General features: G+C 42.4%; 2 protein-coding genes across 2 annotated transcripts; one reads left to right on the forward strand and one right to left on the reverse strand.

Annotated features, from left to right (window-relative positions):
- Positions 1-4,412: 4,412 nt before the first annotated feature.
- Positions 4,413-40,136, reverse strand: Dtl (denticleless E3 ubiquitin protein ligase adapter). The gene is made up of 15 exons (XM_034513058.2): positions 40,001-40,136; positions 35,155-35,280; positions 34,234-34,332; positions 32,667-32,728; positions 32,463-32,583; positions 29,569-29,634; positions 28,012-28,124; positions 24,308-24,381; positions 23,096-23,199; positions 22,761-22,865; positions 19,715-19,827; positions 15,388-15,477; positions 12,035-12,170; positions 6,038-6,870; positions 4,413-4,658 (listed from the first exon to the last, which is right to left on the reverse strand). Exons 1-15 carry the CDS (start codon positions 40,050-40,052, stop codon positions 4,560-4,562), a joined length of 2,193 nt encoding a protein of 730 aa, XP_034368949.1. The 5' UTR covers positions 40,053-40,136; the 3' UTR covers positions 4,413-4,559.
- A 330-nt stretch (positions 40,137-40,466) lies between these two features.
- Ints7 (integrator complex subunit 7) lies at positions 40,467-93,427 on the forward strand. Its single transcript, XM_034513059.2, has 20 exons — positions 40,467-40,602; positions 47,282-47,411; positions 48,308-48,454; positions 51,503-51,640; positions 61,212-61,258; positions 63,071-63,270; positions 63,479-63,601; positions 69,111-69,228; positions 72,689-72,823; positions 74,024-74,121; positions 75,978-76,217; positions 79,908-80,045; positions 81,263-81,469; positions 83,753-83,947; positions 84,386-84,489; positions 85,327-85,395; positions 86,737-86,869; positions 88,961-89,059; positions 90,680-90,865; positions 92,017-93,427. The coding sequence occupies exons 1-20, from the start codon at positions 40,509-40,511 to the stop codon at positions 92,305-92,307; spliced, it is 2,892 nt and encodes a 963-aa protein (XP_034368950.1). The 5' UTR covers positions 40,467-40,508; the 3' UTR covers positions 92,308-93,427.
- Positions 93,428-144,179: the final 50,752 nt, after the last annotated feature.

A 144,179-nucleotide genomic window follows, 5' to 3' on the forward strand; every position in this document is an offset into this window, starting at 1 on the left:
CCTACATAAAAACAATTTTTAGACAACAAAATGGCTACTCTAAAGTCCTAGTGAAGTATTAAATTCATTTCAACAAAATGTGTTCAGCTTGCCTGTAACTTTTAACTAATATCTAAAGGGCCAGCACATGAAGAATTTTCCATTATTTCAAGACTTAATGAGATAACTGGTTAGTCTGTAATATAGCATGGGTCCCCATGGAGCCCTGTGAGTCAGTGAGACGGCTGAACAAGCAGTAGCAAGTACCTGCACTGAGCCCTTCTGAAGACTGCCAGTTTAGCTTCCTAGGACACTATCCCAGGCTCCCTTCCCATATTCACTGTGAGATGTTTTCACTGCTTGGTTGTGAGTGGATCTGTGAGACCACTTGGCCTTTTCTTTGAGAACAGTACTAAAGGAAGTCTCTCTTGGGATTAGGAAAAGCACAAAAACAGCCCTAAGAGCATCAGTATATTACAGGCTTTCAACAGGCACGTTGACTAGACACGTGACCTCTCTAAGAACATGGTCATAGGCTACAATTTTTGTTAAACTGTGTGGGAAAGGAATATGCATACAAGGATAACATATGATAGTGGTTAGTTTGTGGGAGCCCTCTCATGGGTCCCATAACACACACACACACACACACACACACACACACACACACACACACACACACACTCTCTCTCTCTCTCTCTCAAGTGTTAGCGGAGGTTTGTTTTTTTTTTTTTGTTTTGAGTCAGGGTTTCTCTGTGCAGCCCTAGCTGTCCTAGAACTTACTTTGTAGAGCAGACCAGCCTCCAATTCAAAGATCCGCCCACCTCTGCCTCCTGTGTGCTAGGATTAATGTGTGCCACCACCGCCCAGTTTAGTGCAGTTTTAAAAAGGGGTAGGGAAGAGGTTGTTGGCTGACCCCTTCTTTACACAAAGGCAGCTACAAAGTTTTGTATGTGTAGCCCACACTGAAAGACATTTTAAGACTTAATTATTCAACTACAACAAAGTCTTTGAAATAGCCAAAAGACACTAATATTTGCATAGCCACACTGGTTGAAATGTATCCAAATAGAAAAGTTGGGGATCAAAGTACTTGTTTAGACAAAGAACTACTTTGTACCCATTCTCCTTTACCAAGTGTCATAGAGACTGTTTTATTGCTGTGAAGAGACACATTAACCAAGTCAGAGCTCTTTCTTTTATAAAAGAAAACATTTAACCGGGAAGTGGGAGGGGGCTTGCTTACAGTTTCAGAGGTTTAGTTAATTATCGTGGAAGGAAGCATGGCAGCACACATTGGCAGAAGCCACGCAGGGAAGGCTGTGACAAGCACGTTTCCTGGAAAGGGCCTACAGTTTTGCATGGCTGTGATGGGTGAACCCTGGAAAGGAACAGTCCCAGGAGCTTCGTTCCAGGACTGCTTCTTGCCGCTGGCGTGCCCTCTCCTGTTTGTCACTGCTGTATTCATCTTTCTGACATGCTGTGACTGGGCAAACAAATACCCTTTCTACCTATAGTCTGTTATGATTGATTCCTGGGCATTAGCCCACACTATAGGGCAGATTCCTTGCAGAATCAATATGAAGATGTACTTTCATGAATTAATGTTGTTGTTAGATGAGTTAATGATTTTAGAGAATTCCTGATTTGGTTCAAATAATTTTAGGAAGTTAAAATAATTGATAGTTTTAGGAGATGGTTTTAGTTTTTAGAAAGATATATAGGAGTACAATGAGCATTCATACACTAAAAGCACATAAAATGCACTATGAAGAAAAAGTCTTAGAACAATTAATGATCAAGGGAAGACATTCATTTATTCTAGGTCAGGTCCAAAGATGAGGCCATGGGGACACCATGAAAAAGCAAGGTCATGTAAACTATTGCTTTGAACTTACGAGCTTATGGAATAAAACACTGCTTTGAACATCCTGCTATAACTCCCTCGTATAACATTTTATCTAGAGGTATCTTTTTCTTACATAGAGAACTTGTCTGAGAAAAAATAAAGTGTGACTGTTGGGGCTGTGCTCCATCCACCAAATGAATGTGTGTGTGCATACATGTGTATGTAGGCATATATATATACATATGTGTACACTTGTGAAAGAAACTGAAACTGGTGGTCGGGCCTGCTCAGTGTGTGTATGCAGGATTTCCCCTCTTTTCTTTTGTTTCTTGCTGGCTTCTTAAGAGTTCAGAGTTTCTCAACAGGCCCAAGTAGTTAAGTTTCTTTTTCTAATCCCCTGATGTTATCAGTAGGAATTAATTGCCAGAAGCCATCGGATCTGCCTCCAAAGAGCAACAGAGCCCGAATTACCAGAAGCTATCATCTTTTGGTCCAGCCATTTTCTTGTCCCACCTCAGTTTACAGGGATGTCAAAGCCAATCTTTGACAATACATGGAGTTGAAACAGTAGCTGAGAGCTACATCCTGATCCACAGGCCAAGGGAGTAGGGGGTGGGGGGTAGAAGGGGGAGACTGGGCCTGGCATGGGCTTTTGAATTCTCAGAGCTCATGCCCAGTAACACACTTCCTCCACAAAGGCCACACCTCCTATTTTTTATAATTCTTTCAAACATTTCCACTTCCTGGTGACCAGTCATTCAAATATATGAGACTATCGGGGTCATTCTTATTCAAAGTAGCACACCAAATAACCCAAGCCATCTTAAACATTCGAGATTTGAAGAAGTAAGATGTTTATTAGAACCTTTCAGTTTGAACTAGATTATACCTTTGGAAACAAACACATTTTACTCTACAAGCAAACAAAAGGGACTCTAGGATTACTTCCTTTTATGTAGATTGCTTTCAGGTCACTGTAAAAAGCTTAGAAAAGGACATCAGACAAGGTAAAAGGCTTATTATTCAGGGTCAGCTCAAAGTCCCACGACAGGGATAATTACTACTTTGTTACATATGACCTGACACCCATTTGTGGTACTAGTTTTCCAAGCAGTGCCTGAAGTTTCTGACAGCCACCCAACCCAGCTTCACTTGGCAGTGCAGCCAGCCAGACAAATCATCTGCTTTACTGACCACCACTGGCTTTCAAAGCAATAGATATTCAATACCGGTAGTTCTGCATCATTAACAATTCCTTCTGACTGCCTACTACTCCAAAGCTATCACCACTGCAGATGCTCCAGTAGGCAGCGAAAGCTGTGTGTGTGGCTTGACTGTAATCTAACTTCCTTTAATTTTTTTTTTTTTAATAAAACTACAGAAAACCAACGCTTATTACTTAACCTTCTCAGTTTGATTTGTTTTATAAGTTTAACTTACAATCTCCAAGGACTTAAAAGTTTTTAATAAAAGATTTAAAAACCACGAGAACAAAAATGGAATTTAACCGGTCCCCAGGGATTTGAATGAAACAAACTCGTTCCTATCTGTAAGGGAATGCTTTTCTCAGACACTGGTTCCTAACTGTAAGGGAATGCCTTTCTCAAACATAAAGTTTCTTTCCAAGAGTCTGCAAAGGAACAAACGATGATGCTCATTTCATGAGGACCAACATGTAGCATTTAAGGGAAAGAAAAGTTACAGTACTTCAAATACTATTTAGAGTCAGCTGACACACACTCTGCACTGTCTAGATAAAGTGCTGGTTACTGTTTTGCTTACCAATATTATTAGACGGCTAGTGCCTTTTTTTTTTTTGGGGGGGGGGAGGAGGGCTTACTTTCCAGGTTCTAGATTTTCAGTTTAGCAGTATCGTCTTTTATAAAAACACTAGTAAGAATTTACTTTATCATAAAATTCTTCACTTTTTAAAAAAAGTCACAGACCCTAGAGAACTGAACCTAAACGCAAAGCCCTGGTTTCAGTGTATACTGATTTTATAAAGCATCTCTCAAGAAAGCACCTTGTCCATCCCCGCTACCCCGCACGAGTGATGCCGGTTTGTAATAGAAATCTGGTAAAAAGAAAAAACAAAACAAAACAAACACAAACAAACAAACCCCAACCCCTCCATAGCTTTCATGGAAACAAACCCAACCTTCTGTTGTTTTCTTCTCCTACATTCTCCAAAGAGTTGACATCGACCACTGCATTTAAAATAATCACAACCTCAACTCAAGATACTGTACATGAAAACAGTATGAATGTACTATGTAAATATCACATTTTATACAGTTTGAGAAACACACATACACAATAGTATAGTGAACAAATCATCTATTTCAAATAAGCTCCCTTGTGCGTAGGGCATCTTCTGCAGAGGATGTCTTCAGAGTGGCCTTCACAGATGGGCCCTGTGTTGGACAGCAGACACTCCACTATCCACAGAAGCACCCCTTGCTTTCTGCATCTATGAGTTGGATGTGATTACCAGATTGCTAGAAGACTACAGAAGGCAAGGCACACTGTGAACTGGAGACAGCACTCACCCCAGGCAACTACGTCTATACACAGTGGGGCCTGACTAGGTCTGCTGAAGAGTACAAGGACTTTTTCCAAAATGAAAAGATGACCCATCATTTTCTTAAAGACTAGAATTTTAAACTTTTTTTTTTTTTTTTTTTTTTTAAATCTTTGTAGACCCAAGTTCAGTGAACTTTCAGATTAGAATCTATAATTCAGTTGAGTGTTCAGGACTACAGAAGTCATCTTGAGTCTTTCTACGAAAGTATGTACATATCTTCCTCATGGAGCTGGGAGTAATGGTGACCTAGAAGAAAATGAAGAGTTAGAGACATCCCAAGTTCCAAGTCCCTATAGTAAGTGTTTAAGTTATAACTGCCATTCTCTTGAGCAAATCAAAATCAGCCCCTCAACTGAAAAAGCAAACAGTACTTTCTTCATTTTCTTTCAATAAAGAAACATTTTTCTCTGATAAAGAAATAGTAGTTGTATATAGTAGCACCCCTTCCCCGCCCCCATCTTAGCACCTGGGAGGCTAAGGGACGAAGGTCCTGAGTTCAAAGACAGTCTGGGATACATAATGAGAACCTGTAAGTCAATTAAAATGTAAAAACACCAAAACCAAAACACAACAACAAAACCCCAAACTAAAAAAAAAAAAGTAGATTAGTACACTAGTCTTAAAGCTTTTAAGATTTACATTATCAGTAAAAGTAATTTTCATTTCACCCCTCATCATGGGGGTCAGGAAAGACACACGGGAGACACAGGGACACTGATGACAAATTTTTCACTTAGGAACACTGAACACTCCTACTATTGAGAAAAAGAAACTGTCATTTTCTGTAGCAAAATTTTGCTTCAGCTTACAGAGTACACAGCCTTTATATATCCTTTGTTTCCCTCCCCAGAAGCACAGGCTAGGTTAAGGATGTTAAGTGGGGCAGGACCCACGTTAGTACTAGTCTAAAGATAGCTTCTGCCCCTAATTGGATTGGGTTCCTTTCCATCCTCCTCTTCAACTCAGAACAAGAGCCTTGTGAGCCCCAGGAGCACTCAATGCCTCTCCCCGTAACGTCACACTGAGTAATAGCAGCCCTCCACTGCACTGCGGGTGCGCATGGCTGACCCAATGCCCAGTTACTTCTGTCTTCACCACTTTACAAAGCTCACTTATTTCTGCCACAGTAATTAAATGTCATGTCAGTCAATGATAAGTGAACCTTAGAAATAAGTGTTCAGAATATTGCTATATGCAAGACAATCATAAGCTTGAGAAAAAGCCAACAAAAAATAAGTTAAAAAAAAAATCAAGGATCCTGTAATTTAATTGGTTTGAAATATTTAAGTTTCATTTTAATCATAAAATGCCAATTACAAGCTGAAAAATCTACTTATGGATGTTGGCAAGTTTCCCAAAAATAAAGTTCACTTAAAAAAAAAAAAAGAAAAAGAAAAAAAAAAAAAAGCTATACTGTCTACCAGGAGAGATATTTTTGAATCGACACTCGGGATGGTGAGAGGAAGGCTTAGTGAGTCAAGCAGTAAGCCTGAGGAATATGAGCAGATAAAAGGATTAATGAAGTAACAGGGCACAAAAAGTCATTGCTCTGAGTCCCGACAATCTGAGAACTGCATTTGGTCCCCTTTAGATAGGACACGTCTCCTCCCACATTGGAGGCTTACCGGGCCTGGTGATGTCTTTCCACTCTGTCTCCTGGAACTGGGGGTCTGGGATGATGGGCTTCTTGGAGATGAAGTCTCTGCCTTGTGTTTGGCTGCCATGGCCAACAACCAGTTCTTATTTTCTGGGGAGCTATTCTCCTTGCCCACCATTTCAGATCCGTCTCCACAAGGTCTCAAAGGAAGAGGCAGTTGTCCACAGCCTTCAGAAACATAAGGACTGACAGGAGAAGGAGGCTCTGAGATACTTGTGCCAGCACCTTCAATCTTGCTTGATTTGGTAGAACTGGCAGAGTCTTGGCTAAGGACTTCCTGGGTGCCGGAAAGGCAGCACAGATCCAAATGAAGACTCTCCACTTGGCCGTCAAGCTCAGTGACACAGTTGCAACTCTTCACACACTTTTGTTTCACACTCTCCAGACAGCTCGAGTCGAGACGCCTCTTCACTCTATTTCTAGATTCAGAGCAAGCATCTGCTTTTGATGACTTCTGGCTCACAGGAATAAGGGCTTTTCTTGGAGATGAGATCTTTGTCTCAGAAGCAGGTGGAGTGACAGGTGGTGATGAAGAAGGTGTTCGGGTCACCCAGTTTCTAAGTGACATCTTGAAAGAAGAGAGTGGCTTGGGAGACACAGAAGAGATGGAGCCTCTTCTGCTGACTGGAGAATGGGTCTTGGCAGGAGTGGTTTTGACTGAGAACGTGGGGGTATTTGAAGGAAGAGGGAGATCTCCTGCACAGCTTGGAGTACAAGCTGCTGACGAAGGAGAGGAAATGGATGGACTGCTCTTGGCTCTGGGAGCTTTGGCAGGAGTACTCTGGCTACTGGGTACTGTTACTGAAAATAAAAAAGAGCATGAAAATCAGTAAGAAAACGATTTAAAGTCCTTGATTTTTTCATCAAGAAACATATCTAACATCATCATCTAAGAGTTGGTTTGCCAGTAAATAGTTAAAATCATTTCATTTCTACCATATCCCCTTAGCACTTTTCTTCCCCTCTGTCTGACAGCTTCCTAAGCCCCCCTGATGTAAAACATATACTTGCAAAGCCTAGGAAAGATAAAACTTTTAAAACACCAGCAAACCACTCCCAACAGTCTCCATGTGCAAACGACACACAGCACAAACTTATGAGATCAAAAGGCGCATGGTGTTTCACCATATTTTACAGTTTTACTTTTTATCCTATGAATTTGGGGATAAATGTGATCTATCACCTCATAATATGATGAACATTTAAAAAACGTATTCCTAGCAGTTTTTAAGTCCATCATTATTGCTAATTGTAGTGACCATGCTGTACCATCTTTTCCATGTTCCTGCTTGTATGCACACAAAACTTTATGTCCTTCAAATAATATCTTCCATTTGATTTGCCCTTCTTATAAGCACCTGGTAATTACCATTCTATTCTAGATTTAATAAAAAAAAAAAAAAAAAAAAAAAAAAAAAAAAAAAAAAAAGGACAGGGTTTAACATGTAGCTCTGGTTGTACTGTTCAAAGTTAAGATATCCACCCCACCCCTGCCTCTCAAGTGCTGAAATTAAAGGTCTGTACCACCATACACTCAGCTCTCCTTAAAAAAAAAAATTGGGGGCGGGGGGACATTTATGGGTGTCATGTTATTCTTAGAGGCTGGAAAAGCACATCAGATCCTCTGGAAGCAGAGTTGTTAGCCACCAAGTCGGTGCTGGAATTTGAACCCAGGTTCTGCTAGAGTAGCCAGTGCTCTTAAGCCCTGGGCAATCTTTCCATCCCTGTTATTTTTTTTAAGACACCGTCTCTGGTTGGACAAATGGTTCAGTGGTTAAGAGTGCTTGTTGCTTTTCTCAGAGGACCTGAGCTTTCCCCCAGTACCCATGTTGGACCCACATCTGGCAGCTCACTACAACTTGTAACTCCTACACTAGGGAATCTGACACTTCTGGTCTGCATAGGCTGCACATTGGTGACATACTCACAATACATAGATACAAATGAATCTTACAAACAAAACAAGTTTCTCCTCTCTTTATGACAGAAGTATGGAAGAGGAAGAAGAAGAGGAGGAAGAGAAAGATGATGACAATGGCTTCTTCCTAACTCCAGTCTTTACATTTAGTGTTTGGGTTCTACATAGAAGAAATTTCATGCAGTATTATTTTCTTTTTGTGCTTAGCTTTCTGAATGGCTGAACAATCCAGGTCTGATGGAATACACTTGAACTCTCAGAACTCACAGGCTGAGGCAGAAGGATCAGAAGTTAAAAGGTCAGTTAGGCCTACACAGTAAAATCCTGTTTAAAAAAAAAATCTGATCCCCACTCCAATCTAAAATTCCTCATTCTGCAGTGTTTCATTGCTTATACACACACACAATTATTCTTCATTCTCTTATGATCACACTTACGCTGATTCTGCACGTTGGATATTAGGCATAACCTGCAGTGACTATGTGAATGCAGGTGTCTCATCCACACACTGAGAATTCCCTCTGGCTATGTACCCAAAAGTGGGATTGCTGGATCATATGGGAGCAATTTAAAAACATTTTTTTAAAAAAAGAATTGTTGTCCCAATTTCCCAAAACAGTAGAATAATTTACAGGAGCAGTGATAGCATCCATCCTCCCCGACACCTGCTATCCTTTTTGTTATTTCGTTTGGGGACAAGGTTTTACCATGTCCTCAGACTGACCTTAAATTACAGACTTCCTTAACCTTCTGGGATCACAGGAGTTCAAGCCCATGCGTTTTAACAGCTGAGGTGACTTGTGTCACTGTGGTTTGGATTTGTACCTCCCTGCTGACTGGTGGCATTGAACACTGTTTTAGACGTGCCTTTGAAATGTCCTCTGACATTTACCAACAGCATTTACCAACAGCATTTGCTCATTTAAAAATTTCTGGCCTAAAACTTTCTTAACATGAGATCCTGTCTCTTACTTTATCACCAAAACATCTCACATGAATGCAGGTTCCACTGACATTTCTGGCAGTACAACAAGAACATATGCAATATAACACTTAACATGGACCACAGTGCATTTTAATAGCAATGCAGGTTATTAGTGGTATCTTAGTTCTAAATGAAGTGACACTGCTGTTCTTGTAAACACTTGAAGGCCTCAGGTTCTCCAACACAAATGCACAAACCTAAAACTCGGCACAATCACTTAGTATGACTTGGGCTCAACCATCCAAACAACTTATCTTGTCACATCTGTGAAGTGATCCTATTGAGGGTATCAGCTTTTCTGCTTAATTTACAAATGGCTACTAATTTTCACAAGCTGAAGAATGCCAAAGAATGCTCAGAATTCAGTGCCTGCTATGGAAAGCAATCAAGCTTGTGGACAAACAGGTCTGTGTCCTTTTCCTACACACAGCAAGTACTTCCTGAGAATTCTCAGAGTTTATGCTTCCGCCCTCAGAAACTCTGACAGCCAATATTGTATTTTTCACTTATTTTTTGAGCTTTCCAAAGGGGGAAAAAAAAAATCACTGATACATTTTCAGTCAGTCTTTTTGATAATTACTAAATTTCATTTACATGAAAAGTAAATTTAATGGACTGATAGAAAATGTAGTTTGGGCTGAAGAGATGGCTGGGGGTGGTGTTAGGAGTACTGGCTGTTTTTGTAGAGTACCTAGGTTCAGTTCCTAGTATCCACATCTGTTAACTCTAGTCCCAGAGGGTCCAACTCCCCTCTTCCTTAGGACACAGGTGTACTGCCCTCTCTAACAGTGTGTCATGACATTGCCTACTCACTTAATGACCCACTATTTTCTTTTTTAAAGATTTATTTTATGTATATGAGCACACTGTCACTGTCTTCAGACACACCAGAAGAGGGCATCAGATCCCATTACAGATGGTTGTGAGCCACCATGTGGTTGCTGGGAATTGAACTCAAGACCTCTGGAAGAGCAGTCAGTGCTCTTAACCACTGAGCCATCTCTCCAGCCCCGACCCACTATTTTCTATTTCACTTACGGATGTCAGTCTTTGACAAATCATGTATGGAGTCTGATTACATGTGGCCGACTAAGCTACTGCTGTAATGCCCCCCCCCCCCCCCCCCCCCCCGTGGTAGAGATCAAACATGGGGCTTTGTGTAAACTGGACAAAGTAGACAAACGACTCTACCACACATGGAGCTATATCCTTGTCCTGCAAACAAGCCCCCACCCTGGCTTCTTAAAGTTAGTTCTTTTGAAGACTTCTGGGGTACACTACTATTCAACCTATAGTTTCTTTGTATTCAAAGGAGATAGCCACTTGGCCCAAACTCTTCAGTCATATGCATACTACTTCAGGATCCTGCAACAGGACACTATTCATTGCTTCTCTCAACAAACTGCACACTATCATACCCATCTCTGTTCATGTGTATTTTTGGCCCTTTTCTTGCAAGGCAAAAATCCCCATGTTTCAAGGATCTGGTAACACTAACCTTGTATTCATAGAATCCTTTTTTCAAAACAGCTCCCCTCTCACAGAAGACATGGTTTCTCAAGCCCTTCACTAATGTAGCCAGAAGAAAGGTTTGCAGTTGTTATCATATAATTTTTGCATCTGCTTCCTAAGCTTGTTAGTGAGACCAGAGGAGGGGGATGAGGACTTGTGTTTAGTAAGAATTATTAAACAATGTGAAACTCCGTGGCTGCTAATGGTAAGGTGCTGATAGAAGCACTGGGAAACTGACAGTAATTATCTTGCTGTCTGATCAAATGACAACACTTGAGCTTCAACAAACTGGAGGTCTGTATCTTTGTAATTAGGGATAATTAGTGTGTCATTTAATGCATCTCCATCTTGGCTGTGTAACAGACTTACCTAGAACTTTATGGAACTACAAACAGTTGACCTCCACCCAAGACTTAAAAATATCCAGGAGGGGCAAAGTATACATTTTTCAAAATCTCCACAAGTGGTTCGGATGCCTAGCCAAGACTGAGAACCCCTGGCCTCAATAGTGAGATCTCCACCTGAAGCACTGTTAAAAAAAAGAGCAGTGCTGGCTGGAAAAGGAGGTCAAAGGGAAGAAGGTCATATCTTACAGTTAGTGAGTTAGTGTTAAGAAAGCCAGAGAGTCTATCTGAAACCAGGACAGAAATAAACAAACAAACAAACCGTGGGAAAGCAGATGAACACAATTCTCAAAAAACAAAACAAACGGCAGTGTAGTTAATAGCAGACAATCTGTTATGAAGTTGGCTTATAGAGTGCAATGGCTGTGCTAGAGAGGTCAGGCTAGCCCCAAACTTACTCCTCCTGAGTACTGGGATTAAAGGGCGTTGATGACTTTGGTCATGCATGAACTTGATGTCTGCTGCTACTGCTTTCCTGCTGTCCCTCACTGCTTCCGCGCTAAGGGCACTGAGGCAGAGACATGCCAGCGCTCTCTCTCCTGCTGCAGCATGTTATCCTCGCCATGCTGCCTGGAACAGTCTTCCAAATATCCACATGGCTCACCAACTACCCCACTTACCTAAGTCAGTGAGGCCCCTCTGTCATAGAAACATCTGACAGCCATCTCCACTCTTTTCTCTCACTATGCTAACAAAGTACCTTCTGTTACTTCATGTGTTTATAGCTGAGACTTGAGTCTTCTAGTCACTGCTAAACAAAACTAAGTACATAGTACATGACAGTCCATAAATATTTGTTGGCTAAAACCATTACTGTGCTATTCATAGATAAAACATTGTGATCAGGATATTTCTCGTAAGAAATGCCAAGGGCTGGAGAGATAGCTCAGCGGTTAAGAACACTGACAGCTTTCCCAGAGATTCTGAGTTCAATTCCCAGCAACGACATGTTGACTTGAAACCATCTGTAATGGGATCTGATGCCCTCTTCTGGTGTGTCTGAAGACAGCTACAGTGTACTCACATACATAAAAAGCCGAGATGGTGCTTCTCTTTAAACAAGAGCAAACCAAACCTCCACAGTACACAGTAGGACTCAGCTAATGAAACAAACAACAACTGTTGGAGAATGCATGGTCTCCTTACCTGGGCCAGCTCTCACGTCTCTTTTCTTCTGAGAGGTCCAACCCACTATGGAGTGTTTATTGCCTTCTGGTTTCTCCTCTAGGCCTCTATTCAAGCGCCAGATTTTTAGTGTATTATCATCAGAGCAGGTTGCAATCTAAGAACCAGGAAGAGAATGTAAAATTTCAAATAAAGTTTCACAATAAAATAAAAGAGATGTTCACGGAGGGCTCATGAGTGGTTAATTTTCTCTGCTGTAACATAACACAACAGATGACATCTGAAAAATCATCTACTTCTATCTCTTGTGTTACAGAATCATTCTAGATTTCCAGTGATACCAATGTCAGTTTCTTGCATGCACATGTGTATCAATGGAGAACAGAAAAGAGCTTCAGGCTGGGCAGTGGTGGTGCACACCTTTAATCCCAGAACTTGAGAGTTCGAGGCCAGCCTGGTGTACAGAGTGAGTTCCAGGACGGACAGCCAGGACTACACAGAGAAACCCTGTCTCGAAAAATCCAAAAAAAAAAAAAAAAAAAAAGCATCAGATTCTATGGGAATGAAGTTATAAATGGCTGTGAGTTGTCATGTGTGTGCTGGGAACAGAGCCTGTGTCCTCTGCAAGAACAGCAGAGGGCTCTCTCTCTCCAGCACACCATTCTCTCCTCATCTATAGCTTTACAATTACAGGCTCATTTCTTTAGTCTCTAAAGAAGATGGTAACTCAAATCTTCAACTTTTTACATAACATCATGAAATTATGGTTTCCTTTTATGAAATGATCAATCAATACATTTTAATCCTACAAGTTTTCTTTTCTGAATTCTGAATGCTTCATCTTATTGCTAAAGCAATGAGAACATTTCCCACATCAGACATAGCCTATGCCTCTAGCAGTCCATGACATGTGCAAAAGAGCCGCTCTTTCAGATAGGTAAAGGAGCAATCTGGAAAAACAAAAGTTCACTAGTCTGAAAGAAGTTTAAAAATAACCTTTGCCCCTTTAAAAATATCTGACTATTCCTGATCTTGGTTCCAGAGCCTTTTATGGCAGAGAAAGCCCAGCTTGAAGAGCTAGAGGCAAATGGCCACTAATGCCAGAGCTGTTCCCCAGCATTTGTTTATATAATTTCTCTATTTCAGTCACTAAACAGAAAGGAAAAAAAAGAACACACGTTCTTTTAACTTGTGGCCCCCAAGAGACTGGCAACATTTTCCTTCCCTTACTGGGAGGCCAAAAAATACATATTTTACTCAATGAAAAATGCTTGGAACTCCACAACTGCTCTATAGTGACAATAATTATATTTATAGACACCCATTATACATACATCTGCTTCTTTACATTCTTTATCTTATGTAAAAACCCTTTAAAGCTGGGCACAGTGGCATATACCTGTAAGCCAAGCACCTGGGAGGCTAGGGCAGGAAGACAGTGAGTTTGGAGCTCTGAGCTGGACAGCAGCAAAACATTCTCTCTGAAAACCAAAACTCTACAAAACAATCTTTTTTTGGTCCAAAGTATCATGATGAAATGCAAACACTGGAATTCAAACTAAGACTTCTATTCTAGAATTTAAGGCTTAAGAAGACAAACTCAACCTCCCCAATTCCAAGCTTTTGAAAAAATTATTTTAAATAAGTTTTAAAAAGTGTGGTCACTAGATGAGTGTAGTTAGTTTTGCTTGCCATTTGAGTTTTTTTCTCATAGGAAATATAATAGTTGGAAGAAGTTGTCATAATTAAATAATTAAAAGTGGTTTATCTTAGTAAGTTCACAATGGTCTATTTGATAACCCATGTAAAAAGCAAGGCATTTTATTAGATATTACATAGAGTCTTGGAGAGGAAACGTCACTAGGATGACAACTACAGTAGCGAGTTCAGGAAAGGTCAGCATGAACAAGGAACTGCTGTAAGTACATGAAAGTCTCATAATGAAGCCCATCCTTGTGTACACTTATAACACCAAAGCAATGGAATAGCAAGATAAACAAAATCTAGGAAAATCCACAGCAGTTCTGAAACTGCTAACAGGCTGCCAGTGCCATGGGTCTGCAAGATTAGAAAACTAAAGTCAAACCAAGACAAGCACCGGGCAGTGGTGGCGCACGCCTTTGATCCCAGCACTTGGGAGGCAGAGGCAGGTGGATTTCTGAGTTCGAGGCCAGCCTGGTTTCCAGAGTGAGTTCCAGGACAGCCAGGGCTACACAGAGAAACCCTGTCTTAAAAAAAAAAACACCCCCAAACAAACAAACAAACAAAAAAAACCCCAAAACAAACAAAAAAAAAAAAAACCCAAAAAACAAAAAAACCACCAAACCAACTCCCCCCCCCCCAAAAAAAACACCAAGAGAAGCAACAAAGCTTCCTATATGTAAACATAACTTCTACTTCTCGCCTTTTTACATTTTAAGTAACTACTAGTTTTCTGACCTGCTTCTTGTAGTTTAGCCAGGTAACTTGTTCTGTTATGACATCACAGTAACCACTTTGTCAGTGATGTGAAATTTCACATAAAAAGGGTAAAAATTAACTTTCAATTTTTAAATTTTTCTCTTTACCAAATTTCCATTTGTTATTTTCTTGACTCTCTTCACATCTTCATTTACTGCTCTGAGCTTTAGAGTTTTATGTATGTGTGAGTAGGGTGGTACATGGGCACACTGAAGCCAGAGAAAGGCAGGGCACGTTCCATTCCCACTATAGCTCTCTTTTGAGACAGGGCCTCCCACTAAATCGGAAGTTCATGAGCACTCCAGCTAGGCAGGCTGGCTGGTCATCAAGCTCCTGGAATGTTCCTATCTCGAATTCCCAATGACAAGGTTACAGGCATTTGTAGGTACCCTAGCTTTTAAAATTGATGCTGGAGACTTGAACTCAGGTCCTTATGATTGCATAGCAAGTGCTTTTACCTATGGAGCCATCCTCCAGCCACTTACTATTTTTTCACCTTAGATTTGGTTTTGTGACAGCTGGTACACATGGAGGCCAGATGCGCTGGATCCCCCTGGAGCTGGAGTAACAGGCAGCTGGCTGTGAGCCTCCTGATGTTGATATGGATGCTAGGAACCACGCTCAGGTCGGCCTCTTAAAGAACAGTGTTTGCTCTTAACCACCGAGCCACCTCTCTAGACCTCCACTTTAGATTTTAGTGAATTAGAAATCCAGTACATAATGGTTTCTCATATTGGCGAGAAAAAGCAAGGAGAAAAAAAGCGTGTGTGTGTTATGATGTACATGTGGTATACATTCTGGATTCTTTTAAATGTCTAAACATGAAAGTCGGTATCATTTTAAATAAACCATGGGAAAATGTGCAAGTCTAGGATCCACTTTTTAATATCTGTTATGAAGACTCATCCACAAACCTTGGTGAAGTCTGATGGACACCAGCACACAGACGTGACCTCTTGAGAATGACCCAGGAGAACAGTAGGAGGATGCCAGGGCATGGAAACCTAGCCAAACCAAAGAGAACACGTCAGAAGAACAGTGTTTGCTCCCCCATAGAGACCAGAGCCTCCTTGACTATGTTTTAGGCTTTAGGGTTGTTAATAAAGTTAGAGCTAGCTAAGTTCAATAGTCAAAGGCAAGACTATGAGGTCAAACAGCAGCTGGCTCTTATTTAAATTAAAATGAAATTTTGGCGCTGTCCCTCAGCCACTGAGCGCTGAAATTCAGTTCCAGATACTGCTCTTCAACCCAGTCCTGCTTTTACACAGTATAGTCACATCCAGATCTTCTATAGTCAGCCATTTCCAGGACTATTAGAATCAAGTGAATCCTGCAGGTACCTGAAATGGGCAACTAGCTCTTTTAGGATAAAAAGAAAGGTTTAATTTTTCTGCTTAAAGCAAGACACACTGACTATGACCAAAATCCAAAGTATCATCTTTTCATTTTGAATTGGATAACCTTAATTTGAAGAAAGGGACATGAGATACAATTTATACTTTTTCATGCAAACATTTTCTTATCATTGGATGTTTTCAGTGATAGGCACTGGATAGCACTGTACAGTCAATTCTTTTAAAGCACACAGGAACCCCAGCATAACAAAGAGTACAAGCACCCTCTTGCCATTATTAGTACATGTATTTGAAAAGCAAGGTGCATGGTGAACACATTCTCTATTTTCCTGAGGCTCTGAATCATGGATCATTTGCATGAAGGAGGCAACTTTTGGAAAGAATACTTGTGACAATGACTAAGTCAGCTTAACAGATTCTTCAGATTACAACTAAGATAATCAACACTGGCTCATAAGGTTATCTAACTCAATCATTACCATTCTTGTCTTTGCTATGAGGCAAATGTACAATGATTTAAATTGCAAAAACAAAGAATATATTCTGATTTACCTTGTTAAAAGTTTAATGTATTAACAGATACATAGATCATTCCTACAATGTCATAAACTGTAAGTCATTCTTTAACAGAAAAATACACTTTATAAAGGACATTAAAAGGTGGTTTCTTACTAACTCATCAGCCAGGAATTCCTTTCTATTTTCGATGACCCTAGTCCATTAGGTTTCTCTTTACTCAAGACTCAAAAGACAGAGGAAATCCTCACACCCATGGAAGCATCTCTGGCAAAACATTTCTTCATGTCATTCTATAACCTTGTCCATTGTTTAGTTTCTAAGTTAGGATCTATCTAGAGAAATAACTGTATACACAAAATATTAAAGTTTTCAGAAAGACTCCTATAAAAACTAATACAGCAAAGAACCAGTATTCAGCATTTAGTTACTGAATTCATAAACCAGGTAGTTTATTTAGTATCAAAAAATAGGTAGAAGATACCTAACAAACAAATAAACAACCCTCAACATGGGTAATTAAGTATTACATGACCCATTCTTTGATATGATATATATTCTTATATGTGCTGGGAAAAATAAAAACATGCTCCAGCAAAAACAGTGACAGCAGAATTTTAATAATAGAGTATGACAATTCGGAACATTTAAAATGACCATTAACTGGTAAGCAGATAAAAAATAAGTTGTCTATAAAACAGAACATTCTTCAGCCTCACAAATACTAATGTAATGTGCAACTTGCCAAAACCCGGAGAATACACTAAATAAAAGTCAGACACAAAATGCCACATATTATATAATATTTATATGAAGTATCTCAAATAGGCAAACATCAATGGAGAGAAAAAACTATAGTGATCAAACCGAATCGTACACAATAATACTAAAGCATTATTTATTGATGCTGGGGAATCAAATGTAGGGCTCTGCATATGCCAGGCAAGTACTCCAACAACTTACTATACTCTGAACTCTTGGGTAGATTTTACCCAACTCCTAGATTTTGTTTTAGTAAAAAGGGGAAGGAACAGAAGCCGATTGCTGATAAGGTTTTTGTGAACTTTGGTAACAAGGGCTTTGACAGCTCAGGGCTATCTTAGGGCACTTTCTTAGACTACTTTAAGCAGGATTTGATTTCATGTCTTCCCTTTTGAGTAGGAAGGAAACTAAACAAAAACAAAATACAACCCACGTAGACACCATGGCGTGGTCACTACAGAAATGGTCCTCTCATACACACTCTACTTTCTATAAGCATGTTAAAGTCACAGGGAATCACAGAGCTAAAATTCTAAGGGACCTCTTGAAGTAAATGATTCTCACCTTTCGATCTCAGAAAGTACTTTGAGTACTTAAGCATACAAGGAAAAAAATCCATCAGCACTTTTCCTCAAAAAAATCTCCTTACTACGGCCAATTGGAAACCAAATCTAATCTTTACTTTTGCCATGAGATCATTTACACTTCCTAAAGTGTCAGGCTCAGTGTTCCGCCAGTCAGCGGTAGGGTGGCCATGCCAAATGAGTTATTTATATCCACTTCAATACTATTTAGTGGCTGTATCAAAAACAGGAGAAGAGAGGGTGGAACATCGGGTGGGAAGTTAAAAAGCAGGACATCCAGTGTCTGTCTTGCCGTAGTGTCAGGCCACAGATTTAGTCCACTCTCTTTTGCCTGAAGATATAAAACTCTTTTGTTGTTGTTTGCTTATGCAAGGACTTTAGCCTACATCACAATCAATGTGAGAGCCCAATAAACCCATTAGACAAGTAGTAGCAGAGTTAAGACACCCCAGTAGTGGGACACTCAAGAGCACATGGGAAATCCTGTTTAACCTCTTCCTTCCTTTAATAATGGAAAAGAGAAACTAAGCCATCTCACTGGGAAAATTCTAGTTTAGGAGCAGCAAGCTTGCCAAGATCTCAAATATCAGGGCCTGTACACTGAACTAAGTTCGGATAGCCAGAACATCCTGCCTGAACCATGTCATTCATTGGTGATGTGGAACCAAACCTGGGAATTTAATAAGGTCACCCATATATGTGGTCGTCACAAGATTTCTAATGGGCTAGAAACCCCAACAAGCACTTAGTATGTACCACCTCAGTTCTCACTAACCAAACACAACATTTAAAAAGGATGCTGTGCTAGAGAAATGTAAAGAATTGGCAAGAAAATTTATATGTATATATATTTAGTTATATACATAGTTATGTATAATTATAATTAAATAACATCTAAAATGGCTTAAAACAATGGTTGGTATATATGTAATTTTGCATGAATATTTTAATCTAGTATTTATGTATGGAACTGGCCATTCTATTATGTTATTTTATACATCTAAATTTTCAGTTGGTGTTTTTCTTTCAAGAAAGAAAACTCAAATGACACAGACTTGTAGAATGAATAAAATTCTGTAACTAACTTGGGAGTTAAAGTAGAGAAATAAATGCAGTACGATAGTGAGGGAAGAAGAAACAAAATACAAAGAGCAAAACTTTGAAACTTGAAATTTTAAATATAAGAAGCATTTGAGTGATATATAGAGACAGTTTAAAACTTCAGGAAGAGTAAAGAAACCAGGTAGAAGGCATTTTTTAAGAAGGGAGTCTCAAATATACACTCATAAGAAAAAGAAAAATTTCATTAAAACTCCAATAATAAAGATGCACATTAGAGACATCCCCATCTTGTGACCACTGGGGAGACTGTCACTAGAAGCTGCCATGGGGACCATGTCATTCTTGCAACTCCAGGGGTAAGAATCATCCTTCTGTACTTCCCCCAGGACTTCTTCCCATTAATATCATTTAAGTTTCTTAGCTTATGACAATTGCTTTAGAATATGAGTATATAAAATGTGGTTTTTAAGAAGCATATATTCACTTAATAAACAGTAATGGAGAATCTATAAAATAAGGAAATATTAAATAATACTATTAATTGTATTAAAATACCTGTTAATAGCCTGAAGGCTAGATATTACTGTAAGAAAAAAGAATAAAATAAAGAGTTATTATACTACCAACAGTTGTGATTAACTGTTTGCAGGAAACTACAACAGATACTTAAGGAAGAATCTGACAATATAGAACAGAAGGGGCACTGTACATAATTTCCAAGAAGCAACAGCATCTGAGTTTCTGACCACTTTTCAGAATTCTCCATCTCCTGACAACCTGTCCGGGACACAGAATGCTTCATCCCCTGCATCTTTTTTGGTACATGGTATTATTCATAAAAGGAAGTGCACAGCAAGCGACCTTGCAAACATTTGATGGAGAAAGCCAGCAGTGTGTGCTTGTGCTACATGAACCTCAGACTGGACACAGCCTTCTATTTGTGTGGGGATTCAACAACTCACCTTCCAAATGTAGGCAGCCTCATCACTTGAACCACTGATTAAAAACTGGTCATCTGGACTAAGACTTGATTTTACATAAAAGGTAGAGTTCTGGTGTCCATTGAAGACAGCCACTGCCAGAGGAGAAGAACCAAATCACTTGGCTACTATCATTTCCAGTATTCCAATAAATGCAAATGACACACACAAAACATACAAGAGTTACCACTGTCTCAACTTATGTTACCAAATAATAGGGAACCAAGTGCTGAGACAGAACAAAATAAAACACAAATTAAAAATAAGCTTTGCATTAGGCCCAATCTACTTAACTCAATATAAACCTGCTACGGAACTGACCAAATGTATCCTGACAATGTCATGAAAAAGAATGCAGAACACCTAACCCTATAGTAAATACAGACTGTGCCTATCTTATTATCCTATAGGATTTTCTCCATTGATAACACACTGACTGTGAGCTTAAGGGTTATGTCTCACTTTTTCTAGGCTGTAGTAGTTTAAACAGAATAAAACCTCAAATATTTGTTGCATGAAAGGTAAAAATAAGTAAAAAGAATCATTTAAATTCTGGGTGACATGCCCAAGTTTATAATTTTATTTTTATTACTAATTTTTTTTTTTTTTTGTTGCTTTTTTTGCTTTTTAAGTCAGGGATTCTCTGTGTAGCCCTGGCTGTCCTGAAACTCAGAGATCCACCTGAATTTTTTTTTTATAAATCTAACTCTTTAGCGGGCTGACCGTTAGATGGACCTAGAGGGCACAACGTATGTTCATCTGTAAACAGCTTTGTCAGGGTTAAGTTTCTCACTAGATACAGAAAAAGAGCACATAACCACCTCTTGCACAATGCGCTCTTGAGACTGCTGCATCAGAACACTACTAAAAAATTTAAGCTTAGTTACCAGAGAATTTAAAGATAAAACAGGAAAAACACTAAAAACAAAAACAAAAAAAACCCAAAACAACCCAAAAAACCATTTGAATGCTTCACAGAGGGAAGGAGGCAAGAGTAAGAATTTCAATGGCTTTTGTTAAGTATCACAGAAATTCATACCATTTAAAAAACACACTAGGGGGGAAAAAAATTTGTATTTATACCTTTTAAACAAAAACAAAACTTGGTTCTGAAGAGATGTCTCAGAGTTAAGAGCACTGCTTTTCTAGAGGCCCTGGGTTCAGTTTCCAGCACCTACACTACATTAAGGCTCAATAATAGCCTTTAACTGTACACACAGATACAACACTCACACACTGAACAATGTAATAAAGACCTACATAACAGAAGTTCCTTCATTCTGAGCACTGCTGCAAAAATGAAGTTATTTATCTTTTGCACTGAACTATGAACAAACAATTTAAACTGAATTTCCTACTAACCCTATTTTTTTGTTTGTTTTGTTTTTCAAGACAGTTTCTCTGTGTAGTCTTGGCTGTCCTGCACTCTGTAGATCAGACTGGCCTTGAACTCAAAAGATTTGCCTGCCTCTGCCTATAAGGGCCAGGATTAAAGGTGTGCGCAACTGTTGCCCGAGACTGTTATTGCTCCCTGCTGATCTAGGAAAAGCTGGTATGAAGCACATTGCAAATGTTTCATATGTGACATATGTGACAAAAACTCTAAAACCCATCGGTGGCTTTTATTATAATTAACTCACTTTGATTTGCTGTTATTCTGAGGTGAAGACAGTCTTATTATGCAGCTTAAGATGGCCTTGAACTCCCCATCCTCCTGCCTCATTCTCCCAACCACTGGAATTTGAAGCATGTGGTATTATGCCTGGCTTCAACTTAATTTTTCTAAACTGAGCATGGGAATGTAACTATTAGTACACTACAATACTGTGAAATGGGAAAAAAAAAAATCACAAGTATGAAGTGCTTGTCCTGTCCAAAGTCTTGGAAAGGTAAGTAGTTACCAGACACTGTTTATACATATATTTAACTTTCTCATTTTTTGACACAACACAAATTATTATGTAGTACTGGCTGTCCTCAAACTGAGAGATCCACCTATCTCTGTTACCCGAGTGCTAGGACTAAGCATGTGCCAGCACACCTGCTAGCATTCTAAAAGCCAAGCCTATCCATGGGAACTATCTTAAAATTGCAGAGGCAAATTAAACTCAAAACCCTTTGGTACATTATAGGAAATTTTACATAAAATAATGTTGAGGCCCACACTGCCTGGCGTGGGGGCCACTATGTCCCATCTCAAACTGCTGCTCTGGTCTGCAGGTCAGGGTCTAGCAAGAGTGGGGATGGAGGGGAAGAGACATGAAAAAATGGAGACAAGACAGAGTGTGATCAAGTCCCCTGTGTCTAGTCTCGTTTATTGAAAGGAAATCCTGGGTATTTATAAGAACAAGCAGGGGAACACAGCTGAAGACACTTTACCACGTGCACCTTGCAGCTGGGGGCACTACCAACAAAACAAGATAGGTGAGCAAAACAAGATGTTATCAGAGTGTGCTCAGCTGTTGTAGGCTGTTGAAAACAAGACTCTTGTCAGGGTATATGGTCTGAGATGGTTGCAAAGATGATAGCCGCTTTCTGCTAGGAGTCAGCTCCCAACAAAATAGTATACATTTGACCAGGATTAGATTTCATCTTGTGTGTGTGTCCTGTGAGCTGTATATACACAATGTGGAGGCCAGAGTTCAAAGATACCAGGTGTCTTTCCCATTATTTTATCTCCAACCTTAGATAAGTCTCACTGAACCTGAAGCTCACCAATTCCACAAGACTAGCTGGCCATAAGCCCCAGGAGTCTCCCAGCAGAGATTACATGTGGGTGCTAGTGATCTAAACTCAGGTCCTCATGTCTGTGTGGCAAGCACCTTACCAACTGAACCATCTTTCCAGGCCATAAAGTATTCTTTTTCTTTTCTTCTTCTTTGTGGTTGTCCTGGGGATTGAACCTAGATCACCAGAAAAGTACAAGAGCTAGATTCCCTAGCTGATTTTGTTTTTTGACGATCTGAACAGTCATATCATTAACAAAAGAGCAAATATTAGTTTCCTGATACAATAAATAACAACTCACCTGGAGAAGTCTTTAAGCCAGTCAGGTTGAACATATAGATGTTGTCATCTGTGCAGTTAGCAAATAAAGTAGAGCCCGTAGAGTCTAAAACCAAGCTCGAGTATCCTGGGAAAAGTTAATAGACTGTCAGTGAGGTTAAAGTGTGGGACCAAAACAGTTCATGCCATATAATTCTGTTTTAAAAATTTAAAGAAATAAAAACTATATTTTTATCTTTACATCCATATACTTAACTGTTTTTCAAGTTTTTGCTGAAATTAGCCTGGTATTAACACTTTAATTCTTTTTTAATTCTAATGAAAATTCATTTCACCCCAAATTCTACAAAGGCTTACCTAGTTTTCGAGTGCTGGTACCTGGGTACAGGAAAGACTTGGATGCTATGGGTTCCTGTCGATAAGCGGAGTAATTCTTGCGTAAATCCCATACCTTGATTATTCTAAAAACCAAGACAAGTACTTCATAAACCATCTAGACCAGTGGTTCTCAACCTTCCTAATGCTGTGGCCCTTTAATACAATTCCGCATGTTGTGGTGACCCCCAACCATAGAATTATTTTCATAGCTACTTTAGAATTTTAATTTTGCTACTGTTATGAACATCTGATATATAGGTCTTAGGTAACCCCTGGAAAGAGTGGTTTGACTCCTAAAGGATTGAGAACTGCCAGTCTACAGCTATCCTAACAATGTTACTTACATAAGTGTAAAATGACTTTTAATCTATGTCCTCTGGCACACTGCCCAGGTACACTGAGGACAGCTCACTGGAATCCAATTTAACTATTTCATACGATTGTTTCCAATGGCAAGCTTCTAGTTCATACAAACGGAAACAGATGTGATATGACCCAGTGATGAGTCACTGACACTTATCCCAGGGCAGCGGGAAAAGGAAGCCAGAGGTCAGATGTTGATAGTCATTGCTCCATTGTTCTTCTAGAAAAAACACTTCCTAACCTTTAAGACTGCATATATCCCCTGAAACACAGGGTACACACCCCATGCTTTATTTCTATACATAACTCCTTAACTAAAAACATTTTCCTGTGAAAGGGGAATATGTTTTTCATTTTACCTATTGGGATAATTGTCTTGTTCCTTATTTTTACTTTGTGGTTATCTAGAACTACATATTTATCATAAAATAGCAGTACCTTTAGTAAGACATTTTTAAATTAAAAACTTGAATACAGAATTGTTTTTATAATTGGAAATATAATAGGCAAAGATGTACAGGTAAAGAATCCCTGCATATAAATAATCTATTCTCACAGTACTCTGCAGAAAAAAGAACAAATGAACAAACACCGCAGACTTATTTGGGCATCAGTATTTAGACAATCATCACTACAGACAATGTGCCAAGCACAGCACATGTATTATCTTAATTTTTATTTTCCAGTGTGACCTGTAAACTTCTTCCCAGCTCCAGCACCCACTCTGTCTAAAATAAGACACACACATAATTACTTTAATGGGACTAGGTACTTCCACAGCTCACACAAGGCAATGGAGTAAAAAGCAGAAGAAATGAAGTCGTTTACCCGTCCACGGCTCCTGCTGAGACTAATGTACTCTCATCCTGAAAGAGGACCACAGTGACACTCTGCTGGGAATCCTAATAGCACAAAAAAGAAAAACAAAGGAAATTCTCTTTTGGGCATCACAGCTTCACCAGGGCACTTAACAAGGTACCTAAAGCTAGCTTTTCTGAAGCTGCTGTGAGACTGTGTCTCCTAAAAATGTCAGGAAGCTTCACTGATGATACCTTAACAATATGGCTGCCTAAGCAAGGCCCAAAGAAGTACACTAACAGACACACTAACTAACATGGAAGAGGGAATCTCACAGGGTCCCACACATAGACAAACAACTCTAAGCAATGAAGGATGCTGAGAGCAGGAGAGACAGTTAACTCTAGAGAGGAAGCTCCTCGCCCAGTTATTCTGTACCATGCGGTCAGCCCTGAATCATACATACTAAACAAACAGAACATGTTATATTTATATATTTAGGCACATATGCATGCGGGCATGTAACAATAACAAGGAAATAGAAGCCATGATTTTGAGAGATCAGAGAAGGATAGGAGGCAAGAGTAAAGGGAAAGGGGGAAAAGAATGTTAATTTTTAAAAGTTTATACATAATTTAAGAAAAAAAAAAAAAGTCAGGGCATGGTGGTGCATTCCTTTAAACTTAGAAGGTAGGAGGCAGAGGCACGTAGATATCCTGTGAGTTCAAGCCCAGTCTGGCTTACATAATTAGTTCCAGGTCAGCTGAGCTATTTAGAGATCCTGTCTTAAAAAAACCAAACAAAACCAAACCAACAACAACAAAAAACGAAACCAAACAAAACCACACTTACAAAAAAGTAAAAATTTCCCTACTTTGGTAAAATGTTTCAGTGGGTATGACATGCGTTGCCAAGCCTGAAAAACTGACTTCAATATTCATAATCCACATGGTAGGAGATAACTGGGCTCCTATAAATTGTCCTTTGATGTCTCCATGCATGCCAATTGTTTATGTGTGTGCTGTGGGCATACATGTGGAGGTCAGAGGACAACCTGCCAGAGTCAAGTCTCTCTTTCCACTGTGTGGGTTCCAGGGATCATCGTCAGGGCATCAGGAATGACAGAAAGCTCCTTTACCCAATGAGCCACGTTGCTGGTCCCCTTAATCTTTTCCTAGTAAGTCCAGATGTTACTATGGAAACAGCCTAAACATTGCTGCTATATATGTTAATATGAACTTAGCAAAATAGTTTGCCTGAGTTTGATCGCAAGAGACCAGAGTGGAGAAAAATGGCTTCTAAAAGTTGTCCTCTTATTTCCACGTATGTACACCAACATGAGCACACCTCACAAACAGAGGAATTAACCTGTCATTGAAGATGACTTCTCCAAGCCAGCTCAGAAGCTCCCTACAACATAGGAAATTGATCCCTCTTGTGTCTGATTCAGCAGAAATTGCTGCTGTACATTCAGTTACATGTGCGGAAACAGCACTGGTTAGAGGAACTTTATCTCCCAAGTGCTACTCCCTCACAAGTTCTCTTGGAATCCAATGAAATTAGACATTTTAATGTCATCTGGGCTCCACAGATGTACAGTATGGACTGAAGAATGCACTGTTCAATCACAATAGTTTAGCAGTTACACTTCCCCCTAAATTTTTACTCAGACCTTAATATACAAGAATATCAGAAAACTGCATTAATGAGATCAATGGCCACTTTTCTAGAAAAAAATATGTACCATATATGGGCATGTTTCGAGCTTCTGTCTACTACACATACGACTACAGCAGCACATTCCACAGACGTGATGTATGGAATGGTAAACTGCAGCAGGGTCTGGGTCTAAGACGGTCTCATTTGCTGGTATGCCTGATCTATATATTGCAAAATGGCAAAGGCTGCTGACGGGCTGGGGGGTCTTATAAGCTGAACTTTACTTCTCACATGGCTGACGCTGCCCCCAATGATGTAAAGAAGCATCTACTTTCCACAAGCATAGCAATTCCCCTACCCCCAACGCCACCAGCAGCTAACAAGTGACTGAGTCATTCTCACTGGGCTTTATCTAGGAAAGGGAGAATAACCCCAGAACTGTTGGCCATCCTCAAAGGTTGGGAAAAAGAGACCAGACCTACACTCTATAGGGAGCAAGAGGCCGGGAGAGACTAAAACAAGGCATCAAGCATACCCGAGGATGGGTTCTGTGTGGTTCAAACAATCTTAGGTAGTCTACTTTTTTTTTATTTCTGAAGGCTCCCATCCTTCTACAAGATCAAAGGATCCACTCACTCTCTCCTGTTGAGATAAAATGTTTTGCAAGTGTGGCAGTTTATTCACTCTTCTGGTTAAGAATGTGAACTCACATTCTTGAAGACTGGGAAAAGACTTTGCAGTTAAGATGCTTGTTTAAAGGAGCTAGTAATGACTCAGTTTATTTTTCTTCTTTAACTATTGTTTTACAGCAGTGGTTCTCAACCTTCCTAATGCTGCAACCCTTTAATACAGTTCCACATGTCATGGTGACCCTTAAAGTCGTTTTCATTGTTATTTCATAACTGCAATTTTGCTGATATGAATTGCAAATATCTGATAAGGCAGGATATCTGATATGACCCTCATGGGGTCTCGACCCAAAGGTTGAGAGCTGCTGGTTTAAAAGCTGTGCATGTGTTTATTCCACATCAAACTACTGTGACCCAAACACCAGCATACTCTTAATCTTCTAAATATATTTCTATCACTCAAGGTGACTTGCTCCTTTTCCTAAGTCCATGACTCTGAGATCTCAGTGTATATCTATAGTACATGGGACTTAACAGCTGGCCCACCAGCCAGTGTAGTTCCGGTTTAACAGTTTTTGCTTAAGCATTTGCATGACTGTGAGTGCTTTGATGTTTCTCTAAAAAAAATGTACAAGCCATCAATACAGAAGAGGGCTGGAGAGATGGCTCAGTGGTTAAGCTCTTCCAGAGGTTCTGAGTTCAATTCCCAATAACCACATGGTGGCTTACAACCATCTGTAATGGGATCCGATGCCCTCTCTGGTGTGTGTCTGAAAATAGCTATGGTGTACTGGTATAAATAATAAGTAATATTTAAAAAATAAATACAGAACAATCTACCAGATCTAGGAAGTACTCCCAAAAATTTAATACTAAAATTGTATAAATTTCAGCACCATTCTTACAGTAAGTTGACTAAACATCTAGAAAAAATATAACCAAAACTTTATCCATTTTTTATATTACCTATTTTCATTAAGAATACGTAGTGCATGAAGATAAGAACTTATTTCCCATAAAAGGCTTGTCACGTGGACTTTAATATGCTTCTTCAAACTGCCTTTCACCTTTCCTAACAGATGCACGTATGCTCAGAAAGCTGACTCTTTACCATGTTCCCTACACAAGCCACTGGAGTTTGAGAACCATTGCAGGGGTACTAAGTAACATTTAAACAGTTAACACCAAAGAAATTAAGAATCACATCCATCTTTTTGTCTAACAAATTCCTTAAAGAGAGATTTGATTCTCCTTCCTGTTAAGAGCTGCTGATGTCATGCACGGTGGCTCACATTTATAGTCCTAGCACTTGGTAGGCCAAGATAGAAAGAAAGATCATGTATTCCAGTTCAGCCTAAGCATACACAGAGACACTGCCTCAAAAGCAAGCAAACACAACAATAACAACAACCCCTTATTTATACATTAACTTCTCTAAAACCTTACCACGGAAGGAGCAAGCCCTTTTGAATTCTGTTTCTTCTTGGGTTTTGAAGGGGTTTGCTTGTCTGCAGTATTGTGAGCTCCACTGATTTGGTTCACTTGCCTATAAAATCCATCTGAAAGGTTCCAAAAATTGATTTTAGTGCTTTCTGATTTCAGGCTGAAAGTAATATTTAAACATTTACAGAAAACCTCAAAATTTTGTGATTTTTGACTAGTAAAATATAAAATAATTATTTAAAAAACAAAAACCATAAGAGGTTCAGTAGGTTTAATTCCCAACTCCCATGTTCAAATGGAAGAATGGATCCACATGTGCTGTGGCATGTGTATACACACAATAAATTAAAAAACAAAAACAAAATAATCCCAAAATCCCAAAGAACTAGTTTATCTCCCATGGGGGAGTTTATAACATACACAAAGGAAAAAACAAAACAAAACACAGATATAGTTATACAGTTTTATTCATAATGGCTAAAACACATAAACAATCAAGATATCCTTCAATGGATACAATGTGGTATACCTGGACAAAGAATAATTCTGAAGTATAAAGAATAATAAGAAGTATAAAAAAAAAAAAAAAAAGAATAAAAAGAAGTAAGTCATGACATGACTCCATTCATGAAAATCTGGAAAACCATAAAGACAGTTAAAAACCCATCAGTAGTAGCAAGGCTTAGTGAAGAAGTATGAACACCAGAACACAGACATATTTTAGGGCACTGAAACTACTCTATGTATTACAATGGCAGATATATGCCATCTATTTGTCAATATCCATAGCATATGTAACATGAAAAATAAACCCTGATGCAAATTATGGATTTGGGGTAACCAACACTTAAAATGTACCAGCTGGATGATAGGAGAAGCTGTGTATGTCTAGGTGTTCAGTATAGATGGAACTCTGCACTTTCATGTCGCTATGAAATTAAAACTGCTCCACAAAAATAGCTTAACATTTTTAAATGAATACATAAATTAATGATAAACACACCAATGACCATCTCCTTTAATACTACCATGGTACAATACAAGCTTGTATTCAATTTAATCTGACTTTTTTAAAAGGAAAAATTAATTATTTTAATGTAAGGGGAGAAAGAAGGGACTGTACCCCATGGCGCCAGCGTATGGAGGTCAGAGGACAATTTGAGGGAGTTAGCTCTCTCCTTCTACATGTAGGAACCGAACTCGGGTAGTTGGGGTTTGATGACTAGCTACCTTTATCTGATGAACCATTCTTCTCAGGATGAAAAAGGAAAATTAAAAAACAAAACCATCTCAAACACACCTTTATTCAGTGAACCTATGCATTAGTAGTTTTAATTCTATCAACTTGGAATTAAATTTCAGAGTCAATATAAAATTAAAAATGTATTAATAGTTTTGCAATAATCATTACCTTGAGAATTCAGCAATGAGCAGGACTGGGAACACAGTGCCCCCTGCTGGTATCAGATGAAATCACTAGCATTTTTATTTTATTTTGAGTATCTTATTTTAAGCACAGGGTGAGCAACATTTATTAAAATTAAGATAGAATTAGTTTACCTTTTTTGTTGCACCTGGTGTCCCAGATCATAATGTTGCCATCTCTCCCACCTGTACAGAATACAGCTGTGGGAAGAGTTCATCAAGATATTGTAAAACTAGTCAAAAGATATATTTCCATTAAAATTTCCCAGAGAATGCATTCTCCAAGTCCTGAATTTGGCACCACAGATAATAGTAAGAAAATGATAGCGTACCAATTGTTAGCACACAGGAGAACTTACTATCTTAAGATATCGTAAGTTCTATACACTTTTTACATATTACCTCAATTCTGCCTGTCAATCTAGCAGGTAGGCACTACTCTTCCTATTTTAAGATAAGTAACGTCTAAAAGTCTTCTTTTTTAAAAAGCAGGTAAGAGACTCCTGGCCCGGAGCACTGGTTCCTTCCGGTCTGGGCCCGAGCACTGAGCAGATCCCGTATGGCAGCTCTGCCCCCAATCGCACAGAACTCATAGGAAGCAGGGCTCCCAGAGCTCTAACATGGGCAGTATCTTGTCTGCGCCTGAGCAGATTTTGGGTCCCAGCTCTTACCCCAGTAGTAAAACCCACCCCACACAGTTCTGATACAACTAAGATAATAGGAAAGACAGGCTCCAGTCAGAGACAGGGCAGGTAGCACTAAGGAGATACAGATGGCAAAAGGCAAGCACAAGAACATAAGCATCAGCAACCCAGGGTACTTGGCATCATTAGACTCTAGCTCTCCCACACAAGAAAGTCCTCAATTCCCCATATCACTAGGAAAGCAAGATTCAGATTTAAAATCCCTTCTAATGATGATGATAGAGGACTTTAAGAAGGACATAAATAACACTCTCAAAGAATTTGAGGAGAACACAGGTAAACAGGTAGAAGCCCATAAAGTGGAAACACAAAAATCCCTTAAAGAATTACAAGAAAACACAACCAAACAGGTGAAGGAATTGAACAAAACCATCCAGGACATAAAAATGGAAGTAGAAACAATCAAGAAATCACAAAGGGAGACTACCCTGGAGATAGAAAACCTAGGAAAGAAATCAGGAGTCACAGACACAAGCATCACCAACAGAATACAAGAGATAGAAGAGAATCTCAGGTGCAGAAGATACCATAGAAAATATTGACACAACTTTCAAAGAAAACGCAAAATGCAAAAAGTTCTTAACACAAAATATCCAGGAAATCCAGAACACAATGAGGAGACCAAACCTCAGGATAATAGGTATAGATAAGAGTGAAGATTCCCAACTTAAAGGGCCAGTAAATATCTTCAACAAAATTATAGAAGAAAACTTCCCTAACCTAAAGAATGAGATGCCCATAAACATACAAGAAGCCTATAGAACGCCAAATAGACTAGACCAGAAAAGAAATACCTCCCGTCACATAATAATCAAAACACCAAGTACACAAAACAAAGAAAGAATATTAAATGCAGTAAGGGGAAAAGGCCAAATAACATATAAAGGCATACCTATCAGAATTATACCAGACTTCTCACCAGATATTATAAAAGCTAGAAGATGCTGGACAGATGTCATATAGACCCTAAGAGAACACAGATGCCAGCCCAGGCTACTATAAGCAGCAAAACTCTCAACTACCATAGATGGAGAAACCAAGATATTCCATGACAAAACCAAATTTACACAATATCTTTCCACAAACCCAGCATTACAAAGGATAATAGCAGGAAAGCTCCAATACAAGGAGGGAAATTATACCCTAGAAAGAGCAAGAAAGTAATCCTCTTCCAACAAATCCAAAAGAAGATAGCCACACAAAGATAATTTCACCTCTAATAACAAAAATAACAGGAAGCAACAATCACTGTTCCTTACTATCTCTTAACATCAATGGACTCAATTCCCCAATTAAAAGACATAGGCTAATGAACTGGATACATAAACAGGACCCAGCATTCTGCTGCATACAGGAAACCCACCTCAGTGAAAAAGACAGACTTTACCTTAGAGTAAAAGGCTGGAAAACAATTTTTCAAGCAAATGGTCCTAAGAAACAAGCTGGAATAGCCATTCTAAAATCTCCAGCCCGAGAACACAAAGGCTCCACCTGTATAGGTAGTTGAGGGTGGCCTTGCCAGGTATCAGTGGAAGTGGAGGGTCTTGGTACCTGAAAGTTTGGATTCCCTAGTGTTGGGGAATTGCAAGAGCAGGGAGGCGGGAGTGAGAGGATGTTGGGAGCACACCCCCATAGTAATTGGAGGAGAGGGATGGGCTAAGGGCTTAGGCATCAGTGGAAGTGGAGAGCCTTGGTGCCTGAAAGTTTGGATTCTCTAATGTTGAGAAATTTGAGAGTAGAAAGGCAAAAATGGGAGGATGGTGGGAGCACACCCTCACAGAAACTCCCAGAATTATATGGATTAGACATGACAGAGGCAGGCCACCAGAAGACTACATTCCAGAATTAAAAAAAAAAAAAAATCTTGATACTAAAATTTGTTTTGAGAATTGTATATTGCAGAATACATAGTCTTGGTTAAACAGGTCCTTCAGGAAAAGCTGAGGATAATACCAAAGAATGGACACAAGAGACTGGAAAGATGGCTCAGAGACAGATTTTCCACAGGATCTGTTTTGATTCCCAAACCCCTCACCATGGCTCACAACCTCCTTAACTGAAGGATCTAGTACCCTCTTGTGACCTTGGCAGGTACTGCACACATGCAGTACAGAGACATATATGCAGGTGAAAGACGCATACCACATTAAAAAATAATAATAAAATAAATTTAAATGGTCCTTAACCAACTAACTTTATTAAGATTTTTGTTAAAATAAAATCTCCACCACTTAGGTAAAGTGACAACTTTGAGAGAGCAATGACAGAAACAAAAATGTCATCTTATCTCCCCACCATTAAGGAAAATGATGAATACCAACCTACCTTTTTGAAACTTAGAAAAAGCTACAGACTTGAGGCTGCACTGGTGGCCTTTGCATGTTCCCATTAGCTCACCAGCTTTTACATCCCAAAATTTGGCTGTCTGATCACCAGCTGCTGTAACCTTTCAAAAGTAATATAGTAAAATTTAAGAAAGAAACTCTTTATCAGCATCTATTCAGATCTAATAAAATAGAAGTCACTTACAAGTTTAAGTTCACCAGGGACCCAGGCCAGGTCAAAGACAGCATTCCAGTGAGCCATCCACTCTAAATAAAGAAAATATAAGTGTGACAGATCCAGAGTGTGTTCTATGATAGTCATACCAGTAGACGTTCAAACAACTTTTATGGTAGCTTAAATAGGAATGTGTGTGAATAGCTTAAAAAGGAATGTGAGTACATGGCCCATAGGGAGTGGCACTGTTAGGAGTTGTGGTCTTATTAGAGTAGATGTGGCCTTGTTAGGAGTATGTCACTGTGGGGGCAGGCTTTGAGGTCTACTATACCCTATGCCCACTGTAGCAGTGTCCTGCTGACTGTAGATCAAAATGTAGAACTCTCAGCTCTTCCAGCACCTGTACCTGGTGTCTACCTGCATGCTGCCATGCTTCCTGACATGATGATAATGGACTAAACAGTAAGCCAGCCCCCAATGAAATGTTTTTCTTTCTAAGAATTGCTGTGGCCGTGGTGTCTGTTCACAGGAACGAAGCTGTAAGGCACCTTGGAAGTTTTCACTATAGGATGGTGGCTAGTACTCTACTATCAACAGGCCCAAGAGCATAGTGAAGTCACAGCTGTCACACAGCTGTCACACAGCTGTCACACAGCTGTCACACAGCCCCTCCAGGGCACATGCAAGAGCTACCATCTAAGGTCAAACAAGGGATAGAGAGATGATTCAGTGGTTAAAGTACTTGCTGCACCTGCAAGAGAACCTGAATTCACATGCCCAACACTCAAATACCAGGGGCAAGTATAATAAAATGAGCTACATGTCCAGTGACAGATCTTGTCTCAAAAAGCAAGGCAGCGCATGATTCAGGAGGACATCTAACAACTTCTGGCCTCCACACTCATATACACTCGTATATATGCACTTCCCAAAGTCCCCCTCCCCCAAAGAAAATAAAATTATTTTCTGAGTATTAGAAGTATTCTCTAGAACAAAGAAGTAATTTCAGGCAGGAATCTAAATCATAGGCTAGAACAAAGAAGTAGACTTCAGGCGTGAAAATGACTTTGGGCTAGGACAGGGAAGTAGCCTCAGATATTTTGGTTATCCTGATAAGCCCTTAGAAACAGTGATCACAGGACTTTGCTTATTGCCTTGCTTGTTCCTTGACTATTTGTATCTATTGTATTGTTAATTCCTCAACTGACCTTAATACTTGCATGTATTTAAAATGGTATAAAAGTAGATTGGGAAAAATAAGAAAAATTAAAGAAATAAATAAAATGTAAAAAACAAACAAACAAACAAACAAACCCAAAAAGAAGTATTCTCTAAAATAGGATCTTCTCAAAACATTACATCAAAAGCCTTCATAAAGTCCTAATAAGGAAATGACATTAGCCTAACTTTAGCTTGGCATGTGAGGTCCTGCTTGCTTCGACCCTGCATGCTAGTTCTGTGGAGGCACTTCTCTCTCACTGTTATTATCATGTGTATGATCATCTACCTTATTACACCCTGACTGTCATCCTTGTATTAAAACAGTGATTTTTTCCAAAGGTTTTATAATTAAAAATGTTAAAAATTACAGACTTACCCTTGAAGCATGTCTTTTTGCTAGTTTGTGATTCTGTATTATATAATCTGACAAAGCCTTCTTCATTAGCAACTGCTAATATATGTTCCATTCTGGGAGCTGAAGATAAACAAAGAATATTTAAGGACTCTCAAAATGAGTACAAAGGTATCAAAAGACTCACAGGGCCGAAAGATGGCTCAGGTCAAGAATATTTTTTGCTCTTATAGAAAATTGAGGTTTGAGTCTCAGCACCCACATGGCAGCTCACAATTGTCTGCAACTGTAGTTCCCAGGGATCAAAGGCCCTCTTCTTGCCTCTGTGGTACATAAACAAATACACAAGCAAAACATCCATACACATAATATAAAAATAATTTTTAAAAAACTGACTGTAACTATCAAAATAGTCCAGATACTTCAGATACTCTGACTTGATTAAACCAAGAGGTTTACTGGCCCATGGCAAGTGAAATCAGGATGCAGACCACCAGCGGATAGAATCTATTGTTTTTTTTTGTTTTGTTTTTTGAGACAGGGTTTCTCTGTGTAGCCCTGGCTGTCCTGGAACTCACTCTGTAGACCAGGCTGTCCTCGAACTCAGAAATCCACCTGCCTCTGCCTCCCATGTGCTGGGATTGCAGGCGTGCGCCACCACCGCCCGGCAGAATCTATTAGTTTTAAACTTCCGTTTTATGACCTTTCCTCAATTAAACTATTAGACTGGAGCCAAGAACTTCTATTCACATTTTTTAAATGATTGCTAGAAAAAAAAAAAAAAAAAAAAAAAACCCTTCATTTAAAAAACATCTCAGTACCTTATAAATCATCAGTTATGAGAATAATTTTAACATCTACCTAAGTTACTTTTCTTTCAAAGTCTATTTTCCCTCTAAGAAGCAATGTTCTGTTCAAGCTTAGGGTACTTAGTCATTTTCTCACCAGTACAGAAGGTGCATCCAAAAGGAGGAACTGGGACTCCTGTTTCTCCGTAAGATGTGTGTTCATCATTACAGTTACACTGATAACCACTTAGAAGGGATTGTAGAGGGTAATGTGAAGACCACCCTAGAGCAAGACAATTCCTTTAAGAATTAAAATGTAACATCATGTTTTAGCATTTCCCACGAATCTAAAGATAAACACCTTTAGTCTTGTTTGTTCTCTTTGAGGCATGGAAACAATGATCCTGCTTCTGCCTCCCAAGTGAGGATGATGGAAGGTATGAGCTACCATACCTGGCTAAATATTTGTTCATATGGAACTTTACATATGTAACTTAGATCTACTCACTATTTATGGTGCTCCAGAATATCATTTCTGGTATTTTCATTCCATTCTATTTCATTTCATTCTTTTTTTTTTTTTTTTTTTTTTTTTTTTTTTGACACATGGTTTTTCCGTTGCCCTGGCTGTCCTGGAACTCACTCTGTTGACCAGGCTGGCCTTGAACTTAGAGATCAAGTGCGGAGATTAAAGGAGTGTGCCACCACTGCCCAGATATTTCTGCTATTTTCTTAAGCCATAGAAGAAATCAAAACACTCCAAGGACATTTGGGTATACACACACACACAAGCAAGCACGCACACACACACACACAAGCACAAGCACGCACGCACGCACGCACGCACGCACATTTTTTTGAGACATTCTCATTATGTAGTGTTCTGGCTGGCCTTGAACTTACCATCGCACAGATCAGACTATCCTTGAACTAAGAGATCCATCTACCTCTGACTCCCAAGTGCTGGGTTTAAAGGCATTTTCAACCACATCCAGCTTTACCATCGTAAATGTAGAAAATTAGTGTATTATGATCAGCACCAGTACAAAGAGTTCTGACTCTTCTAGTGAAAACACAACAGCCACTAAAGTATTACCAATTAAACTGTTATTTCCTTCCATGAAAAGTTTGTTTTCGGAGTGTCAAATGAGAAAATCAAGCAAACAGCAATCATAATGCAATCAGCATTCAAAGGGTTACTGTATCAACTAGCAATTTAATTTCCTTTTTCCTAAAAGTGTTGAAATTCTAGGATCCTAAGATTCTAACAGGAACCCAGTCACAGTATCTTACACGAGATATGACTCAAAAGTGATCTGACCCTAAGGAATGTGGTTTTAGAGAACAGCTCAAAGTAAATTTTCATTTCACTCAGAAAGAAAGTCAACTTTCTAATGTACATCATGGTCCTAAATAATAGGTCATTATTTAAAATCTGGTTAGTATGAACATGTAGGTTTGCTCATTTAAATATATAAAGGTTGAATGTTCTTATTCAAAACACTTTAGAGACCAAGAATGTTTCTGATTTGCTTACATTTTACTGGTTGGGCTTTTGAACATCAGATTAGCACTCAAAAACCTTCAGATTTTTTAGATTAACATGCTCAGCCTCAGTAAAAGAAACATGCATTCAAGAAGTAATTGCTGATCAAGGATCAGATGAAGTAATGAGCTGACAAGTTAAGTTGCAAGTGCTGCAGATGTTAAACTCACATCTTAGAGCACTGCCAATTCTCACATTTTGGTTCCTGGACATCCTGCAAGACAATGCAAGGTGTGTGATGGGGACATGAGAATGTCTTCCTTTTGTGAAATAGAAGAAAGGAAGGGATAAAGATGATGAGAAAGGGAGCCCTCTCAGACAGAGAAGACATTTCAGCCTAATAGAAACACCACTTAAATCTAGTTAGAGAAGGAATTAGTAGAAAAGCGAAAAGGAACTTAATCTAGATTTAAAAATTGCTGTGGGGCATGGCTCTATACTTTGAATACTAAGTAACCCTCTAAGTAAACTGTGAAAGGCCACTAAAAACATGTTATATTCACAAATACTCATATAAAAAAAGTAAATTTGAAAACAAAAGACAACATGTAAAGAAATGTAAACACGTGTATGATGTGGGATTTTAAGTCCATTCAAAAAGGAATCACCTAAGTAAAACTGAAGATATTTGGATATTTTCACAATGAAGCTAATACCTTAACTCTGCCTCTTTATCTCAACTAATATTCAGACTGACAAACAGTACTTAAAGTGACTCATCGAGCAAGCCCTACTTAGTCCATTATTTCTGCATTTCCCCATAATACACTTATGGATCTTTATTGGGCTATGAATATGAACCTGCAGTTCCCCAGATACCAACACTCATCTGAAGAAGTCCATCCTTTCCTCAATACACAGCTAAAGGCCCACACTCATGAGAAATATACAAGGTTTTGCATTTTTCAGAGGATCAACACCTTGACAATTCAACAGTATCTACACATTATTTCCAAAACTGCTCTGTCTGAGCAGGTTGAGGGGTTCCCTTTCCTATCACCTGCTTCATGTCCTTTCTACTTTCACAAAAGGAAGGTATTCTATTCTCCTTTCCTCATCTTAAACCTTGCATTGTTGAAAGATAAACTACTATGTGTCCATTACAAAATTTTAAATAAGGGCTGGAGAGATGGCTCAGCAGTTAAGAGCACCACCTGCTCTTCCTGAGGTCCAGACTTCAATTCCCAGCAACCACATGGTGGTTCACAACCATCTGCACTGGGATCCGATGCCTTCCTCTGGTGTGTGTCTTCAGACAACTACAGTGTACTCATATAAATAAAAATAAATAAATCTTTAAAAAAAATTTATGAGACAATTTGGTACCATAAGGCACCAGATACCTAAATCCATTTCTTTAAAAGATGCACTTTCAATAAAAATTTTGCTTTTGCTTAAAACATTTTAAGAAGTTACTTAGTTTCTAACAATTGCCCACTATTAATTAACTATGGTGATAATTCAGCCCAAGGGAAACCTTCTCGACTATTGGGCATTAAAACCACAGAAAACAGCACTTTATATGCTTTTTGATAGGGCATGACAAGGGGATAAGAACTTTTATATTACAATAGGATAAATTTGCTGAAGAAATAAGACAGAAATATTCAGAAGAAAAAACAACCATATAAAGCACCTATCAGTTAAAGCATTTGCTCACCTTTTAAAAAAGAGACCACGACTACCAAACTGATATAGTTAATAGTGTCAGATGTATTTAAAAGGCTAAAATAGTATTTATCAAGAGGCTAATAATTCACAATAAAGCTAAAAATTACATTTTTGCATGTTTAAAGTTTATAGTAAAAACTTTTAGATATGGACTTAAAAACTCACAAGAATAAGTAATTATATCTTCATTTTACAAACATCAGTAGAAAAAGGAAACTAAAAGCACGTTTTAGAGACTTGTTATGATCCAGGGAATAAAAAGTATCAGGTCCAGTCGGGGAAATGGAATAGGAAGACCCAGTCTGTGGTAAAGAGGCTGAGTCAATGTGGATGAAAAACAGATTCAAGAAAGCTTAAGGGAACTTTTTTGAAAATGTCATAATGAGGAATATGGAGACTTTGAGTGACTCTCAGGTTTTAGCTGGAGATACCAGTTTAAAATAATGTAAATAGGTAACAGATTTTGGGGAAAGGGCAACTCGGTTTGGGGCATTAGGATGTAAGATGTTTGCATGCCTAACTGTCTAGATTAAGATCAATACACACAGTTTTTACAGAGATTAATCCAAAATACAGGGAATGGAAGAGTGTAGGCAGCAGTAGAATCCGTATTTATGGCTATAATCCTCCAAGGGAGTGGGCAGAAGTGACCAAGGGTGGTACAGCAACACCCGGGGAGGAGATGCCCAGATTTCAGGAGGTAGCAATAAATTCCAGTGCCTGTCACTGAACAAATATCTGTAAACAGGAACGACAGGCTGAAAAGTGGACAGACAGAAAACATATCACATAGGAAATGAAGGTGCTGTTGAAACCCAGACGCTCTAACTCCATAGACAGCTCACCACCATTGTGCAGGGCAGCCATTCCTAACACTGGGGAAGTTACTTTTGTAAAGTTCTAGGAGAGAAAGAGGCAGAATGTAACTACAAGAGAATCCACGGAGGAAGTACGAATACAAAGTTTTGGATAGGAGCAGGACCTCGAGGAGCTTCTCCTCTTAACATTTATTAGGCCCACTCTTCAAAGTCTTAGTTTAACGACACATAAACCTAATCGCATCTCTGACTGCCAGTTTTTCTGTAAGACTGCCTACGAGAACTGTAGAAACCGAGCTGCCTTTCTATATGCTAACAGGAGACTATGGCTGAATTCCACCGTGAAGGAAAAAAAACGAATTTAATCCCATTTCTGGAAAAACCTCAGCATCAAAACACATTTGGAACAATACCCTTTTCCATCTATTACGCGTGGTCACTTCGTGGGTGTGGCCACATGGGCATCTTTTAGTCTGTATTTTAGAACTTTTCAGAGCCTGCAGAGATGGGGGACGGGGCTTTGGCGCCGTAAATGCAGATGTAGCATCTTCTCCGCCTGATTGAGTTCCTCAACTGCGGGCCATGCCCGCTGGTGCATAACAACGAACTTGCGGGGCTCGCTAAGGTTCTGCAAAGATCGCACATTGCTGGTGCCAGAGCGTCCCCTACCCCCGACTCACACAAGCGTACGTTCTCTAGTTAACGCGCGATATTGACGTAAGCAGCCAGGGGCCCGGGACGCCAGTTAACCACCGAAGTTCGGCCTCCGTTCCGATCTGAAAAGCTCGACTACGGTGAAAAGCGTCCGGAAAGAACCCAAGTACGATATTCTTCGGCGGTCCTCGCTCGCCCGGATTCGCTCCTGCCGCGGGAGACCTCGAGGCCCAGAGTCGGCAGCGATCCAAGGTGGAGCGCCTGGGGGGAGGTGGTTCCCGCCACGGCCAGCGGCCGTTGGGACCGTTACTCACCGTTCCTCAGGACGCCGAGCTGCGGCTGGCGGAGCACCGAGTTGAAGAGCATCTGGGCCTGAGGAGAAGGCTCAGTTGAGGGGAATGCCGAGAAGATCGCCCCCAAGTTCCACAGGAGCCACCTTCTGCTCCCTCCACAGCGCGACACGGTTTTGCCTCCAACTCCCGCCACTGCGAGTCCGGGCCGCCAAACTCCGCGCCAAACTGACGTCACGCTCTCGGATTGGCTCTCGTCGCAGCGTCCTGGCGCCTCGGAGGCTCGTCCCCGTCCTAAGCCCCGCCTTCCTCTCGCTCAGCCGCGGGAACCCAGGGTTCACAAGCTCCCTGAGCGCCTGCGCGGGGGGCCCACAGAGGCGCTGGCGAACCGCGGGGCGACTGAGGCGCATGCGTACGCTGCCTGACAGCGCGCGGAGGGAAAAATCCGCGAGACCGCAGCGGGGGAAGATGGCGGTGCTGGGGAAGAGTTTCCAATCTTTGTGACTGGGCGAGTCGGGTAACTATTCGGGTCATGGCGTCAAACTCAACCAAGTCTTTCCTGGCCGATGCCGGCTATGGCGAACAGGAGCTGGACGCTAACTCCGCTCTTATGGAACTGGACAAAGGTACTCAAGGAGGAAAGCGGGCGAAGCGTCTAGGGGGGAGTGGCGCCACCTTGTGGCGGCAGCGAGAGGGGCTGGAAGGGCGCATGCGCCGATGTATGGGGCGGGAAGTGCCTGTGCTGGTCTTGGAGGCAGCTCTTAGGCGCCTGCATGGCTGCTGGAGTGGCCTTGCACGGTTGGAGTAGAGGCCCGCGCTTGCGAGGACGCCTTTGACCACTTGGGGGCACAGTCTCCGATTTCCCAAACAGCAAATGAGATAATTCCTAAAAATACTGAATTCTGAGATGATTTTTTAAAACGTTCAGTGCAGGTGAAGCCTTCATCAAGAGAGCCAGATGATTTCCTGAGCGTTTTACAGCTATATGTCTTGTGAGACTGCCGATTGCGAGTTCCTAATCAGGTTCCATATGGATGAGAACGTCTGACAAGCATGGCTGAATGCGCTCATTCTCTGCAGACAAGTTCCACGAGTTAGCTTCCCTTGTGCAGGTAGCTAAGAGAAAAGATTTTAGGGTTAGGAGTTGAATTCCAGTTCTACTAAAGTGATTGTGGAAAGCGGCGTTATCAGGTAGCCTCGATTTGCCTGCAAAGTGGGCACAGTTTGTCAACAGTGTTGTAAATGTTAAATGGCAGCAGTGTGCAAAAAGATGCATTTATTAAACGCTGAAGAGCTACTCCTTTGTCCCTAGAGATGGGTAAGGAAGGCAAGGACACATAGTCATTCATAAAGAAGTCCTGTGTTAATGTGAGACCTTTGTTTCAGTGTACCTCCAAGATTTACACTATAGACAAGTCTTGTAACTGTAGCTAGTGTATAACTTGTGGAGAACTGACTGGAAACGAAGGCTCTGCCCGCAGTTCACTTTAGTCCCTTTGACTTGAACATGCCTTATTGGGACTTTAGGGACTTAAAAAAAGTTAAGTTTGTATTGGGTTGTTGTTAATAGGTTATTTCTCCGATGTCGGTGAAATGGGCCAATTTAAGCCAGATTAGATTGTATTATAGGCATGTATATTGGGAGACTGCTCTGGGATGGGTGAGTGTCACTGGCCCCAAAGACCAAGGCCAGAGAAGTTGCCCTGAGAGGTAGGGAAGGGAGACAGAAAGAGAAAGGGGCCATGTGTGTATAGGGAGAAGAGAGAGAAAGACCAACACATCTGGATTATATAGGGAGGAACCTCTGGGGGAAGGTTGGGGGCAGGGTATACCAGGTAGGGACTGAGGGATGCTGGGAAAACCTGGAGGTCTAGTCTGCTTTGGTATGTAAAATATGCACCTCAGTCCCTTGTCCAGGGTTGAAACCAAATAGTTACAGGTAAGAGTTTTTTACATTTTACTAAGTCTGTGAAGTCCAGGTTGACCTGGACTCCCTAAAGCCAAGGATGACTCTCAACTTTTGATCCTCAACCTCCCAAGTCTTAGTCTTGGTGTGGCCCACCACACTGTTTTATTGAGTGCCAAATACTTTACTATTTGAGCTATATTCTGCCCAGTGTAAGAAACATTACAGCATCTGAATTGGGTATCCATTCTCATCACACAACTGATGTCAATCTGTTATATTGGTTTTTACTCTTTTTGCCTCTTAAAATACAAAGTTATAATAGGAACTTTGTTCTTTAATGTTGTGTAATAATCCCTTCCCACAGCTATTTGTATTGCTCTAGTGTAGCTGATCTTGTCCCGTGCTGAGAGTATACAGTGTTGGAGAACAGGGATAAGGACATGGGGCATAGGAAAGATATCTAGAGCCACCTTCTACAAGTGTGTTGTGAGCCACTGTGATGGCTTACCATGTGAGATGCTGGCTGAGCAAGCCTGACAGTCCGACCGAACCTGAGAACCCAAGTGGAAGAAAAGAACTGACTTCTGTAAGTTGTTTCCTAACTGTGGTATTTCTGTGCTTGTGTTCACACACATGCACTTGTGCACACATACATACAATAATAATGAAATAAGGTTTACATTTTTAAGAAGTTGCTGCGGCTTTAGGGATGACTTGGCCTTTAAGAGGCCACACTGCTCTTTTGTGAGACCAGAGTTCAGTTCTCAACACTCACATCCCAAGCCTCACAACTGCCTGTAACTCTAGAGGGTCTGTTGTACACATATCTCCCCCTCCCCTACATACACATAATTAAAAATAAAGATCTTTAAAAGAAAATGTTGCAGTTGTAATGAAACAATTAATACAACCTTTTTAATAAGAAGAATTGAAATAAAAACACATATGTGTAAGAAATAAGTAGGTGGCTGTGAGAGTTTTACAGATGAGCCCCAGCTCAACGAGACCCACTGTATAAGCCAGGTCCAGCAGTGTGGAGCAGGCGGGCCCAGGAGACATGTGAAGGGCTGAGTCTCACATATTACTCTAACAAGTGTAGCTTTTCCTAATGTAGGTTATGAGCACTAGCCCAAGTATTTTCCCCTCGGGTGACTGGAAGTTGTCCAGATGAAAACAGGCAAGATCTCTTTTTTGCAGAGAAAAAGGTTATGTGACATCACTCAACCTGATGGCTCTGTGCACACCTGGCTTTGGAAAGGATGGGTGGGAGTGGGGAGGGGAATGGGACTCATTCCCTTTCTTGCTGCACATGCAGTAGAAGCTGGTGAACTTAATGCTATGGGGAAAGCCTGATCTTGGAGTGGTAATTAAACTCTGAGAACTGGGTGAGAGTCAGGACAGAAGCCACACACTAGGATTTTTCCCTAGGGATGTTACTATCCACCCATTTCCACACACCTTAATTCTCCCTGTGAAAAAGACCACTGTTGTACTGCTCATGTGTTCACTAGTGTAATTGGTGTCAGGGAGAGTGAGGACTTCACTCCTCCGCCCTTCTGAGAGAATGGCCTTAGCCATGGGTGTGCACTAGGTGACTTGACTCCATGTCATTACTGGTGGTTTTAAGAGTAGATAAATACATGGGCTATATGGATTCAGACTCTTTTTTTTCCTGAGGATATTTATTACCAGACTACATTTAGTCTGCCAACATTAATCAGTATTAATCTTTAGGATTATATAGAACCTAGGACAAAGGCTAGATTCAGCAAGTAGTTTACCACACTGAAGCTGAATTAGGGAGCATGAACTCTACAGTCTGGTTGGTAACCCCTGATGGACAAGGTCAGATAAACTAAATAGAAATCCACTTACTGAAACCATGGCCTCACTTTTATGTATGATTGTGAGATGTTGTCTTATGATTTTCAATGGGAATTATTAAATAGTCTCAGTTCTTATTTGTTTTAAACCAGTATTTTCTCATGTGCAGTCTGCACTATTATATGTCAGCTTGTTCATTTGCAGTAGTTTTTGAAGTTTTGGGGAAGGATATTTAGTAATTATGTCAGAAATTGACTGCCATTTCTGCCTTCTAAATATGAAGTGACCTTTGTTAACTGTTTATTAAGCTCTGGATTGTGGGTTGCCTTCTATTGTGTAGTTATGTTTGGTTTATTTCTTTGTGGTGCTGAGGCGTGAACAAAGTGTCTTGGCGTTCTGCTTTGCAGTTGAGCTATATTCTAGCCCTGTGTGGTGATACTTGAATTTTTTTAAAATCCCTATTACAACAAAGCACCTTTAAAAAATGAATATATGAGATGTATACATGTTAGTGATTCAATTTTGAACCATGTTGATCTCAGCTAAAGAAAATGCACAATTGTCTAAGATGCTCTTTTATGGTAATGCTTCATTAGTGCTGCTTTTAGTGAATATTGGTTGTATTCGTGGTTACTTAGTGTCTCCTGAATGTTTACTTGAGTAGCCCATACGAGCCCCTTCTCATAAAGGTGGAGGCAAAAATTCTCTAGCTTGTCTTTCAAGAGTAGCATCTGACTTATTAGGCCCTGCCAGTAAGACACATGCTTTTAGAGCTCAGGGGTGCTCACAATTCCTATGGCAGCAGCATTGTCAGCTGCATAGGCCCTAAATGACAGAGCTCACTGTAGCATCTCTTAGCAACAGTAGTTGCTCTCATCTAATCAGTTTGGCAGTATGGTGTTAGGTATTCTTAGAAGTTTAGCCAGCTTAAATGCCAGATGTGGTGACACACTCTGTAACCACAGGGCCTTGGAAGCAGACATGATAGTCACTCCCAGTTTGAGATCATTCATGGTGAGTTCCAGGGCAGCCAGGTCTGCACAGTGAATGCCAGAATAGGCTGTGTTGAAAAAAGCAAGGCTGTGTCTCAACAACCAACAAAACCCAAGAAGTTTAGTCTTAAAAATGTTTAAGAGATTAACTCCATAATTAACCAGGTAGCTTTTGCTGATTTCAGCTAAGAAATTCCAGCACATATGCCTGAGATTTATGTTGTATGCAAACAATTTTATGGGGTTGGAGAGATGGCTCAGCAGTTAAGGACACTGGCTGCTCTTTCAGAGGACCCTGGCTCACTTCCCAGCACCCACATGGCAGCTCGAAGCCTTTAGTGTCAGGTGATCCGATTCCTTCTTGTGGCGTCTGCAGGCATTGTAAGCACAAGGTACACATTTATACATACAAGCAAAACGTGTGTGTGTGTTATAGCAAATAAAGTCTCAAAAATTTATAATTATAGCTCTTAACATTTATATATAAGGCAAGGTCAAGGTTTGTTTTTTGGTTACGAGTTTTCAGTTTTACAGAATCAATGTTAAAAATTTGATTTCCGCCGGGTGGTGGTGGTGCACGCCTTTAATCCCAGCACTTGGGAGGCAGAGGCAGGTGGATTTCTGAGTTCGAGGCCAGCCTGGTCTACAGAGTGAGTTCCAGGACAGCCAGGGCTACACAGAGAAACCCTGTCTCGAAAAACCAAAAAAAAAATTTGATTTCCACATTGAGCTTGGTCATATCACTATTCTATTGCTGTGACGAGACCTCATGACCAAGGCAACTCTTATAAAGAGAGCATTTAATTGGAGGCTTGCTTACAATTTTAGAGAGTTAGTTCATTACCATCAGGCATGGCACTAGAACAGTAGCTGAGAGTTTTACATCCTGATCCACAGGCAGCAGGCAGAGGGAGAGATTGGACCTGGCATGGGAAAGCCTACCCCTCCTGGCACTCTTCCTCCACTAAGGCCACACCTCCTAATCCTTCTCAAACAGCTCCACTAACTGCGGACCATACGAGGGTCACTCTTATTCAGACCACCACAGCTGTGTTGGCCCATTTGTTAGATTATAGATTATTGATTGGAAGCTTTTCTTTTCCTAACACGAGTATCTGATGCTGTAACTATTCATTGAAATACTATGTTAGCCATGGCCTCCAAACTGTATTGTCATTTTCATTCAATTGAAAATACATTTTCTTATTTTCTTTCTGATTTCATCTTTCCCCTATGGGTTACTTAACAGAATATTGATTACCACATACTTGGAAGGTTTCTAGATGTTCTTCTAATTCAATTCCATTGTGATAGAAAGCATAAACTGTGTGTGTCATTTTGCTTGCTTGTTGTATTTTGTTTCTTATAGTACCAGGGGTTGCTTTTGAGAGTGCCAAGCAAATGCTTAACCACTGAACTGTAGCCCCAGTCTGTCTCACCCACCCCCCACCTTGGAGGCAGATTTTTATTAAGTTGCTCAAGCTAGCCTTGTACATGCTCTGTAGCCAAGGTTAGCCTTGAACTGTGATCCTTTTGTCTCAGCCTAAGTATGCAGGACTATATGCTTATACTGCCAATCTTAATTGACTTCAATTCTTTTAAATTCACTGACATTTTATATTCCTGAATAGTCTTAATTAGCTTCAAACATTTTAAAAATCATTTCTTTTTCATTGCTTTATGTCTAAGAGAATCAGCTTAGGACCTAGAGAGATGATCAGGAGTTCAAAGCACTTGCTACTCTTTTAGAGGACCCAAGTTAGGTTGTTAGCACTCAAGCTAGGAGACTCACCACCAGGTGTAACTCCATCTCCACAATCCTTCTGAGCTCCTGACCTTTGCAGCCACTCATATGTATGCATGAAATAAAAACCTTAAAGCGAATGTTTATGAAGTTTCTAAGGCGCTTGTTTGGTGGCTCTTTTACTTTGCTTTTGAGGTGATTTTATATTATGATACTGTGTTTGCTTTGTTTTGAGATAGCCTTAAGTGACCCAGTCTGGCCTCAAGCTTGGTTTGTAGCTGAAGATGGCCTTGAACTGATCTTTTGCCTCTTCCCATGTGGTGCAATTACAGATATAAGCTACCATCCATGCCCTGCCTCCAAATAACTAGTGTGTATGCCATTTTTATTTATTGATTTTTGTTGTCAGCTGTTTTTTGTTTTTGGTTTGTTTCTTTCTGTAGTCTTCCTGCCTTGGACTCCTATGTGTTGGGGTTATAGGTGTGTGCCATCTTGCCCAGACTTTCAGGGTTTGTTTGTTTTGTTTTTTTGTTTGTTTGTTTGTTTGTTTTTTCGAGACAGGGTTTCTTTGTATACCCCTGGCTGTCCTGGAACTCACTCTGTAGACCAGGCTGGTCTCGAACTCAGAAATCCGCCTGCCTCTGCCTCCCAAGTGCTGAGATTAAAGGCATAATCCCACCACCACCCGGCCAGACTTTCAGTTTTAGTTTTGAACAGGAGTCATTAGTTTTGAACAGTGCTTCTTTTACTTGTTGAAAAACTGCTGTCCTCATGTATGATAAGTCAGTATTTGACATTTCTGCCTGTAACCTGCTCCTTCTGTGCTTTTTCAATAGGTCTGAGGTCTGGCAAACTCGGGGAGCAGTGTGAAGCAGTGGTGCGCTTTCCCAGGCTTTTCCAGAAGTACCCATTCCCTATTCTCATCAATTCAGCATTCCTAAAGTTAGCTGATGTTTTCAGAGTTGGGTGAGTGTTCTTAATGCCTCAGCATCCTAAAGGACAGGTTGCTTTTACTTTTTTCTGTTTTATACTGTGTCTTTTCTTCTGGTCCATTAGGACTTCTTGCCACTCAGTTACTCTTGATGGATGCTTTGTACCATCCTTTAATACGAAATTTAATGACATTTTTAGAAAAAATGAAAAGGTTCAGAGAGTAATTGTTTCTTTCTTTCTTTCTTTCTTTCTTTCTTTCTTTCTTTCTTTTTTTTTTTTTGGTTTTTCGAGACAGGGTTTCTCTGTGTAGCCCTGGCTGTCCTGGAACTCACTCTGTAGACCAGGCTGGCCTCGAACTCAGAAATCCGCCTGCCTCTGCCTCCCAAGTGCTGGGATTAAAGGTGTGCACCACCACTGCCCAGTGAGTGATTGTTTCTTTAGGGAACAAGATAAGTAAGAGCAATCTTATTCTACTACGGTATATGTGTTTTGTAAAACTGTAGGGTTTTTTACAGATTGTTTTTTAGAAATTCCTGATTTCATTTAGTGACTTGTGACATGAGATCCACATATGTGCAGTTTTTTATATGTGTACGCTCTGAATAAATGCCCACTTCCTCATTTTTCTCCTCACCCTTATCTCTTCTAAGTTGGGTGGAGGAAGATCACCTGACACCCTGGCTGTGGCCTTGAAGTGACCACAGAGGTTAATTCTGTCCTGGGGCTGTTTCTGGTGTCAGGCTTTTAAGCATCTTTCAGCAAGCAGGACTACAGGCATTATAACTGCTTTGCTCAGGATCCACCTAGACAGAGTTTAGTGAGACAGATAAAGATAGCAGGAAAGCATTGGCCTTTAGTACTGGTCTGACACGGGTTATATACAACTTTCCTAGAAAAAGCACATTTCTTTCTCCATTTTTTTTTTCTAGAAATAACTTTCTGCGGCTGTGTGTTCTCAAAGTGACCCAGCAAAGTGAAAAGCACCTGGAGAAGATTCTAAACGTGGATGAGTTTGTGAAGAGGGTTTTCTCAGTGATCCATAGTAATGACCCTGTGGCAAGAGCCATCACTCTCCGGTACTGTGTCGCTGCGGGGCTCAACACGAGACTGATGAAACTGTCATTATATACCTAAAAGAACTTGGTTTTGTTTTTTTTTTTTGTTTTTTTTTTTTTTTTACTAAGACTGCAATATGATAACCATCCTCATTTGTAAATTAGGTTACCAGCTGTAATGCTGTTTTGGTTGTTAATTGCTTTGCTTGTGTTTCACGCATCCCACTATGTAAGAACTAGGTGAATTTCAGTACAGTGTAGCCTTGAATCCTTTTGAACCTTTATAGTTTCCCAGGTTGGCATTGAATTTGGGAATCTATGTTGGCCTCCCAAGAAATTGGGATTCCATGTCCATGCCACTGTGCCTGGCTGCACTCTCTTTCACTTCTGTTTGTATAATTACATGTGTAACTGGGGGGACATTTTTGAAACTCAGATAATTAAATTATTGGTCTTCTGGGTTTTCTTGCTTGTATAGTCCTCTTTTTAACTAGAAGGATTCAGGAAATCTACTTCCCTGAGTTTGCTTTTTTTCTGGGTCAAGCATAGGTTCAGAATTAGTTGCTTTGTCATCTTTCTGCCTTTTGATTAAGTTGAACATCATGTGATATTTTAAAGTCAGTTCTTGGGCTAGGGATGCAGGTAAAAGTGCTATCCTAGCACTACTGATGTTCTGGGTTCAGTTCCCAGCAGGGTGTGATACTGTGTGGAGGTGCACATGGGAAACTGGGGCCAAGGGATCAGAGATTCAGAGTCATTTTGGCTACACAGTAACTTTAAAACCAGCCTGAACTGTCTGAGACACCAAGATGGCATTGATTGTTACCTTTAGAACCATCTAGCTGGGCAGTTGTGTCACACGTATTTAATCCCACCACTCGGGAGGCAGAGGCCAGCCAGATCTACAGAGTGAATTCCAGGACAGCCAGGGCTACACAGAGGAGTCTTGTCTTGGAAAAACAAAATGAAAGAAAACAAGACTATCCCACCTAGCTTACTTGAGGCAATAACCTCAACACCACAAAACCAGAAAAGGACTGGGAAGGTGGAGACAATAACCAACTGGGAACTTAAGACTCAGACACATACACATAGATTTGGGGTTTTATGTGTATGTGTCAGTGTTGTATCTATGTATATACACCACTTGCATGCCTGGTGCCCTTGCAGGCCAGAAGAGGGTGTCCAGTTCCCTGCAACTGGTGTTACAGGAATTGTGAACTGCGAAGTGGATGGTAGGAACTGAACCCAGGATCTTTGCAAGAGCAGCAAGTGATGGCATCTACGTTAGCTGATCCCTGTCAGTGAGTACAGTATCATAGGTTCAGGAAAGGTCTCAAGAAACATTGTCAACAGTTATTATTTTGGGAGGGGGTCACTGAGTTAGGGACTCTGTTTGAATTGTTTCCACAAGCATGCATTACTTGAGTTTTTATCAGAAACAACTAATGAGAATAATAGAATTTTAAAAAGTGTATTTTCCACGTCATTTGGAGGTAGTTTGAATATTTTGACAAGGTATAGGTTTATACTTGAGTGTTTCATCCCATGTATAGCCTGTATTACTGAGTTCTAGCAGTTGGGCCTTAAGAACTGTTGCTAACAATAAAATTGGCAATTTGTAGTAAGTTTTAAAGACAAACTATTGCCTTGTAATCTTTAACAGTACTACTTAAAGCAAGAAGCACTAAGGAATTGTTTCTAAACAGTTGGGTCAATAGAGTTGTGTCCTGTTACGTCAGAGTGAAGAACTGCTGAGAAGGATGTGTTGTAGGTGACCTACTCTGATCCTTTCTGGTATTAGATCAATAATAATTCATTATTTCTTTTGAGAAGTAGTTTCAAGTTTTTCTTATGAAATTTAATATAAATTAAAAGAGTCCATATTATAATGTTTCTTTGTTTTTTGAGATACAGTCTCATTGTGTAGACTGAACTCAACTCTTAGAGATCCTGCCTCTGCCTTAACAGTGCTGGGATTAAAGGTGTGCACCACCATGCCTGGCCATCTGTCTTGTTTATGAGGAAGTCAACTGCTCTGTAGTGAATTTTATCTCTGTAAAGTAACAAGGTCAGCTGTGTCAGGTTAGAGGTTACTACTACCTAGAATACTATAGGAGCATGGTGGTGTTAATTTCAGTGGTCTGCAGCTTTCTGAAGTCCATGGCTTTCTGCAGAAAGGATTTCTCAAGCTCTCTGTGGTTTCTATTCAAATATTTTTATTTTCTAAATATACTTTTTATTTCATTTTTTTTTTTTTTTTTACATTTTTTTTTTTATTGTGCATGCACGAGCTCTCTCACAGAAGACACATTAGGGGATTCAGTTCTCTTCTTTGCCTGTATAAGTCCCAGAAGCTGAACTCAAGTTGGTGACGGGAATCCCACTGAGCTGTGTCTGGCCCTGTATTTTCTAGGCTTTACTGTTGCAGATACTGGAATGAGCTGAAGAGGGCATTCTCCACCTCTGGGAAAACCTTTTCTTGATATGGTAGATTAAAAAAACATTATGCCAGTATTTATTGATGGGAGGAGGGGGAGGTGGAACGTCTGTAGTTTGTGATTCTACTTACTAGCAGGTATGTTGTATTCCTAGTACTTTGTTAAAGTAGACTTCTTTCTGCAACATTGATATTAGGATGCTTTAATAATTCAAAAGTTCTTTTCTGGGCTCTGATTCCTGACCTGTACTTCATGATGTGTTTTTTTGTTTTTTAAACAACTGTAACTATAGGTAAAGAGAGGATAGGATGTAGCTCAGTGGTGGACACTTGACTGACGAGTATAAAAGTCCTGAGTTCAGTCCCCAGGGCTAGAAGGAAGGAAGAGAGCAGCAGGTCGGAGAGAAGAGAACCTGGCTTTTGCTATGTAGGCTAGTTTAATGTTTCTGGTATACTTAAGCATACAGATTAGGTTTGAGTCACTACTAGATTCTTAAAGTTAATCATTCTTTAATGATTTTTATAGCATGACCTAAACTTTCTGGGTTGATAATCTAGCTTGCCTTCTGTTTCTTGTCCTGATTTTGAGTTCAGTATTTTTATGTGCTTATGTTTCTCTGTTTCTGTAGGATGTTGGGAAGTCTGGCATCAATCATCCCTGAGAGGAAGAATGCCCATCACAGTATCCGTCAGAGTTTGGATTCCCACGATAATGTAGAAGTTGAAGCTGCTGTTTTTGCAGCTGCAAACTTCTCTGCACAGTCAAAGTAAGCATAGGCCTTTTAGTAGTTTGGCCCCTGGGAGATGTTTTGAAAAAAATAACTTAGTATCTATAGTCACTAAGGTATATAGGAAGGTGTAAATAATGAGTTGTATTTTCCAAGAAGTTGTATGAAATGTTGGGGGAAGAATATACAAATGTTGATCCCCAAAAGACAAGGACCTCATAGCCTCATAGCTTTGATAGCTTTGTTGTCTGCTGAATAGCCTTCCGTAAACATAGCCATGATCCAAAATTGCTACTTTTTGATTGTCTTTGGCACAGTTTGGCAAAGATAGTAACTTAAAATAAAAATTGACTTTGACATGTTTTTCCTCAGAGACATATGACTAACAACAGCTGAAGTAAACTCACTCCTATCTGCTACTCTTTGAGGAACACAAAACACGTTCCAAGAGCAAGCACTCAGAATTCCCCTCACATAACTTCATTTTTGGACTGTGTTTGGATACCCTGCACTGGCACTGTAGTCATACCATAACTGGCTTTTTTAAAGTGTGTGTTTTGGGAATTGAACTTCGGTCCTTAAGCTAGATAGTTACCAATTGAGCTATCACACCAGTTCAATAATATTTATTATTTCTATTTATATGTATATGATATGCATGTAATTCCCTGTGGAGACAGGAAGAGGGCAGCAGATGCCCTGGAGCGGAATTTATAGGCAGTTATGAACCTTGTGATATGGATGGCAAGAACTGAACTAGATTCGTCCGTAAGAGCAGTAAGTGCTCTGAACCACTGAATCATCTCTCTAGACCTATAATTTTATGTTGCTTTCTGAGACAGGGTTTCATTGTGCTCTGGCTGTCCTGAAACTCACTATGTAGACCAAGCTGGCAGAGATCCTCCTGCCTCTGCCTCCCAGGTGCTGGGATTAAAGGTGTCAGTCACTACACCCAGACCAGCCTCATAAATTTTAAAATAGAATGTTGACAATGGTATTATTATCATGTTGGGCTTATTTGTAATAAAAAAAAATGTTATCCCCAGACTGATAACTCAAACTAACTTTGTCTTCTGGAGACCATTGTTGGTAATATGTATGGATGGCCATAAACACGTGCTTTCCCTTTGACCAGTGAGATTCATTTCTGAGAACTTAGCTAGGGATGAACAAGGTACACTGAAGCATTCAAGGGTGCTATTTGTGCTGTTATTTATATGGTAACCAGTTGCTTTTATGGAATTGGCAACTCCTGATATATACCAACGGTTTCTCTTTGTCTGTACTTTAAAAAAAAATATTCTTGGACAGCTTCAGAAATGTATATAGTGTATTTGATCATACCTATCTCAAGTCCTCCCATTTCCCCCAGGCCCTCAGTAAGTCTCTGTTCCATTTTTGCTTCCTCTTTTAGTCTTTTAGTAACTTGACTAATGTTCCTGACTGTGAACTACCTCCACTAATTCCTCAGCTAGGGGCTGCCTCTTGAGCCCCTCTCCTGTCCACAGTAGAATACTGAGGGCTTGATGTCTGTAGGTCGGTGCAAGTGTCCTTGGCTGCCTGAGCTCAGGAATGAGGTGCTCATGCTAAGTCCAGACAGCACTCTACTGTCTGTCACTTGCCTTTTAAGATTCTATTTGTGTCTTCCTCCTTCCCCAAGCCTTGTGGGATTTGATATAAATGTCCCATATAGGACTGAGCATATGATTTGCTAGGAGAGTTTAATTTTTATTATAATTACAATAATGAATAATTAATAAATTGCTTAAGCACCTGTGCAAAATTTGATAAAATTTGAAATCCCCAATTTTACTCCAACCTTGGATCTAGGTAGGTTCTCATTATATATTTCTATCATACCTTCAAAGTTCTAGGATTACTCATTGGAAAAGTTGAGAGTAGTAAGCATGTAGTTTTAAACTTTGCTGCTCAAAATTGTAAGTGTGGCAGTAATGGGAAATATTTTGTGCATGCATGTGTGTATATGTGTGTATGAATGTGAGTGTGTGTTTGCAGAGGCCAAAAGAAGGGTCGACCTACCTTGAGTTGGGAGTTCAAGTTGTAATGAGCTGTTCTGTGTGGGTGCTGGGACTCACACTCAGTGCTTTTGGAAGAGCAGCAAACATTTGACTACTGAACCGTCCCCATTCCCAGCTTTTGTTGCTGTTGTTTTGTTACTGAGTGTGAGATAATCATACACAGAGAACTTGTATTGTGTAGGGACTATGCTATGAACAGTTATCATCTGATTAACACTGTCAGGCTGACTGTACTCCAAAAGCAGTTTTATGTGTTCAGTTTCTCAATTTGTATAAATAGATCATTTAGTAATTAAATTTATGTATGAAGATCATCTTTAGTTCATTTCTTCTTGCTGTTATCAGAAGCTGATTTTATTTTGTTATGGATTTCTGTTCTGCCTGGGAAATGATGGTGCATATCACAGAAACTACTTGTTTGTTGTTAGAACTGATGACCAGTTACATGTCCATTAATAGTGTGTGGCACTGGAGATATAGCTCACTTGTACAGTCCTTGTCTAGCATCCACAAGGTCCTAGATTTGTTTCCCAGCAATACAGACACAGAGTTTATGTAGAAACTGTGTAAATATTATTATCTGTTGTGTAACTTTTCCTGTGGAGACTTGAACAAACATTTATTCACCCCAGATTAGACACTGCTGACAGACAAAAAATATTTCACTGAGTAGTTTATTGGAGTTGCCTACAGGAGGATGAGTGAATAATTCTTATATTGCTTATAAGAATAAGCAATAGGGCCAGGCTGTAGTGGCGCATGCCTTTAATCCCAGCACTTGGGAGACAGAGGCAGGCAGATTTCTGGGTTTGAGGCCAGCCTGGTCTACAGAGTGAGTTCCAGGACAGCCAGGACTACACAGAGAAACCCTGTCTCGAAAAAACCAAAAAAAAAAAGAATAAGCAATAGATGACTCACAACTAACTGTATCAACCAAAATGCCCACCCCAGCATGGGTGATGATTTAGGAAAGCTGCATCCCTGGAGCATCCTGTACCTGAGCCAGTAGGACATCCCACGGGTTCTGTTAATATAACTGTGTATAAAGGGGTAGCTTGTGAGTTTCAGGAACTTCCTGATACTTGTCAGTTGTGTATCTCCTGAGCTTTGTAAGTTTAAGTTTGTTTATGAGTTTTTTTTTTGTTTTTGTTTTTGTTTTTGTTTTTGTTTTTTTAAGATTTATGTATATGAGTACACTGTTGCTGTCTTTGGACTCACCAGAAGAGGGCATTGGATCCCATTACAGATGGTTGTGAGCCATCATGTGGTTGCTGGGAATTGAACTCAGGACCTCTGAAGAGTAGTCAGTGCTCTTAACTGCTGAGCCATCTCTCCAGTCCACTTGAGTAGTCTTAGGGACAGACTGTTTCAGTTTAGAGGAAATTGCTATACAACATTATCCTTCAGTAATATATACTTGTGTTTGCATTATATAGTACCAGATTAGTCTAATAGGAAAGCCTGAAGCACTTATATATCAAAGTGTATACATAATTTTTATATCAGTTTTTATCTTTCCTTGGCTTGAGATCATGTATCTCCAACATTAGTGGATTTATGTTATTTCTTTTAGTTCTAGGTCTTGTTTAAATCAAAGTAACTGATCAAATGCAATTTAAGATTTTATTTAGTCAGCCATACTGGTACATCCGTTTAATCCCAGCACTCAGGAGACAGAGAATGGTGGATCTCTGATAGTTTAAGGCCAGCTAGTGCTACATAGTGAGACCTTATCTCTAAAATAAAAAGGGGGAAAAAAACAAGGGAAAAAAAAAAAAACTTTTTAAATCTGTTCTACCTCTGTGCTGCTGTAGCTGCATCCTCACTTACTCTGAGAGGGTTAAGATGGTGTATTGTAGAGGAGCTTGTTCTGGCCAGCTCCAGGTGCTTCCAGCGGTGAGGTGAGCATAGCTGGAGTAGTGTCCTCTTCCAGCCACTAACTGAAAAGAGCCCTGCTTCATTTGAAAGGGGCTGCTGTCCAATGGCACCAACCCATGGTTGTAATGCAGGAATGTCTGCTCTGGGCTGTCAGGTTTGGAGTGACACAGAGATGGGGGTTGCAGTCATATAACTAGAACATCAGATGACTTTCTTTAGTCTCAGCAGTTTCAGTAGTGACACCAAGAATTTATTATTAGACCAAAAATTTAAAAAGAACAAAACAAGACAGCAGACTCATACTCTATATTTTTAGGCTCCACTTTGGAGTTGTTACAGTGTTTTGATGTAGTTGCTGAATGTCCACTGTCAATGCCCTTGAGGCATCATGGGTCCTGAGAGAATGGGCTGATGAATGAGGACTAAAGGCTCCTGCACTCACCAGCTTTATTCTGAGGTCACAGCTTATACCCTGAGGGTTAAGAAAGGTCACCTGAGTAAAGTTCTTAGGAATTTAAACCATATGTAGCAAAAGCATATTTTCCCATAGAGGCATATGAAGGATAGTTAAACATTTAATTACATAGCCTCAACAAGCCATAGTGAGTAACAAGCCAAAGTAAACTCAGTTACACCCAGGAAGAACATGAAAACACTTCAAGAACAATTCTGGGGTTTGTGTTTGTTTGTTTGTTTTTTAAGAAAAAAGACATAAACTTGTCTTGTTTTCTTGGAGTGTTTCTATAAGCACCCAGAATTGTCCTTAGAGGACTCCATTCCTGGATCATGTTCCGACAATCCACCACGTCTAGGTATTATTCTAAATACTAGTAACAACAACGACAACAACAAAGCTCTGTTAGCACAGATACAATTAACTAGTGCAGTTGAAGTGGCCACAGTAGGCTGCTTGAGCAGATCTGTTGGATACCTCTCCAAAGAGATGGCTAATGGCCAAAGCCAGGTGCTGAGGAGGAGGCTCCTTCATTTTTTTCTTTTGTTGAGAGAGTGGGGCTCTGAGACGATATCCCTCTTTGTGGCTCAGGCTGGACTCAAACTTACGATCCTCCTGCCTTAGCTCCTAATTACTGGGACCGCAGGTGCATGCTACCACATCTGGCCTGCCTTTACACCCTTAAATTAAAAAGCGTGTTGGTGGATACTTACTTTATTAGAAATTTGGGAGCTAATTTTTAAAATGTGTACTCATTTTAAAAATAACAAATTCAAAATATTTTAGTATAAAATATCTTCATAAAAGTGTTTATTTGGCCGGGCAGTGGTGCCTCACGCCTTTAATCCCAGCACTTAGGAGGCAGAGGCAGGCAGATTTCTGAGTTTGAGGCCAGCCTGGTCTACAGAGTGAGTTCCAGGACAGCCAGGGCTACACAGAGAAACCCTGTCTCGAAAACCAAAAAAAAAAAAAGTGTTTATTTGCCAGTTGTAGCACGCCGGTAGGATTTGCTGAAGGAAGCAGAGGCAAGAGGATCACGAGTTTGAGGCCAGCCTGGGCTACACATTTTAAAGGAGCTGGAGAAATGGCTCAGTGGTTAAGAGCACTGACTGCTCTTCCAAAGGTTCTGAGTTCAATTCCCAGCAACCACATGGTGGCTCACAACCATTTAATGGGATCCAGTGTCCTCTTCTGGTGTGTCTGAAGACAGCTACAGTGTACTCATATACATAAAATAAATCTTTTTTTTTTAATGTTGATTTCCCAAAACCAAATAATTTTGTGAGAAAAATGACCTTAAACATTTTTTTTCAAAGATCTTTAAGGCCTGGTTAAATTGTTACTTATCTACTTCCTCACTAACATTTTGATTAAAGTGTGTGAAGAAAATTCAATCTCCCACAAGTAGAGGTGGAAAGAGGGGAGCTTTATGATGCTGTCTTAGGTTCATGAATGCTTTAATACCTTGTTTTGTAAATGTTCTACTGAAAGATAGAAAAATCATAAGTTGATCCCCTGAACCCTACTCTTAAAAGCAAAGACATAAAAACCTGTAAGTCAAACACTGTGTTGCCTCAGTCCCAGGAAATTAGCTGACCATTTGAACAGATGGCCCTAACTAAACAAACCTTAAGATTCATGGTGTCAGGATGCTATGGGCCCGAGATTAGCTTGGCCGGGCTTTGAACTAACAGCCCTGAGACAGTTGGTGCCAGGATGCTAAAAGTTTGAGATAAGCCTGACCCCCTTGAACTGGAGCTCATGATATATAGTGTGAAACTAGTTCGAAATAGCCAATTATAAAGTGACACACCATCCATCTTAGGAATTTGAGATCAATGTATCGATGACCTAGTGACCTGTTCCCCCTCCTTCCCCCTTCCCTAACTCCACTCTCAGCCTTCCCTCTTCCCTAACTCCACCCCCACCTGGTTTGTAGATTCCCCCTTAAAAGCTGTAAACTTCTTTTGTTCTTTTGCTGAATTCCGCTGCCCCTGCGGGCTTGAAGGAAAGACAGCCCTGGCTAGCCAGTAAACCTCTTGCGATTTGCATCAAGTTGTGTTTCTCATGAGTGATTTGGGGTGCGTCTGCAGTTCTTCACCAATGTGAGGTCCTTTTCATTTGGGTTTTACACTACCATATAAAGACCTGCATGTGAGAGTACCACACCAGTTTAGTCAGAAAGACTTAAAGTGTTAAACTTTCATGTTCATGGTTAAAAAGTACGTTTTCTGTAATTTTTCCTGACAGCTAGAGGACTGTAATTGTCATAAAAGATTCTCAGTAATTTGCCTAATGTTATCAGCTGACTTTAACTCATCTTCCAAGAAAACTCTTTGTCAAGTAGGGAAGTCTGAGTAGCTGTGTCCCAGCAAAATAGGCCATTTATATCTTAACCCAGACATTTGGACTGGTACTGTGTCTGAAGTATACCACTATGTGTTTTTTAAATTTAGTACAATGAGTAATTTCAGTTTTGCTAAGAACATTATATATAACTGGCTTGTGTTCTCATTTTAATATAAGTTTACAGTAATGAAGAACACATGACCTGGGACAGCTGCTGCCATTACCTTGATTCTTTTTTTTTATTTTTGTTTTTTTGTTTGTTTGTTTTTTCAAGACAGGGTTTCTCTGTGTAGCCCTGGCTGTCCTGGAACTCACTTTGTAGACCAGGCTGGCCTCGAACTCAGAAATCCGCCTGCCTCTATTACCTTGATTCTTGCTACCTCATCCAAATGTGATGGATGGATGGATGGATGGATGGATGGTGTCAATGTCATTGTACCTGGATAAGCCATGAGATAGAAGCAAATGTTACTTAATACAAAATGTGTTTGTTGTCAAGAGTTTGTGTAAAAGAAAGTATTCTGTAATTAGTGGTACTGGTTCTGGAAGGTTGCAGACACCTCACCCCAGCTGGAGACTGGCAGTGCTTGATTTCTTTAGTAATTGCAATAGGTGAGGGAACCAGGGGGCTGTCAGCCTCTCAGTTCCTATGTAGACTTGCTTGGCTGGGGCACCCTGCCAGTTAACCCTTGATGACTGTATGCACATATGTGCCTGGAGCCCACAGAGGCCAGAAGAGATCATTGGATCCCCTGGAATTGGAGGTACAGGTGGTTGTAAGCTGCCGGATGGGTCCTGGGAACCAAACTTGGGTCTTCTGCAATAGGAGCCAGTGTTCTTAACCCCTGAGCTATTGTTCTTAAGGAGCACAGTGGTCTGTTGCTAAAATACTCAGCCCTTTTATTTGAATTCAGGTTAATAGTCTCAAAATAGTAGTTGACATGTCATTGGCACCTTAGTTCTTTGTGGAGGAGTTTTGTTGAGTAAGACAGGAAGTTAGTGTCTTTACAAGGAAGACAGTAAATTAGCATGTGTACAGTCAAGGAATTGTGTGGTCACATTCTTTGTTTCTCCTACTTGGAGTTTTGTAATTATCTAGACTGAGTCAGGAATTCCATCTTTTTAGCGTCTGGTTGTCTCATAAAACCACAGGCTGAGGAAACAAGTCTTTTTCTTTCAAACCAATGATTTTCCCTTAAGTTTAACAAAAATACAGTTTCGTAATTCTTTTTATAAGAAGGTATTGCACAGAGAATAGTTTGAGAAAAAAATTTCAGTTTTACTGCAAAGCAAGGGAAGGTATGCTCATGCTGTGAGAAGTTCTCGCTGTGGGACCAGGCAATACCTGCCCGTCCTGGAAGGTCCCAGGACAGCTGACAGCTGAAGTGTTGTCATTCTGAGGAGCTGTAGAGCTCGTTGTGCTTCCTCACAGAGCCTGGGTGAGTGAGGGCTTGTTGACAGGAGTCAACTGAAAAGTCTTCATCCAGCGAGTATAATGGCTTCCCCATATTTGCAGATGGAGTCCCCTTCCCCTAATCTTCTCCCCACATGTACTGTAGCCCCTCCCAAGGCCACATGCAAGTAGGACAGACTTGCATATACCTGATTGGGAGTAGTAGCTGGGTAATCAGGTAAGTGTGCCATGGGCCCTCCTTTCTATGAGGGGACAGAGTCAGTCAAGTCCAGTTGTGGTCTTTGGAAACAAGTGCAGCTAAATTCATGAAGATGCCAGCTCTTTAGCTTGATCACTAGTGCTGTCCAGCTTCTTACGTTCTGCATTACACAGGGAACTTGATGATCCCAGATCTGGCTGATAGTGAGGGTATGCAGATTAGGATGGGTGGTCTGAGATAATGCAAGTGTACCAGAGGAACCCAGCACACGGGGCCAATCATAAACATATTTATATATCAGACTCATCACCTAGGACATTTCTAGAACCAGGATATAGCTCAGTGTGTGCAGGGTCCTAGATTTAATTACCAGCACTACAAATAACAAAGAAAATGTAGGAAACAGAAGAAAGCACACATTGCATTAGCCGTCAAGAGGTAAAGTCTTCATTGTCTGGTGTGTAGAGACCTCTCATTGACTTGAAATCAGCAGAATATATCTTAGCAGCAGGGAATACTTTATTTAGACTTGTATTGAACTGCAAGTTGTACTTTATGTCCTGCACATCGCTTAGTTTTGCTGTGTAAGCCAAGTTATATAACATTTTATTCCAAATGTTCATTGTAATAAGTTTTTTTGGTATTGGGGGACGTTTCTGTTAGAATCAGAAAGCTGTGTCTTGGAATGGCTTCTTTTTGGCAGTTTGGAATATGAAGAGTCAGTCTGGATTTCTTTTGCTTTTCAGATACTTCTGTGCTAGGGCCTAACTATATTGTTCATATAGTCAGAGCTTGTGTTAAGGTGCGTTCTCAAGCATGTGTGGAGTAGGGACCTTGGTTCTTGCTAAGACTCAGGCTCTTTCCTTCAGGGCAAGGCTGGAAGAGCCTGCAAGGTCTTGGTTATAATATGGAGTATTAATGCTGCTAACATTGTCTTCTTTTCACTTATAAAACTTAATCACAGCCTGGCAATGGTGGCACACACCTTTAATTCCATTACTTGGGAAGCAGAGGCAGGTGATCTCTGTGAGTTTGAAGCCATCCAGGTCTATGGAATTAGTTCCAGGACAGTGAAGGCTATACAAAGAAACCTTGTCTCAAAAAAAAACAAAAACAAAAACAAACAAACAAACAAAAAAAACAAACAAACAAAAAAAAACACCAAGAACTAAAACCAAACACCAAACAAACAAACAAAAACCTCAAACCTACCTTAATCACATTCAAGTCTTTGATTTTCAATGTTTTTATTTTGTTTTAATTTTCTCTTTCCAAAGGGATTTTGCTGTGGGGATCTGTAACAAAATCAGTGAAATGATTCAAGGTATGTATGTTTTATATGATAATGTGTATCTGCTGTATGCCAAAAATGCCTGAGGTGCTTAGGATATAGAAATAAAGCAAGACCCTTACTGTCATGTAACCTAACTTCTAGTCTAGTGATCTGTAGACAGATACAGAGAGGGTGTATCAAGTGCTACACAGAGACTGGCAGGGAGAGAGTCTGGGTGACATGGTGGAGGGCAGGATGACTTGTACTTCACCCAAGCTGATGTCAGAGCCCTAATGAAATAACATGAAAGAAGGAAAGGGTGTGGCCCGCAGAGAGGGGAGCAGTGCCAGCATGTGCTTTGCAGGTCTGACAACATCTGCCCAGGACTTCCCGTTGCTACCAAGATCAGGCCCCAGTTGTGTCTCACGACCCCATGTTAATCTTCATAGCGTCTGTAAAAGGCAGCTCTGGCTGTAGCCTTGTGCAGTTCTCAGGAACACTGCTCCCTTTGCCTTCTGAGAAGTGGCCTTGCCATGCTGTGCAGCTTGATGATGTGTTAGATCTTTCCACACAATGAGATGGAGTGAGGTGATGGACTCAGGCCATTTGGTCTTGAGACTATAGCTTTAAGCCCTGTGCTGTCTTTCCTCTCTAGAGCATGGATTTCTTTAGGATATTTTTTTTTTTCTCCTTCCCTTCTTCTTGCTCCGGCCCACTTGCTTCAGCCCAAAGGTTTTTAAATTTTACTTATTATATGTAGGTACACTGTAGCTGTCTTCAGACACCCCATGAGAAGGCATCAGATCTCATTACAGATGTGATTACTGGGATTGCTCATTACATGTGGTTGCTGGGATTTGAACTCAGGACCTCCAGGAGTGCTCTTAACCAGCCCAGGATATTTTCTATGTAATTTAAGTGTAAAGAAAATTTAATTTGCTCACTCAGAACAAGAGACAAATGCAGTTTTAGCCTGCCCCCTTTTATTCCTTTGTGGTTTTTTTTCTACCAAAAATGGTGTTCCTGTGAGGCTAGCTTTGTGACATTATGAAGAACATCACCCATTCACTGAGCAGGTTTTTGTGTTGTTGGTTTTTGGTGGTGGTTTTTAATTTTATTTTGTGTGTAAGCATGTTTTGCCTGCATGTGTGTCTGTGCACCATGTGCATGCCTGATGCCTAGAATGCCAGAGGGGTGTGAGAGCCTATGGAGCTGGAAGTAGAGAAGGTTGTAAGCCATGGTGTGGATAGTGGGCAGCAAACCCGCGTCATCTACAAGAGCAACCACTACTCATAACCATTGAGCCGTCTTTCCAGCCCCCTGAGCAGGTATTTATTAAGTGCCTGCTGTGTTACCTATGATATCATCTTTTGTTAAGATAATTTATAAAGGAACCATTTACAAAAGGATAGACATGCTGTAGGTTAATGTATCCCAAGCCCCCAATAGCTTTTATAGCCCTCTGGAAGTAAGCAGCAGAACCATCTTGCTGGCCTTTGTGCCTTTTAAAAGCACTGTGCTAGACATGGTGGCGCACACCTTTGATCCCTCTGCTTGGGGGCAGAGGCTGGCAGAGCTCTATGATTTCAAGATCAACCTGGTCTATAGCAAGTTCCAGGCCAGCCAGGGCCACATAGAGAAACTAAAGCAGTTTCTACTTCCATACTTTCTGATAAATCTACTGAATTTTTTTTATTAGTTCTAGTATAATTATCTTTAATGTTACAACCATTATGATGTATAATACAAATTGTTTGTAAGTGAAACTTTGCTAATTAAATTACACCTTCCTTATTTTTTAATTAAGAACAATCTCAGCTGTCATTAAGTAATGTCAGACAACTGACCACTTGTTGTATTCAGGTTTAGCTACGCCAGTGGACCTGAAGCTGAAGCTGATCCCCATCCTGCAGCACATGCACCATGACGCTATCCTGGCCTCCAGTGCCCGTCAGCTCTTACAGCAGCTCGTCACATCCTATCCCTCCACCAAAATGGTCATCGTGTCTCTGCACACGTTCACTCTGCTTGCGGCCTCCTCTTTGGTTGACACACCCAAGCAGGTAATTTCCATTTTAAGTTACATGGTTCCATTTGTGTATAAGGAGAAAGAAGTCCAAGCCTGAGTCTGTAGCTGCTCATGAGCGCTCTGAGCTACAGGGAGTTCATTCTACAATCTAGGGGTTTCCCTAAGTAGCGTAGCACTGGCCTCTACTGACAGTTTCAGGAAGGATAGATATCATTCACAGAATAACTTTGCTGTCTCTGTAGATTCAACTTCTGCTGCAGTATTTGAAGAATGACCCCAGGAAAGCTGTGAAGAGACTTGCTGTTCAGGACCTGAAGCTGCTTGCTAGTAAGACGCCACACACGTGGAGTAAGGAGAATATTCAGGTACATATCACTTAAGAAAAAAACGCTAAATTACCTAAGGTGGCACAGGTCAGATGAAATTTCTTCCTTTAATACTTCATAGTGAGGCTTAAATGTCAACAACTGAAACCCCCAAAGATGAGCTCAGACATCCCTGTGAATGTTTGTCTTGCCTTGTGTCGTTTAGTGCCTCTGTCATCAGACAGTTGTCTTGCTTATTTGACATCTGAATGTATTCCCACAAGTGCAGATGACATTCAAGGCCAGAAGGCACCAGATCTGGAGTTGGACTTAAAGGAAGTTGTGAACCACCCAGTGTGCAGAACCAAACACAGGTCCTCTGCAAGTTACTCTCAACTACACATCCATCTCTGTAGCCCCTGCCTCCTCCCGCCTCATGATACATGTGTTTTAAAAAGAAAAAATAAAGGTAGCTCTAAGACAGTGGTTCTCAACCTGTGGGTCATGACTCCTTTGGAGGATGAACACCATTTCATAGGTGTTGTTTAATACCATCGGAAAATGTAGATTTTTACAGTATGATTTATAGGAATAGCAAAATTACAGTTATCAAGAACAATGGAAATAATTTTATAGTTGGAGGTCATCATAACATGAGGAACTGTATTAAAGGGTCACAATGTTAGGAAGGTTGAAAACCACTGGTCTGAAATTTTTGTCATTAGAATTTATAATCTGGAGTCTCGTTTCCTGAAGGGAAGAGGAGTAGTTTGGGCTGTTCTGGATAAACGTGGCCTGTGTAACCATGAACACAACAGCCTTGGTTCCTTGCACAAGAGCTGCACAAAAAATAGGACATGACAGGTTAGAGAAGGGGTCGGAGGGATAGATGGACATATGGGAGGGTAGTGGTGAGCATGCGCATACTGTACTGTGTACATGAGAGGGTAATGGGAAAGTATGTTTATAACTGTACTGTGTACAGGAGAGGGTGATAGCTGAGTGTGTTCATAATGTATTGTGTATACGTATGAAATTATCAAACGTTAAAAGAAAAGAAAAAACTCAAGGAGGATGTTCAGATGTGGTGTATGCCTACAGTTCCAGGTCAGAGGCAGGTGGATTAGCGTTGCCTACCCAGTTTGCACCAGGCTAGGCTGCATCCAGAAAACACTGTCTGGGAGAAAAGGCATCCACTTGGAGAAATTAAGGATGTCTATGTCTAGAGACCAGAGGGTGGATGTAGCTGATGTTATACATTGTAGAGTCACCATTGTGTACAGATGTGTAAAGCCTCAGGACTGGATGGGTGCTAAGGAGAGAACAGGACAGAACGTTAGGAGACACCAGTTGAAGAGCCTGATAGGAACAGCTCATGGACGATTGAGTGGTGAGAGAGATGGGAAAGCAAGTCTTCCTAGCCTTAGCTCTGTCATGGATCTGTTGGTGGATAAATGCATAAAATGATGTGAAGCTTCTCAGTTTCAGATGTCTGTTCTAACTGAATAGTTATTGACACGTATGGACCTTGGATCTGACTTGTTTTTTATGTGAAAGTTCTTTACAGTAAATAAATAGATTACAATCAGCCATGAGATACTGTTGCATCTGGACTGTTGGCTGAGAGTAAGAGTGTAGAGTTAGTTGCATTGCACCAGAGGATGGAGCCAGTTTTGACTTTACCAATGTGGTATGGTTCTGCTGTCAATGTGGTATGGTTCTGCTGTCAATGTGGTATGGTTCTGCTGTCAATGTGGTATGGTTCTGCTGTCAATGTGGTATGGTTCTGCTGTCAATGTGGTATGGTTCTGCTGTCAATGTGGTATGTTTCTGCTGTCAGTCAATGTGGTATGGTTCTGCTGTCAATGTGGTATGGTTCTGCTGTCAGTCTAGTGCCTGGGAAAAGGTACCCTGCTTCAGATTGTTGGAACTGGCCAGGAAAGGAGGCAGATGACAAGGGCAGAATTCTGGAGTAGACGACACTGGAAGGCTTCTGTGTACAAGGGGTTAGTTCTGCTTACTTCACACAGTAGCAGGAAGAGGACAAGGTAATATCCTGACAGAGGTGGTAGGTTGACAGGTGGTACCTGAAGAACCATCTTGTGATTTTACTCAGTTATCTTCACATTTATTTGTCTATTTGGGTGGATGGGGTTGTGTGTGCACACGGAGGTCAGAGGACAGTAAATGACTTATGGGAGTTGGTTTTCTCCTTCCACTCTGAAGCTTCCAGGGATTGAACTCCACTTATCAGGATCGATGATGAGTGTCTAACTGTTGAGCATCTCCCTAGCTCTCTTTGTTTATTTTAGTTAGGAAAGAATAATGACTGACAGTATGTGGATAAGAATGAGAGAGAAGAGGTTTGCAGAAGCAGAAACATGGGTATACTCAGAAGCAGACGGTTGCTGGGAGTTGACAGATTTAGTGTGTGATGTCTGGCAAATGTGTTTTTCGGGTCGTCTGAAAGGCTACATGATGGGTAAGGTAACTTTGGACCTTTGCTTTTTCTGGATTTTAGTAGATTTTAGAATTGGATCTACAAAGTCATAATAAAATGAACTGGGTATGTTATCTCTTCCCGGTCTGTAGCACAGAAGTGTTCTCTTTCCTGAGGGCACAGCTTGTGTGCTATACTGAATTGGAGGCTTTCTCCAAGAAGTATTCTGAGAACATTTCCCATTACTGTGGTCATCACAGTGACATTTTCTGCCTCTTTGTGAGTCGTTGGATGTCCTTGATGTGAGTCATCTTTCTTCAAGCTCATGATGTTTCAGTTTGTAACACATTTGCTATATTCTTAATATTGTAGGTCTCTGTGTGCCCTCTGATGCCTGCTTTCTTTCTGGTTGGTTGGTTTTGACAGTGCTGGGGTTGGATTCAGCATGCATTTCCAGTGCCCTGCACTGTGCTCCTTAAGTCTGCACTTGCTGCTGGAACTTGTGTGTGTGTGTGTGTGTGTGTGTGTGTGTGTGTGTGTGTGTGTGTGTGTGTGCATGCGTGCTTTTCAAGTGTCACTTAAAGCTATTAATTTCCTATTTCATAGATTGGCTATATCCCATAAATTATGATGTTATCCCATAAATTATGATGCCATTAATTTGGGATGCATTTTTAAAAGATTTGATGTGGTATAATTTGTTTATAGAAGCTTTCTGGGTTCAGTTTAATGTGTTTTTATACATTGGTTTCTCTAACCACTGACACAAACTAAAATACAGGACATTTTCTTCACCCTAAAACTTCCTCGGTGTCTATAACCAGTCCTTCTCCAGCTGCTGATAATACCCAACTTGATTTCTGCCCCTCTGATTGTATGGGGCTGAAAAGATGGCTCTGTGCATAAACACAGCTGCCTTGCAAGCCTGATTATTTTGTTATATAGACTATTGTTTCGGAGTATCTGATCACACTGTGAACCCTGAAACTGCATTACTTACTGGAAAAAGCTGTTTATAGTCGTGTGGCTCATCCTTAGGATGCACCTTTAATTCCTCTGGCTGGAATACGGATCTGTCTCTCCCCTGTGTGCTCACCCTGACTGTCTTCCTCTCCCACTAACAGCTCCCTGCTCCATCTTCCTGTTCCTGTGCAACAACTGCCGCTCTTGATGCAGTTGTTTAAGTGGGTTTTTTTTTATTATTATTATTGAAAATAGATCCACGAGGATAATAATTTCTCAGAGTTCAAGCTGGACAGTGAGTGAATGAAGCACACGTCTTCGTTCTCTTCCCTGGGGTTTCCTGTGCAGACGTGACAACTATAAATGCGAAAATGTCTCCATCCACCTGTGCCTGTCTTTCCCTGTAAAAATGAGAATATTGTATGTGCACTCTGTAGCTTTGGTCACATAACAGTCCACCTTGGAGAGCATTCCTCTTAGCAGACAGTGGTGTGTTCTTCCTGGCTTTACAGTGTTCCCTTTGTGTTCCAGTCTCGTTGGGAGTTAGAACCATTCCAGCACCTGTAACGGTTTATCACAATCACTTTGTGAACATGAGTTTTTAAAAGTGAGATTGGTTGGTCCAATAATATGTATTTAATACCTTTAATTTGAAAACTATGGGAAATTTTAAATACCTGAATTTAAATGGGTTCTTATGAAGTGTATCTGTACTGGTTTTTATTGGATTTTGCTTGTTAGCAGGAACCTCGTGTGCTTCCTGGCTAGTTACTGATCTTAAATGATGCAGTTTTGTCAATTGGCATCATATTGAGTCTTAATACTTTTTAGAGTTATATTCTTTATTAACCATTAGAAAAGAGACAGATTTTTTGTTTGTTTGGTTGGTTGGTTGATTGGTTGGTTTTTTTGGTTTTTCTGTGTAGCCCTGGCACTCACTCTGTAGACCAGGCTGGCCTCAATTCAGAAATCCACCTGCCTCTGCCTCCCAAGTGCTGGGATTAAAGGCCTGTGCCACCACTGCCCAGCAAGAGACAGAGATTTAATTTTATTTTATCCAGTTGTTTTATATAATAAAAAATACATTAATAAATTAATAAAAAGTAATTCATCCAATTTGAAATGTCATTAGCATGTTTTTAAAAGCTCGTACATATTTGCACCTCTTCTTATTTTTTGCCCAAATATTTCTGGATTAAAAAAAAAAGAAAATTCTGTGCCAGGTGTGGTGGCCCATGCCTTTAATACCTTGAACTCTGTGAGTTCAAGGCCAGCCTGGTCTACCTAGTGAACTCTAGAATAGCCAGGGCTATGTAGAACAACCCTGTCTCAAAAAAGTAATATAATATTTATAATTAGATATTCTAAATCACATCTCTCCCCAAATCCTGTTAATGGTTTAATTGGGATCTGTCTACATTTATGATTTTCCAAATTTTTATTTTAAAATTTTCCAAAGTTTTATTTTAATTTTTTCTCTGTAAGTAAGTTTAGTTCAACAAGACAGTTGTCCTGTGATAGAGGCGCACATTACCCAGAATGAAGTAGACTCTTTGTGCTCTGAGCACATGCTCCTAGTTCACTGCAATGAAAAACAAGACCTACATCATGCTTATTCAGTACCTCAGGCTGCTGCTCTCAGTGTCATAGTGACCCGGACAGCCAGAGACCAGCAAGCTTTCCATGTACTGAATTACTGAGAAGTAACACCCATACCCAATTCTCCTTTATTACTAGTTCACATTAGTCTACCACATTTGTTATGAGGGGCCAGGATGGGGTAGGAGTCAGAACTCAGTACACTTAAGATATGGTGGACTCTGAGTTTGAGCCTCAACACTGGGAAAATGTAGTAAGAAAGTCCTTGCTGCCACACTATGTGTTTTCTCTGGGTTCCTTTGGTTTTTACCCATGCCCTTTTTCTGTTCTTGGACACCATATTACACCAGGTTATGTCTTTATAGCTCCTTTAAGGACTCTGATAGTGTGATCTGTTTTGTTTTTTTTTATCATGGAAAAAATACATTAAAGTTTTGGGTTTTTTAAAAGCTAATAAATATAGATAAACTGGATAGTATAGACGTATGTATGTTTTGATGTATTAATTCATTTTCTCTCTCTCTCTCTCTCTCTCTCTCTCTCTCTCTCTCTCTCTCTCCATTTCAGGCACTCTGTGAGTGTGCACTGCACACTCCTTATGACAGCTTGAAACTAGGGATGTTGTCTGTCCTCTCCACACTGTCAGGGACCATTGCCATTAAACATTACTTCAGTGTAGTTCCAGGTAAGGCAAAGGTAAGGTGAGAATTCCTTTATCTGTGTTCCTGTCTCAGGAACACAGTTTTCTCTGTACACCTTTAAGCTGCACAGGTTTCACTTTGGTAACCTATCATGTGCTTGTGATTTATTTGAGGATTGTTTCTTAATTAGTACCTGTGATTATAGAAGTGTGTGCCCTTGTCATTCCTGGGAACGAGCTTGCTTATTCAGTAAACTTAAAGCTAAAGTTCTTTTGTTCTGGGGGCCAGAGAGATGGCTCAGAAGTTGAGGGCACTGACTGCTCTTCCAGGGGTCCTGAGTTCAATTCCCAGCAAACACAAAGTGGCTCACAGCCATCTGTAATGGGATCTGATACTCTCTTCTGGTGTGTCTGAAGAGAGTGACAGTATACTCACATACATTAATTAAATAAATAAAATCTTTTTAAAAAGTTGTTTTGTTCTTTTAATGAAAGTTTTGTTACATTTCTGTTACTTCCTTTTCCTATCAGTTAATTTGAATTAAATAAGTCTAAGAACATTTATTTGTTCTTTTCATGACCATATGGCATGATTTTATTGGGTAAATTCTCTGCCACATGTCTTGATAGGAACTAGAAAGCATGATGTCTCTGTTGCCCTCTGATATTCTATGTCTTCCTTGCTGTGAGTGTCCGTATGTGGTCTGGACTAATGGTTGCCATGACGGACTGAATTGGGAGCCACAAATAAGTAGACGTGAGGGATAATGCATTGTGTGTGCATAGAATGGTGACTGTAAGACATGCAGTCTCTGGAAGGCACTGCCACGGAGGCTGTGTGTCACAGCTGGTCCCTGTGGTGTGTGTACATTGGTCACAGTGTGTTTAGTAGAGGAGTTTGGGGGCTTTGATCTTAGCTATTCTTTGGCCTCTCCTTCCATATTTTAACCTTAGTATTGCAGTCTTTCTAGTAATCCTGTGAGCTACTTGCTATATGTTACCTATTTTGTATAATGAGGTGTGTAATATTTTGTGTCTTAAAACTGTTTTCTTTGCTCTTGTCATCATTCAACAGTTTGAATTGCATTCTGATGATAGTTCTGGTGTCTCCAGAGGTCACTCATGGCTGCAATTCTCTGGAGCCTGGACCAGAACTGGATAGTCGAAGGTCACTCCTTTCACAGTCTAGAACAATGGTTCTCAGCCTGTCGATCAACCCACAGGGGTCAGATATGAGATACTTACATTATAATTTATAACAATAATAAAGTTACAGTTATGAAGTAGCAACAAAATAATAGTGTGGTTGGGGTCACCACAGCATGAGGAGCTGTATTAAAGGGTCACAGCATGAGGAAGGTTGAGAACACTGGTCTAGAGTGTGAAGGCTTTAGCTGAGCTGCTTAAGGTATCTGTCTTCTTTGTTTGACTCTCAGGGATCTATCTTGGTTCTCAGGATGTTTGGTAATGCCAAATAAAAGCCATTCTGTTTTATTTGTTGTTTTACTGCCAAAGCAAGTCATATGGCTAAGCCCAGCTAGGTGTGAAAAAATAAGTTAACTTTGATAAAAGGAAACAAGCAAAACAAACAAACAAAAAAAATCCCCTGGGATAGAGAGAGTGTCCTACCTTTCTGTAAGAACAGTGCATCATTCATCCAGTGTGTTTTGAATACATTAATCTTTATAAATCTTATTCCTAGTCTTTTACCTGATAGTTAACATTCTTGCCTCTGGAACCATGTGGCTTTGTCTTAGGACATCATTTCACATGAATGATAATTAAATTTTTAAAAATCACAAGTTGTGATGATAAATATGCCTTTAAACCCAGCACTTGAGAGGCAGAAGATCTCTCTGAGTTCCTGGACAGCCAGGGATAAAGAGACTGTAACAATAATAATAATAACAATAACAACTAACAATAATAAAATTAAAATTTTCAATTTTTATGCTTTAAAAGCATGATATCAGCCAATATCTACACATATTGATGGTATATAAAATTTCAGATTACATTATTGTGTACAACTAGAGATAAAGTTACACAAAGAATATTTCAAAAAGCAATAAATTTATGCTGGTTTGTGAGATTTGGAGACATTTCTGTTTCCTTTGGGCTTTTCTGCTCCTTCCCCAACAAATTTTCTAGTAGTAAATCTTAATAGGTAAAAAAATATTAAGTTATAAAACATCATGTGAAGAAGAAAGAATGGCTACACCCTAGGAGTTCATTTTCCACAATTCTCAAAAAAACTGGCTATGTAGTTTCAGCTTTGTAATATTTTGTCCATCTTAAAACACAAGAATTTTACCTAACTGGTATTGTTTACAGGAATTAGTAAGTGGTTATATAGCTTACACTGTCTGGGACTGTCTTGGCTCATGCCTGAAGTAATTTTCAACCATGTTGACTTCACGCTCAAGACTCTGGTATAAGAGACAGGTCGGACTGGACAGGAACCATGAGAGGAATAGAAAAGGCCAAGATCTGATTCTTCATGAGGCTCAGACATTTACAACCAAGAGCTTCTCTCCTATAAATTAAAATATCCACAGCATAGAACTCATGTCACAGACGTAGGAATCTGAGTTTTAAGAGATAGCAGGCTTTTCTGTTGTTGTTCCTCACTCTCTTGCTCTTACTCTGTCCTCTCATCCCTTCCCCCTTCTCTCTCCATGTGCTCATGGCTGGCCTCTACTTCACTTCTCCTTCTTCTCCTCCTCCTCTTCCTCCTCCTCCTCCTCCTCCTCCTCCTCCTCCTCCTCCTTCTCCTCCTCCTCCTTCTTCCTCTCTCTCTCTCTCTCTCTCTCTCTCTCTCTCTCTCTCTCTCTCTCTCTCTGCCTTTCTCTGCTTCTGTTACCTTCTTAACGCTCCTCCCCATGCCCTGAATAAATTCTATTTTATACTGGGGTGTGTGTGGCTACAGAAGAGTACTGTGTAGTTAGCAAGTCTATGACCGTGATGGTGGGCTACTAAACACCTTTGTACTGTTTCTTCTGTAAAAATAAAGTGGATCCACTGAATCGCAGTATCTTTGACAGCTGTGTGGTCATGGATTCTTATGTGAACCTCTTGAGGTATAACATCAGCAATTTGGGGCAGGAAGAAGCAAGCAAAGTGTTCTTCCTTGACCTTGTTTTGTCTGACAGGAAGATGGCATTGGCGTCACCATTTGGCTGAGAATCCATCAGCTCTTGAGATGCAGCCTGTAGTTACTTTGGCTTCAATACTGTTTCTCAATCAATTTTCATTATTGTTTTTATGGGGAAAGTCCTATATTGATTTTAAAAGGCAGTCATTGAAAAATGGATGGCACACTTCTATTTTACCCCAGCCAAGGAGGAAGAAATGGGGGTGGTGTATTATTAATGGAGTCAAGGGAAGAAAATACTGTTAATTTATTAGATATTTACTCATAAAGCTGAGAAAATTGAACCTCCAAACTGAATTGCTTTCTTTATGAATGAATTTTAATCTGAGTTACTTTTCTCTGCTTGTTTAGGAAATGTAGGCTCTTCCCCCAGATCTTCTGATTTAGTCAAATTAGCCCAAGAATGCTGTTACCATAGCAACAGGGGCATCGCAGCTCATGGAGTGAGAGTGCTAACTAATATAACTGTATCTTGTCAAGAAAAAGGTAAGTGCACTCAGGACAGGCTTGTGTGCTGCTCTGCAGCTTGAACAGGGTTCTGTGGGTTGTGTCGTTCAGTCCTTAGCTTATGTGCACTGATGCATGTGTCTTAGGGCTGTCTAATTTGTGTGAAGCCCTTAGGACTGCAATTGTGGAGTTGACATGTCTAGTAGGGCATTGCCTGGTTTCCGCACTCTGTTCACTGTGGTGTGTGTGGGACAAGGACAGCCTACATAAGATTCAACTGTACAACAACTGGAAAATTACTTGGGTTGTGTAGGTTCTTAAATAGCTAGTGTCTTCACTTGGTGGCAGTTGAGCTGGCAGGAACATGACTGGATTTTCATAGAACCCATCTCTAGGTACATGCAACAGTGAGCTGACTTACACAAACAAGGAGGATATATTTTATTATCTTCCTGACATCTTTTTAAAGTGTAACACTGGAAATGTTTCATGCCTCCATTCAAGAATGGGAAGTCCATTTTGGACAGTATGTGCTTCAGTGATCATGTTGACCTTTATGGGGCCACAAGCTCAGCAGTCCTCCTACCCACAGCACAGTGTGCTTTTTGTCCCAGTATTTCTTCACACTGTTTGCCAAGGCCGTACAGCAATTTATGAAACATTCTCAAAGTGGATATTTGATTGATTTGACTTCTTGAGTAAAAAGCATTTTTTGCATGTGGTATAAGAAACTGCTGTATAGTCTCAGGGACCCACAGACATTTGGCAGTACAGTGCTATAGCTGCAGGACATACCCAGAGCTTTCTTCTTAGGGCCAGTGCTTTGCAACTTTCATCAGAATCTAAAAGGTATTGGACCAACTGAAAATGCACCTGCATGGTTTATGTCTGATGGGGCACGGTTTTCTTAGCTGTGCTGGTAGTGATATTTCAGTTTCTCTTTATAGCTTCATGACCTTACTTGTTGATTTAATATGAATATTTTATATCTTCAATAATGTGGTAGATTTAAGGTATCTGAAGATAGCCATTATATTTCAGAAACAATTTGCATGTGCTTTTCTATATGGTTATATTTTAAATTTTTTCATGCAGGGTATTTAATTTTGATTATTCTTTCCCCTTTTCAGGAAACTTAGATTTGCATGTTTATTTCCTGTATTAGACATGATATGTCTTTATGTCTGTGTTTTTGTATGCTGTCTGTCTCCTGACCACCCAACCTAATATTTTTTCCAGATCTCTTGTCACTGGAGCAAGATGCTGTCTTTGGCCTGGAATCCCTTCTGGTGCTTTGTAGTCAAGATGACAGTCCAGGTGCTCAAGCCACTGTGAAGGTGAAGATGACATCATTTAATATACTGCCTCTTTCCATAGCCTAAACTGTGGAGTAATCCCTCGGGTGCAGGCTATCTACTCTGCCATAGCTCCTCAGTTAAATCGTTATAAGGCAACCACGCACGAAATGTGACGGTTGGAGGGGAGGGCATGACTTCACTAGCCGTGGGTAGTCAGCTAGATTTCCAGTGCCAGGCCTGGTTTTTCTCGCTTTGAGAAAGTCTGACGTCTAAGTAGAAATCTGTTGGTTACTGAAAGGGTGTATGTGCCACTATTACATCTCTAGGTCTGTTTTTTACCATGATGTCCATAGGTGTCACAGCTAAGTAGGACTCATTATTGCTTCTGTCCTTTGGAAGCTTGCCTGGTACCTTCTGGTACTGTGAAGGCTAGTCCTCAGGAGGAGGATCTCAGGTCAGTTTCAGAGCAGGAGCCTCCATGCCCTGTTTCTGAAGTTGCCAAGAATTACAGATTTTAGTAAGATATTGGACTTAGTATAGTAACTGTACATAGAGGACCAGGAAGGTTCCGGTGTTAGAGGCTTCTCCATATGTGTAATAGGATGTTGACATTTCAATAAGGAGCTGTAGCACCAATCAAAGGTGCAGTGCTATAATGTGAGCACGGAGTTGAGAGTGATTGCTTTGAGTTAGACATTGACAAATGAATTTTAGTAATTAGGAGGGCCATAGATGTGCCATTCGTATTGAAAGGATCATGTCTGAGTGACTAATGAGAGGGAAAGTAGAGTGTGGAGGCCATCAGATGTGCTAAAGAATGTGGGCTTGAGTTTCCAGGGAGTGAGGAGACGTTAGAATTTTAGAAGAGTAGAGGCAGTCTACTCTTGTTGTAGTTACTTGTAGTTACTTGTTGTTGTTGTAGTTACTTGTTTGTGTAGTGTGTGCCCAACTGTTGAAGATATGTGTGTGTGTGTGTGTGTGTGTGTGTAATCTTTATATATTTCTTGAAATGTGTTCCCGTCTTATATTTACTAGAAAATTAAGGCTCAGAGAGAGAGACTTGTTGAAAGCCACCTAGCTAATGTGGGCAAATAGTTGACTTTGTGTTCATTGCATGTGCCTCTCATTACTCTGATAGCTTGCGTGGTTGTAGTCTGAAGGAAAGACGGATAGGCCCATCTTTTCTAGAGATTAGAACTAGTGAGACATTTGTGTTGTGGTAGAAGAATGGGAGGGAGAATTTTAGAGGTATATATATAAAAAAATCAACTGTGGAAACTGAGAGGCTTCCATGTTTTTAGTTTCATCAGCTAGGATAACATAAATTAGGCCTAACAGAGAAACTCCACAGCTGTCAGGTCTTAGATTTCAGTTGAGCGATGAATAAGAGAAAATTAGGAGCATCTCTCCACTCTGATGCTCACAAAGTCATCAGTAAACTGAACATGCATGTGCTATGCAGAGCAGTGATCTTATGAACATTCTGGAGTCCATCATCATCCTGAGTTCTACTGTGGGTAGTTTACGGGCACTCTGCAGAAACAGGTCCTGGGAAGAGCTGTAGCTCTGCCTCCTTGGGGTTAGTCACAGAGTTAGATCTGAGTAGTTGATGCACATTCTGGACATGATTCAAGTATCGTGCACTTTATACTCCTGGTGTGGGATTCAGAATCTTGTGTTTCTTATGGAGAAAGGTGGTGAGTCTACAAAGAATGTGCCCTTGGGTCCCCATAACTTGTACAAGGTACTCTTTTAAAGTTTCGTAAGCAACTTTAAAGTATAACCATGTACTCTCCCTCTTGCCCCTTTGCAGTACTAGGGACTGAAGCTAGAGGCTCAGTGCAGGCTTGGCAGTCCTCTGCTAGTGGCATAACCAGGCTGTTCTCTCTGTGCAGAGTGCTCTCAGCTGTATGGTGAAGCTGGCCAAGGGCCGGCCCCATCTGAGCCGCTCAGTGGTTGACACTCTGCTAACTCAGCTGCACAGCTCTCAGGATGCTGCCCGGGTCCTCATGTGCCACTGCCTGGCAGCCGTTGCCATGCAGCTCCCAGTACTGGGTGACGGAATGCTTGGTGACCTCGTGGAGCTCTACAAGGTGATTGGACGATCAGCCACAGACAAGCAACAGGAACTTCTGGTGAGGAACTGCTGTAAAAGACTAGGAACTAGTCTGTTGGCAGATACTTAAGAACGTCAACACTACTGTTAGACTTCAGTTGAAAAGCAAACAGGTTAACATAACCCTGCAGGCCTGGGATATAGTGCAGTGTGCAGTGCTTGCCCAGCATGTAGAAGACCCTAGCTTTAATCACAGTACCACAAAAAGTAGTTAAAAATAAGATAGTGCCGGGCGGTGGTGGCATACGCCTTTAATCCCAGCACTTGGGAGGCAGAGGCAGGTGGATTTCTGAGTTCGAGGCCAGCCTGGTCTACCAAGTGAGTTCCAGGACAGCCAAGACTATACAGAGAAACCCTGTCTCGAAAAACAAAAAAAAATAAATAAAAAATAAAAAAATAAAAATAAGATAATACAGTAACTTTTGTTGTTTTCTTTGAGACAGAGTCTGTATAGTGCAGATATGCCTTGAACTCAGAGCAGTACTCACAAGTGCTGGCTGGGATTATAGTCATGAGTCTTTGTACCCAGCTACCAGGAGCTTTTTCTACAAGTTAAACCTCTCCAGTTCAGAAAGTACCTGAGCTTCCCAGAAGCCCAAAACTTATAAGCAGCATTGAGTGAGCAAACTCTGTGCTACAATTTCCAGTATCTGAAATACATTTGTTCACAAGCATTTCAGACAGAGACACTGAGCTTGTTCCTTCATTTGGTTTAGAAGCCAAGTTGAGTTTAGGTTTAAAACAACTTTGTTAGCTGGGCACGATTGGATCATGTCCATGATTCTGGCACTTTGGAAGGTAGAGGGCTGGAGCATTAGGAGTTGAAGGCCGAGCTTGCTATAGAGTAATGAAAGCAATAGTGGGTGTGGGGAGAGCAGAAGGAAGTGGCTTCCTCACAGCCGGTCTCCCTGAGAACTCACTCGCTGGCAGTGACCACAGCAGGGATCAGTGAAGTGTTAAGTCAAATTTGGGTTTTTTCCTTTTATTGAAAGTAGATTTTTTTTCTCACATAATAGAATCTGTTTGTTTTCCCCTCCCTCTGTTCTTCCCAATTCCTTACCCACTCTCCCACCACCAAATCTGGACCTACGGCTTTCTGTCTCTCATTCGAAAATGAACAGGCTTCTGAGAGATAATAATAAAATAGAAGATAAAATGAAAACTACCACATTGGAGTTGGACAAGACAAACAGAAGAAAAAAGCCCAAGAGAAGGCACAGCCATCAGTGCAGTAGAACCAGTTTACGCTTATCCCCACTAGCTTACAGATAAATGAGACTCAGACTGTGGTGATTTTATTTGGCTTTGACAATTATTGGGGGGTAACCCCTAATCTACTCTTCTAACTGCTGGCCTGGCTGCCTCCCCAGTAATGTACCCTAAATACTTGCTGTTTCTCCTGGCCATGTGCTCATGGTTCGTCTCCCCTCATGATGGCTTCCTCTCTCTATCCTCTTCTTCCTTCTTCCACTGGTCTCTCCTCCTTTAACCCAGTCACTCCAAACTCACCTACCTCTAATCCCTCCAGTAATCAGCTGCAGCCAATTTTACTTAACCAAGTTTTAAATCTAGGAACAAGGTTTGCACAACAACAGCTTGTAAACAGAAGTCACTTGTAGTCCTAGACCTTCTGTACAGAATTTAGCATTACAATACATAGCAGTAGACCAAACCAAAACAAATCAGAAACCCACTGCCTCTTACACTTGGGAATCTCATAAAAATGCTGAACTAGAAGCCATAATATATATAAGGGACCTGGTGCAGAGCCTTGCACACCTGTGTGTGCTACCTCAGACCCTGAATTCATGCATGCTCTAATCACATTGGTTTAGAAGGCCTTGTTCCCTTGCGGTCCTCCATCCCCTCTGGCTCTTACTCTCCTCTGCCTCCTCTTCTGAGGGGTCCCTGAGACCTAAAGGGAGGGATGTGACAGAAACACTCCATTAGAGATGCATGTTTCAAAGTGTTTTGCTGTCTGTATAGTGTCTTAGCCAAGTTTGTTGTGTATTGAAGTGGCATTTGAACTACGATCTCTATCTTTTTTTTTTAGCACCACTATAGGCAGTTTTAAAAATTAAACATGAGGTTTTTTTGTTTTTAATCTAAGAAGGAATACAATAAACTGTTTGCATCTGTAACTTTGCTGAAGGAAACAGTGCTAGGCCAGGCATTGTGATATTTGCCTTTAATCTAGCACTAGGGCCACAGAGCAGAGGCATTAATCATGCTCAGCAGAGTGAGGTGTAGACAGCTAGAGCTGTTAAAGCCCTGTCTCAGAAGAGAAGAGACAGTGTTAGCTATAGAGGTAAGTCTGTCTCCACCCTATCTGAATTACTCTTCTTGCTGTGACAAACAGAAAGCAGCTTAAAGAAGGGGTAGCAAGCTCACTTGAGGGGACGCTGTCCAGCATGGCGGGGAGGACGTGGCTATAGGAGCCTTACGGGGTGGTCATATCACATGATGCCAGGAAGCAGAGAGTGATGAACACCCCGCTTGTCATCTTTGTCCTCAGTCCGGGATTTCAGCCATGGGGTGTGCTGTCCATGTTGAGGATGAGTCATCCCGCCTCAGTGAGACTCCGGAAACACAGTTATAGACACACCTGAGGTGTGAGTCCGTGATGTCCTACTTCGGGTGTCTGTTGCTGGGACGAAGCACCATGACTAGAAAGCAAGTTGGGGAGGAAAGGGTTGATTTGGCTTATACTTCAACGTTGCTGTTCATCATTGAAGAAAATCAGGGTGGGGACTCAAGCAGGGCAGGAACCTGGAGGCAGGAGCTGGTGCGGAGACCATGAAGAGTGCTGCTTACTGGCTTGCTCCTCATGGCTTGGCTAAGCCTGCTTTCTTATAGAACCGAGGACCGCCAGCCCTGGGAATGACACCATACACGGTGGGCTGGGCCTGCCCTCATTAATCACTAATTAAGAAAATATTCTACAGGTAGGCCTACAACCTAATCTTACAGAGGCATTTTCTCAGTTGAGGTCCCCTCCTCTCAGATGACTTTAGCTTGTGTCAAGTTGACAAAACTATCCAGCACACATGGTAATTTTAAATCCAGACAAAATGACAGTGAAGGTTAACCATCACACTCCCTGTGTTAACTCCTCCTCCTTGTCTCAGGGGAAGCAACCATCTTTTCTCTGTGCACTGTACTAGGATAACCTCAGTGTGCACCCCAAACTAACATATGCCTTGCTTTGCATATTTCAGCTTTGTAGAAAAGTTATGCTGCAAGTCAGCTTTCATGGTTTGCCTTTCTTGCTAGTTTATATTGATCTCTGGATTTATCTCACTGATGTATTTCATTGTGTGACTATGTCATAGTTCATTTTTCCTTAATTGCCAGCATCCTTTCTAGTTACTTGCTTTATACACAGTGCTCTGAGTAAAAGAGATACGTTGCTTAATGACTTAAATGTGATAAATGGCATAAATATCCTCAGAAAGTCCATTTTGTTCCTTTTTATGCTATTTAGTTATTTTGTGTATGTGTGCACAAGCACATGAGAAGGTCCAAGGACGACTTTGCTTCCACTGTGTAGGGCTAAGGTACTGAACCGAGGTCATCAAGCTTGGCAGCAGCCATGTTTATCTGATGAGCCATCTCAGCAGCCCTAAATTCTCTTTTGTTTTGGTGATCTTTAATTTTTGTCTTTGTCTTTGAGTAAAATTGCATGTCTTTTGTACTTGTTGTTCGTTAGGTAAGTTTGGCTACTGTGATTTTTGTAGCCAGCCAGAAAGCCTTGTCTGCGGAGGTGAAGGCAGTAATCAAGCAGCAGCTTGAAAGCGTCTCCAGTGGGTGGACCGTGTACCGGATTGCCAGGCAGGCTTCCAGAATGGTATGGGCTTCCCTTTTGAGTGAAGGTGCTTGGCGGGATGTTAGAACATGTACCTTAAATGATGTGATCATTCTTATAGTCAGAAATCAAAGTACATACGGAAGTTGTCTCAGTCAGTGTTCTACTACTGTGAAGAGACATCATGGCAAGGCAACTCTTGTAAAAAAAAAGCTGGCTTACAGTTTCAGAGGGTTAGTCTATTATCATCATGGTGGGAGGTGTGGCTATAGACAAGAAGGTACTAGAGAAGTAGCTGAGAGTTTTATATCCTGATCCACAGGCATCAGGCAGAGAGACACTGAGCCAAGCATGATATTTGAAACCTAATAGCCCACCCCCAATGGCACATCTTCTACAGCAGGGCCACACCTCCTAATCCCTGTAATCTCTTCAAACAGCTCCACTCCCTGAGGACCAAGCATTCAAACATGACCCATGGGGCCATTCTCAAGAATTGCTTGTTACTTATGGTCTCTGAGGATGGCAATGGAGCCGTTCTAACTTAACTTTCCTCGTAAGCCATGGCCAGTGTAATGAATAGGTGACGGTCACCCTGCATCTAGAGTTATCAGCAGCACTTTTACTTTGATATAGGTTGTGGTACCTGGACCTCTTCCCACTTGCTGTTTCTGTCATTATTTATCAGCACATATTTTCTTCTCATTCTTTCGCCAACCTGATCGTTGAATTTTTTTAAGATACAAAGCGTTGTTAGTCCTGAGACCAGAAACCTGGGGCTTAGTCCAGAGACCAGAGTGTAAGGGGCACAGTGGCTCAGGTGGTTGGAGCAGGTGCTGTTCTGTATCAGCTCCCCTGGGAGGAGCACAGACTGCACTGCTGACTGTAAGGGCATGTTGAGGAGCTTGGGTGGCTCTGCCTCCAAGGTCCTGAGTGCCATTCACCTTCCACCAGGTAACTCTGTCACCTCCTAAATAGCTCCTGCAAAATGATACACAGGTAATTAATTATACTTCCTGTAGTTTAGACTAAATTCTAGACTTGAGTTACCATTCGCTCCACTTATTTTCTCGTTGGAACTGTTCTAGTAAAGATTTGAGGCATTGTGTTAGAACAAGCAGCTTGGCATATTTTTTCTGAAGAAATACTTAGACTGTCTTAAGGAGTTATGTAATATGAGACATGATATTTGGGCTTATTCTGGGTTTGTCTTCTACTTGCTGAATATAGAGCCTCACCCTGGCCTCTTTCTTTGTTAGGGCAACCATGACATGGCGAGAGAGCTTTACCAGAGTTTGCTGACGCAGGTCGCATCAGAACACTTCTACTTCTGGCTGAACAGTCTGAAGGAGTTCTCACATGCAGAGCAGTGTCTGACTGGGCTGCAGGAGGATAGCTTCAGCTCAGCACTTTCCTGCATTGCTGAGTCTCTGAAATTCTACCACAAAGGGATTGCCTCCTTAACAGTGAGTCCTCTCCCCAGTCGTGGAGATTGGTGAAGGAAGGATGCTTTTCTCTCTGCCTTGGGTTACCCTCTTTTGACAACTTGTGAAACCTGATGGTAATATCATAATAATAGATATACAGGGAAATAAAACTCTTATTAGTATTCTTAGTTGATGAAAACTTTCTTTACACCACAGAAAAGTTAAGAGCAGTGGAGAGAGCCTCCTTCCTTCATGTTCTTAGTAAGATGCTAGCCTGCTGTGACACCACTAAGTAGAGGGCTTTGCAGGGTGCTTTGTAATGTTAAGGATTAAACCTGAAGCCATGTGCATGCTAGGTAGATGCTCTGTCACAGCATCTACAGTGAGTCTTTTATTTCATAACTTAAAACTCTGCAACCCTTTAATACAGTTCCTTGTGTTGTCGTGACCCCCAGTCATAAAATTACATTCATTGCCACTTCATAACTATAATTTTGCTACTGCTATAAATTGTAATGTAAATACCTATTTTCCTTTGGTCTTGGGTGATCCCTGTGAAAGACCCAAAGGGGTCATGACCCATAGGTTGAAAGCTACTGCTTGATAGTAAGAAGGAAGTTGTTGAAATTCTAATGTAGTACTGTTTAACCATCTGTGGTTTCCAGAATAACAGTCACCTACGATTCTTAATCTGCCAAGAAAGGACTGCAAAGATGAGACCCTACTTACATGTCTCAATTTTTGAAATTTTTACCAGTTTCTAGAAATGAGCTACATCCCTAAATAAGAACTTATTCCCAAAAAAAACCAGCACTTTCTGTATTAGTCAAAAGGCATTTTTCCCTAAAAATGAAGTGTTTCAGTACTCAGCGTTAAACATCTTTAAAGCATTGTGACACACCTTGAAGAATTGTATTGACTGACCTGAGCCCTATTTGCATATGTTTATAATATATTTGAAATATTATTAAGTCTGGGCCAATCAAAAAGCAATGTTCCAAATGAAGCTAAGGATAAATGTCATGGACTAGCTGTGCAGACAATTGTGGTACATTTGAAATCCTACTAGAATTGATTGACAAGTATTTAAAACGAGCACACATAAAGATCCATAGCACCTCCTCTGCCTACCCTCTCCATCCCTCTCTCACACCCTAAGCAGTCCCTCAACAGCCTCTCCAGCCCTCCTCTCCATTTCAAGGACAGCACTGACTGCTACTTTGCTCTTGACTGTTCTGGAAAAGGAAAGGTTGTTATGCTTATATCAAGCTAATCAATGCCATAGAAAGTTTCAAGTTACTGATTTGGATTGATAAGATTACTTGGTTTTCTAATTTATGAAGAATGGGAGGTTATTATCACTCAGTAGTAAAAAGTGCCATGCGCAGTCCTGACAGCTCTTCCAGAGGATCTAGCTTTGGTTCCCAGCATTCACACGGTGGCTCTCAACCCTGTCACTCTAGTTCCAGTAGATCCAGTGCCTCCTGGCAAAACATTTGTTCATAGAAAAATGAAAATAATTTTTTAAAGGTCTGCTGGGCAGATATCTTCTGGGTTTTGTTTTGTTTTGTTTTGTTTTTGTTTTTGTTTTTGTTTTTGTTTTTTTGTAATGTCTGTAGTTAATGAGGAAAGCCAGAATCTTTACATAGGAGGAGAGTAGTTGGCTAACAGTGGACTCCCTCTGCCTGAGGCTTGACTCTGCACTGACTCAATGCCCCTGGGCTTTGGGCCTCAGTTTTTCTCCTACTAAAATGAAATCACTACACATTACCAAAACTTGCCCAGTGCCCAACACTATTCTTTAAAGATTAAAACAGGAACCAAGAAGCTGCATGTGCTGGCTCATACCTGTACTTCTGGAACTTGGGAAGCTGAACAAGAAGGCTGTCCTAACTGTGTGTCTGCTCTGGACTGCCTGCTGAGTTGAAGGCCAGTATGAGCTCCAGTGTGAACTACAGTTCTTTCCCTGAAAGGAAAGAAGCAGCACATACAGTACACCAGAACAAAACAGAGAGAGAGCGAGGGAGGGAGAGAAGTGAGAAGGTTCCGATTCTGTGTTTGGTGTATTCCATGGTATATGCCAACAGGAGTGCAGTGTTTAGTTCCCAGTGTAATGCTGTATGATAGAGGGGTCCTGCTTCGTACAGATAGCTTGTAGTACCTCATGCTGTGTTGTGCCAAAGCCTCCTGTGTTTTATGGTGAAGAGATAGGCAGTCTGCTCAAGTTCCATTCAAGTGTCTTTTTTTCCTGAGCATGTGTAATTAGGTGTGGTTGGCTTTAAAGAGGCAGGTGACTTTGCGATGCTCCTTTCTGTATTCCAGGCTGCCAGCACACCACTGAATCCTTTAAGCTTTCAGTGTGAATTTGTAAAACTCAGGATCGATCTTCTCCAAGCCTTCTCCCAACTAATTTGCACTTGTAACAGCCTAAAGACAAGCCCTCCCCCTGCGATTGCCACGACCATTGCCATGACCTTGGGAAATGACCTTCAGAGGTGTGGTCGGATCTCCAATCAGGCACGTCTTCATTTCTCTCCATGGTGCATGGTGTTTTTATTTCAGAGACTTTGAAGATGAAAGGTTGTACAAATTAAAGTCAGTGATATGTGTCAGATGCTTACTGTGTGTTTGGCTGAGTAGGATGACTGTTGTGTTGAATAAACAGCCCCAGTGCTGTGTATGGTACAGAACGAGTGGGATGGTATTAAAGAACTGGGTATTAAAGAACTGTAAAAGTGTTAGGTATCCTAGTGAAGCTTGAAGAAATGAAAATGCAAGTGTTTTGTCTCTAGATATCATAAGTACATTATCACACCCTGTGAACATTCACAACTTCATTAGCCATCTTTGTTGATTTTGTGTAATAAAGTTATAAGAATGACAACTCAGTTTTTATTTGAACTTACCGATGATGAGGTTTCTGGGCTTTAATTTCTGTTTTTCCCTTCTTTGTAGATGAAGCAGTCCATGGAAGAATTCCGAGGCCTTGCTTCCCGGTACCGTGATCTCTATCAGGCATCCTTTGATGCAGACTCGGCAACCCTGAGGAATGTAGAACTGTATCCTGTATTTCTTGGGATTTCTTATTCTTGGGACATATTCTCTGAAATGTAGAGTAAATTTTCTCAACTAAAAATATAGATTAGATAATCTTAATATTTATTACAATTAACCAGTAATTTCTTTCTTTGAAATTGAATAGGAGCAAAATAACTTTATTTTTAAACTTTTTTTGTTTTGTTTTGTTTTGTTTTGTTTTGTTTTGTTTTGTTTTAAGTTTTTAAGGATTTCTCTGTGTAGCCCTGGCTGTCCTGGAACTCACTCTGTAGACCAGGCTGGCCTCAAACTCAGAGATCTCCCTGCATCTGCCTCCTGAGTGCTGGGGTCAAAGGTGTGCCCCGCCACTGCTTGGCTAATTTTACTCTTAAACTTAAGCCAATCTTTTAAAAGGGGTTGACTTCCTGGTGGTCTTGTCTACCTTAGAGAAGAACTGCCACAGCCCCGAGCTGTGCCCAGGGCAGTGATACAAACCTATCATCCCCGATACCAAGGAGACTGACACATGAGCCGGGAGATGGAAGCCAACTAGTAACTCAGCCAGACCCCTTCAACAGCCACAGCACAGTGCACTGGTGGCTGATGACTTCGGTTCCATCTCCTTTGTTGTGGTCACTGATACATGTTCCCTCAACTCCCCTGATGCCATCTGTATTTTCTTATTACCAATTTCCGATCTCATTGGAAAGAAGGAAAAAACTGTTCTGAAGTTGTCAGACTTATGAGTTAGTTCTTGGAGTTTTCATTAATTAATTGGTTGATTGAAACGTAATGAATGCTCTGTAGCGATAGTGTGTGGTGGTCTTTGTGTTCTTGTGTGTGACTTAACACTGTCGCAGGCAGCAGCAGAGCTGCTTACTAATGTCTCATGCCATAGAAGCCCTGGTTTTGGATCCTGAGTCAGCAAGGTGAGTTGGATGACACTTGCTTTATATAATTTCAAGGGCATTGTCACCTGATCATCGCACAGTTTTAGAAAGAGTTTAGTGTTTTAGAAAGAAGAGAAAGGAAAGCCAGAGTTCTCCTGGTTGCCTAGGAGCTGAGGACCAGGACAGAAAGATGTAGAGGACCCTCTCCCCTCTGCATTTACAACATTTACCTAGAACTATAACTGAGAAAGAGTTGTTTGAATGTGAAGTTTCTTCTTCTATGACTGAGCTTTGATGGAGAAATTGAGTTAATAGTTTTCCTTCCCACAATAACTAATTACTCAAAATAGTTGTGTCCATTAAGGAAGACTGCACATACAGTCTGTTTGGAGTGTTCTTTCATTCTGCATTTCACTCTGAAGCCAGGGAAGCCTGAGATTGCATTGCTGTGTTTTGAGATCTCTGCCATGTACGTTAGAATGTCAATCTCAGCCAAACAGATATTTTCTCTTCCACTTAGTGCATCTGTTGTAATATTTTTATTTCTTGTCTTAATGAAAAGTTAGAGTGTTGAACAGAGCCCCGGAGTCCAGCAGATATGACCACAGATGTCTCCACTGCTAGCTCAGTGAGTGTATTTGCTCTCACCAAGGCAGGGGTGCATAAGCTGCAGGCACAGCGCCTTCTGCCCAGGCAGAAGACATGTGGTGCCCTAACAGCAACAGTTCCTCTGAAAGTTTCCTAACAGAAACAGTTCGCACTAACCAACTTCCTCTGGTTAGTGTGTGCCCGGTATTAACACCCTGCCCTGCATACACTTCCAGATAGCCCTTTTCAAGTTTATTTAGGATTCGAGAGTTTTGTCTTATCTCTGTTAGAAATGTTTTCAGAGAAGGGAACAGGAAGAAATCTAGGCTAAGCTTTCCTGGCTCCAACCCAGCAGCCCCTGCTCCGTCCAGTGTGTTTCACTTCCAGACTGTCTACGTACAGCGTTTCCTCAGCTGTCTCCAAGTCTCATGGCATGCTAACCTAGTGATTTGCTAGCCTGCACTCTGTCTGTATTCCATCTGTTATTTATATGATGTCATATCTATATGTTACCTGCTGGCCCCTTCTCAAGTGTCTTTCCTATATGGTGACAATTAAATGCCTTCGTGTGAGTAGTTAAGAATTACATAATTTGTAGTCGGATTTGGGTTTGAATTACAGCTTGTCACTTAATAGTTACATAACCTTACCAAGCCTCAGTTTCCTTATCTGTAATTGGAAATAACTTCATTTTTTAAAAGATGAGGCGAGAGTGTGGACCATGTTTAGCAAATGCATGGAGGTATTAAAGGAGTCACTGGTTGGATGGATTCACTGCTGGTCTCTACTTAGCTTCCAGGAGTATGGGTCCACAGGCACTGCCCATGCCGACAGTGAGTATGAGAGAAGAATGATGTCTGTATACAGTCACGTCCTCGAGGAGGTGGAGTCGCTTAACCGGAAGTATGCCCCAGTTTCCTACATGGCAAGTGGCATTTTTTGCTAAGTTTTTATAATTGAGGAAGTGGGTTTTTTTTTTTTTAATATATATCTAGCACTTTTCTTTATTATTAAGACTTCATCGTAAAGAACATACAAATTAGGAATATCACACAGTGTAGCCAGCCTGTCTCAGCCCGCCAGCACCGAATAATGACACCGGAACCTTTTTGTATTAGTGAAAGCTTAGGCCTTATAGCTTGGGCTTGTCCTCAACTAGCTGTGTAAGTTGATTGACTCCATCTATACTACTCCATGTTTGCCACATGGCCTGTTACCTGTAATTCAGTCCCAGGACTTCCGACTTCCTCCTGTCTGACTGGCGAATCTCACCCCTCTCAATTCTTCCCATAGTTCCTATCTCTGCCTGGGTGTCCTGAAATTCCTCTCTGGTCTCAGCTATAGACTCTCAGCTCTTGATTAAACCAATCAGAAGGTGATGGAGAAGAACATTTACAAAATTATGAGGCAGGTGCTGAGCAATTAGAATAACAATACCAAAGTCCAGGTGGTACTCTGCTCTCTGCTGACACAGAAATCAACATTTGTATGATACAAGGACAACCTTCCCACAGTTGCAAGCAGATTATCCCAACAGTCAGAGAGATAAGGCAAACCCACATTCTATAATACAGGTTAGTGGACTTCTGCATAGTTAGGGGAGCCAGCCCCGAAATTTTACATTCTCACTGTGCATCTATCCACCAAAATACCAGTGATAAGGATAACAAACCCGCCCACCGCAGCACTTAGCCCATCTCCTGACTGCATGACCATACTGACATACCAATTCTTACTCCCCCAGGTGCAGGCAACTTTTATCAGGTCCACCTTGTGTAGGTGCAGACCAACTTCTTTATTTTACACTTCTCAAACAATCAAAGTAATTCCTTACTCTAACTTCAAACTAGAGTCACTTTGGAAGCTTTTTAAAAACCACATCAGTATCCAATCATCCCTCCCAGCAGGCCTGGCCCCCACAGTGATAGCAGGGGGAAGAGCAGAAGCCGGGCACTCATACAGTGGCTCCAGCATTAGAGCCTTCAGCCACAGGTACAGACAGACAACTGTTGGAGTGTCTAAGGCACTTTCAGGGCAGTGTTTCAGTATATTTAAACATGTCGAGTGCAGTATGGGCTTACAGTGTATCTGATGGGTTTAATCACAGCATAATCCTGCCATTAGACAAAGGACAGCATTTTTTAGAAGCATCTATGTGGTTCCATCATGCTGCCAGGGTTGAAGACACAGAATACAAAATTAGTAAATAAATCTGATTTTAGAAAAAAATTAAGAAAATGAAGTAGAAATCTATGATTGCAACTTTTTTTGAGGGGGTGGGTAGTGGGCTGCGGTTTGAGACAGGGTTTCTCTGTATTGTCTTAATTGTCCTCTTAATTTGCTCTGTAGACCAGGTTGGGCTCGGACTCAAGAGATCTGTGTGTCTCCTGAGTGCTGGGATTAAAGGTGTATGCCATGGCTATTAGACAAATTTTTTTGTTTATTAATTAATTAATGTTTTTATGTATGAGTGCTTTGTTGCATGTACATCCATGTGCATGCCAGAAGAGGGCATGAGATCCCTTTATAGACGGTCATGAGCCACCATGTGGGTACTGGGAATTGAACCTGGTTCGTCTGGAAGAGCAGCCAGCTCTTAAACACTGGGCCATGTCTCTCCAGCCCACAACTCTTTTTTTTTTTTTTTTTTTTTTTAAACTGTGTGTGTGTGTGTGTGTGTGTGTGTGTGCGCGCGCGCGCATGTGTGTTTTGACTGAATTGTCTGAATAGCACATGTGTGCCTAATCTGAGGAAACAGAAAAGGGTGCCAGGTCTCCTGAATCTTGAGTTACAGGTGGGTTGTAAGCTAGCACATGTGCTTAGAATTGAACCCAGGACCTCTGGAAGAGCAGCCAGTGCTTTACTACTGGGCCACCTCTCCAGCCCCACTGAGCACTCTTGACATGGATGACGATGTTCTGTGTAGTTGTAGATGTTGTGCTTTCTTGCCCTGTGGTGTGTGCTCTTGGAAGCATTTGTCGGCAGTTTCCTCAGCTGACTTCTCTCTCTCCCACAGCACACAGCATGCCTCTGCAATGCCATCATCGCTTTGCTGAAAGTTCCTCTTTCGTTTCAGAGATACTTCTTCCAGAAACTACAGTCTACTAGCATCAAGGTATGGTAGAAAAAACAGGTTTAAAAACTAGCTAAGTGCCGTGCAGTGGTGGCACACGCCTTTAATCCTAGCACTTGGGAGGCAGAGGCAGGCGGATTTCTGAGGTCGAGGCCAGCCTGGTCTACAGAGTGAGTTCCAGGACAGCCCAGGCTATACAGAGAAACCCTGTCTCCAAAAACCAAAAAAAAAAAAAAAAAAACCTAGCTAAGTGGGGCTGGAGAGATGGCTTGTTGAGTAACACTACCTGACACGAGTTCAATGCCCAAGACCCGTATGGTAGAAAAGAATGATTCCTAAAAGTTGTCCTCTGACCTCCATGTGCATGCTGCAGCACTCATGTGTGCATGCGCCCTCCCTCCCTCCCCCCTCTCTCTAGTGTAATAAAAACCAGCTAGCTAGCATCTGAAGATTTAATGAAACATAGCTAAAATTTAGTATCTTTACTTTAGCATAAATAAAAATTTAGTTCTAAGACTTCAGTTGAAGGCCTTTACCCCTTCATCTGATGATTTGAGGAAGGCAGTAGGTTTTGAAATTTACCATAATGAGACCTGCATTTGGTAATGGAGCCTGTCTGCCCCTTACCTCCAGGAATGAGTGCTTGTAAGACTGTTGCCAGGGATGAGTCTGTCCCAACAGGTCCGGCTTTGGTGGGATAGGCCCTATCTCAGCATCACCGGCCCTGCCTTCCAAGTCCTGTTGCCACTGAAGGACAAGCTTAGGGAACTAACTCTCGGGGAGAGTTAGTATATTGAAATGCTTAAGCCACTCAAAATTAAAAGCTATTTTTAATTCAGACAGTAGAATTGTGAAAGAAGGAGATTGTCTCCTAAGAGAGATGGCTTGGATTCTGCCTGTTAGTGAATATGTCCAGTGAACTTTGCATCCATTTAGTGCTTTTGGTCCAAGAAGACCTTAATAACCAGGAAAGGTGACCTTGAGCAGGCCTAAGGCAGGCTGTCTGCACATTGCTGGCAAGTTCAGAGGCTCAGTGACATCACACTTGAACTTTCTGCAGTTGAGATGCATCTGGGATTTGCAGTGCCTTTTTTTTTTTTTTTTTTTTTTTTAAGAAAAATTAACTTTAAAATGTTACTCGATTAGCAGCTGGAGGCCACAGGATCAGCCCTAAGACCCCCAATTTGTTTTGCGTTCATTATGGAAACTGACTTTTTTAAATACCACAATAACTCTATTAATGTCAGTTATCTTAGAATTTTAAGTTTGTTTGTATTTTAATTGAGTATTTTAAATTACTTAAGAAAATTAAACAATAAAAAAAATTCCTAGAAGCAAAGAGATACCCAGTGGACATAAACATTTACACATAGTGTTTCCCCTGAGGAAGTGGTTCAATGTATCTTCCCCTCCCTCAGCAGAAAGCTCCCAAGGAGACCCCTACTGGCAGCCAGTGCCTTTGCCTGCTACACTCAAACAAAACAGATCTGAGTAAGAACCCAGAGGTATTAAAAGGAGGCTTGACATGGACGGTCCCTCTGCAGGATGTAGCAGCACAGTGTGGTCACGGGGATGGTCAAAAGTGTGTTCATCTATTACCAGTGATCAGCGCGGCCAGGTTTGGTTTTGGTCGTCAGCACTTCCTTTACTGTTCTGTTCCAGCTTGCTCTGTCACCTTCTCCTCGGAACCCTGCAGAGCCCATTGCTGTACAGAACAACCAGCAGCTGGCATTAAAGGTAGAAGGCGTTGTTCAGCATGGGTCTAAACCAGGACTGTTCCGCAGAATTCAGTCTGTGTGTCTGAATGTTTCTTCCACTCTACAGAGTAAATCCGGCCAAGACTATAAGGTGAGTCTCAGGGGGTCATAACTTAACAGCGTAGCTGGGGCCTGGGAGACTTAAGCATGTTCTTTTTTCTTTGCTTGACAAAAAAAGTAAACAAAGCATCCCAGCAGAGATCAAAACATGACTTCTGTAACTCTTGGTGCAGTATGGAACCTGTCTGAGGTCCGCACAGCAAGAACTACCTGACTTTGTGCCTCTGGTCGGGGGTCCTACCCTGCCTAGGCCCATGCAACTAGAAGAGACTGGCCCTGTGTTCCTAGAGGGAAGGAAACAAGGGCGCTCACCTCCTCATGCCTGCTTCCTGCCCTGAAGCCTTGTTCATAAGACCCTACTACTCTGGAGCCATCTCAGAGGCTCCCCCTCCTCATGAGGAGTGCTGCCTGCTGTGGTGCATAATGTACAATGTAGGTCACTTCGTCCCAGGGAACCTTGGGAATTTGCTTCCTCTAGATGTCCTGAGGTAGGTAAGTTAGCTAGCATCAGTCAGGTTGATGTTGCTATCCAAAACCAGCAAGTGTGAGGACCTGGGTTTGGATTTCCACAACCTGGGTACAAAGCTAACCCTAGGGATGGGATGAAGACAGATAGATTCCTGATGCTCACTGGTCAGCCACCCTGGCCAGATAAATCCATGAGAACCAAGTTCATTCATATACTGTCTCAAAAAATAAAGGTGGAGAGTGGTTGAGGAAAAACACCCAGCGTTGACCTCTGGCCTCCACTACATGTGTGCCCCCACACAAACACACGCACACATGATCATTTCATCACAGTTTTAGGTAGGAGGCTGAGGGGGACTGTTGTGGCTGTCGTCTTGCTTTATTGTCTTTGATGCTGTCCTCTCAGCCTGCACCATCTGCTCTCTGATAAGGCTCAGTCTCCATTCCGCCATTCTCTTCCCTTTTCTTTGATTAATGGAGCCCTTAGCCACTCTATAAGTATGTGTTAAGTGATGAACCATGGACTGTATGGACTATGGTTAGAACACCCCTGTGAGCTCACGGGTGAGTGAGCTCAGATGTCACTGGGGATCGTAATGAGAGTTATGGAACTTGTCCCAGTTTGCAGGTGTCTCCAGCACCGCAGACAGGGCCTAGCTCCCAGAGGACACTGAATAAGCAGCTCTTGCTGGTTTAACAATCCTTGTGTTCCAGATTCCCATTGACAGCATGACCAATGAGATGGAGCAGAGGGTTGAGCCACATAATGATTACTTCAGCACCCAGTTTCTGTTGAACTTTGCTGTCCTTGGAACACACAGCATTACAGTAGAGTCATCAGTGAGAGATGCCAATGGCATCATCTGGAAGACTGGCCCCAGAACTACCATGTTTGTCAAGTCCCTGGAAGACCCCTATTCCCAGCAGATTCGCCTGCAGCAGCAGCAAGCCCAGCAGCCTTTGCAGCCTCAGCCACAGCCTCGCAGTGCCTACACCCGCTTTTAGCTGTGCTACAGGAATACTGCTGCCACACTGCACAGCCATCAGCCTACAAGAAGAGTCTTCTCATCATGTGTGTTAAGTGTAAATGTTACAGTGCGAAATCCAGGACTCGATGATTTCTGTAATGTAGCATTCTGGTGATTTTTTTTTTTTCTTAAAAATTTAGTGTAAGAAATAACTTGGCTCTTAGCCCAGAAGGTGCATTTTTTTCCATTTCTTAAGCGCAGTCTTCTGTCCTACACTTAGCATTTTTGTTGTATTCTTTGTGGTTGACGAGCTTTTCTTCTTCCAAGAATAGTCATAGGTCATTGGTAAATTTGACTATGTCTCTACCAGGATTATTGTGCTGACTGGCCCAGGCCTGGGGTTTAAGGTAGGCAGAGGGAAGTATTGTCGAGTCCCTGCAGTGCTCCACCAGGGCTGGAGAGTAAGCAGCACCTACCTTCTGGTCTTTGGGAGCCTGTGGTCCACAGGCTCAGAATCCTGCTTTTTTTGTTGGCACCTCTTACCCTCCTTCTCCTGTGAATAAGTTCATGGAACTTGTCCCAGTTTGCAGGTGTCTGCAGCACGCCAGACAGGGCCTGTTAGTTTATTGTTTTGGTCTTTAATTGAGCCCCCCAAAACAAACAATCAAACAAAGAAAAACCAAACAGCTCACAGCTACTTAGAAAAGTTGGAAATGAATGGTGGTGTTTTTTTCTGGTGTGTGACTAGTGTGGACTTCTTACATTTTTTTCTACAAATAGAATATGGTTCACATATGTCTTCCTGTTTGTTATGGGGACAGATCCTTCCCTCTGGTTTCTACTAGATGAGGTATTGACTCTACACCTGATGTCTAGACAGCAGTCTCCGGGCCATAACCTCAACTGGGATGCTCAGGGAACAGACTCTGGTGAGCCAGAAAAGCCCTTTTTCTACTTCAGTCATGGTTGGAGACTATATGACAGCACACTTATTCCAGGTTTGATTTAACTTTGACCATGGCCGCTCAGTGCTTACAGACCACAGTTAATAGACAGGATGAACTGAACATGCTGACAGGCGGGGGGGTGGGGGGGGGGGTGGCTGCTAAGGGCATGGGCCCTGGATTTCCCTGTGTAAATAAATCTCCTAATTTCTTTGCTTGTGTTTTACTTTTTTTTTTCTTCAAAGTCATACTGATTCATAAGAGGACTTGACTTTTTAAAATGGTGTTTGGGGTTTTGTTTTTGTTTGTTTTTTTCCTGTCACATTACCCCTGGGGCTGGGAAGTGATTGACAGCATGGTTCCCCCTGAGGTCACTTTGCTTTCCGAGCTGTTACCTCTGATAGCCAGTTCTCCTCCCATTGCACGTGCAAGCCTACTGTATCCACTGTAAATGACCTCCCCCCAGCCACCTCAGTGCACAGTCTGCACTTGATCCGCATCTGGCTACTGCTGCCAGAGTGCTAGGGAAGACCCATGCAGAGCCTGTGTCCTTTGCTGGATATGGAAAGAGCTGAGTCAATGTCCCACTTTGGGCTCTGTGGTGAGTTGTCTGTGTCTCTGTAGAGTCAGACTTTAGCCTCTTTGCAAATGGCTGAATTAGACTGGGTTTCTCCTACTTACTCTGTCACCAGCCCAACTTAGCACCCAGAGGAAGACAGGATCTCTCAGTGTAGCCCTGGCTGTCCTAGTACTTGCTTACAAACCAGGCTAGCCTCTAACTCTGACTGCCTTTGCCTCCTGAGTGCTGGGACTAAAGATGTGTGCCACCACACCCAGCCTGTCCTTTTTTAATTTTAAGTAGCTGATACTGTAGAATGGGTTCCTTGGATTTCTTGTACTGTTGTGACCCTCAGACCCCAATACAAACTTGAAAAACAAATAAAAGCAGGTCCTGATCGTTCAGAGTTTGAAAGTAACTGAAGCAAACTAGACTCAGTATGTCCAGTAGACCCAGGAGTGGCATTGTCTGGCTGTATGTTCAGTGTAGTGGGTTGTTTTTTGTTTTGTTTTGTTCTACCAACCTTTAAGTAGTTACTCAGGGAGGGGATTGTGTTTATAAATTTGACACTAATGAATGAAAAGGATAATCCAAAAAAAAAGAAGAAGAAGAAGAAGAAGAAGAAGAAGAAGAAGAAGCATGGTAGGTAGGAAATCATTATTTCCCTTTTTGGTAATTGACTGCCTCTCAAAAGGCAGACCTGCTTTTCTTAGTACTTACTGAGTACTGTGTAAGTGGGTGAGGGCATAGTCTTTGCAACTACACTGCCCACACTCAACCTTTACCTACCTGTGACCTTAGAGAAACTAAGTCCTCTGTGTCATAGGATCCTTAATGCTGTGACAAAACGCCACGATGAAGAACAACCAGAGAGGAGAGGGCTTGTTTGCTTACTTATCCTGAATCCCAGTCTATTGATGGAAGCCACAGTAGTAACAAGTCACAGCCAACAGCTCAGGAACCTGGAGGCAGGAGCTGATGCAGAGGCCATGGAGGGTGCTGCTGACTTGCTCTGTATGACTTGCTCACCCTGCTTTTTTTAGAACCCAGGACCACCATCCCAGGGATGGCACCACTCACAATGGGCTGGGCCTCCCCCATCAATCACTAAGGGGATGCTCTACAGCGGGATCTTAAGGCATCTTCTCAACTGAGGCTCCTTCCCCTCTGATGACTGTAGCTTGTGTCAAGTTGCCATAAAACTAGCCAGCACAGCGTGCCTCCCCGTTTTCATTCCTAACATAAAGACCTGTGCTTTATGAGCGGATGAGAGGCTTGAGAGTTACAGTATTGCTCCAGTAAAGCACGAGAGCACGTCTGCCTGTCGCACAGCCGTTGCATCGCTCACTCAGCACTGTTACCGCCTTCTTCCCTGTTGTTCTCGGTGTTGGCCATGGTGTATTCTTTTCCAAGGTCTCCAGAAACCCAGGCTGGCCTTAAACTTGGTTCTGTGGCTGAGAACTACTAATCCTTCCACATTACCTCTGAGTGTTGGCATTGCAGACATGAACCTGGCCAGCTTGGGTCAGTTTTTAAGTTTCCTTACCTCAGGCTACATTGAGTATTGAGATACATTTACCTGGCGAACCTGGGATTTCTTACCACTACATATTTTAAATCATTAAAGTATTTAAGAGCAAATGTACAGACTGCTTCCATTGTGATGTTGACGGTCCATTGACTTATATTCTAGTGTAAGTGAGTCCCTCTGTGACCTGTGGAGCTCAGAATAACCTAGGTGGCAGGTAATTTGCAATCTCAGTACAGAATTACAAGGAGTTGGAGTGGGATGGTGAGGCAGTGAGGGTCCAAAACCTGTCCATTCTAGTTCTCTCATGACTCACTTGACCCATGCCTTCTGGCAAGGCGCTTCACCTTTCTATGCCAGTACCTGCCAGCAGACTGGAGAATCAGGTGACTCCCGGCTGGTATATAGAACAGCAGCCACTGGTTACGGTAGCTACTCAGTCATTAGCTCAGGTGAGGGGACCTCAAGCTTTCCTTGAAGTCCAGTTCAATTTAAACAGCCTGTTGTCACTGTCGCTGTCGCTGTAGCCCTGGGCCGTGAGGGCTTCAGTAAGATGAGGACTCGCTCTTAAGCTGTAGATGAGAGTCCATGTAGATGATGGGAGAATTCAGCTGTGTGCCTTGTCTGGTAGCTCAACATCATGCGGGGTTGACAAACCCCCACTCTCTCCACAGTGCTGCAGATGGAGCCTCTGTCTGTCACATAAACATACATTAATGTATGTGTGGAGGGGGGCTGCAGGGGGGGGAGTTACAGTGACTTAGACTTGCTACCAGCAGCTCTAGCAGTTCACCCTCTCCCTATTGCCTGTGAACACAGACATCAGAGCTGTGTATTTCACTGTCTCCGCTGGACCCAGTCCCTCATCCTGCAGTGGCTCAGTCTGAAGTGCTACAAACAACTGAGCTTCTTTGTATTGTAATTGGAATGGAAACAGAACAGCCAACATTTTCTCTCCAACACTAAGACCTGTAACCACTGGTTTCCACAGACTAGTAAAAAATCCTAAATATTCTGAATTTACTTTTTTAAAAACTATTACAGCCAGGCTGGAGAGATGGCTCGGGTTAAGAGCACTGGCTGCTCCAGAGGACCTGGGTTTAGTCCCACAAGGTGTATAGCCCCTGCTCAGGAGGATCTGGCCTCTGCAGGCACCGCGTGTGTGGTTCACACATACCCATGCAGGTAAAACACTCATGCAGAAAATAAATCTTTGCAAAACTTTGCTACAAGACTATTTGCAGACTCTTTCCTCCCTTCATGCCTCCCTTCTTATTTCTCTCAATTCTCTCTCACATGGACAAATTTGTTGTGTAAGAAATTTTGTCCTGTTTATTATGTAATTCCACACTTGGAATAAGTTTGAGGACTCTCTTCTTGTCTGCAGGTCTAGCTTTTGTAGACTTGCTGGCAAACTTAGATTAAAACTACTTTCTGGGTGCTGGAGAGATGGCTCAGCAGTTAAGAGCACTGACTGCTCTTGCAGAGGTCCTGAGTTCAATTCCCAGCAACCACATGGTGGCTCACAACCATCTGTAATGGGATCTGATGCCCTCTTCTGCTGTGTCTGAAGACAGCTACAGTGTACTCATACATAAAATAATTAAATCTTTAAAAAGAGAGAAACCCTATCTCGAAATAAAATATTTAAAAAAAAAAAAACTACTTTCTTGCTATTTCCAGGTAACTCTTTTGCTGTTGCTACTCTTGTTTCAGTAAAATTACAATACCATGAGTTGGGAAAATGAGAGAAGTGAGCCACACGCCTCCCTCCTGAGAGAATGGTAATATGCAGAATAAAGCTACCCAACCCTCTCTGGCTTTCTCAGTGATTTCATTTGTGGTCCTTGTTGTTGGTTTGCTTAGGTTGTTGGCTTTATCTTTTGTTTTGAAACAAGGTTTCTCTGAGTAGCCCTGGCTGGCCTCAAACTCACAGAGATGCCTTTGCCTCCTGAGTGCTGGTCTTACAGGTACACACAGCCATGCCTAGTTCATTTGTGAGTTTCGCCAAAGCTTGTTTGGCAGTGTTTACAGGATTAAGAATGGTGTGTCTGGGGACTGGAGAGATGGCTCAGCGGTTAAGAGCACTGACTGCTCTTCCAGAGGTCCTGAGTTCAATTCCCAGCAACCACATGGTGGCTCACAACCATCTGTAATGGGATCTAATGAGTCTGTATTAGATTGAGAAATGTAAAGGAACACTGAGAATTGTCAAGGGACACCAGTGTCCCTGAGGTGCCTGCCACCCACTGAACTCTGGAGCAAAGGTGTTGTGTCTGTCAGCATCTCCCAAAGCGCAGGTAGGGGTTGGGGGGCCTAAGTGGTGACAGGACATAATAAAGCTTATGCCTCTCCTCCCCATCTCTGCCCCTATCCATCAGTAAGGGCAGACACCGGGTGATGGGGGTCATTAGGAAGCTGGGACTGGAAGTGTTCAAGGCCTATTGTTAGATCCTAGTGATGGCTATTGTGTTAGAAAAGTTAGCTTTTTGATAGAGATTGTGGAAAGGGTGCAAAAGTGCCATTTCTGCGGTGATTATTTCTTATTTCATGTGTTCTATAGAGGCCTAGAGAGGGCAATAGGACCCCTGGAGTTGGAGTTACAGATGGTAATGGGCCTCTAAGTGGATGCTGGGAAAACTCGGGTTCTTTTGGAAAGCAACCAGCCCCTAACAGTGAGCCATCTCTCCAGCACTTGTTTCTGAAATCTTAGTAGTACCTGTGTGTAGCAGGAGATGATCATAGGTCATTAGGGAACTGGCCAGTTGCTGACATTCCCTCCCTCTGGAGCACTTGGAACCTATGTTCCTCTACTTAATCAGAGACAGCTGGGAGCTGCTCTCCTGACAGGCTGTTTGGTGACTGAGTTCTTCAGTGTTGCATTACAAGAGACTAATCACAGACCATGTGGGCATCATAAGGTCTGTCAGTGTTTACTGTGCCCCTGGGTGTGCAGGAGTGTATTTAGCCCTGGTTAGGATTGCATTGTCTGGAGGAACTCATCTAGGCTCACACTGAGGGCGGTTGGCATGGAAGTCTGCCCTCAGCCGCACCTCCACATCTAAGAGAAAGTAATTCACTGACATCCCAGCTCTGCTGCGTAGGCAGCGTTTGTCTAAGCCACTTTGTGAACTCAGTCCCTGTACTGTGCCCAAGGCTTGGGCAGCATTGGTGTGGGAACAGCAATGAACAGTTTCCTTGTGTTCAGGGTCAGACCGCTTTGTTTCTCACTCAGAGTGTGAACCAGGTGCTAATGAGAAGCCTCCTCTGGCCTTGACAGTTAGATAAACCAGCTTCCTCAGAACCTGATTTCTCCACAAATGAGGGGTCTGGATGGGCCTCTCCGAGTAACTGCTGTACCCTGCTGTGAAGCTTAGCTCACTGGAAAGGTGTACACTCAGCCTCTGCCTCAGTGTTACCCAGCCTCACATTGCAGGCTTCCTTTCTGTCCAGTCTTAACGGGCCTTGGATTTGGGAGGGGGTCTGGTTGGGGTGGGGTATGGGAGATTCCTACAAAGCCCAGGGTCTCTCCTGACTCCTGCTGTCCCATGGTGAAAATCTCCTTGGGCTCTTGAGACCCCAGAAATACCCTCAGCCAAATTCTTCAGACAAGTTCTTACCCAGAACTGTGTGTATTTAGCTGTTTATGAGTGTTGTCCTTTTTAATATTTTTTTAAATTATTTTTATGTATATGGATACACTGTAGCTCTCTCTCTCTCTCTCTCTCTCTCTCTCTCTCTCTCTCTCTCTCTCTCTCTCTCTCTCTCTGGTTTTTTGAGACAGAATTTCTCTGTGTAGCCCTGGCTGTCCTGGAACTCACTCTGTAGACCAGGCTGGCCTTGAACTCAGAAATCCGCCTGCCTCTGCCTCCCAAGTGCTGGGATTAAAGGTGTGCCCGGCACACTGTAGCTCTCTTAAGACACATCAGAAAAGGGCACTGGATTCCATTACAGATGGTTGTGAGCCACCATGTAGTTGCTGGGAATTGAACTCAGAACCTCTGAAAGAGCAGTCAGTGCTCTTAACTGCTGAGCCATCTCTCCAGCCCATGAGTGTTGTCTTGAACATGGAGTCTTGGATACACGGTGGCTCATGTCACCAACATCCTCTGATGTCCTATGCCCCGCAGCAGCCCTGGCATGTCTGAGTCCCCCCTTCTTGTCACACTTTTCTGACTCTTGGTGCCATCTGTGGAATGCAGCTAGTAACACCCTGCTATGTGGCATTGTGAAGAGTCACATGACAGGTGTCAGAGTTTTCACCTTGAGTCAGCTTCCTCAGACAGAGATGGTGTGGGCCATGTGGGCTGGTGGCCCAGGAGGCTTCTAGAAAGAAGGATCCGCTGCAGGTCAGCTCTGCCTCTGAGAAGAATGTGCTGGGCCATATGAGGACCCAAGGTTAAAGAGGAATCTGTTCTTTCCATCTCTCAGGGTTGCCTGTGGGCACAGCCCTGGGCGGGGCCAGATGTAATAGGTGCTTTCCCAGCACAGCCGGCCAAGTTAGCCAACTAGCTCAGGCAGAGGGATAAACTATATGACCTTGGCCCCATCCCTTCAGAGGCTTCACCTGGAGGCTCCAGCTGACAACTCATGGCCCAGAGCCGCCTGAGAAATTGTGGTCTCCCCACCAAGCACCTGCCTTCCAGAGGGCTCTGGCCTCCAGACAGATATAAATAACCCCGAGAGACTGACTTGGAGCAAGTGGTGAGGGCTGTGGCCAAGAAGGTAAAAAAAGACAGAAGATGCACAGTGGAAATGCCCGGGGGTGGGGTGGGAGGACCCTTGGCAGCTGAGAGCGAGGGCAAAGAGGCTGTTCCTCACAGGGTGAGAGGTACCCTGGCAGGGACTGGCCTACTTATGAGAGGGGCTTCCCACAGCCAGCCCTCCCTCCCAGTCCCAACACGAGTACTTCACAGCCTCATGCCTTCCTGGAGTGCTGGCTCCCACTTGTTTCAGTCTCTTCTAAGCAAAGTACTATTCCCAGTTCATCCCAGTTTGGGAGGAGGGGTGTCCTGCCCATCGGGTTCCTGATATCACCCAAAGACCCTGTGCACTAACTGGCGTGGCAGCCACATTAGGTGTTGACACCCTCTGTATATAACCCAGACTGCAGAAAGTAGCGTCCTGGGCATTCTATGTGTGTGCCTTGTGCACATGCTATGTCTTTGTTTAACACTTCCAGCTCAGAAAATCGAGGCTGTCTTTCCATGTCATTTCTCCATGTTCCTCCATAGCTTCCTTCATTTACTCTGAACTACCTGGCCCATGAGGTTGGCCTCTCTGGACAAAGTAATATCTCACGTTCCTATTTCCATTAGTAAGACCAGACTCCTCTGGCTCTCCATTCCCCTCTCATGCTGGCTGTTCTGTCCTAAGTGAGCTGCCTGCTACTCCCCTCAGAGACACAGTGTGAAGATGAGTGCATGGCCCACAAATGTCGGAGAGGCCGGCATGGTCTTAGTGTAGCAAGGCTCTGGCCTGAGTCTGAAGCAGGAAGGCATGCACCAGTTGTGAAGCTAAGGATTAGAAGAATAGTTTTCCTCTAAGCCAGATGTGATTGTACACATCTGTACCTAGCTCTCCACAGAAGCAGGACTGTGAAACCAACCTAGATTCCAGAATGAGGCCTTGTTGAAAGGAAGGAGCACAAGAGGTGGGAAGACGGGACTGGAGAAATGGCTCCCTCAATAAAGATCTTGCCACACAAGTGATAAGAGCCTGAATTCAGATCTCCATCATGTACAAACAAACAAACAGAAAACAGGTCCACAGGAAATGCCTGAAATCCCAGTCCATGGAGACAGATAGGAGGAGCCCTGGGGCTTGCTGGCCAGCCAGTCTAGCCAATTGTTAAGTACCACTTCCATTAAGTGGCCCCATCTTTAAAAATAAGGTGAGAGTGAAGACATTGGCCTTTGGCCTGCATAACCACACAAACATACACAGACACACACACAGACACACACACAGATACATACACACGGACACACACACACGGACACACAGACACACACATATAAAACCACACCCAAGAGAAGCAGCAAGTGCTGATGCTTGTTGATCCATGTTCCTAACCGTCACCACCCTCCAGCATTGCCGTATCCTCTTGATCAGCATGTAGAACATAGTCTCCGTGAGTCCAGCCATGTTCTCATGAATTGACTGAGGCCATGTTCCATGCAAGGTCCTCACGTGAACAGGTGTCACATGCAGAGTCTCCTCAGAAACACCTGACATCAGGGCTTCTGTTTATTCATGGTGCTCATGGAGAGGCGGGGGTGTGGGGGGGGGAGGACAGCATCAACCAACAAGGTAAGTCAGAAGATCCTGTGGAAAAAAAGAATATAATGGGGACAAGAAAGGAGAGAAGGTTATGTGGTGGCTTTGCCTTGTCACTGTAAGCCTGGCCCCTGAGAACTGATGAGAGCCATCAATCCCTAAGGCTCAAATCTGATGCTTACCCAATCGCTGCCCTCCTCCTCACACCCCTGACCCACATCCTTTCACCTGAAGCTTCTGCAAAGAATGTTGGCTCTCAGGACCTCTCTCTGGGTAGCTAGCCCAGTGGCAGGGAACCAGTGCCCAAGCTCCTACTCTCTGCTCTGGCAGCCCAGCATAGTTCTTGCTCAAGGCTTCCTGAATAGCCTGGATGTCTTGCACTGAAGCGAAACTTTCGTGCCTTGGGCAGATAGACTCTCCAACAGCAGATCTTCCCCAGTCGGAGAGATACAAGGAAGACGTGTGTGGTTTGGTGGGGTGGGGGCTAAAGCAAAAATCCTAAGAAGGAAAAGCAGCCGTCAGCACTTTAGTATCCATGACACAGAAATGCCAGGGATAGATGTGGCGTGTGCCACAGAACAGTGGAGTGCTGACTGTGGCCACTCATGACATGTTGACTCTCAGCTCATTCCCAGAACCCCAGGACAGTGTCCAGCCCTGACCCTTGTGTCACTTAGGTCTTGGTGTGCAGGAGTTTCCCCTCCAGCTCTTCCCGGCACAGTGCAGCAATCTCATCTCTTTACCAAATCCAAAGTCCTTTCCAGAGGCCGTCCCAGAAAGCCCCCGAGCTGCTGCTGCCCAACCTCCATCCCCTCTTCTCACTTCACAACGTCCTTTCCTAGGCTGTCCCTCCCAGAGGTGTCGGGTGTGCATCTTTGCACTTTTGGTGTCCAGTATGGTGTGTGGCATAGAGCAGGGCTATTGGTGATATTTCATGACTAGAAGTCAGATTCAAATGGCCTTGATGTCGTTTCTGGTCCTCCATGCTAGGCTTGATAACTGGACTATCAATGTGAGACCTATTATTACCCAACTGTTTTTTCAGTATTGCTCCACTTAGTCCAAGCCAACCAACAGCAGTTGATCCTAAACCATACATCAGAACACATTATCCTCTGCTGTGGACTACGGGACTCTGGTGGTCTATGAGGCTGGTCTAGGCTGCTCCTGAGGAACAGCTGGGCTAGGGCCTCCTCTCTGTTGTGACCAAGGCAGCTCTGACCCTGCCTCCAGGTTGCACTCTCTCTTCTGACCTGAGGTTGTGGGTCCTAATTAGAAAGCGCTCAGAGATCCCTGAAAAGACTGGCTTTATGCTAGAGGACAAAGGGCATCCTGTCAGAGTGAGGCAATTAATGTAAACTAGGAAATGAGAGGGCCGATTCCCAGAAGCACATTGATTTAAACCACAAAAGCGCCCTGGAAGCCAGCTTGAGAATCATAAAAGTCTGAGCCATCAGCAACCCCGAGGGAGGGTGGGAGCCTTTATAGGCCCAAGCTCACTCTGTTCCTGGTGGCCCTGTTGTCTCTCAGAGTCTCAAAGTATTAGTCCTGTAGTGTTCACAAAGAACACCGGTGACGCCTACCCTTTTTATTTTTTCCAGAATAGCGAAAGAATTGACTGTCCCACGGCTCAATTCACGTTCCATTCTTTGCAGGATAAAACCATCTTCGGGTAGAGGAAGCTCTGCCACCATGCATATACATTTTCAAGCACAGCTCCAAGTCAAAAGAATAAGGCCTGTAAATAGCAAAAATCACCACAACCAACATATAAAAGAGTGGGAAATACATTTATAGTGTTCATATCAAGCTGGATGTGGTAGCACACACCTGTAATCCCAGCACTTGGAGGCTAAAGACAAGACACTCATGAGGTCAAGTTCAGCCTTAAAACAGTGCTTTCCAGACTAGCATGGGCTACCTAAGGAACCCCATCTCAAAAACAAACAAAACAAAGCTGGGCAGTGGTGCCACACGCCTTTAATCCCAGCACTTGGGAGGCAGAGGCAGGAGGCTGAGTTCGAGGCCAGCCTGGTCTACAGAGTGAGTTCCAGGACAGTCAAGGCTATACAGAGAAACCTTGTCTTGAAAAACAAAAACAAAACAAAACAAAACAAAAAAAAAAAAAAAAAAGAAATACACATGCAACTCAACAGAAAAATGAACATAGGTCAAAAGTGGTCAATGAACAACATATTCGAATGCATACACACACACACACACACACACACACACACACACACACACACACGTGTGCACAGACACACATGCTGGTGGAAAGGTGCACTGTGTGTGCCCCTCCTTCCTCTGACCTCTGCCTGCTTCACTTTCAGACTGTTTCCCGTTCTATATCTGTCAGGTGGTCTGGAGATGTGACACAGGCCGGCACCCGGTTAGAGCTAATGTTAGGAATAGTTTCCTGTTCATGATTTCCAACTAGAAAATGTGATCAGGACCCCAGGCAGTGGTGATGCACACTTTTAATCCCAGCACTTGGGAGGCAGAGGCAGATCTGCAGACGGATCAAGACCAGCCTGGTCTACAGAGTGAGTTCCAAGATAGCCAGGACTGCTTAGAGAAACCGTCTAGAAAAAAAAAAAATTGAAAGAAAGAAAGACGGAAGGAAGGAAATACTATTGAGGAAAGAAACCCATACCCTCAGTGAGAGCTCAGCACAGAGAATGTACAGCCACGACATCCTCGGCTTGGAAGCAAGCGAATAGATTTTGCTTGTGGGGACACTGAACCTGCTTTGTCTCCATCTAACCTTTCCAGCTCCGTTTGCCCCATCGCTTAGCTGGGACATCAAGGCCACTTGTCACTGGCCAGTGTCTTCCTCACTGCTGAATTTGCCAGAGGCCTCACTCCTGTCTGGCTCTCCCTGCTCATGACTGCTCAGGCACTGCTTAAGCTGGGACTGGAGTGAGGAGTATATGGGCGGACGAATGTCAGGCTGCTGGAGTGACCAGCATTACATGGTCCTCCAGTCTCCCTCATCCGTCTTCGAACCCGGACACTGCTAGGATTTAGAAAACAGGCATTAGGTAAAGGCCTGTGCTTTTAGTTATTTAGCTGGTCATCCGTTTATCCGTTCATTCATTCATTCATTTGGCTAGCTAGCTGGCTAGCTCTGTTTCGAGATAGGGTCTCTTGTAGCCCACAGTGGCCTCACACTCAGTAAGAATGACTTTGTACTTCCTACTTCCTGTCTCCATCTCCTCAGTCACTTTCCACTCAGTTTACATAGAGCTGGGGATTAAACCCAGACCTTTGTGTGTGCAAGGTAGGTATTCTACACACTAGGCTCTATCCTTAGACCCTGTGTGTATTCTCTCTCTCTCTCTCTCTCTCTCTCTCTCTCTCTCTCTCTCTCTCTCGTGTGTGTGTGTGTGTGTGTGTGTGTGTGTGTGTGTGTGTGTGTGTAAGCCAGAAGACGAGTTGGATACCTTGGAGCTGGAGTTATAGCTGGTTGTGAGCTGCCCCATGTGGGTGCTGGGAACCAAAGTCAAGTTTTCCAGAAGAACACAAGACTTTTGACCCCTGAGCCACCTCTTCATCTTTTGTGTGTGTGTGTGTGTGTGTGTGTGTGTGTGTGTGTGTGTGTGTGAATTAAGAACTAGGGTGGAGCTCAATGGTAGTGCCAGAGCTTAGCTGTGTGAGGCCCTGGGTTCTGTTCCCCACACTAGATCAAGAGAAAAGGGGGAGGAGGATGGAGAGGTGACTCCTCTGGGACATTTCCTTATCATCTTCTCTTTTTGATGTTTGACTTCAGTACCTTTTCTCTGCCCGGCCCTTCTCCATGCTTCACGTGTCCATCTCCGAGCAGTGACCTCCCCAGAACTCCCTGCCACTAGGCACCTTAGACTGACCCCATTTGGAGAGGGCCCTGAGGGGAGCCCAAGGCTTTAGACACCTCATCATAGAATACCATCCGTCAGGGCCTGGCAGCTAACGCTGAGCACTAGAAAGGACCACTGAAGCATATGGAGAGTCCAGAAGATGAGGAAGAGAAGACAGGAACCACTGGGGACCATATAACACAACACACAATGGTGAACTTGCCAATGACCCACAACCCACGGGCCTTTCGTGGAGCTCTGTGGTGATTGTTTAGCTCTAAGCAGCTTCTGTCCTCGAGTCTTTTCTTGGGAAATCTGTTGATCTCTCTGCTTGTCCCTAACAGCACGCACGCACGTCTGAGTGATAGTTTTGGACAGAAGGGAGGGGCTTCATAAAGACTAGAGTCTCGTGCTCAGAGTGGCCAGGCAGTGTCCTCCAACCCAGTATCCCCAACATAGCCCTCCTGTCCATCCTTTCAGCTGCCTGACCCAGAAGACAGCTAGGAGGTGTGGACAGAGCTGTGGCTGAGCACTGTGGGCTTCCAGTGCCTTCCCCACTGGCCATCCCAGAAAGAGGCTGAACCAAGGAGAAGCGGAAGCCCCACACATCCTGAGCAACTGTCTGCAAGCCTGTTTTGGCCTGTTTACTCTGCTAAATGCCCACCTACATGTAAAGGGCCCCTGTACACTATTGGCCTCCATTTATGTTTCAGAGTATTGGTGATAAGAAAATACACACACATGCTTTTTCTGTCCCTGTGACATATCTTGGGAAGTAAGCAGTTGAAGTGAGTTTGTTTCTTATTATTAAAAAATTAAATCTTTTGGATATTTTCCTCACTTAAGTAATACATTACTAAGAGTCACATTATTTTTTTAAATATATTTTTATTTGGTTGTTGTTTTGTTTGATTTGACACAGAAAGCTCCTGTGGCTTCCCTCACTCTACCACCCTTCTCAGAGTCTCCTCCTGTTCTGCATCTCTCCCTCAGCCCCTCTTTCTTTGGACACATCTAACTGTGTTTGACCTGATGCAGCACCGTTTTTCTTCATAAAAATAGACCTGTACTTACATGGTTTTGTATGACTCACTTTAAAAGGTTTGCATTTGTAATTATAATTGAGTAAAAAACTAAATGTCTAAATTTGCACTTCTTTTACTATATACACATACACACACGTGCACACACACATGGGCCTCCTTGGGAGGGATGAGGTCTGCCGTTTCTAAAAGCTCCTAGAGGTGGCTGTGGGGTCACTGTGGGTGAGGAGAGTGACAGTCAAGGTGAGGATGTGCAGAGGCTTATGTCTCCTACTGCCTCCCTCCTAGTAAGTGAAGAGTGCCATCGATGCCTGGCTTCCTACCGCTTCCCATGTCACATGCTCCTTCCTCATCAGACGGCTGTAACCCACAGCCTCTCATTTCAGGCAGCTCCATAAAATGGAGGCCAACACATCGAAGGGGACAGAGAACAACCGGTGCTCATCAAGGGACGAGGCCATCTAGGTTGGCAGAACTCTGGGTTGGTAGAAATTCTAGAATGGACAGTGGGGAGAAAGAGAAACAGACAGATGGACAGACAGACTTGACTTCTGGAAAGTTCTGGAAGCTCAGAGAATGAAGAGTTGGTGGAAAAAAAAAATCACAGGATAATCAGGACATGGAACCTGGCATGACAAACATCTTTCCTTGTGCCCATGTTTGCCTCTTTCTGTCCTTTTTCTTTTTCTCTTATATTTCCTTTTCTGTTAAGACAATGTAGCCTAGGCTGACCTCCAGTTTACAACAATTCTCCCACCTCAGCCTCCCGAGTGCTAGGATTTACAGAAGCGAGCCACCACACCCAGCTCACCAGCCTATTCCCTCGTTTCTCTGGGTAGTGAGTGCCTTATCCTTCTAGAGTCTCAAGAAGCAGCTCTCCATGGTCAAATTCATACAGCTATTGACAAAAGAAAAAAGTGTTTTCCCACAGCTTTACTGAGGAAAAAAAATCCTTGACTTTTCTTTCCTTTGGCACTGACCCAAGGCTGAATTTCCAGGTCGCTCTCTGTGTCAGGTGAGTGAGGTTCTGTTGTGGATATCATGGGCGCCCCTTCTACACACCTTGTAAGGAAGAGACAAGGTAACTTTGATCAATTGTTCAGCCTCTTCAGAACAATTTAGGAGAGGAATTTCTCCCAAGGAAAAAAGTGTTGTCCCCAAAGTGGTCAGAGCAATTTTCAGGTACCACCCAACTGCCAGTCCATAGAACTGTTATGAAAGAAAGAAAAGTCCTTGCGGGTGGTGATAGAGACCTGGAGAGACTGCAGTTCATTCGGCCACTGAGTTATTGACAAGGAAAACCGGGACTCTCCAAGATTATGCCCACTGAATAAATTAGTAGTCTGGCTCACAGACTACTCAGGAGGTTGGAGCTATTATGAGTGTGTCTTCCAGCACACAGCCAAACTGTTTGTTTTCCTGGACAGAAAGAACACACTGGGGCCAGCGAGATTTCTCAGAGGTTAAATGATAAAAGGCATGACTTGGAATCTAATAAAACCTCGACATGAGGTCTGTGTGTCTGTGTGTGTTTAGACTGCTAGGGAAGAGAAACAACAGGAAGTAACATGCCTCTGAGGATTGGTTTGACATTGGACTAGTGGTGTTTGGGGTACCTTGGGTGGGTAGACAATTTGATTTTCCCCAATCCTTTGTTTCTTTCCTATTTTTTCTGGACGGTCTGGAGATCTTTCTGTCAAGTTTCCCACCAAGTCCAGTAGTCCATGGCCACTGGTCCCTAAGTGAATGTCACACTGCCATTGGCCTTGCCAGACTGGCTACAGAATTTGGAGGCTGAGAACTGAGTGCAGAGACCCCCAAACTCATAAGAACAGGTCAAAAAAAATCCACGTCCCACAGAGGCAGCCCTTCAAAAACACATCCAGGGCAAAATAAGCCCACTGGCTCATGTTCAGACCTGGAAGATGCACTAGTCCACAATTGGGGAACAGCATCCTGTGAACAAGACCCAGACAGAAATCATTCAGCTTTTCACCTGCAAAGGCCACACCCTCCTCCCTCTATTGGAGGCACCACACACCTCTGAATACTCGGGCTGAGCCCAGCTAGGTTCATAGAATGAGTCCCAAAAATTGTTCAGTAAGTAGGAGGATGGAGAGACTTCTCTTCAAGTTTAAGATGGTGGGAAAGATCCCAAGAGGCTGGGATCAATTCAGTTCACTTCAATCCAAATCGAAGGCCTTTGAGGTCAGTTCCCTAGAAAACACTCGTGGAACTTGAGTATGGGGACTGTCAGGCATGCTCTTGGGACACATAGCAAGGAGCAGAGGGACAGGGGAAGGGATTGGGTTTCAGTCAGAGCCGCAAGGGTCTCAGGTAAGTTTCACAGAACAGCTCTTTAGAAGTGTTTCACCTGAGACCGGGGAAATCCTCGTCAAGCAGAGACTGCACACACTTTACCTCCTGGAGATGACATAAAGGTATTTCACCTGTGACTGTTAGCAGCCAATATCTCCAGACAGGTTCAGGAATGAAGGATTCAGTGTTGAAGAAGGGGGCATGTCAGTACACTCTGGCACCCAAATATCCACAGGAAGACAAATGAGTCTCCTTACTGAATACGTAGAATGGGCCCAAGGGCAAAACTGTAAGCTGGCTAAATGCCAGGGATTCCCAAATGTCTACCAGAGGATTCTACAGCCCAGCATAGCTGGAAGTTGGTCCAGGATTTGACAGAGTTGTCAATATAGATAAGAAGAAATGGAAGTTAGATTCTGGGTACTCCAGCCCATCATCAGGGCCACATAGAAGACAAAAGGCAGATCCTGGGTCCCTGGTTCAGGTATTTACTACCTGAGGGTCTGAGGCACAACTCTGAAAATCTGCTTTGGTACAAGTATTTAAGTTATTCCAAGATGGCAGACTGCTCTGCACAGTCTGACAATCTAATTAATTATATGAGGACTCTGTAGCTGCCTTCAGACACACCAGAAGAGGGCATCAGATCCCATTACAGATGGTTGTGAGCCACCATGTGGTTGCTGGGAATTGAACTCAGGACCTCTAGGAGAGCAGTCAGTGCTCTTACCCACCGCTGAGCCATCTCCCCAGCCCCCGACATGCTGCCACCAGAAATGTAGTACTTGAATGTAATCAGAACTTAGGAGAATGGGGCAGGAGGACTCTGAGTTTGAGGTCTACTCCTAAGTTACTACTATTCAAACTTTTATCAATAACTGGACAACATTAATACATGTTCTATATTAACATTTATATATAATAATTTTATATATAATCATTACATATAATAAATACATCCCCTGAAAAGTAATTCCCTCAGTAAAAGGAGTGCTGCTACCTGAGACAGTCAAATCGTGGTTTCCAGAGACAGTTTCAGCATCCTTGGTGCTGTTGAAAAGGTCTCACTACATGGCCTAGGCTGGCCTCACACTTGAAGTCCGCCTACACAGTGCTTAGATTATAGGAATGCACCATTATGCCTGGCTAGCTTGATACTTATTGACAATGAAAATTTATGGTTTTAAAATTATTTTTTAGAAAATTATTTTATGTGTATGGGTATTCTGCCTTCATGTACGTCTGAGTACCATCTGCAGTCGGTGCCCACAGACGCCAGAAGAGAGCATTGCATCTCCTGGAACTGGAATCACAGAGGCTTGTGAGCGGCCACAGGTGTGGGGAACTGAACCTGGAGACTTCTGGAAGAGCAGCCAATGCTCTTAACTGCTGAGCCATCTCTCCAGCCTGTTTATGGTTTCCTAAAAGAGAACTCAGCAGAGAGCCACCGGGGTACTAACCTTTAGAACACAGACTCTAGATTAACCACCCAAGTTAAAATCCTAGCCCATCACCACACAACCCAGAAAAACTACTCACTTCCCTACATTTCAGTTTTCTCCTCTGTAAATTGAGTGTGCTGGTATACAGTCAAGGTCAAGTGTAAGAGTTACTCAAGTTAAAAGATACTTTCAAAGTTATAACCATGCCAAACACGTACTAAGCCCTGTATACATTCTGTGAGTTGATTTGTGGTGATTGCTGTAAAAACTATCCTCAAACTTAACAGCCTAAAATGTGATGCTCTCTTGGTCCTTGTACAGCTCTGCACCACTTTCTATTAACTGCGTCCTGAGGCAGCTGGAAGGTCCAAAGGGTTTTTATGTGCAAGGGTAATGCTTGCATCTGGTCATCATGTGTCTGCTCAGCTGAGGGCCCATCTAGCTGAGTCCTCTGTGTGGAACCAGGTATGTGACTTCAGGCTTCCTCATTTGGTGATTGGATTTCATCGAGAGTCTAAGACTACATATGTTTCTTCCTTACAGGTTACACAGGGACGCTTCCATTATCTTGTATTGAGCCAAACAAGCTCCAGACCCAGCCCAGATAAAACTGGAGTAGAAGTAGGCCTCACCCTCTATTGACAGAGGTGGCAGAGCCTATCTTTCTGTCTACCTGCAATCTATAGCAACTTAATATTACCTTTGCCGGGCGGTGGTGGTACACACCTTTAGTCCCAGCACTTGGGAGGCAGAGGCAGGTGGATTTCTGAGTTCGAGGCCAGCCTGGTCTACCGAGTGAGTTCCAGGACAGCCAAGGCTATACAGAGAAACCCTGTCTCGAAAAAAAACAATATATATATATATATATATATATATATATATATATATATATGTATGTATTTTACTTTTGTAAAAGTGTACGTTGGGGTGGGTCTACATGAAGAAAATGTTTGATAGAATCTATACTATTAACTGAATAAGCAGTGCATCTACAACAAGAAAAATTAGTAACTTTTCCTTCCTTTCTTCTTTTGTCTTTTGTTTTGTTTGCTTGTTTATTTTGTAGGTAAAGTACCCTGAGTAGCCCTGGATGTCACAGAACTTACTATGTAGACCAGACTGGTCTTGAACTTGCAATGACCCTCCTGTTTCTGTCTCCCAAGAGTCTATGCTGAGCCTGGTCATTCTCTCACTTTTAAAGATTACATGAAGATTTAAAGAATTAATATGAGTCAGTACTGTGATAGCCCTATCAAAAAATGAAAGAAGGGAAAGAAGGAAGGACTGAACTTGGTCAAGTTACATACATTAACAAAGTTGTGGATCTGAAGAGATGGCTTAGCGATCAAGAGCACTTCCTGTTCTTATAGATGACCCAGGTTTGGTTCCCAGTACAGCCACATGTAACTCTGGCTCCGGGGACTCTGATGCCCTCTTCTGGGATCCAGGGGCTCCCAGATGCATGTGGTGCACATAAACTCGTGCACGTGCACCTAAGGAGAAAAGATGCTGTAGTCTAGATCAAGGAAGAAGGGGAGAGCAATGCCAGTCCCGCCGCTGTGCGTTCACTTCAGACCACACCACATGCCACTCCGGACTCTGAATGCTGAGGAGTGCAGAGGATGACAGGATGTATCAAGGCACAAGTGGGGCCAAAAGGGTCTGCAAACCGTTTTCCATGGAGAAGGTTCCAAGGACAACTGAGACGAAGAGCTTTGATACGGCACCTGTGCTCTTTGCTCCAGCCCAAGAAGGGCTGCCGTGGGAGAGAGGCATAGACAGCTTCCAGTCCCGATGATTCAGGAACACTGAATGGCAGTGACGTGGCAGGGGAGGGTGTCTAAGATTCTTCAGTCAAAAAAATTATGAGCTATAATCTAAACTATAAATCAAAGCATTCTTCCCTGAGAGGCCACAGTTTGCAGGTTACCTAGAGATCTGTGTCACAGAGATCTGGCAGAGCAGGAACCCACCCTGAGGAGGTCACTGACCCAGATGACATACCAAGTTCCTTCCAAAGCCCCGAGTATATCACGTAGGCTTATGTGGGAGTAAAAATCAAACACATGGCCATTTGCTTGAAGAGCCTTTGCCTTCACCTGGTTAGAGGCAATGACCTGAGCTAAATGAGATCTTCATATGCCTTGATGTTTCTCATGTGGCTCTTGCCCTTCCTGTGAAGACCTAATGAGTTACAAATATCCTCAGGCAAACTCTAGCTCCACAATGATATCCTGGGTGTTCACAGCCTTACAGTTTGAGAACACAGGTTTATATACTCGCCATATGGATGTGTCCTAGTTAATGCTGCCAACTTGCCATAGTCTATAGTCATCTGACAGGAGAGTGTTGGTTGAGGAATTGCTAAAAGCAGATTGGCACATGTGTATGTTGGGGGATTATATTAATTAATTTATGCAGGAGGGCCCAGACCACTATCGGCAGCACCATCCATAGGCAAGTGGTCTTAAGCTAAACCAGAAAGCCAATTGGGCATGAGCCTGTGACCAAGCCAGAGAGCAATCCAGTAAATAGCATTCCTTCATGGTTTCTGACCTGACGTCCCTCAGTGACAGACGACTACCTGGAAAATTAAGCAGACAAACTCTTCCTTCTTGAAGTTCCCTTTATTCATAGTGTTTTATCACAACAACAGAAAGAAAACCAAAACAAGGCATAATAACCTTCCTAGATCTAGTCATTACCATAGATGGTTACCTGTGGATGTGGCAAGCCTCTAAAGAGTAAACGATAGACTCCTCCTCCTCCTCCTCCTCCTCCTCCTCCTCCTCCTCCTCCTCCTCTTCTTCTTTTGTTTGTTTTCGAGACAGGGTTTCTCTGTGTAGTCCTGGCTGTCCTGGAACTCACTCTGTAGACCAGGCTGGCCTCGAACTCAGAAATCCGCCTGCCTCTGCCTCCCAAGTGCTGGGATTAAAGGCGTGTGCCACCACTGCCCAGCTAAACGATAGATTCTTGACAGCAAGAATAGCTTAAGAAGAAAGTGGGAGTGTGAGTTTTAGATTTTAAGCGATGAGAAATGGAATCTGTCAGTAAGAGATAAGAGGAAGAGGTTGCCCTGTGCCTCTGTGTTGCTGTGCACAGCTTGACTGGGGGAAGAGCGCTATATGCCAGGCTTATGAGTTGAGCTTTCCTAAAAAGAAATCATATTGTATCTTTATTGATGACTATAATAATTGTAATCACCTCTACATACCAAGAACTTCCTGATATATGTATTTATCTATCAGTGTAATACCAGTGCAGCAGTGATTTCTCTCCAGGGACCAGGGTCCAACCATAGGAGCAGTCACTCCTGCCATCTTCTGTGCCTTCCCCATTGCACTCTGCCCACAGGGGTAGTTCCCAGCAGCCATCTGCCCAGCACGAACCCTGTTCTCTTGCCCTCAACTGGGCCAGAGATCACATATAAAATTGTGTTCAGAGGGAGACTCAGGCTTTCTGTGAGATAGAAGCTGTAATGTGGAAACAGTGGGTGGGTGCAGCCTGCTGTTCTGTGACAGAGGTGAGGAGAGAGGAGGAAAGGAAGCAGATGCCCAGAGAGAAGCTGAGATTGGGACAGGCATATCTTGGCTGGGACTGGGGAGCTGCCCACTTTCTGGCTTTTATTGTTTCTGGAATCTGACACTTTCCCAACCTCTAGCATTAAGAAACAGCCATGAGTCTGTACCTTCATGGATCTTTGACTGAAGCCTGGGCGAAAGTCTGGGAACCAAATTTCACTGACAGTGTTTGACCTCTGTTGAGACCAACCTCAGGGCCCTTCAGCTCCTTCCTGTCCATCCTGTGGCAGCTCTGGGGACATTTCCCCAAAAGAAGTGTGGTGGAAGCTGCTCTTTGCCTCGTCAGTGTGGCTTCAGGCCCAGTGCTCTGCTGAGTGTGAGCTGGCTTTCACTTATAGAAACCACCAGTCCATCATCTCTTCTCCATAGGAAGGAGGTGGGTGTCCCTAAGGCTGTTTTCAAGGGTAGTGACAGCACAGAAGCAGTTCCTTGGACAGCTGGGGATCAGTCTCTGGCAGTGACCCCAGTACTGCCTTTCTCCACTCTCAGTCCCCGTTTCTGCTGGGCACAGGCCAAGCAGTCAGAGAGGTCACCTCGCTGTCCCTTTCTACTTTTCTTGACCTTTGTCCACAGACTCTGCACCTGGCTAGCATCACCAAGAACCTTGTACCAATGTCTGGGAGGCTCCTCGTGCTGCAATCTACTCTCATGTGCCTGACTCCGTGTCTATCTGGGAGCCTGGAGGCCTGTATCCTGCTTGGTTTTGCGTCTCTGGTCTTTAGCATGGTGGAGAGCTTAGCTGTTTCTATAAACATCTGTGGAGTAAATGACAAATACATGATTAAACCAGCTCAACTCCGTTCCATGTACTGCCCTTCCATTCTGACATCGTGAATACTCTGGTTTTCTCTAGTCATGTTTGTGGGGAAGGAGTGTATACATGTATGTATATGTGTGGACACAGGTGCACTCAGCTGTGGACATGTATGTGCATGTGTGGACACAGGTGCACTCAGCTGTGGACATGTATGTGCATGTGTGGACACGGGTGCACTCAGCTGTGAACATGCATGTGGAAGCTAGAGGTTTCTGTCTTTCTCTACTGCTTCTTAGTTTTTGAAACAGAGTCTCTTACTATACCTGGGGCTCACTGTTTTGGTCAGTCTGTCTGTCCCTCGCTCGCACTAGGTTACAGATATGAGCTGCCAAGCTCAGCTTTTACACCAGTGCCAGAGATTTGAACCCAGGTCTGTAAAGCTGTGCAGCAGACACTTTGCCCACTGGGCTGTCTTTCCAACTCCTGATGGTTTTTTTCTCCCTCACTAAAATTTTAAATTGTATTTATTATGTGTTTTATGATATGGGGGTTGGGCACATGGCTTGCTGGAGGAGGTCAGAAGACAGCCTTCCTGTTTCTCTCACTCCGTCCTTATGTGTGTCCAAGGATCTGACTCATTTGGCTTTCATGGCAAGTGTGCTTGTCCGTTGAGCCACTTTCCTGGCCACCAATGTTTCTTCGATGGTAGTTGTATCTTTTTTCTTCCTTATATGAAAGACTATGAAACAAAGGCCTTTCTTTTCAAACCTACTAGCACCAGGCTGTACATACTGGGCAACCATTCTTAAGTGTGTGTGTGAGCGTGTGTGTGTGTGTGTGTGTGTGTGTGTGTGTGAGAGAGAGAGAGAGAGAGAGAGAGAGAGAGAGAGAGAGAGAGAGAGAGTTTGGTTTTACAAAGCTTTCTGTGCAACCCTTTTTGTACTCCTGCCTGCACGGCACTTTCACAAATGTAATTACCTTCCTGCCCTGTCCTTGCCCCATTCCCTCCTGTGGCCTATGGTCACCACCTCAACTCAAATGACCTTTGGCATGAACAATCAAGAAAAGATTTTGCTCAAACATCAGAGAGAGGGGCAGCCAATTAGCTGTCCTGGCTGCACACTGGGAAGTCCTCCAGGACACATTCCTGCCCTTTGTCACTTGCTGAGAGGAGCAAACAAAGCTGCTGGTCGCTCCCCAGTGTCCTGGCTGGGAAGGCAACAGCTGTGCTTGATGCTGTGGTGACCTCCTTGGGGGACATACACCCCTGCAGATGCTGTGTCTCTGCAGCCACTGGGCTGCTTTTCCTTCCCACTACAAGGCAGGGAGAGGGGCAGAGTGGCTGGCTCCATCCTAAGGCTGTGGAGGATAGAGGGGTGAAGAGAGGAGAGCCAGACAGGAGAGGCCACAGAGAAGAAGCTCTCTGCAGCGCTGGACCACCTCTCACAGTACTTGGGTCCTTCTCCCGAGGAACACCACCCATTGAGTTGCCAGGCAACCCACACTGCAGTGCTTCCAGGCCCCTGGGCTCTCTGGGCCGCAACAGCTCTGCTTGTCATCCAGGCCACATCACCTTCAGGTGGCAGGATGGGGGAATAAGTATGTGCAGAGGGGATTCTCAGGGAGGAGAGCTAACCTGCCAAGTGCCTGGGCTGTGTCAAGAGCCCACCTTCCCTCCTGTGCTCTCTCTTCTCTTTTTCCTGTCCATTGACAAGACTAGTAAGTTGTGTATGTTCTGAATCAGTAATAATCTTCTCTAAACAACCTCTTTTTCACATGTCTGATTTGCTAAGGACTGTTTGATCTCTCCATTTCCCACCTGTTAGGCAAGACATGAAATGACGGAATATCATTCAGACTTCAAAAAGAAGGAAATTGGCAGGGTGATTGACACCTTTAGTCCCAGCATTTGGAAGAGAGAGGCAGGTTGATTTCTGTGAGTTTGAGGCCAGACTGGTCTACGCAGTAAATCCCAGGTAAGCTAGGGCTACAAAGAGAGACCCTGTCTCAAAAACAAACAGACAGACAAACAAATAAACCAAGTAAAATAAAATTTAAATGTAAAGGCTAGAAACATAGCTCAGAGGTTAAGAGCACCAGCTGCTCTTGCAAAGGTCCCTGGCTCCCTTCCCAACACCCATATGACAGCTCACAACTGTCTATAATTCCAGTTCCATAGGATCTGACATCCTCACAGAAACATACATACAGGCAAAACACCAACACACATAACAATAAATAAATAAGTAAATAAATAGGAATAATTTTAAAATGAACAGTAAGTAAAAGTGAGAGAATCCTGTCATTAGGAAGAGTGCTTAAGGAAAACATGGCAGGTGCAGGAAGACAAACCCTCTGCATGTCTTATCTTACACGTAGAATCTAAAAATGTGAAAAGGGAAATTCACAGAAACAGTAGATGCTGGTTACCAGGAATGGAGGGAGGGGAGGGCAAAAGAACACTGACTTATTACAGGTTGTAGTTATGAGGTATCACATGTGATTACAGGAGATGTCACATGTGATTACGGGAAATTCTCGGAGGAAGTAGTCCAGCATTGTTAACACAGAGACCGAGATAAAGGGATAAAGATAGCAAGGGCGGGGGGGGGGGGTGAGCTCTGTGTGAGAAGGTGACTGCGTTAAGGATCTGGCTGTGATAAACATGGCAGCACGTAGACTCACATTGAAAGCCTTCTGCTCTGGCCACTGCTCTACACTGCAGTCTGCCTCCACAGGCCCAGTGGCCAGACCAACCTGCTCTGTGTTCCTTACCTCACAGACTGTGCCTTCTAAACCATAATGCCAGATGAAACTTCCCTCCTGCAAAGCAGACATTTAAAATATATCTAATTCTTATTTGTCAACCACAACTCTAGAAGGCCTTAAGAACAACAATTATGATGGCATGTGCCAGTAATGCCAGCTCTAGAGAAGCTGAGGCAAGGAGGATCAAGGATCAGCCTCATCCACGCAATGAATTTGAGGCCCACTTGGGCTGCATGAGACCCTGAAAAGAAAGTAAAACAAAAGAACAATAAAAACTGACCCTGCCTTTTACATTGACTTGGTGCAAAATAAGCAACATGCTAAATACAGAAAAAAAAAAAATATATATATATATATATTGCTCTAATCATTAAAAAATATATGAAGTTGCTTGTCTTTTTGTACATAAGTGACAGAAATTCTTCTGTTATATTTCTGGCTGGCTGTCTCTAACTTTCTGGTGAGAAACTGAGTCTCAACCCTATTCTCAGAGCTGCAAAGTAACTTGAAACATAGATCTGAGAAACTGGGGGTAAATAGGATCCCAGTGGCCCAGGCCTGTAACCCGGGCTATCAGGGAGCTGAGGCAGGACAGTCACAAGCACAAGGCCAACTGGGTCAACCCAGTGGGACCCTGTTTCCAAATAACTAGTAATAGAGCTGAGGGTGTGGCTCAGTGGCAGAGCACTTGCCCAGCAGCCGCAGGGCTGTGTTTGGCCCTGAGTACCTCAGATTAATCAATACATGGGAGAATAGATTGCCTGGGATTGGCCTGCCACATTTCCCCTCTCCTGCAGTTAGATACAGCTGGATAGGTGAACTTCTGTTCAAGGATTGCGTGTGAATGCATTCCTTCTTGTCTACAGCTTCCTGCCTGTGTCTCTTCCCTAGTCTCCTTCCCCTTCCTACACAGTGGGACCCAGCCACTTCGGTGACTCAGTCTTGACTTCAGAGACATCAAGGCTTAGGCATGGAGGAACAAGAAGATGGAAGAAATAAGGGTCATTCTGTAAGTAGGTGTGACAAGGCACCTCAGGGCCTGGAAGGCTTACCTGGAGTAATTTCATAAGACAAGAGTAGACTTGAGATCTGGGAATGTTGACAGGACTCTGTCAGAGCAATCTGATTACTCTTATGGATATGGAAAATGACCCAGAAATGCTATAGCTGTTGAAATATCTACAATACATGACATAGTCTCAACAGATGGGAAACAAGATAATTTGTGTTGTTTACTGAAAAGCTGGTGTCACTTTTCTGCGGCAAAAAGCATTTGGCAAGGAAGTCACTTGCAAATGTTTGAAGGACAACCAGCTAAACTCTTAGCGCTGGAGGAAGTAGTTGCCTACAAACCACACTGTTGATGTGTGTGCTGCTTCTTCCAACATTCCCGTCCCCTCCCCACCCCCAAGGTATTACAGAAAGAGTGCAGGTTAAAACTGACTGCATTGTCCGTAGACAATGCATTCAGAAGGCAGGTCTCTACAGTTAGAAAAGCTTGTATACCCTAATCAAGAAGCCAACCAGAGGTGCTCAGAACATTTCCCAAAGGCCCCTGAAGTTTCCAGGCAAACTAAGAGCCAAGCGTAAGGGAAAGTGAGAATAAGGCCTAAGTGTTTCCACAGAAGTCTGAGTTCCAGACGGAGGGAGACACTCTTATGCCGGGTTGCTTCAGAGAGGCAAGCCGCATAAGAACCCTGCCTGCGAAAGACCTGGGCAGCTGACGGGTTCGTGGAGCCTGACTGAAGACTCTCAAGGGAATTGTCAAAGTAATTATAAGGCTCATCCGTTTGAAGAAGTGTGTACATATTTAACTCTTCAAGTATCTGGGGGGCCTTCACACCTGTATTATCAGTTGTGAAATTGTCACAACTCCCTAGGGGGCTCGGCCCAACGCTGACTTTACATGATGCAAGAGAGGACAACGGTACGGAACCTCCCAGAAGTCAAATTGGCTATGAAGGACAACAGCCACACCTCTTCCGTAGTCCCCACACTCACAGGTCCATGGCTGTGCCGTAACATGTCACTGCTGCTCATTCATGAAATTCACCGAAAGAAATCTCCCAGCGCTCTATGCTGGATGGACTTTTCAGTGCGCATGCGCACATATTTCCCTGGGTCTGTTCTGCCGGGTACGACGATGAGTCCAGGTACTCCACTCAGAATGTCCGCCTCACTCTATGTCACAGCTCCCCATCTCACCCTGCATCTGTGAACCTTTGTTTCGGTTTTGTCCATGTTTATGTCTGGATGATCTGAGATCTGCAGTCTGTGACTGTCTCCTGGTACACAGCTGGAACTGAATTTACATCACAATTATTGAGCCAAATATCTTTTAATATTGTTTATTGGTCACTTGAATTTTCTCCTTTGTGCCATTCAAAGCTTTTGGAGAGACCTTTTGTTACATTACTCCTTCTTGTTGACTTCTTCTCCGTGGCTCGGGTTCTTTTCACCATCTGGTCTTTGGGAAGAGTGCCACAAAGTAATCTGACTAGACCTATGACTAGTTCTATCAAAACCCTTGGTCTTAAACCCTTCCTATCTGTAGTTCACATCTGGCCTATAAAAGCTGATCCTGTGGGTTTCCCAGATACAATAAATATACTTACAATGTCATTGAGTAATAGAGAGTTTTCGGGGTCAGGGCCACCTCAGGTGTCTGCAGCAGGGTAAACGCCAGTCTGGCCCTATTTGACTAAGTCACAAAAGAACAATGGGGTCAAGAGGAGTCAGGCAAATCAGTTGGTATCCAAGACAGAAGGCAGTGCCCTTGGATACAGACAGTGTGGTGTATACACAAAGTGGGATGCTATTAAGCCTTTACAGGAGGAAAACCCTGACATTTGTGACAGCACAAATAAATCTGGAAGACATTTAAGTGACATTAGGAGGTGCAGAAAGAAAACCGGTGGGTGACCTCATTTAGATGAGATGTGGGATCTAAAAAAGTTCAGAAAAGTGGAAGAAAAGGCTGGTGGTCAGAGCTGCAGTAGGACTGGCGTAGTGCTGTTCAAGCAACTCAGTTCAGACAACAATAAACTCAAGGAGCCTACAGGCAGATCGGGAGGAAGAACACTGTTCACTGACAGTAAAGCTCTTAATCCACATTCAGAAAAGAATACAATCAGTAGAAACTTCCAGGCAATGCCAACATTTCTTCTGTCATTCCTTTCGGGGATGCCATTTTCATCTCAAGTGTTTGGAGACTAAATACTTAATCACAGTTAAAACTGCTAATCACAGCTTATTGATTCGATAAAGGTGGTTACAAAGTTCTCATCAGGAAGTAATAAACTTCAAAGTCCCTGTATGTTGAGATCATTCTAATTGCCACCTGGCAGGTGGCAGTCCAAAGTCTGGAGAGAGGAGTGTAAGATGTCCCAGTGTTCACCAAGAGTCAGCACAAACTGGACTGGCAGATGTGTGCATTCCTGTTACTGCAGGGAGCTGAGTCCAGCCTGACTCAAGAACCTCCAACCGCCCCTACTAGAGACCTGGAACTGCAGTGAACAGGGAGCAGATGGGGCCTGTGTTGAGATTTGCTAGCCGAGAAATCTGCAAGGAAAATAAAAATCAGAGAGCCGGGAAAGAACTGTCCCACCCCGTGGGCTCGTCAGCCCAGGCGTGGCTGAAGGCCCCTGTGTGGCAGATCACTGTGGTGGATGCAGACTTGTCAGCCCAGGCGTGGCTGAAGGCCCCTGCGTGGCAGATCACTGTGGTGGATGCAGACTTGAAGACATTAGTGAGAAAACTGAGCCATCAGGTCTTTTGGCCCTTGTCAGTTGGGAGGGTCCTTGGCTGCCTTGTGCTCCTTCTGTGCGTTATTCTTCAGGCTGGCTTCTGTCATTGTGTCCTAACAGCTCCTCTGGGTACCGATATTTACATAAAAAAGACACCTTTTATCCAAAAATATCTGGCTATTTCTGCCTTGTGTATCCATGTTCCAAACAGGATGCTGTAGTTTAGAGGTATTTTGTTCTCATAAGTTCAGATCCAGGAGGTGGTAAGAGTGGTAGAACCCAGGGGTTAGAGCCTAGAGTAAGATGGTCAGGGTCCCTGGGGACATTGCTTTAGGAAGGGATTGTTACAGTTATTGGGGGCTCTGATTGTTAGGGAGAAGGGAACAGTGGTGAGGTGTATACACCTATTATCCTAGCACTTGGGGGAAGAGGTAGGAGAATCAGTAGTTCAAGGCTAGATTGGGTCACATGAGACCTTGTTTCAAAACCAAACCAAAAGGGGCTCTGAGGATGTGGTTCAGTGGGTAAAAGCGTACTTGATGAGCAAGCACAAGGACATGAGTTCAGATCCCTGGCACCCATATAAAAAGCTACTTAGCTGAGGGTGGCTTTGAACGCCACATCCTCTGGCTTTCACCTCACAGGTGCTAGGATTATAGGCATGTGCTGATATGCCCTATTGTGGTATCAATATTTCTATCACAGTTTTGTTAAAAAGGAAATAGACACACAAGAAGTTATTTACCAAGGCCATCCGGCCAATCAGTGGTTGAGTGGGATTCAAACCTGGTACCCAGAGTCTGGATGCTGGAGAAATGGACGTGGGTAAGCTGTTTTAGGAATAGAAAAAGGCAATTGCCAGTCATCAGCTCAAAATGCAGTAGTCCTCAATCTATGCGACTGTTCTAGCCATACATTTGCTCAAATTTCTTTTGTTGTACAAAGCCTCCCCCCCTTATGTCACCTGGAGTCCTTTTGGATACAAGTGCCTATAAACACTTGACTTGGCAACCCAAAACCACAATAAAAAGTGCCACCATGAAACAAAAATGCCAAGGTAGGCATCTCTAGAGTTAATAATCTAGTGGCTACAGGTCATCCAGAACTTCATCTTCTATTCTGTATCTTCAGCTGGTTACTCAAAGCTGTTCTCCTGTGGACAAAAATACAGCTGTCTGAGTCTGTTGGACTTAAAGATCCCAAACTGGGAACACGCTCCCGCAGAAACACCCACAAACGGGATTCACTGCAATAACATGAGGTTTATTGATAATGATAACTAGTGCACTGGGGTTCTTTTGCATGCAGGCAAGAAGAACCCCGAACTAAAATTAAAGGCAGTTTATATACCATTTTCACTGAATTCATAAGGACAGTTAATTACTTCTTAAACCATAAAGGATTTCAAACAGCCGTTCCCAGGCCAGGTTTCTAGTAACTCAAATTTGCACCTTATCTTTACAACAATGAGAGTTAGCTTAAGTGGCTTCTGTTTACCCAGGTGTACTGCGTTAAGGGTTCATCTCCCTGATAAACTCTTATCTTGGGCCCTTCTTCCTGGAATGTGTGTTTGAGTCTTTGGAATGTGCTCTCCCTGGGATGTGCCTCGGGTGCAGCTAATGTTTGAGTGCTAACCAAAACTCAAACCTCTGGGGTTCTTTTTAATCTTAAGTTTCTTTTTTTTTCTTTTCTTTCTTTCTTTTTTTCTTTCTTTCTTTCTTTCTTTTTTTTTTTTTTTTTTTTTTTTTTTTGTGGATTTTTTGAGACAGGGTTTCTCTGTGTAGCCCTGGCTGTCCTGGAACTCACTCTGTAGACCAGGCTGGCCTCGAATTCAGAAATCCACCTGCCTCTGCCTCCCAAGTGCTGGGATTAAAGGCGTGTGCCACCACTGCCCGGCTTAATCTTAAATTTCTACAAGTCCAAGTTCAAGTCAATACACAAAGACTGACAGCACCCACAGCAAAGGTCTTGATCTCTGTGGCATCTTTCTTTTATTCATGAGGAAACCTAGAAGATAAGATATGCCTTCAAATCCTGATGCCTAAAATTGGGATACACACCCATCCCTAATCAGTCACTAGCAAAACTACCAGTTTAGTGAAGTTCACCATCACATGGAAGACAACAAATCAACAGTAACAAAGTCAGGGATGTCTTAGAAAGGACAAAGCCTGCCTTGGAGTGGGAACTGGAGTAGGCAAAGGCCGGGAGAGCCGTACTATGAAAGACGCAAGGGTTGGTAGTCACAGGCCATCAGTACACAGGCTGCTCTTGCGGTGCTCTCTGGAACTCTGTCATCTTCCCAAGGGGGGAAAAACACTGGGGGGGATGGAGGGTGGAGGGAGGATTTTACTTCCTTTATGTGTTTGGTGGTTTGAATAAGAATGGCTCCTACAGGCTCACCTATTTGAATGCTTAGTCACCAAGGAGTGACACTATTTGATTTGAAAGGATTATGAGGTGTGGCCTTATTGGCAGAAATGTGTCACTGGCAGTGGGCTCAGAGGTTTCAAAGTCCCAGCCAGGCAGGCCCAGTGTCCCTCTTTCAGCCTGTGGCCCAGGATGTAGCTCTAGGTTACTGTTTCGGTGCAGGGCATGCCACCATGCTCCCTGCTTCAGAGCAGGGCATGCCACCATGCTCCCTGCTGAGATGATAGTGAACTAAAATCTCAATTCTCCAAAACTGTAAGCTAGCCCTAATTAAATGCGTTCTTTTATAAGAGTTGCCTTGGTCATTGTGCCTCTTAACAACAATAGACAGTAACTAAGACAATGTGTAAAACACAATACATACAGAATCTGTGAACAAAGTTGTTAAAATTCCATAGGAAAGTGGTTGGGGAGCAATATGTAAATGTGATCCCTGGGGTCAGGAAATGAAAATCAAGTCCAGCAGCTTTGACACACGCCTATGCACCTCTCCCAGGGAGTGGGGCGCCAAGCAAACATGGCCTGCTCTGCAGAGAGCTGTGCTGGTCTCAGGGCAACACTTTAAGAACAGATACAATTCACCTCTACTTGCCTATTCTGTCTCTTATGGTTCCACACAGGGGAGCCTGTGTTCATTCAGTGTTCTGTCCATGACATTCACCATGCTGAGTGCTTGACAGGCATTAACTGGCTGTCTTTGTCAGTAACAAGAAGGTCAGATAATTCTTGTAGGAAAGTGGGTGAATGGAACTTAGGGGAAAAACAAGACTAGTATTGAAAATTTCAAATTTCAATGGTGAGAGTCTTCACTTTCCACAAAGGAACGATATTGTAAAAATGGCTGGAGCCAGCCACACTGAAATCAAGAACTGCAGTCATAATCCATAGGAACATTGACTCTCTCTCTGTCTCTCTCTGTCTCTCACTCTCCTCACTCTCCATATATCTATCTATCTATATCTATATCTATATCTATGAAATGGATATATATGAATGAAATGGATATATATACAAATGAAATGAATATATATATGAATGAAATGAATATATATATGAATGAAATGGAGATAGATATAGATATAGATATAGATATAGATATAGATATAGATATAGATAGATATATTTTTTTCCTAATCAGTAGGCATTCTTTTGGTACTGGTTGTAAATGTATAGGGAAACAAAGGTAACAGTTCAAAAGCTAGTATTAACTTAATTCATTATAATGTAAGCTTGGTTGTAGGAGCTTGTGATGGCCTGGCTCAACAGACAACACAGATCATCAAGCTGTTAGTCACTCCCAATTCCCAGCTTCCTAGATGGAAGAATAAGTTTTTCATCTTTTCCATTGGAAAGACGTTCACAGAGGCTGGAATGGGAACGGTGTCATCATGTGGCTGTATTTCAGGTAATTGTGTATTTAACATTCCTGGTTTCTCCGGAGATCTGTGGATGCAAGGACCTTTGTGCTCTGCTCCCAACATTTGGCCCTAGCTGCACCTAGGCTAAATGATTCAGCTCCTGCTCAAGCCCCTCCTCTCTGGACTGCAGCCTCCAGGGATGGAACATCTGGCTTGGGGAGGAATGTTGCCTGTAGAAACTGGATACCGTGAAAACAGCAGAAGAGAATGGGTTGGGGGGAGAGGAGGAAGGGAGAGCCAGCCTGTGCTCTGAGAGATGCCCTCTGGATGAAACTCTGCCAGCACTAGTAGAGAGGGTCTAATGAGGACTTCTCTGCGTTCCCTTTCTGTCTTTTCTATTGTAGCTCTCTGACTTCATTGTGAGTCCATTTCAGAACCAAAACACGTGATCTCTCCTTTCCCTAAATGAGTCACCAAGTGGGATCCTTCCATCCCCTTGGGTTGGTTTCCCGACAGTCTCACTAAGTGACTTTGGGTGTGCCTGGGACAGACACTCAAGGGAGGAGGATGAAGCAACTGACAACCATGGGACTGGAAGCTGTCAAAAGAAGGGAGAAAAGGCGGCCCAGTCTGCTGCTGATGTGGGTCCCCAGCGTGCAGCCTTGCACTGAAAGACAGCGGTGTTCTGTGTGCCAAGCTTACCTCCACGCTCAAATATGTTTGTGACATAAATGTTGTTTGTGACAGCATTTAGACAGTCTTTCCTTTGGGGCAATTTTCTTTTCCCCATCTAATGACTTCAGTACAACAGCCAATCATGAAGCCCTTCTCACCTCACAGTGGGGGGCATGCAGATCCAGAAATGGCCAATCAGATCCTTTGCCTTGCCTTGTATATATGGATACAGGAAAAGAGAAACCTTTCCCTCGAGGTGCCTAAATAGAAGTTAAGCTATTTGCAAGCATCACCACCCTTGTATGGAAGAGTCTGTCTATCCATCGGTCCATCCATCTATCTGTACCTTTATGTATCTTCTAGATTTTCACAATGTTTACATATGGCTGGAAATACTGCTGTGTGTGGAGTGAGTGAGAACGCGTGTGTCAGTTGTGTTGTCCTCCTGGCAATCCTATGGGCAGCTGATGCTACAGACTGGCACAGGCTGCACAGAGGAGCAAGGGGTCATAGCAGACTTGTCTGACCCTCCAGTTCTGCAGCAAGTCTATCTTCCAACCTGCCTCTCAAAGATGGAAACCCAGATCCCCCAGAGAAGCATGGCTTGTGAGGAAAGCTGGAGCTCTGAGGTGGCACAATGCTGTCACAGATACAAGTAAATTCAGCAGGCTCTTCTAGGGAGAATTATTTTATATCTAATTGTACCTCAGTCACCCCAGCCCAATTTGTGGGATCCCTATCTCCTTGGATGCCAAAGGACACCTCAAAGTGATCAGTCCCTCAAAGGTACTTCAGGCTGCTAGGGACACTGGCCATTGTATAACAAGCAACTTTCATAACAACAGATCCTGTAGGATCCTGTAGCCTCCTCCTGCAGAGCCTGATGTTGTCTGCGCATATTTGCAGTTGCCCTGGAACCTCTCGAAGGAGACCCCCACACATAGCAGGGGGGTCCTTTTCAGACCCTGATTAGGCACAAACCACACCCAAACACCTGTTTTCAGAGCGATCCTTTATTAAGTGGGGAAGAAAAATGTAAGTAGCTGTTTTCTGACTCAGGCAGCAAATGACCTTGCAGGTGTAATTAATAAGAAGAGAAAAGGGGGAGGTCTGTGTTAGAATGGAGTAGGATGTGCTGGCGTATTTTGATTGGACATGCTAATTAGGTGAACCAAATGGGACTTTTGATTGCTGGATTTCAATACTTCAATACCTGGACCTCCGTAGTCAGACTCAGGAGGAGGAAGAGGATGTGGCCAAATAAAGGAAGAGACCTTGGTGGCCAGCTTTAGGAATGGAATCTAACTGTTTTTAGCAAGGCAGAGGGAATCGGGGAGAAGGGCAAGACCTGGCAGAGCTATGACTGCCAGGCCCAGACTAGCTAGAGTCCATTCACCTTTTCTCCCAAGAATAACTGGCCTTAATTCTCAATCTCTGCTCTACCTGTTCACTGGATCCCATTGCTTGCTGCTGCAGCCACAGTGAGCCCACAGCTGAGCAGGAGCTGGAAAAAACCTAAATATGTATTTTTATTATCCAAACATCTGCTGAGAGAAATTAATTTGCACATGTCACTGGCAAGCCGTTTGCAAGGTGTGTGACACAGTCTGTTGTTTAAGCTTGGTTTTCAACCTTTTTCTTACTCGTAACACTGCTTTCAAATTGGGCAAAGTAGCAGAGTAGGCCTACCCCTCCCTTTCTCATGTACAAGTGGACAGATTACTGACGGTTACTATCGAGGGACCCGTACAAAGGGCATTTGGAAAGATTAGGTGTATGTGCGCCTTAGCCGTCAAGGCATACGTGACTGTGATCCCACTGCAATGCGTTCTTGTCTATACCATGACAAGAAAATTACAAACCGGGTGTGAGGGCTCACACCTTTAATCCCAGCACCTGAAAGCAGAGCAGGTTGACCAGCCTGGTCTAAAAAGAGTTAGCTCCAGGTCAGCCAGGGCTACACAGAGAAACTCTGTCTGGAAGAACCAAAGCAGTAAATAAATAAAGACAAAGTTTCATGTCAGTAATGAAGCCGTTGGAACACACGTCACTCAAGCTCAACGACCTTGCAACAGGAGAGCTAAATTAGCAGTGAACCGTAACTGAAGGGAAGAGTGGCAGCAGCTGGAGACTTTGACCCACTTAAGACACAGCGATAAAGAAACACCGGCCCAGACGAAGACGAGGGGCCCGGTGGGGCGGCTGCTGGGCCACTGTTAGCCCTCCTGGTGGAATGCTCAAAGTAGAATCCTCAAAATTTGGTTCCACCTTAGCTTTGCTTATGGATTTCACTTAGCGAGTTGTCACTGAGTAGGTTTTAGAGGTACATAAAAGTAAAGATGTCACAGTCTTCGTTCACACTGTCTTCCAAAGGCTCACATGTTCAAAGTTTATTCCCCAGTGAAGCTCCACTGTGTGGTGCTGAGGCTTTGGGAAGTGACTGGACCGTGGGAGCTCTGACCTCACTCATGGATTACTCTAGTGATGGGTTCATAGTGTGGTGGGCTCTTAGTCGGTAGGACCTAGTTTAAGGAAGTCAGGTTTGGGGGACTCCTATCCTGTCCTCTATACTTCCCACAGACACAGACCCAATGGAGTTACAGACTATAACTTGTGAACATGTGAGCCAAAACAAATCTTTCCTCCACTAAACTGGTTTGCTCTTAGGTCTTCTGTCACAGCGCTGACATACTCACTAGCATGTAGGGTGTATAGCTTGCAAATCGTTTAGCTCAGAGATTATAGGAAAGACTTGCTTTTTCCTGACTCAGTTTGTAAGTCAAATGGGCCTGAGGCAGAAGGTGCTGGAACATTGCTAAATCATTCACAGGAAGTTTAGACAAGATACTACACCTGAGAAACAGAGACATTTGTCACTTGCCTTCCCCTCAGGAGTTATCCCAGGACCTCAGGCAGCGAGTAAACGGTTCAGCCTGATCTCTTACTGCACAGGTTAACGTGTCATGGAAGGTTTTCATACTTGCTGATTTTAAAGAAATCAAGCATCCCAGAGCAATGAAGACTGAGATTGGCAACTCACAAAAGATTTGAGATATTTTAGTTGCAGCTTAAAAATTAACAACACCAAAAAAAAAAAAAAAGTGGTGGTGGGGGGAGCACTTGGCAGGAAACCGGCAATGCTGGCCTCCAAAGGGCACAGTGCCTGGATATTTCTACCTTAGAAAACAACACTTTCCCATCGCATAACACTTCAACTCTCTGAGAAACACATTTGCATGTATTACCAGGTCTCCAGAGGGCAGGTGTAATTTCTGAGGTGACCCGAGGTAACCCACAACTCCATGACCTCTTTTCCCTTCTTCCTCTAATCCTCTCCTCCTGTCTCCTTGGGTTTGTTTTTTTTTTTCTTTCTCTCTTGCTCATTTTGCTGTTTCTTAGTTTCTGCTATAATAGTTCTCTTAGCTTCTGTTCAGTCTCAGACCAAGCCATAGATTTACGAGGGGTTAATCAGAGTTCAGATCCTGGTCTAATCCAATCAGAAATTCTGGAGTCTGTTCTATAATATCAAAATATTTATCTTTCCAAATGAGTTAGGCAGACCTTCCATTGAAAGCCCTTTGTTTCTAAAGAGATTCTCAAATAGTGAGTGGGTTGTGCACTGACAGCCATGGTGCGTGGGGTAGGTCATCTACCTGTCTAGCCTTGATGAGCCAGCCAACAGAAGCTGTGAGATCTGAAGTTCAGGGGAGCTGGAGGTTTCTTATGAGCTCCATGTGCTCCACCTCTCCGGATTTACACCGGCAGTTCTGACTACCTCAGAATAGGACCTCATTTGGAACATGACCTTAGACAAGGCAAGCAGTTACACAATATTAAAATGAAATTTAAAAATGAAGTCATACAAATGACCCCCAATGTAAATGATGGGTATCTTTCCTTTTTTTTTTTTTTTTTTTTTTTTTTTTTTTTTTTTTTTTTTTTTTTTGACAGGGTTTCTCTGTGTAGCCCTGGCTCTCCTGGAATTCACTCTGTAGACCAGGCTGGACTCAAAGTCAGAAATCTGCCTACCTCTGCCTCCCAAGTGCTGGGATTAAAGGCATGCGCCACCACTGCCCGGCAATGGGTATCTTTCTATAAAGGGGAGATTAAGGACACAACCACACACAGAGGGAAGACTGTGAGAATACAGGAGGAGAATGGTTACCTAACAGCCACGGAGGGAGGCATGGAGTAGACCGTCACCTCACAGCCCTCAGAAGGATTCTGTCTACATTCCGATCTCTGAGTCCTGGCCTTCAAACCTGTGAGGAAATGTAACTCTACTCTTAAGCTGCCCAGTTCATGGTACAGCGCACTATCCCGGACAGCCAGAAACGTGGGCAGCAGGCACAGAGACTCAGTTCATCTTGTCGCAGGATTGTTTTAAGTCTGAAATGGTCTAAGAGAAGTGACAATCTGAAGCCGTAGTGAAAGTGAAAGAGATCGGCTTGTTTTGGAAAAGCTTGGTGTATGCCGTAAAGTGAGAGCTACCTGAAAGAGAAGGTGTCGGGACTCCTAAGGCAGGCAGACAAGCCCAAGGCTGAGGTGAACGAATCCAGCAAAGACTTATGCATGAAAGTACAGACAGTGGGACCCTCACATCTCAAAGAAAGACGAGATTACGTGCTAAACTGGACAAAGGTTTACTATGGCCAATTGGAATGTTCCCGGCTTTCCTGGGTCTGTGTGTAGCATGAAATACTGGGCTGTCTATGGCTGTGTTTATCCTACAGGGTTTGGAATATGTGCCAGGGTCACCTGATGTCAAAAATGGCAACAGTGGCTGGCAAGATGATTTAGTGGGTGAAGGCATTTGCCACCAAACCTGACAACGCATCACTGTGAAAGGAATGATAAATTCTAGCTAGCCTGTATAAAGCCTAAATAAAGTCCAGGTGCTTTATTCACAAGCTGTAAGCCTAGACTGGGCAGGTTTGGAGGTATTCTAACTTAGATCCCAGCCATATGTCTACTCTCCATGTTCTTGTGTGCTTTCTTCTTTTTCTTTCATCTCTCCTGAGAACCTTCACTTGATCGCCGAGTCCCACCTTTCTCCCTCTTCTGCCCAATCACAGGCTCTAGCCTTTTATTGACTAGTTAAATTGGGGAGCAAGGTTTACACAGCATCACTTGGTGTACTGCGAGGCTCTGCTCACAGGGTGACCAGATCTTGGGAGGCAGTAGTTAGCATTTAAATACAAGCAACACCAGACCAACTCCCTACACATCACCACATAAATAAATTAAAAATGTAACTTTGAAATGGCAGTCATAACCGGTAGCCTATGGTTGGCTCAAGCTGGGTTTCTCCTGTTTGCTGCTAAATCAAAGTTCCTGTCTTTAAAATGAGTTCTCTTCTGTGGGCACCCCTGAATCCCTTCCCATGGTTTGTTTCTTTCTGTACATAGTACTTATAATCCTCTAATGGTCTCTGTGTTTGCTACTTGTCTCTTTCTGCTGGAAAGGACGCTCAGTGAGGTCCAGGACTTTGGGCTTGTTCACTGCTGGTCTTGTCTCATCAGCACGTGCCCGGCCCATTCAGGGTCTTCACTGGTTGGTCAGTGCTGAGTCCACATTTGCATCCTCTCAGCTTCTTCGGACTATGAATCCTCTTAGACCTGTTCTGCCCACTTCTCTAGGCCCCGCCCTCCACCCCACTTTAGAATTCTTCTTCCATTCCTATACAAGGATGTTTCCATCACTCTAACGAGCACACTGCATTTCCACAATGCCTGCTTTCACTCTGGTTCTTGCCTTTGTTATCACCCTCACCCCTCCCCTTCTTCCTTTCCTTCCTTCGACTCTCCCACCACCTTCATTTTCTTTGTGTTGCTGGAGACTGAACTCAGAGCCTTATGCATGCTAGATTAGTGAGCTCCAGCTCCAGCTCCTGTTTTTCCTCACTATAACAAAATATCCGAGGCTGGGTAATTGTATCAAGAAAAAAAATGAGTGTTTATCTCAGAGTACTGGAGGCTCAAGAACATGGTGCCAGCACCAGTTTCTCTGGCGATGGCCTCAGCAGGAATGCGTCAAACAGTGAGTGGGTGGTAGAAATATAGATCATAGATAAGGCAGGAAGCCAGAAACTGTTCCAGGGTCGAGATTGGACTTTTGTGAGAACTCAAACTACTCAAGGCAAGAAAGCTACTAACTACAGGGGCCTCACAAAAATATTAATCCCTCCGGAAGCATAACCCCCAAAGACTTCAGGACTTCCCACTAGACTCCACCTCTTGAAGGTCCTACTACTTCTTACATTGTTACAAGGGCACCAAGCTTTAAACACATACATCCTTGGTGAACAAATCACAGCAATCAGTAACTAGGGAGCAAGTGAAGGGCATGGATCAGACATGGCTCACTGTGAGGTACTAACCTTATCATGTGGGTCAAGCCCAAGAGCTGAAATAGCCAAATATGAATATGCGAAAGAAGGCTTATGTCCAGTCCTTAGAACAGGATGGCGGGCTAACTTGGATGATGTGAAATCAATAAATCAGAGCGAAGATGGCAAAGCCTCCTTACAGATGAAAATGAAGGTTTCCTTGGCATGCAAAGGAGTGTCACCTGATGCATTTGTGAACACCTTGGGCTCTGGTGTGGCAAGGTGACTGTCAATTCTGAAACTTTGCTGGAAAAGGGAGGACTGAGACCCTCAGAATACAAAGTAGATGGACTTGGACCACAGGTATCAGAACATCCTGGGAACAGGCTGATGGGAATTATACCCCAAAGGTGGAGGAAGGGCCCATTGGGTAATGGAAGTGCCATGGGACGGGTGGTATGGAGGTAGAGTTCTAGTACAAGAGACTGATTTCTCTTCTCCCTGAATCATGATGTTGTTTACATTTTAAAGAGACGGAAATACAAGCTGTGAACATCTCTGTTCTGAGGGAAGAAGTAAGGCTCGTGGGTTGATGCTTCCCATGTGGAAAGAATGAGGACAGGCTCTGCTTGCCCACTAAAGCAGTAACCTGTGGAGTTTCATAATCTTGGGGTGGGGGAAGGGGGCCACAAATGTCATCCTGCCTGTTCATTCACTCATTCACTGAAATGTTTCCAAGCCAAACACAAAAAGGACACAAAAGTAAATGTTTGCAGCCAGTCCAATTAAAAACCATAAGCTCCTGGATCTGTGTAATCCATAATGCAGATGGAGCAAGTGTTCTCCAGCAGCCTTCCTCCGCAGGAAGTGGTTAGGGAGCCCACCTCACACAGCAAGGCTGAACACGCTCCAGTCCACTGGGACAGTCTGGAGCTATGATAACACAGGTTCTTACTGGGAATGTTGACAGGGACTGTCAAAGCAGAAATACAGCTCCAATTAGGCTGCAGGCACAGCGATAACAACCATTTAGCTGCAGTTGTCAGTGAGCTAACAGGGGAAGACCTTGTTAGACAGAATTTCTGTCTAACAGACACATGAGAAGTTGTCACCTGGGTGTCCATACCAAATGCCCTGACTGGATCACTGCCTTCCAGAAGCAGAAAGATGAGCCCAGCCTGAGCCACAGCACCTAGTTTTACAAATACAAAGTATATCTCTCTAGGAAACACTATGCAGGGTAATTCTCTAGATTGCATGTATTTTGTGTTCTTTGTCTATCTTGTGGGTGTTTTGCATGAGAGATGAAAAAGGGCTCCGTACTTATGGATGTGAAGAAAGCACATCCTTGAGAAAAGAAAGTTGTGACACATTTGAATCTGTTTATTCTCAAAAGAACAAAACACTGGCCTCTGTCAATCTCATTGGCCTCAACTTACCAGGTGATAGCTGGCCACTGGCAAGTACTTTTATCCCAATCTTAACTACTAGCTCTCAGAGGACATGTTACACACCAAACCATAGTTCTATCTCTTTGTTTATTTGCACATTTTAGAATGACTCCAAAAGGGTTAAAGGAGCTACAGTGGAGTTCAAGTCCAAGGAGGCCTTCCTGGCAGAGCAGAAGCCTGATTCAGATGCTGAATTACTGCAGTGCTGAGGGAAGAGAGTAAGAAGCTAGTTGCTGTGGGGGGTCTCAGGCTGAGTTGAGCTGCAAAGATACAGGACCAGGTGTGGACAGGTAAAAAGATGGTAATGTGAGTGCCTCAAATCTTTGTATCAAACAATGGGATCTAAGCTGAGTAGTAAAAGCCTAGGGAAGAAAGAGAGGTCACACAGACACACGCGTGCGCGCACACACACACACACACACACACACACACACAAAGTGGTCAAATGAACCATTACTACCACAATGTTAGATGTCTTCCTTTCCATGGATAGAGAGGAGGGTATTGTGCACTTTACTGCTCTGGCCTGTTTGATACCTTCTTGAACCAGAATTCTGATCTGGTTTGACTTTACCCATGTATTGATGTGTTCCAAGTCTATTTTGATAAATTTATAGTTGGTCTTTAATTTTATGCATCAGTTACTTATTAGTCTGTGCTCATGAGTGGGATGGGACAGGTGATGGTGTCTCTATGCACAATAAGATATAGAATTCCCATGCCTCCACATCTACACTCAAAAGTGAATCAAATGCTACTCACAAAATGGAGTCTGCCAGAACAAGGCACAACCTGAAAGCCATTGTTTCAAACAACAATGTTGCCGGGCGGTGGTGGCATAAGCCTTAATCCCAGCACTTGGGAGGCAGAGACTGGCGGATTTCTGAGTTCGAGGCCAGCCTGGTCTACAGAGTGAGTTCCAGGACAGCCAGGACTACACAGAGAAACCCTGTCTCAAAAAACAAAAAACAACAACAACAACAAAAAACCCCAAAAAACAAAAAATAAAACAAAAAAAAATCAAACAACAATGTTTCTGATCCCCTGATCTGAGAAGGTGACATGGGGGCAAGATGTTTATGAGGGTTCTCTCTCTTCCTTTTTTTCTTTTTGTTTTTTCAAGACAGAGTTTCTCTGGGTAGACTCGGCTGTCCTAGAGCTAGTTCTCTAAACCAGGTTATCCTCAAACTCACAGAGATCCACCTGCCTCTGCCTCCTGAATGCTGGAATTAAGGGCTTCCATACCTGGCCCCAATTATATTGTTAATGAGTCATAAGATAATAGGTTTCAACTGGACAGGGCGGGCACTGCCTTTAATCCCAGCACTTGGGAGGTAGAGGCAGGATATCTGTGTGTTCAAGGCCAGCCTGGTCAATACAGTGAGTTCTGGGACAGCAAGAGCTATGCATCAAGACCCTGTCTGAAAACAGAAATAGATAGCTTTCCATATGGCTTTTCTTACACCTTCCATTTTTGTTAACCATACTGTGGTGGACTGAATAAAAAACGACACCATAGCCTCATTTGAATGCTTAGTCATCAGAAAGTCACAGTACTTGAGAAGGATTAGGAGGTGTGGCCTTGTTGGAGGAACTGTATCACTGTGAGGGCAGACTTTGAAGTCTCTTAGGCTCAAGCTATGCTCAGTGTGTCAGTCTCCTTCTGTTGACTTCAGATCAAAATGTAGACCTCTCAGGTCCTTCTCCAGGTACCATGCTTGCCTGCACTCTGCCATGTTTCCTGCGGTGACGATAATGGACTAAACCTCTGAAACTGTAAGGCAGCACCTATTAAATGTTTTCTTTCCTAAGAGTTGTTGTGGTCAAGGTGTCTCTTCATAGCAAAGGAGACATTTTTCGTACCCATTCCTCAACTGATGGGCATCAAGGTTGATCCCTACCTATTGTGAGCAGAGCAGCAAAGAACATGGATGAACAAATGTCTATAGAGCAGTGGCTCTCGGCCTTCCTAACGCTGCATGACTCTTACTGTAAATATCTGTGTTTTCCAATGGTCTTAGGTGACCCTAGGTATAGGAGCAGGAGTCATGGTGAGAAGATTCCACCAGGAGTGGGATAGCTGTGTCCTAGGGTAGCTCCATTTCTAGCTTCATGAGGATTCTCCATGGTTTCCAAAGTGGTTACACTGGTTTGGAATACCACAAACCATGCATACTCTTCTTCTTCCCCCCTCACATCCACATCAATTTCAGTTGCCATTTGTATTTTTGGTGAATATCCTGCATGAGATGAGAAAGACTCTTAATGTAGTTTTAATCTACATCTCTCTGGTAGCTAAAAATGTTGAATAGCTTTTTTAACAGTTTACTAGCCATTTGCAATTCTTCCCTTGAGAACTTTCTCTTCAGTTCCATAACGCATTTTATTTATTTATTATCATTTATTATTATTATTTGGGGTTTTTGGAGGTTTTTTTTTTTTTTTTTTTTTTTTTTTTTTTTTTTTTTTTTTTTTGACTGTTGATGTTTTGTTTCTTGAAATCGGGTCTCTCTATGTAGCTCTGGATATCCTGGAACTCACTGTGTAAACCAGGATGGTATTGAAGACACACTTGTCTCAGAGCCCATTTTTAAAATACGGTGGTTTGTTTTCTTAATGTTTAATTTTTTTTGAACCCTTTATCAGATTCTGGACACTAATCCTCTGTTGGATGTATGATTTGTAAAAATTTTCTTCTATTCTGCGTGCTGCGTCTTTACTTGATTAATAGCATGAGATCCTATCCGTCAATTGTTTGTCTTACTAGAAATTGTGCCTGTGCCTGGAAGTTGAAGCACGCTCCGTACCTTTTCTTCTAGAAGTTTCAGGGTATCAGGTCTTTTGTTGAGGTCATTAATCCATTTGGATTGAGTTGTGTTGATGAGAAATAAAGATCTAGTCTCATTTTTCTACATGTTGAAGTCCTGGTTTCCCAGCACTGTTTGTTGAAGACGATTTTTCTTCAATTTTTTTTTTTTTTTTTTTGGTGCCTTTGTTAAAAAAAAAAATCAGTGAGTTGTAGCGCCATGGTTATGAAGCAACAATGAAAATAATTGTATGGTTGGGAATCACCACAATATGAGGGACTGCATTAAAGGGTTGCTGCATTAGGAAGATTGAAAACAACTCTTTCAGAGGGGTGGGGGAGAAAGAGAGAGAGATTATGTCTGTGAAGAGTTTTGGTGAGGGTTGCATTAAATCTGTATGTTGCTTTTAGTAGGGTGGCCATTTTTACAAGGTTATTCATATCCAGGAGCATGGGGTTTCTTTCTATCTTCTGGTCTTTCCAGTAGTATCTTAATGTTTTCATTGTAGAGGTCTTTATTTCCTTGGTTAAATAAGTTTCCATGTATTTGTGTGTGCTCGTGTGTGTGTGTGTGTGTGTGTGTGTACTGAGAATGGAACTGTTTCCTTGATTTCTTTTGCAGTCTGTCTGTCATTGGTTTATAGGAATCTTCCTTATATTTGTGTTTTAATTTATACCATGCCACTTTGCTGAAAATGTGTATCATCTCTAAGAGATTTTTGCTGGTGTCCTTAGGGTCTCCTATGCATAGAATAATGTCATCTACAAATAGATGTGCTTGGACTCCTTTTCTTATTTTATAATTTCCCTGCCCTCGGTTGTCTCTAGCAAAGACTCAGGCATATGTTGAGTAGAAGTGAAGAGCGTGAACACCTACATCTTGTCCCAGCTCTTGGTGGACATGCTTGAAGATGTCCTCCACTTGGGGTGATGTTTGCTATCCGTTTATGGTCTGTTATGCCGAGGTTTCCTCTGTCCTCAGCCTTTCCATAACTTTTATCATGAAGGGCTTCTGGACTTTGTTCGAAGACCTTTTCTGCATCTTTTGAGATGACTATGTTATTCTATCTTTGAGTCTATTCATGTGATTGGTTACATTCCTTGATGACATATGTGTTCCCTGCATCTCTGGAATGGAGCTGACTTGGTCACAATAGATGATCTTTCTCATATGATCTTGAGTTAGTTTTACTGAGAATTTTTGTATCTGTGCTCGTTAGGGAAACTGGTTTGTAATTTCCTTTTTGTTGTTGTTGTTGTTGTTGTATCTTTATCTGGTCTTGATATTACGGTAATACTGGCTTAATTAAAAGCCTCTGGAGGCCTTCTCTCCTTTATTTTTTATGGGACAATTTGAGCAGTATTGGTGCTAGTTCTTCTGTGGAGTTCTGGTAGGATTCTGTTGTCAGTCCTGGTGCTGGGGTTTTTATTAGTTGGGAGACTTTTAACTATTGCTTCAACCTCATTGCTGGTTACAGATGTCTAGATTTTTTTTTTTTTTCACCTGGTTTAACTTGTATACTCCCTATTGTATGTGACAGGCTCAATGATGACAAGACTTGATCACCACTTCTGTGGCTCAGCCTCTGAGTTATGTTCCCATCTCTTGTCACCACTCCATTCCAGTCCTTTGCCATACACTCTGTTAGGTTCTCTGCCCCAAGGAGATGGTCAGATGCATGGAGGCACTGACGCAGCACAAGAAACCAAAACTTCAGTACATGGATGGCCCTGCTTTGTTGTTGTTGAAAATGGCGAAATTCTCTTGGACAAAGAATGAATTTAGAGAAAAGCTCCTGGTTTGGTAGCTGCCCAATGTACTCAAGATAAAGTACCTGTCCTCTCCTAGAAGGCTGGCACGCTGCAAAGGATCAGGAAGGTGGAGATCCAGCTCAGTTATAAAGTGCTTGCTGGCATGCACAAAGCCGTAGGTTCAGTCTCTAGTAACCACCCACATACACACAATGTCCAACATACTGTGCCTTCCCAGGGTGGTCATGTTCCCATTTCTTTGTACTGGTAGCAGCAGCCAACTCCAGGAAAGCACATTTCATCAGCGTCTGCTCCCGTCCTGCACTGGGACCACAGATCTAGGTAAGACAGTTTCCTTACTAAGTGGGCACTGTTTTCCCAGGAGGGAAGCCATCTACTCATCTACTCCATTGAACCACCCTCCATCCCAGAGTTCACAGTAGGCTTCAACCAGTTTCTTAGGGTCCAGGGCCTCTTTAGATGACTGTGTCCCACCTTAGATATCTTTAGATGGTATTTTCCCAAAGGTGCTGGAATATGAGCTCAAACTGGCCAGAGCCAGACTTGTCTTGCTTTGATTTCCAGCCTTGTCTATTCTGGACTGCACATTCTTGCAGAATGCAAAGGAGACGCTAATAATGCTTGCTTTTGAGGGAATTCAATACCGGCTTTTCATAGTTTTTAATGTTACTCTCCATCAACAAGCTATTAATAATTAATACAGAAATAATCCATAAATATCTGTAATTGCTACCTTACAAGGTTACAGTGGGGTCTAAAGATGTGTATAAGTCCATGACACATCAATAATACTTATGAAAGAGTAATTATTATTGAGGCCCTGAGTGTGCAGACTGAGTAACTCCGGTAAATGACACACCTTCAGTCTCCTCGTCAACAAATGGTAAGAGAGAGGTCCAACCTCACATTGCTGTGAGGATCAGCTGTGATAATACTGAGAGTTCTCACTAGGCATTGTGCTCATCATAGCATAGGGTCAACACGACTATTGTTCTGGGGCCCTTACCGTTATGTTAGGCCTGGATGTCTTACACTGTGTCCTTGCTAAGGTTCTATGTATCCTTTTCTCCCTTTTGAGATGTGTACCTTTTTGAAATTAAGAAATGTACTTGGAAGAATTCTGTTGTGTCCTTGCCCTTTGACCCTCGGCACATCTATGTTGATTGCTTTTCATTTCCCTTAAGTTCTCCAGGTCACGATCTTTATGCCATTATTCTAATTCAGGACATTTTTGCTGCAAGCCTGTCAGGCAGCTACAGCACACTCAGTGACTTGGAAGCACTTTGCACAGTACCAACCCCTGATTATTCAATAGTGCCCTTGTCTCTGTTCACGAGCTTGACTCATGCTTTGGTTGTTTTCTCCAGGCATCCACTTTCCCACCATTCAGTGCCAGTGTCGGTAACAACCCTCCTTCTTTTACATTCTCTCAGTAGCACCTCTCAGAGGATGTAGTCTCCTCTCACCTGTGTCCACGTTGTTTTTATCTTTTTCACATAGGTCGTTTCTTCTGCTGTGTTTCTTCCTTATATTTGTATTCCCCCCCTTTTTGAGGGTGTAATATGATTTAAATTTTGTGCTATTTCTCACGCTCCTGTTTCTAAAATAAGACTATGCTAAATGGCTTAGCTAGCAGAGATGTCTAAGTGTATTATTTATACACAAATATACAATGATCATGTTTTGATAGACTACAGATGATGCCTTTGTCCTGTTCCCTGTTTTGTTTTGGTTTTGTTGTTGCTTTAGGGACTCAATTTGTGGGTCAGGCTGACCTTGAGTTTGTGATCCCTTTGCCTCAGCCTTCTGCATCCTGTGATCTTTGGTATGCACCACTATGCCTAATCTAGTTGAGTTTTCAGAAGTTATATTTTACTTTAAACATGCCAGGAGAGTTAGCTATTTCTCATAATAATTTTTTTTTGTGAAACAGATACTTACTTGCTCACTAGTTTATACATAAATGCATGAGAATGTTGATGTTTATGATTTATAGGCCATGGGATTTTCTTGCTAGGAGGGGTTTGTGAAGATCAGAACTGCAATCTCAAAAGGAGAAAGAAATAAAAGAACTTCTGTATTTCTGCCCCACTGGTCATAGTTTTTAAATAGTAATGTAGGGCTAGGAGAGAGCTTCAGGAGGAGAGCGCTCGCCCAGCATATGAGAGCTTCAGGAGGAGAGCAATTGCCCAGCATATGCAAGAGCCTAGTTTTGATCCCCAGGACCATACACCACCCAATATACTGCAAAATGCATAGTTGGAAACATATGAAAAAATATCGATGATCTTGGGTTTGGTAAAGAATTTCTAGGCACAACATCAAAGCCATAATTTATGAAATAAGTATTTGACAAGATGAGCTTTATTCAAATTAAAAATGTCTGCTTTCACATAGATATTATAAAATCAGAAGACATTTGCAGAAAATATCTGTAGAAGACATTTCTGACAAATGTGTTTTCTATATAGTTGTTCAAAGCATAAAAATAATCTTCCCATGAGAGCAACAACCTGATTAGCAAAAGAGCAGAAGGCGAGGTCTGTGGATGTGAACGTTGTGACCCTTACTTTTGCCATGTAAAACCTTCATAAACCCCTCATAGCAAGAGAATCCCAAGTAACTTATAAATTGGATCCATCAGCATTCTCAGGCGTTTATGCATCTTCGTAAACTAGTGAGGACAGCAATGACAACCAGCGCTGTTGCAGCCATACTGTGGCTACCATGGAAAATCCACATCCCAAGAACAACTGTCCTAGATTTATTAGGTATTACAATGAAAACAGCATTTACCTTTAGTGGGTGTTAGTTAATGCCTCCCTCCATGTTTTTCTTGGAAAACTATTGGTAGTAAATATAAAAGATTATACCTTAATTTGGTTGGTTATTTATACATAGTACCATCTTGTGGGAAACAATGTTTTTAAATAATAATTATCAAATAAATAAGTAAGTGATAAAGAGAAAAAAGAGCAGAAGAGCCTGGTCCCAAGCTCATCTAAGAGGAGGATGTACATCTAGAGTGTATGCATACAAAATGATGTTCAACACTGTGATTATTAGGCAACTAGAAATCCATACACTGTCACTCTAATTTCAGAATGGCCATTATCCCAGCCACCGATAACACCAGATGTGTGGGAATGTGGAACGAAAGGAACTTCTTAATGGAGGGAGTACAAAGAAGATATCTGCCTCCAAAGACACGCTTGTCATCTCTTATGACATTACCAGAAAACCCAGTAAATAAGCTTCTGGGTGTTAATGAAAGCAATTTAAAGTTTATACCTTCACAAAAAGCTGCACATAGACATTCGTCATATTCATAGTATTATTTATTCATAATAACAAAACTTGAAATCAATCAAAATGCTTCTCAACATATAAATAAATAAACTGCAATATAATTTAGACAATGGAACATTATTCTACACTAAAAAGAAATGAGCTATTGAGCCATGAAAACACATGGTGGGAGTGGAATTCAAGGCTTACTAGTGGCACTAGTGTATGTTTTAAAAAGGAAATCTGAACAGACTAAACACTATGACTCTAACTCTACAACATTTTGAAAAAGGCAAAACTATAAAGATGGGGGAAAATCAGTAATCTCCCGGGCTGGAGGGGAAGGATGCATAGCTAGGCAGACTGCAGAAGGGTTTTAGCAGAGCTACTGTATGGCACTATTATGATGGACATGTCATTATACATGTCCAAACTTAGAATATATAACACTGAGAATGGAGTCCACTGTAAGCTACAACATGTTTATGGTTTGGGTTGCAACATGTTTATGTAGGTTCACCTGTGGTAACAAGTGTACCACTTCAGTGTGGGGTGTAAATAATGGGAGATTGGGTACATAGGAACCCTTTGCTTCATCCCACATTCACTGGGTCCTTAATATTGCTCTTAAAGGACTACAGCAGTGGCTCAGTAGCTAAGAGTGCTCTTTGCTCTTGTGAAGTACCAGAGTTTTGTTTACAGCATCCATGTCAGGTGCTCACAACCACCTGTAACTCTAGCTTCAGGGGATCAAATTTTATCTTCTAGCCTCTTTGGGTACTTGTATACACACACACACACACACACACACACACACACACACACACACACACACACACACACACGTAACATGACTTTCTTGGCCAGTTAGCTGACATGGAGATCTTTTATTGTGAATGCTTAAGGCCTTTGTCTAGGCTTGTTCCCAGCTTTCCCATATACCTTAAATTATCCCACGTATACTCATCTGTGTTCTGCCATGTGGCTCATTACCTTCTAAGTACCAGCATCTGCTTCATTCCTCCACATCTGGCTGGATAATCTCCTCCATGTCTGACTGACAAATCTCCTGTGTCTTATTCTTTCCCAGAGTTCCTATCTTTCCAAGGACGTTCTGCCATTCCTCTCCTGCCTCAGCTATTGGATGTTTGACTCTTTATTAAACCAATTAGAAGGTGTTGGCGGGAATGCCTACAAGATGTGATGCAGCCATTCGAATAACAATATCAGAGTCCAGACTGTAGTCAACTCTGACAATATTTACACAGTGCACAAGAAGTTCACCGCACCTCCCCTTTTAGTCAAATAAAAGGCTCTTTCTCTAACATCAATAAACTATATACAATAAAAACCAATTCTGAGAACTATCAGGTAAGAACTATATTCATGTCCAGTCCATTTGTACTTGGCATCTTTGGAGAATGTATCCCCTTCTTTATCTTATCTTGGTTAATTCAAAGTTCTGTACCTAATTAATTTTCTATCTTAACTTGATTTTATCAACCTAAAAACATTTTTAGACCTTAAATCATTTTTTTTAAATACCAAACAACTTAAGCTTATATGTGAGGCTACAGTTGTCTAGTCTTTAGACTTCTCAGACCTGAGAAGCATAAATATTGCCTGAGTAAACATGAATGCAGAGCAAGCAGCTTCTAACCCTGTGGAAACGACCGACAGTCACCCAAGGTTCTAACCCTGTAGAAACGACCGACAGCCACCCAAGGTTCTAACTCTGTAGAAACGACCGACAGCCACCCAAGGTTCTAACTCTGTAGAAACGACCGACAGCCACCCAAGGTTCTAACTCTGTGGAAATGACTGACAGTCACCCAAGGCTCCTCTGCAGTTTTGGAGAATGCATCTTTGGCGTACTGGCCCAGAATACCTGACAGACTTTTAGTGAAGCAGAAACATGACAGACTGGCTTGCCTTGTCATAGCAAAGCTTGGCAGTCAGCATCCTGTGTCCTGTTTGTTCATGGACTGAACAGCATGTTGTCAACCGTTGAGGCAGGGCAGTCTTGGCCTGAAGGCTAGCTTTGTCATATCTGATGCAAATTTCATATGGAGGTTGTTTGATGCCCCTCATCTCTTTTGAAGTAATACTGGGGCGATGCCAGAAGCTGACATGTCTCGTTGTCATCAAAAGCCTTTTATTAAGCATTTTTGAATGTCATATTCTGAAGATCCCTTAAGTATTTGGAGACTATCTATAGTATATCTGAATAGGCAAATGTTGCTTGTTTCTATTATTTACTCTCTGTTTAACTTTAAAAACATCTATAGGAAGCAACAAAAAAAGCTTATTTCCGTAAATAACTAAACTTGTACCATTATGACCGTAAGTTTGATTGACTGACTACTAACTTGTATTTCTTAATTATCCTAAACAGTTTGTAATAGTATCTTTCAAGGACCAGAACTGTATTAAAATTTAAATGCATTGCATAGGTACAATTCCTTAAACAAGAGTTGAGACATAAATGCAATGTTGTAGAAAAATAACCATAAATTTGTATCAATATACAAAAGTCCATACCAGTGTAAAAATATTTGATTTGTCTTTTAGTCTAAAAGTAGATTCAATAATTTATCCTTTTATTCTTTCATTCTCATATTTCCCCTTTTTGCTTTTCATCCCCTCTTGCCCCTTTTCCCCTAGATAAGAGAGAAAGAACGATAAAGGAAAGAAAAAGAGAGAAAGAAATCCCTGAATCGAACATTGTTTATTTTGTTTCCTCCCTAACCAAGACCATCAACAATTTGTGACCAACCCTCCCCCCAAAATGATGACAAACATCCATAACCCATTGAATAACAAAAAACCACCCACCCCATCTCTTTGGAATGAGGCATTGTTCTCTTAAAAACTTCCTGCTTTCTATTGTCTTGGGGTGACAGCATCTTTTGGGGGCCCTAAGAAAAATGAGATATTGGTTAAGTCCTAGGAAAGCTACTGTATCATTTGCTGTCCAGTCTCTGTGTGATGGGA

This window comes from Arvicanthis niloticus, chromosome 10 (assembly GCF_011762505.2).
Source record: "Arvicanthis niloticus isolate mArvNil1 chromosome 10, mArvNil1.pat.X, whole genome shotgun sequence".
Lineage (NCBI taxonomy): Eukaryota > Metazoa > Chordata > Mammalia > Rodentia > Muridae > Arvicanthis > Arvicanthis niloticus.

Coding starts and splice junctions, on each gene's coding strand:
- Dtl (XM_034513058.2), bottom strand. CDS start 40,052: ATGCTCTTCAACTCGGTGCTCCGCCAGCCGCAGCTCGGCGTCCTGAGG. Junction 24,382..28,011: donor AAGGGCTTGCTCCTTCCGTG/GTAAGGTTTTAG, acceptor TTGTGCTATTAG/GATTCCCAGCAGAGTGTCAC. Junction 22,866..23,095: donor TACCAGCACTCGAAAACTAG/GTAAGCCTTTGT, acceptor AACTTTTCCCAG/GATACTCGAGCTTGGTTTTA.
- Ints7 (XM_034513059.2), top strand. CDS start 40,509: ATGGCGTCAAACTCAACCAAGTCTTTCCTGGCCGATGCCGGCTATGGC. Junction 47,412..48,307: donor GCTGATGTTTTCAGAGTTGG/GTGAGTGTTCTT, acceptor TTTTTTTTCTAG/AAATAACTTTCTGCGGCTGT. Junction 83,948..84,385: donor GTGGTCGGATCTCCAATCAG/GCACGTCTTCAT, acceptor CCTTCTTTGTAG/ATGAAGCAGTCCATGGAAGA.